Genomic DNA, 121,896 nt, shown 5'->3' with positions numbered 1-121,896 from the left:
TGGGTGCCTTGTTTGACCCTGAACTGTCCTTTCTCCCTCACATCTGCGCCATGACCGGCACTGCCTACCACCACCTCCGCAACATTGCCAGACTCTGCCACTGCCTCACCCCTCAGGCTGCCGAAACCCTCACCCACGCATTTGTCACCTCAAGGCTCGATTACAGAAACTCCCTCCTCATCAGCCTTCCCAACTCTTCTCTTCACAAGCTGCAGATCATCCAAAACTCTGCAGCTCGTGTACTCTCGCGCACCAGGCTCCGTGACCCCATCACTCCCACCCTCGCCTGACTCCACTGGCTCTCCATCCCTCAGAGGATCGAATTCAAGATCCTCGTCCTCACTCCTACCTCTCTGACCTGCTGACTCCCTACCAACCTGCCCACTCCCTCTGTTCGGTGGGCTCCGGTCTGCTCCATGTCTTCCAATCGACCCACCCTTCCATCAGTGGCCGGGCTTTCAGCCTCTCTGCCCCCACACTCTGGAACTCCATCACACGGTCCCTTCATCTCGCTTCCTCCCTTGCTTCCTTCAAGGCCGGTCTCAAGACCCTCCTCTTCAATCGTTCCTTCAGTCGCCCTCCCACCTCTCTGCCTTCCCTCACCCCTACCCCTCCTCCATGCTCGGGTCCTGACCCCTGACTGTCCAGCACCTTGGGATGATCTCCTGATGTGAAAAGCCCTCCATAAATGTAATTTTGTTGTTGATTTAACGATATAGCATTCACACGGCACTCTGAAAATAAACCACTCTAAAGTAATTAAGTGATTATCAATACTTTTCTCAGCTAAAGTGAAGAGTAACTTCATGGGTTTCAGAAGGGAAGATACTGTTTGACAAACCTAATGGAATTTTTATGGCGGTAATGGATATTTAGAAGGCTTTTGACAAGGTACCACACAAAAGATGTCTGGCTAAGGTCAGGGCATATGGGATCAAAGCTGAATGGATAGAGAGGAACACAAAGAATAGTGATTAAGGGCAAGTACTGAAATTGGAAAGATGTGGTGATGAACAGGGCAGTACTACTTTTCACCCTTTACATGAATGATTTGCACCTAGGAATAGAGGGAGAAATTTTAATGTTTGCAGATAATACAAAGGTAGAGGGTTCAGTAAATATCAAGAAGAATCTAAATTAAATACAGGTAGATATTGATAGGACAGCTGAATGGGCATTAGTTGATTTGGGGAGGAAAACATAAGAAGAATCTATAACTTAAAGAGGGCAAATCTAAAGAGAGTAGAAGAACAGAGGATCCAGGAGTCACTGAAGGGAGTGCTCAGGTGGATATAGCCATTAAAAAGCCAATGGATCCTTGGGGTATATAGCTAGGGGAACAGAGTATTAGGATAAGGAGGTCATGTTGAATTTGTACAAAACAACAGTCAGGCCACAGCTGGAACACTGTGTGCAGTTTTGGGCTCCTCATTACAGAAATGATATCATGGCACTAGAGGCAATTCAGAGAAGATTCACTAGGATGTTGCCTGGAACAAGAATGGCAAAGAAAAAAATTGAACTGAACATGGCAAGAGATATGAAGGCTAACAATAAGATTTTCAGTTACATTCAGAGAAAAAGAAAAATGATTTATGTAATAGGGCCATTGAAGGTGGGATCGGGTGACGATATGACAAGCTGCAGAAGTGCAAAAAAAAATTTTGCCTCAGGTTTTAATAAAGAGGAGATGGGAAATTTATTGGATCTGGAAAGGGAACTCAGTGGAAAGTTGTGACAATATACATATCACTACCAACATGGTTGGTGAAAGTTAAGATAAATACATCCCAGGGGCCAGATAAATTGCACCCGATGATCCTTAAGAAGCTAAGAAAGGAAATTGCAGGAGCTCTGGCAAAAATCTTTCAGAAATCACTGAATACTGGAGAGGTGCCTGGGCACTGAAGAAAGGCAGATGTTACTCCTATTTTTTAAAAACAAGGTAGCAAAAGTGACTCAGAAAACTACAGACCAGTGAGTCTGACATCCATTGGTGAGTAAAGTTATGCAGACTCTTGTTAAAAATAAGATCATGGAGCATCTGGACAGTAATAAAATGATGAAGGATAGCTAATATGGGTTTATGAAGGAGAGATCCTGCTAAACTAATTTACTGGTTTTCTTTGACTGTGTGACAAAGGAGCTTGATGAGGGTAAGGTAGTGGATTTTGTATATCTGCATTTCAGTAAGTGAAACAGTACCTCATGAAAGGCTGGTACTGAAAATAAAGTGGGAATCGGGAAGTATCCTTTAATGGATATGTAATTGGCTGACTGATAGAATCCAGAAGGTGGTGGCACAGCGAATGTCATCAGGCTGGGAGAATGTTCCACCGGGATATTTTTTCGGACCTCTTTTATTTAATACTTCATAAATAACCTGAAGCTAGGAGTCGCAAGCACAGTGGCTAAATTTTTAGATGACACAGAGCTAATGAAGGTGGTAGACTACAAAGATGAACAGCACAGGTTACAGGAGGACGTGAACATTCTTGGGAATTGGGCAGATCGATGGCAGATTAAATTTAATGTAATGAAATGCAAAGTGCTTAACATAGGGACAAAACATCCACTATTAGTTAAATGGTAAGAAAATAATCTGTAATCATGGGGATCCTGATTGATAATAAATTTAAGTTATCCCAACAGTGCTTGGTAGCAGTGAGTAAGGCAAACCAGATGCTGGGCTGTATTAAAAAGGCAATATTGAGCTGAAATAGTGGGGTAATACTACCACTTTATGAATCACTGTTGTGACTGGACTTCGAATACTGCTTGCAGTGCAAAAGGATATTGCAACGACTGAGAGGATACACAGAGGAGGACAACCAAAATAGTTGAGGGAATGGAGGGACTGTACTACAAGAAGCAATTAAATAAACTGGGCATTTCACACTGGAGAAGAGAAGGTTGAAGGGCAATATGATTATGGTCTTTAAGATTCTGAAGGGAATAGATAATGTAGACCATGATATGTTGTTTCACATTGCACTGAACAGTAGAGCCAGAGGACACGGCCTGTGATTGAAGGGGGGTAAATTCAGAACAAATCTGCGGAAACACTACTTCAGTGAACAACTAGTAAAAAATTTGTTTATTTCAAGAAAAAAACAGATAGATGTCTGCTAGAAAATAATATCTCAGGATACAATATATAGTTTGGGATACAACATGTCAAGCAACTGCCAGGATGGTGGAAGGTGAACTAGATGGACCTTGGTCTTGTTTTGTCTAGCAAGTTCTTATCGAAGGACATCTTGGCATATAACTTTATGTTTTTCTAATGCCTTATTATATCAGATTGTCTCAAAGCACTTCATAGGGACTTGTGGTCAAATTGTGCTGTACAATACAGAACAGCTTACATTTATATTGCACCTTTCATTTCAGGAGTACATCTCAAAGCACTTGATATTGCTAAATGGGCACCCGAGCTGAGGGTGGGAGCTGAGATGGTAGGGAGGAAAGATGACTGAAAATGCTGTAAAAGAGGTACTTTTTTTAAAGGCAAATGGGACAACCATTTGCATCCAAAAGGTCCCACAAACAGTCATGAAGTGAAGGACCACTTGATTAGCCAGGATTGTTAGCCAGGACAAACTTTTCAAATAATGTAACAGATCTTCAACATCTACCTGAATAGGCAAAAAGGACCTTGATTTGGAGTCTCATGCAAAGAAAAATGGCACATCACCACTGCAGACCATCTTCAGTACTTCACTGGAGTGTCAGTTTAATGATCCTTACATTTGATATAACCCATTTGAAACATGTCAAAGCACTTCACAGGTAATTGCTGTCAAGTGTAGTACAACAACAACAAAATGCCATTGATATAGAGCCTTTCACGTTGGGAGGACGTTCCAAGCAGCAGCCAATCTGTGCTCAGCAACATCCCACAAGCAACCGTGAAGTGAATAATCAATTTATTTGGAGGATTGTTGGCCATGACACTGGGAGAAACTCCCTTCTCTTTTCAAATAGTACCATGGGACTTTTAACGTGGAGTCCTGTGGCTAAGTGGTTAGAGCACAAGTGAGACACCTTAGTTCAATTACAGGCAGGGCAAAACCTTGGGCAAGTTTCCTTACTCCACACGCCTAGTAATAATCCCTCCAAAAAAAACAAAAACAATAATAAATTGGTCATTTCAATCCACTACTGTTTGTGGGATACTGCTGTGCACAATTGGCTGCTGCGTTTCACCCACAAATATACGGTCAATTCACTTTACAGCATATTCTGTTAAGCGCTTTGAGATGTCTAGAAGACGTGAAAAGCGCTATATCAAATGCAAGGATTATTATTATTATGATTATTATTAACATCCACCTGAACAAACAAACATGACCTTGGAGCTTCTATTTGGCACATTGTAATCTCATTGCTCTAAATATGTGATGTTGATGATTGTGGTAAATGGAGCAGAGGTTTTATCAAATCCCAAGTACAATTCTGCTCTGCTTGCCGCAAAGGGGAGAAGGCAGTTGCCATTGAATTTCTCAAGTGACATTAAAGGAAGTGCTTGCTATAGTAAATGTGTATAATAAAAACAAAGATATTAGAAGCACAGAGAGAACTATCTTCCAGCAGAATGTGGGGAAAAAGTTAACAAATTATTATTAAATTCAGTGGTTTTACACTGCAACGCAATTTAGGTTTTAAACTGAAATTAAAAAGCTGCAAATGTGCACTGAGTTCCCAAAGGGTATGTGAATATATAGGCATTTTAGTGGCCCATATATTCAATTATTTCTTACCAAATGGGTAATAATTATGTCAGAGTTGTTAATCTTTCAGAATGAATTTCATCACATACCTTAGTAGGAACAATTTATTTTAGTCAACCAGGAGTCTGCCACATATGGAAACCCATCACCGGGCGTAAGAATATTTTACACAAACGGCTAAAACTTCCACATAAGTACCATTTCAATTTGTCTGGTATAGAGTGCAAACTCTCCCCTGGAGCTACACATCCTGCTTACCTATTTCTGCAGAGTTTGGCACAGGTACGTACACTGGAATTTAACCAACTAAAAACACAAGGCTTACCACTGCTAACACTGGCAAGCTTTCTGCTGCTTGTTTAACAGAAATCAAGTGGGAACAATACCAGCCCCCACCCCTGCTCCAGTGACCAATCTGATGTTCCAAGTCCTGCAAATGAATCCGATAGCAGGAACAAACTGGTAGGTGGTGCTGGCATCCAACTGTTCTGGGAACTGATTAGAAACATCCTATTAAATTTAACAGTGTATATTGTAAAACTAACATAGCCCGAAGTTACAAAAATAACCCCGCAGTGATTCACCATCACACAATCCAATCTTGGGTTTCAGGAGCTTGAACTTTGTTCTCAGGGCGTATAATGTTATCTGATTCGCCATTGATTAGATTACACCCTGGTAGTAACTCACCACTATCTGTGCATTCATGTCCTCCAATAAGAGCTACTTGTTTGAAATAAATGCAATAGCAATTATCGTGCTAAAGTGTTGAATCCCACAGAGAGCAATATTGTTTATGTTTTTCATTACTAGTTGTGTTTCACTGTGACACCTTTTCTAATTTGGAGGGTTTCCAAATGGATTCAGTTCAACTCGTGCCTAAATGTAGCAGATTACAAGAATATCCTCACTGCAGTATACAATTACAACAAAAAGCAATAGTTCTTATTTTTTCATTACGCTCAATTATTGATCATGACTAGAATATAAAGTGTATTATGAGGCTGATCCTTTATCATCACTGTGTTTTAGTGGCTTTGGCAGCTCCTGTAACAAGCTGGATTATTCATATTATCTCAGAGCTGTCAATGAAAGCAAAGTGCACTCTTCTGTGAACAGTAACGGCATCAGAATTTTCTATCACATATTCAGTGGAAAAAAGAACAAAAGCTACCTCACAGTTGCTGCACAAACCCAAGTTGAGTTTTAAAGCTCTTTATTTTATCAGTATTCAGCAGTCATTACACACTGTTCATTTTAATGCATGTATTCTTCTAATATGACAGAGCTTCATACTAATATATAGAGATCTGTAGCTTAGTTAGAGCACTCACCTCACAAGCAAGAGGACCTGAGTTCGAATCCCAGCAGGGTAAAATGTTGGGCAGTTTGCTTACTCCACATGCCTCAGTTTACCTAGCTGGAGGTAGGAACCTGGTTGTTAGTCGATTCGAGGATCACTTTTCCTGGAGTTATAATTCCTTCAAAATAAATTTTAAAAATAATTTGGTCACTCAATCCATGACTGTTTGTGGGACACTGCTGTACAGAACTGACTGCCGAATTTCGCCCACAAAATATACAGTCAATTTACAGTATATTTTGTGAAGCGTTTTGAGACATCTGGAAGGCATGATAAGCAGTTATATCAAACACAAGAATTATTATTATTATTGTCCAGCTAGGACCACCCTACCAGTTAGGGCTTTGGCTTGCAGGGTTAACAGGAACTCAGTGGGATGACTCCCTGCCCCCAGTGACTGGTCTCCCCTTCCAGTTATCAGCAGTGCCCTGGAATACTGCAGAGCCATCTGGCTCAAGAATTGGATGACCGAGACTGCCACAGAGGGCTGGCTCGATTCTGACTTTCCTATGCGAAACATGTTACCTTGGAGCCAGTTCAGTTCCAAGGAGACCCTGCTTACTTGCTCATGCTAATTGTTTAGTGTCAGTTTATTGTTATACAGAGTCTTCCAGCTTATCATAGAATGGATTCCATTATTTTATGTTATTCATCTATACAAATGGACCTGTAATTGCTTGGCTTAACTATGTTGCTGTTTTTAAACACAGATAACATGTTTCTCTGCTTCCAGCCTTTCTGAACCTGGTGTTTAGACCCTCTTCCATGATATTACCCAGTGCACCACACATTTTCGCCATTCTTTCTTCACCATCTCAATGTACTGTATATCATCAGGCCCAGAGCACTGTCATGTAAATCCTCTTAACTGTTAAGAACTCTACCACACAAACTTCAAAATCCTTTAGGATGTACTGCAGAAACTGTAAGGTAAGTTAATATTATCCTTTCCAATGAATACTTCTAGAAATTATTGAATATTTTAGCTGCATTTTTAAAATTGTCTGCCACTTTTAACCATTAGAGTTCCAACGTTCTTTCTGCATGCTAGAAGGAGGATTTTGGATTGTGCTTTGCATCTTTATTCATCTCAAAGATCCAGAAAAAGTCCTGTGGAGTCCTGTAGCTCAACGATTAGAGCACTCACTTTTCCAAGCGAGAGAGCTGGGTTCGATTCCCGGCAGGGTGAAACCTTGGGCAAGTTTCCTTTCTCCACACATGTGATAATAATCCCTCAAGAAAAAAAACAATAATAAATTGGCAATTTCAATCCATGACTGTTTGTGGGACACTGCTGTGCACAATTGGCTGCCGTGTTTCTCCCACAAATATACAGTCAATTTACTTTACAGTATATTCTGTGAAGCGCTTTGAGACGTCTAGAAGACGTGAAAAGCGCTATATCAAATGCAAGGATTATTATTATTATTATGAAACTTCCTACATCCTTTCTTAATCTGTTTCAGCAAACCTCTGGAGCTCAAAAAGGAGCAAACTGGAAATCGTCGTACTAATTGTGAGTTCTATTTTGGAACTGAAATGTAGTGATTTGCCACTAGATTTGCTAAAGATAAAAACTATCATGATCCCAAACACCAGCAAAGTCTGTTTACTTTCTAAACTTTAGTTGGACTTTTCGATCTTTTCGAAGCCAAGAAAAAATCTGAAAACAAAAACGCTGACCATGACCAAATTCTGTTTTCAAACCTAATTTAAACAAAGATGCGCTGATGCCTCCAGCGATGCTTATCACCATATGTTATAAATCTTCTTCACACCTCTGACATCAACATCAGAGTAAAGGGATAAATTGTCCTTCTATTGCTGCAGGTACAATAGATGTTCACTTTAAAGCATGTGCTTTGCAGTATCCCATTCTTTTGGTTGTGCAGGGTGGGGAGGGGTACAACAACAATGACTTGAATTTATTTAGCACCCTCCACGCAGGGTAGGGTCTCAGAGCACTCAACAGTGGTGGAGCCTGACTCCGAGCTGGGTGGGGGGAGGAGGGAGGTGACCATAAGCACGGTTGAAGAGGAAAGTTTTCAGGCGGCACTTGAAAGAGGGGAGAGAGGTGGCAAGGCGGAAGGATTGAGGGAGATTGTTGCAGAAACCATGACTTCTGATGGTGGACCAGGGAGTTCCAGGGATGAGCATGAGGTCGGTGCCAGTCGAGTGGAGGTGCTGGTTGGTGGAGTGGGGTGTGAGGAGATCGAAGAGATAGGGAGGTGCCAGGTAGTGAATGGATTTAAACACGAGTGTGAGGATCTTGAAGTCGATCCATTCAGTGATGGGGAGCCAGTGGAGCCTGGCCAGAACTGGCAAGATGTGGGTACGGAGTTTGGTCTGGGTCAGTATGCGGGCAGCAGAGCCACCTTGATCCACCTTGTAACTGCGCCCTGCAAAGTGCGGCAGAACACCGAGGTGGGGGTGCCTTGATACCTCTACCAAACTAAAGTGCGCAGAGGCAATCTCTCGCTGCAAGAAGCCGCGTCAATTGCGTCCTTTAGAGAGATAATAATGAGTTGCGTTTTTCTTTCTGTTGCGGGAATTGTTTCTTTGAGATGAGTGTAAATATATATTCTATTTACAAATAAATATATATTTTGTTGAAAATTTTTTTTAGTTTTGTTTAAAATAGTCAGTTATGCAAAAGCAAACCAAGAATATGCAGCACAGCATAAAATAAACAGGAATGTCAAGTAGAAGTTCTGTGGCTGTAAATTGCAGAACTTTTTGGAAGCAACTAAGCAGAGAAGTCTCTGGGATCTATCTGTGCAGCATTAGCTTGGTTGCTGTTGACATACATGTCTGGCACAATTACATCCTTAATGCAGCAGGATAATTTTTACAGCTCCCAAGATGTCTGCTGTTGGTGCTTGGAAAGCCCAGTGACTTTACAAGTTTGTTCGTTTGGCAAAACGTTGAATTCAGCCTTAACTTTGAAGGTGCTTTTTACTGTATTTCTTAAAAGAAATGTACAGAAAATTAGCTTCAAAACTAAGGCCGTATTTGCCAAATTCTGAACCCTCTGAAATGTTACATAAATAGACTAAATCTAGTCCCAGGTGGAATTTCTCCCATAAAGAGTCTTATGCTCATTTCCATTAGTTTGCTTCTGCTTAGATTTCTACTGCTTCAAAGTAACTGATAGCTGTAGGGATAACAATTGGCACTCAACACATGTCCTGCTAGCTCATGGCAATGCACTCTGACTACACAGAAAGGTTGCGACCGATGTACAAATAAACTGTGGCTTACTGGAAGTTGATGTTCTCACTACTTGACATGAAGACTCCTTTTGAAGATAAATATCATTAGTCTGCAAATTAGAAAATCCTGTGAAGCGCTTTGAGAAGTCCTCCTGACACGAAAGATGCTATATCAAATGCAAGGATTATTAATTATTATTGTATTATGGCACAGATCAGTAGATTGTTAAAATTAATATTTGTTTAATTTACAGACAGTTCTTCTACAATTGACTAATGGTTAAACAAAAACAACAACAACAACTTGCACCTATATAGCGCCCTCCATGCAGGGTAGCATCTCAAAGCGTTTAACAGTTGTGGAGCCTGGCTCCGAGCCGGGGCAGTGGGAGGTGGCTGTAAGCATGGTCGAAGAGGGTTTTCAATAGGGACTTGAGAAAGGGGAGAGGAGGGGCAAGGCGGAGGGATTGAGGGAGAGAGTTCCAGAGTTTCAGGGGGTAGTGGCTGAAAGGGTGAACTCCGATGGTGGGGCAGAGGGTGCGAGGGATGTGCAGGAGGCTGGTGCCAGTCGAGCGGGGGCACTGGGTGGTAGATTGGGAAGTGAGTAGGTCGGAGAGGTAGGTGAAAGAGACTAAAGGGATTTAAACACAAGTGTGAGGATCTTGAAGTCAATCTGTTCGGCGCTGAGGAGCCAGTGGAGCCTGGGTCAGAACTGATGAGATGTGGGTGCGGAGTTTGGTCTGGGTCAGTGTGTGGGCAGCAGAGCTCTGAATGAACTGAATCTTTTGAATAGTGGAGCTGGGGAGATTGTCAAGGAGTGTGTTGGAGTAATCCAAGCAGGAGGTGACAAACGCATGCACGAGGGTTTCGGCTGCATTTGGGGTATAGTCGGAGCCAGGTAATGTGGCGGAGGTGGAAGAAGGCGTTCTTTGCCAGGGAACAGATGTGGGGGAGGAAGGACAGTTGGGGGTTGAACTGGACGCCTAGGTCGCCACTGGTTTGGTGAGTCTGAGGGAGAGCCCAGGGAGGTTGAGGAGTTTAGATCCGCAAGAGTGAAGACGTTGACGGAAGCCAAGGAGTATGGCTTCCGTCTTGTCCACATTCAGCTGCAGGAAGTTTATACTCATCCAGGCCTTGATGTCTGCCAGACAAGTTGATAGAACATCGGCGGACCTGGAGTTGGTACTGGAGGCGATAAAGAAGATTTGTGTGTCATCCGTATATATAATAATAATAATAATAATCCTTGCATTTGATATAGCGCTTTTCACGTTGGGAGGACGTCCCAAAGCGCTTCACAGAACACACTGTAAAGTGAATTGACTGTATATTTGTGGGCGAACGCGGCAGCCAATGGCGCACAGCAATGTCCCACAAACAGTCGTAGATTGAAAATGACCAATTTTTATTATTGTTTTTGGTTTTGGAGGGATTATTATTAGATGTGTGGAGTAAAGAAACTTGCCCAAGGTTTCGCCCTGCCTGGAATTGAACTCAGGTCTCTCGCTTGCAAAGCGAGTGCTCTAACCACTGAGCTACAGGACTCCACAAATGTGGAATTTTACCCCGTGTCTGTGGATGACGTTGCGCAGAGAGAGCATATACATAAGGAAAAGAAGAGGCCCAAGGATGGAGCCCTGCAGATCACTGGGCGGGGGCAGGAAGAGAACCCACTTGCCGAGGTGAAATGGAGACGGTTGGTTAAGTAGGACTCGAACCATGCGAGCGGCAGAGAGGTCCAGGAGGTCGAGGAGGCAGAGGGAGCCCTGGTCACAGATAGAGAGAATGTCAGTTGTGACTTTGACATGCACTGTGTCTGTGCTCTGGGCAGGGCAAAAACCAGACTGCAGGGGCTCGAGGAGGGAGTGGAGGGAGAGATGTGACCGAAGTTGGCCTGCAATAATGCGTTCCAGGACTTTGGCAAGGAAGGGTAGGTTGGAGATGGTAGTGTGAGAGATTAGAGGGATCGATGGTGGGTTTTTTGAGGAGGGATGTGATGACAGCGGTTTTCAGGGGGAGTGGAACTGAGTCTGAGGAGAGAGACTGGTTGACCGTGTCAGCCAGCAAGGGGGAGAGGAGGGGAAGTTGAGTGACCAGCAGCTGAGTGGAGAGGGGTCGAGTCAGCAGGTGGTGAACTTCATGCGGGTGATTGTGTTTGAGAGGGAGGAGGGAGAAATGGAGGCAAAGGAGTGTAAGTATGAGGGAGTGGTAGGAGCCGTGGTGGAAGGAGAAGACGGTGTGGATGGTCTGGGTGGGGTGGAATGGGACATGGTGGGGCAGGACGATGCAGCCAAGCGCATGTTTTCAATCTTTGAGGCAAAGAAGTCTAGGACCTCTTCATACTTGGCCTTTGATGTGAGGATAGATGGGGCTTGAGCAGATGCACAAAGGAGGTGATGAATGGTGGAAAACAGCGTCTTTTTGTTGTTTGCCTCCAGGATGACTTTGGAGTAAAAGTCAGTTTGGGCTGTGAAAGGAAGAGTCGGTAGGTGAGGAGGTGCTCGAGCTACAGCTGGCGGGGGATCGTGATGGCAGATGGATTTCTGCCATCTGCAATCGAGCATCCAGGTTTGTGTTTTGAGTGAGCCGAGATGACTGTTGTACCACGGGGTGTGGGTGGATTTGGAAACAGCCCTGGATTTCAGGGGAGCCAGGGAATTAAAGGTTGTGGAGAGTGGGTCATTCATCAGCATGACAGTTGCATCAGGGTTGCTGTGAGTGGAGGGCCAGAGGGAGAGGAGGTCCGAGGAAGAGAGGGCATTTGTGAGGGACTCAGGAGGAAGCTTTTTCCAGGGGTGGAAAAAATGGTGGAGGGCTTGGAAGAGCGGAAGGGGATGTGGGAGGAGAGGGAGATGAGGAAGTTGTCCAAGATGGCCTTATCCATGATAGACAGGTTGTAAATGTCAAGGTCATGTGTTATGATGAGGTTGAGGGAGTGGCCACGGTTGTGAGTGGCCACGGTTGTGCGAGTTGATATGGAGGGTAAGGTTTAGGGAGGAGGGCAGTGAAATCCGAGTAGGTGGTGCAAGGGGAATTTAGGTGGAGGTTGAAATCACCCATTATGAGCATTAAAGTCTAAGGACACAATTGTACTGTACAAATTAATTCACAAATAGTTCCAAACTATAATTTGCTTTCTTGTCGCTTCCTCTCGTATCTCTTTCTTACAAAGATTTCAAAATTTACATGGACTTTCTTTGAAAGCCTAATATTATACTGATAAATTCATTATAACCCTATTATAACTGATAAATTCATGATGTTCACCAGGCCCTTGGCAGAAATGAACAGCTGATCCCCAGCTCATATTTAGCTGAACTAATTGATCTTACAGTGACTACTCTTTGCATCAGTGGATTTTATTATACAATGGACAATGGTGCACTATATCTTATACTGACGTTTAATCTGACCTGCCAAGATATTTAGTGAACAAGAAAGCAATTCACTCCTTTTTGATTATTAAACCTCACGATAATCCACAAGGTCTTTGATCAATTAAAAATGTATGAAAACATTTTACCCTCAGCTGTTTGCATAATGCTGTCTGTATAATTTTATATAACTTTGTTTAGACAAATATGCTTCCCCAAAAGTGACACTAAAACACACAATTATTGGGGAGAGAATCCACCTGGATCTGAATTTACTCCTTTTACATAGCAATTCAGAACATCCAGTTTTGATAAACTCTTAAAATTCAGTTTTCATTTGAAGCCATTTTTCTGTAACTTCATATAATAATTGCAGAACGTCAACTTCAAAGTGAAGAATTTGTCAAATTATTGACACTTAAAAGTGCTAAATAAATAGAGTAAATTTAGACCCAGATGGAATTTCTCCCTATATTGTAGAGTCCTGCAGCTCAGTGGTTAGAGCACTCGCCTCACAATTGAGAGACCTGGGTTCGATTCCCGGCAGGGTGAAATCTTGGACAAATTTCCTTACTCCACACTCCTCAGTTTGTCTAGCAGTAAGTAGGAACCTGGTTGTTAGTCGATTGGCATATCACTTTTCCGGGGGTAATAATTCCTTCAAAAAAATAAATTGGTCACTCAATCCACGACTGTTTGTGGGACACTGTTGTGCGCAATTGGCTGCCGCGTTTCGCCCACAAAATATACAATTCACTTTACAGTATATTCTGTGAAGTGCTTTGAGAGATCTTGAAGACGTGATAAGATGCTTTCTTTTTGAAGGGATTATTACACCAATGCCAAAATTACTTTTGTATAGCGCCTTTCACATCGGGAGTATGTCCCAAGATGCTGGACAGTCAGAGTTTTGGATTCGAGCTGGGGTTGGGATTGGGGAAGGTGGAGGGCAAGGGGGAAGCATGGTGATTGAAAGCATGGTTGAAGAGGAGGGTCTTGAGATGGGTCTTGAAGGTCTTGTTTTCTTACCCCCAGAAAACGATTCACCAATCGACTTACAGCCGAGTTCCTATATACTATTAGGTAAACAGAGGTGTGGAAGGAAACAACAAAATTACATTTGTGTAGCGGCAGGGGATGTGAATCAGGCCGGAGCCCCTGAGCAAAGGAAGCGGGCAGGTTGGAGGAAGGCAGAGCAGATCCTGGCACAGATGTGGGGCAGAAAGGACAGTTGAGGGTTAAGTAAGACCCCAAGGTTCTGGACTGGCTTAGTAACATGGAGTGTGCAACCTTGGATGGTGATGCTGTCAGCACCTGAGGTGTGGATGTACTGAATGAAGTTGATCAGGAGAGCCTCAGTCTTGTTGACATTCAGTTGTAGAAAGTTATCTCTCATCCAGGACTTGATGTCTGACAGACAGTCTGTCAGGACAGCAGTGGTCCTGGAATCAAGGGTGGAGGCCGAGAGATAAGAGCTGGGTGTCATCCACATATATGTGGAAGTTGACCCCATGTCTGTGGATGATGTCACCAAGAGGGAGCATGTAGATATTGAAGAGGAGGGGACCAAGGACAGAGGCCTGAGGAACCCCACACAAGATGGTGCAGGGGCTAGAGAAGAAGCCATTGTGGAAACTTTGCCTAAGGTTTCACTCTCCCCGGGAATTGAACGCAGTTTACATGAAGACATACACCATGCAGTTTTGTATCTCCCCCGCCCCCCACTCACTCCACTCTTGGAGAGGGTTGCAGTGTGCTTGTGCTGCTCCTGTGGAATCAGCCTGTTAGTAACTGCGGGGGCAGTCACACATGCTGCTCCCCAGCTTCACCTAAACTCAGCACTTTGACCCTCTCGCCAGAGTTGACTTGGATTGACGCACATTGTGTTTATACTACAGCATGGATGAATGAAATTGCTTCTGAAACCACTGCCTTCAGGTTGTCTCCAAGGTTTCAGTCCAATTCACATTCAACTCTGATCCATAATACACATTTGACAGTGAATCAGTGCCAAAATCGTAGCATGTATATTCGATATACCCATCAGAGTAAGACACAACCAACACTTGGGAAAACAGATTTTATTTTGACAAACATGTCATTTCAGTTTATCCTTCTTATATTTTTATATGAATATTGTATTAAAGCAAAACACTTGATTTTAAATTCATTTAATAATAAAAGTGAAAAATTTTCACATTGTTACTTCTCTAAGGAAATTTAGTGGCATTCTCTTTTACATTCCAGGAAGTTCCTTGGTGGTAAAGAGATCGTAAAATATTTTTTGCTAAGAAATCATAGATTCCACACCACACACACATTCCACTACTGGCAGAAATGAATGGAAATGAATTGCTTTCTCTTAGAGCTTCATTGCAACATACCAGAGTTTAGGGTCAGACTTTGCCTCATAAATTAACCATTTAAGGACTCTTGCTGGTATTTCTGAATTGAGAAAAACCACAAGTTTGGAATGTTTCAGTATCCTAATTTAGAATTACTAACCATTATGTTCATACATAATGGCTTAATATCTACCTTTGCAATGCCACAATTATAATTTAAGCATAAATATCTTATGTACATGCAATTAAGATACATATTCAATTTTGTAACTTGCAAATGATAGTCACTCCTTAAAAGGAAGAATATTTCAGGATTTCGTATCAGTTGCAAATTTAAGATTGGATATACAAATGTACTCGTCCTCAAACACATATGAAATGTGATGTGTTGTTGATCCCTTGGAGTTAAACCAATTCTAAACCCAACATTTATTTGCATTTATTTTCAGGTGCATTCATTTCCAAAATATTACCCACAATGGCAGACATTTACCAAGATTATTTTTTACCAAAATTTATATTTATTAATTTCTCCATTCCAGTTTACATTATATCTTTGTGTACACATATAATCTTTTTCAGCTTTGTAAAAGGGCAATCTACTTGTTTAGCACAACAGCAAAATAAAACTTGGTGAGATTGCATTGTAAGTACAGGAACCAACTGAAAGGTAATATGGGATCTTATCAGGTACTTTTTCACTTAACATCATGATGGGTAATAGTTTTCAAAAAAATGATTTTAAATCACTATCAGTTCACTAATGTGGCTCTTTCACAATTTGACTGCAAGATGTAATAGAGAGAGAACTTAGTTCTGGGAATCTGGTGTGCCTTAATTCTATTTAATGTAAAACAACAGCTTCTTGTGGCTTTTTAAATGTGTTGTACATCTGAGCGAGTGAACTGTAGAATGAACAAAGATGCAAAATTTCCACTGACTCATTTAAAACTTGCCCATTTTCACTATGATTACTTCAGTCACTGCTACATTTAGCAAAACAGTATCAGTCCAGGTCAATGCCACGAATCAACTATGACTGGTGAGGAGGTGGGAAAACACATCTTGTGTGTCAAGAGCTGGCAAAGTAAAGTTTCTTTGCCCTCTCCTTTCTGAGGTGATGGTTTCTATGTAGCTGATTTAACAACAACAAAATTACATTTGTATAGCACCTTTCATGTCAGGCGGATGTCCCAAGGCGCTGGACAATCAGTGTTTCGGACCCGAGCTGAGGGTTGGGATCAGGGAGGGTGGAGGGCAGAGGCTGAAGCAGGGAAATCGAAAGCACGGTTGAAGAGGAGGGTCTTGAGATGGGTCTTGAAGAAGACAAGTCAGGGGCCGAGGCGTTGGGATTGCGGGATGGAGTTCCAGAGGGTGGGAGCAGAGTGGCAGAAGGCCTGGCCGCCAATGGTGGGGCGGGCAAGGGACATGAAGCAGGCTGGAGCCCACTGAGCAGAACGAGCGGGCAGGATGGTAGGGGGTTAAGAGGTCGCAGAGGTACGAGGGAGCAAGACTATGGAGGGCTTTGAAGGTGAGAACCAGGATCTTGAACTGTATCAAACAAACCTCGCGCACCTAATGCAAGCTATCTGGAATTGAATGCATAAGCTCCTAGTTCCATATGTTTGAGATATTAGCTGGTGGCATTTTATTTCTGACTGAAGATCTGTTGCCATGCATTTTGCAACTGTGGTGGATTAGCACAGGAGTGTGCCTACAGCACACTACTCAATCAGGATTGGGCTTAAAGGTTCTATGAAATATTACGGAATACAGCAAAAATCCTCTGGCTTCCCCCAACTGTGTAATTGTCATTTGGGTATTGAATAATTCAGATGTTCTTGCTTCTGTGAAATCAGATGAAAAATACCTGCAAATTGAAATTATTGTTTCTATTGTCAGTGCTGAGTTTACTGGTGTCACCTGGTGGTGTGTGTCAGCTGGCGATCACCCTGCTTCCCCCCCTGCCTTCCACCCTCCCCAATTCCGACCCCCAGCTCGGGTCCGAAACACTGACTGTCCAACGCCTTGGGACGTTACTCCAGATGTGAAAGGCGCTATACAAATGCAATTTTGTTGTTGTGTGGGTAGATTAAATTGGCCCAGGCCTTCTCATGGTTAGCAAGATTAAAAAAACAGCCAGTGTCTTTCTAATGACCCCTACTGGTAATGTCCATCCCTGGCAGTCTGGTGAGGAGAGGTCAGGCTCTACTCTGACCTTTAGCTGACTGGCCTGCCGATAATCACTGATAAGGCTCACACATCAACAATGATAACTTGGGCAGGGCTTTGGCGGACAACTAGTGCCCATGAAACCGCATCTCAGCAAAGAGGGTACCTGACCAGGAGTAGAGCGGCATATGCCACTGGGGAGAAAATTAGAAAAATAATTGGACACTAGTTTTTTTTTAAAAAACTTTTTTTTAGGCGTGAAGAAACATATAGCTGACATGAACAGATAATGTATGGCACTGCATTCAAGCAAACACTGCCCTTCAGTCACTGCTTTGCAATGTTGTTTTCTAAAATATTATTTCTGCAACTTCAAAGAACACATTTCTCCTACTGATCATACAAACAAATGAGATTCATTAACAAATGAAGGAGCCTGGTGCCCACTCTGCACACAGAACTGGGATGGATTGCTCGTAAACAGATGGTTAGCATGAAACGTGAAAGAATCATTGGAGTCATTTAAATTAGATTTGGCGGAGAAGACGATAATAATTTGAGTAACCAAAACAATTAATGCAGGAAAAATATGTATGAGAAGATGTGGCATAAATGTGCAATACCACTGCAAGGAACATTATGAAAGAAACACAAATTTAGTGAAAAATATTGATAAGTTCCATTGCACGAACATTGCAATGAGTGGAAAGTGGGTATTAGACATAACTAACAGAGTATGGAATATTGTAGAAATTAAAATTTAGACAGGGGCTTGCATTAGTGGAAGGGATGGAAGTATGGGTATGAATTCAAGAGTTTTCTGAGTCACTTAATAAGTGGATATAAAAGCAGAAGGGGTGATGACAGAAGCATTATCTGTCAACCTTTGTAATGATGACTAACTGGTAAATACGGCCAGAGGAAGAACAAATGGGCAATGAGAGCTGCTTTCACAGTAGGAATGCCTGCAGGAAATTGCAATGAGAGATTTTAAAATCCCAATGCTCAGTGGTCAAGGTAGGATGAATGTACAATCTCTTTGCGGTGGCTTTTTTCTTTTAAAAAAAGCAGGTGAAGCAGATAAATGGGAAGGATGCAGTTAGATTAATATTAATATTAATTTTAAAATCCCAATTATTAATATTATAAGAGAATTGGAGTTTAAGTAACAGTAGGTCATTTGGCACACTGAGCCTGTTCCACCAGTTTATTACATCATAGATCTTTTAAAACTGCTTCCCTAACTTGCTCTCTAAAATCCCTTCACATCTTTTCTTCCCAAGGATCTACCGATCTCCCTTTTATACAACTGAATTAATTCTGCAGCCACAGCTTTCTGTAGCAGTGCTCTTAATATTCTCACAGCTTTCTATCTGTAGAAATGTTTTCTGATTTGGCTTCTAATCAGCTTAGCTCTTAAGAAATGTGATTCTCTGATGCAATCTGTAATTGGAGATCATTTCTCACAGATCCAAGTTTTGGGGTGACTTACTTCTTATTACTAGGAGCTCCCACATGCAATGTCTAATTACAGAATCCTGTTTGAATTTTGAACCCCACTGTGTGTAATTTTGGACAGCTTGCCTTCAAAAGGATGCAGATACTTTTCAATAGGTTCAGGGATGAATGACAAAGGTAAAGTAGGCAGACAGGAGCTCTGAGTTATGAGAAGAAACTCAAGGTACTGAGTTTCTTCATTGCAGAGAAGACTTGAGAGGAGATTATTGGGGGGGCAATATGTGATGTGATAATTATCATCTGTCATAATTATATTGCCATAATTTGGGTTTTTTAAGTGAGCAGAGCATATAATTTCGATCCAGATGGGTTATTTAATTTGGACAGTGAGCAGGGCACTTCAAGCAAAGTTTGAGACAAGGAGTCCTACCCCTCATAGAATACCTACTGTACATTACACAAACCTGATCAGATTTCAAGTGGACTTTCTCATATCTCGTTCTGAATTGATGCACTTTTTTCCTGCTTCCTGAGCAAATTCTATACTTTGAGGTGTCAGGTATCAAAAGCATTTTGACTGGTGGAAGGTTTTTGCAGACCGTAGCTTTTAACAGTAAAAAAAATTGAGAAAGTATTGGTTTGAAGTTCATGTGAAGCCGTTGTCAATAAGCTTCACGATGTACTAGATCACATCTTAAGAGAATTTGATACTAAGTTAAAACAGGATTCTGATTCTTCTTTGATTCTAAGTCAGGCTACGTTTTTTGAGATCACTGATGAGGCTGCATCAAACGATCAGGTTCAAATGAAGAAAGCCCTTCAGCCCATTTGATCTCATGATTTCAGAATAGCCACTCTACTGTACTCCAATTACAGCACCAAGCTGTGTCTTAAACTAGCCCATCATCCTGCCAAACTTCCTGGTAACCTTAAGCTTTAAACGCTCTAAGGCACTGCACTGCGTGACGGGTGCTGTATAAATGTAAATTGTTGTAACCTATTCCAGTCATCAATTATCCTTTGTGTAAAAAAAACCCTTCCTAGTGTCTATCTTGAAATTGCCCTGTAAAACCCAGAACCTGTGCCCACTTGTTCTGCAGTCTTGGTGTATCTGAAATTATTCTTTTGGGATTATGTTTCTCATTCTAAATCATATACATGTCTGAGATCTCTTAATTAGAATTTTAAACAATCTTGAGAAGAGAAACAAACATGGGGCAACAACTGTTGTATATCACATATTGCACTTTTAACAATATGATTACAGAACATAGAGATAAAGAATAGACTCCCAATATGGAACTTATTTTCAATGCAGAAAAGAAAAGATTGAGGGAAAGACATGACTAAAGTTATCGTCACCTAAATAGATTTTTCAATCATCTACTTGTTGGTCTCTCTAGCTCCACAATCTAGAAGCTTTGCCTAATTGAGAATTTGGCACCTCAAATGCAGTCCGACACAAATCTCCACACATTTATTCTCCAAATTCCACTGACTCCCAGTTCCCCAGAGGAGTGAGTTTAAGATCTTTGTCCTAGTCTTCAAATCTTCCATGTTTCCATTACACACAACCTATTCAATATTCTTCAGCCCTACTTTCCAACTGGCATTTTCCACTCTTCCCATTTTGGTCTATTAATAATAATAATAATCCTTGCATTTAATATAGCGCTTTTCACGTCTTCTAGACGTCCCAAAGCGCTTCACAGAATAGACTGTAAAGTGAATTGACTGTATATTTGTGGGCGAACACGGCCGTCAATTGCGCACAGCAATGTCCCACAAACAGTCATGGATTGAAAATGACCAATTTATTATTGTTTTTTTTTGGGAGGGATTATTATTAGGTGTGTGGAGTAAGGAAACTTGCTCAAGGTTTCGACCTGCCTGGAATTGAACTCAGGTCTCTCAATTGCAAAGCGAGTGCTCTAACCACTGAGCTACAGGACTCTGTAGCTGTTGTACCTCCACACATTGATACCTCCACACTCCCTTTCACTCCACCAAACAGTAACCAAGTTATATCCAAACACTCAACCAACCATAGTATCCAACCATATTTATATCCTCTAGAAATCCCTCAGAAAACTACTTTTTCCTGATATCAAAAGCCTTCTAAAAATATATTGCTTTAAGGTATGTCTTTGATTTAACATCTTTAAATCTCATTTCCTTACCAAGTGTTCTCTACTATATTTTGAGAAGCTCTTTTAAGTGAAAGATTTATAAATGTTGAATTGCATTCAAGCACTCAAACTGACTTCCAATTAATCCATTTGATTGGAAAAAAATGCTTAAAAATGGGTCTGAAATGCTATACTCTGTCCAGCGCCTTGGGATGTCCTCCCGACATGAAAGGCGCTATACAAATGTAATCTTGTTATTGTATAAAATATTCTATACGCATTTCAACAAAACATAATTGTGTTGTGAGTTTAAATAGGCACAAATGCGAACAATCAAAATTGAAGCGGAACTGAAGCATCTCTGCCCTCTCCCACCTTATAGTGTAAAGGATCTGTGGAACAAATTCCCAGCAACCTGGCAAAACCTGGAAAGGAGCTAGATATTTATCTGTTTGGGAATGGGATTGGAAGGACACATAGAACAGAGAAGTAAATATGTTATGGACAGCATAGTGATATGGGACCAATGAATATCAATGGAAAGCAACAATGGTTAAATAATAGACTTGGGATGGGCATCTTATCTATCAGCTTGATGAAGAAATTACGAAGAACGTCCCTCAGAAATAGTGAAGTATTACTTAAAATAATTGAAAAAAGAATGAAATGAGAAAAGCCAATGAAACCTAATCTTTCTACAGAGCATGTAAACTTTACCCTAACCTGGACTATCCACACCGAATCAGTCTGATCTTTTAATTTTCACCACTAAGGTCTTTGTATTATAGATTTGTGTCCACTGGGAAGAAAACTAAGATTTCACTACAAAACAGAAAAATTGAGTTATGTAAAAATACCAAATATTAGTCAAAAATTCAAAACTGATTCCCAATAACTGCACTTTTTTTAGGGGGATCGAGGGTGGTTGCCTACAAAATGAAGCAATAAATCAAATGGAAATAAAAGCATTCTAATTGTAGTTCAATAAAATGGAACTACCTTTCTGGGTATGGTGGTGTATCTGTAAAAGGGACCTTAGCTCTTTTCTTGTTTTCCAGTGACTGCAGAGTAATGAATTTAAGACAATCTTCTTCCCGAATGCAGCAATGAAACTGAAAACTATAACACTAAGCAATTTGAAAGAATAGAGATGGTTTTACAATGGCAAAACTAAAACTTGTTTTGTAAACTAGGCCACAGGTTTTTATAACTTTCAAATGGCTGTTTTCTTTAATATGCAAACTATATCTTTGCTTTGCCCTGAAAAAACCATTGCCATATTTCAATATTTTAACAGGTTTACTGGCATAAAAAAATCCTTCTTTGTGGAAATTAAATTGTCATTTTTGACTTTGATACTTACATGTCACAAAATGATAACTGTATGCAACAACCTACTATAAGCTGCTGCCTATTTGGTCACTAAATGCCAGCTATAAGCACTTCTAAAGTTATCTGACATTAACAGTTATCTCTCAAAGAGCAGGCTTTACAGTAAACCTTTTCTATCTTTCCCTTGATTAATGGCTGTCTTTAAAGTGCACTGAGGCTTCAGTGACCACAATCAATAATATACTTTTCCATTTGTGGCTCAACAAGCTTTACAATGTTAAGGTAGCATTACAACACACACTTCATTGTATTTATATACTTTACACATTCTTCTGTATAATAACTATTTTGAAATCATGTGCAGACAGGGAATTTTGGATTTTAAGAGAATTAATTGTTACATTTACAAAAAGAATGTAAAAAGGCAGCATTGTACATTTTCCGCTATGAAGAAATTGAAAGTCTGTAACTGAAATTATTTGTAACTAGAAAAAAAATTACACTGAACTAATCTTCTGTGACACTGTATATACATATTAGTTTGGCAGGTGAACATTTAATGGCAAGTCCACTACTTGTTATGAAAAGTAGTACATTTCTACTGATGGTAGCATACTCGCACTTTGAGAAGTGTTACATTCATTGCTCCATTTGTCACATTAATCAGAGCCCTCAGAATTGTGCTTTAGGATTCACCAAGAAAACAAACCCGAGAAGGCTGTGAAGTGCAAACTAAATGCCTTTTGTGGTTATGTTCATTTAGCTGCATTGATGGATTTTTCAGTTGTATTCTGGTGTGGGGCAGCATCTCCAGCTTCGATAACCACACTTTCTTTTTCAGGTATTGCTTCCAGGCTCCGTCTCGGCTTTGACGATTCGACATTCCCGGTGCCTGGCTTGTTCAGGCCATATGACACAGCAGCATAATGGATCTGCTTTAGGTTGTCCAGAGCCTCGTTCTTGGCATGTTTCAGCAGATCAGCTTGTCCCTGAGGAGAATGAAGGTTGTTACTGAAATATATTTGTGGGTGCAACTTAATATGTACAGCACAAAGATATAGGAAAAGCAAAAAAGTGCTTCACATTACAGCTCCACTTCTACTTTAAACTTCTAAACTGCATAATTTCAGTACAGGTCCCAAGATCCCATATTATTATTTCAGCTCTATATTGTAAAGCGGATGCTGATCCCAGATCCAACACGGTACTTCTGAACCTTTTTTCTGTATTCGTTCTGAAACATCCTGAGTATAAATAGGCCATCAAATACACTGTGCAGTAAGTGACAAATATTTACACAACTTCAGTTGTGGTAGGAGAAACACCAGCCAACAATGGAAAGCGATACCAACAGCAAAATATGGGATTTTTTTCCCAAGATATGTAAAAACTGCAGTTTGCAAAAAGCAGTTAGTCATAATAAATGGACTGCTGAATTTTGGCAGAAATAATTAGATCCAGCTGGGAAATAAAGCAGCAAATGCATTGGTGTTAAGCATTAGTATTTATACTGTAAAATCTACTCCTTGTTTTTGATGTGAGTGCTCACTGTTGGCTCCCTACATCCATATCACCCAATTAATTAACTTTTAAATCATTGCAGAATATCTCGGCATTGATAGCACTCTCACCTCTGAGTCAGAAGGTTGTGGGTTCAAACCCCTCATCGGGACTTGGAATCACATAATCTAAATTAACATTCCAATGCAGTGCAGAGGGGATGTTGCATTGTCGGAGATTCCGTCCTTCGGATGAGATGTTAAACTGAGGTCCTGTCTGCCTGTTCGGTGGATGTTAAAGATCCCACGGCACTATTTGAAAAGGAAAGGGAGTTTCTCCCAGTGTCATGGCTAACAATCCCCCAAATAAATTCGCTCAAGGTTGCTCAATTCTTCCTCATGGATAAATAGATAGACAAAGGTAATGCTGTGGATGCGGTATATATGGAATTCAGAAGGTTGTTGGTCAGGTGCCACATATGAGCCTTGCTAAAAAGATAACGGTGCATGATGTTAATGGAAAGGTATCAGCATGGATAAAAAGTTGGCTAAAATATGGGGAAACAGGGTTGTTTTTTTGCAATGGAGACATGCATTTAATGGTGTCCCCCAGGGGTCAGTGTTAGGACTAATGCTTTCCTACATTTATATAAATGATTTGGATTCTGATATAAGAGGCACAACTCCTAAGTTTGCAAACAATATGAAAATGTGTAGCTTATAATTGAGAAGATTGTAAGCACCTTCCCTGGTACATGGACAGATTAGTTGATTTAGCAGCTAAATGGCAAAAGAAATTTAATGCAGACAAATATGAGGTTATATATTTTGGGAGGAAAAATAAAGAGTACGAGTATATGTTAAGTGGTAGCATATTAAGTGTGAAAGAGCAGAGGGACCTAGAGGGTTAACATACATACATCTTTAAAGATGGGAAGGCAGGTGGACGAAGCTGACAAGAAAGCAATTGAAATCCTAGATTATATTAATGGAGGTGTAGAATATAAACTATTGTGGGCAATTGTGGTTTCTCTACTTTAGGAAAGATCGGTGTCGCTGGGATTTACTAGGATGATACCAGGGATGAGTGGTTTGATGAGCAGAGACAGAGTGGGATGAGCAGAGACTGGAGGAACTGGGACTTTCTCTGGTGGAACAAAGAAGGTTGAGGGCTGACCTGACAGAGGTCTTTAAAATTATGAGAGTCAAAAGGGAGAAATTATTTCCACTGGTCGGTGAGTCAGTAATTAGAGGGCATCAATTTACGATAGTTAGCAAATAAGCAAATGAGGAGGTAGGAGAACTTTTTTACACACACATAGGAGTTAGGATATGTAATGCCCTGCTGGGAACAATGGTTAGGGCAGAATCTATATTATCATCCCTTAAAACTATTAGTCTCATCTCTTGAAAGGCTGAAAAATGTTGGCCCTTTTTTTCCCGAAACAAATCTATATTCATTCAGACACCATTATTAAGAACCACAGACAAGATATACTTTATACTGTCCCATCTGTGAATCAAATGACTTCCTGAGCATTACCACAATGTAATTTACAGTACTGTGCTAATTAAAGATACCTTAGATCAGATATATACTGCCACTATAACACTATACAGTGCACTGGGAGAAACTCTTCTTTTTTCGAATAGTACCATGGGATCTTTAACATCTACTTGAACAGACAGACGGACCCACTTTTTAATGTCACATCCAAAGCACAACACCTCTGACAAAGCAGCACTCCCCCAAGTCCCCCCTGATTGATTTAACTCCTGCTCTGCTGCGAGTGAATATTTTGTCCTGCGTGTGATCTAGTTCCCATTACCAAGGGCAAAATCAGATATAATTAGTTGGATGGTGGAAAATTGGAAGCTGTCCTGATCCTGTCCAGTAGCATAACTCCGAACTACTGGATCAAATTGCATTAATTCAGGTACTTGTCTAACTGAACTGTGAAAACATAACTTGAAACTTGAAATCTTGAAGATAATTTAGTTTGTCACTCTGAGGCTGCAAAAAACACTGGATGTTGACGAGACAGTATTTCAAAAGAAGGAAAACAGAGTCAAAATGCCTTCAATAGGGGAGGGGAAAAACTCAAAGAGAAAGTAATTGTTTGAGGAACAAAAGTTGTAATAAACTATTATCTGGATGCCAATATATCAGAATATTTTGTTTTCAAATAAATTATTATTCATCTTCTAGGCACACATTGCACCCACAAAACACAGTCACTTTATAGTATATCCTGTGAAGCATTTTGGGATGTCCTCCTGACATGAAAGGCGCTATAATAAATGTAAAGATTAATATTATCATGTGCCGATTGGCAACACATACATGTTTGGTACACTTTACGGATAACTTTGTGACATTTCAATGTGATAATACGCTATATCAAATGCAAGAATTATTATCAAAGTAACCAAATAGCACTCAAAGCTATTTTCAAACTCCAAAATATAAAATCCATGTTATAAAATTTGTGCCAACATTGTAAATGGTAAATCATTTTATAAAATTACAATGACCATTATTATGAAGGAAATTAGTAGAAAAAAATCAAAGCTACAAGAGTTCCATTATGAACAACGAAAGAACTGTTGGAGCCCATCTCAAAGCCCATAAGATGTGGCTTTAACATTGGTCCAGGAGAAATCCATGTTGCTGAGCTGTCTTTCTGAATGATACGTTCACATAAGGTAAGAAATGTTGATGGAAAGCAATACTGCACATATAACAGGTATTAAGGACTATGATTGATATCTTTTTTTTTATTGAAGATTCCCATAAAACGCATTCTACATCCTTGTATCCCTGCTGTCATGTCACATCATCCTTAGAATCAGTTAATGGAATCAGTCCTGCCATTTAGCAATAAAATAGCAGAAATAGGCTGCGCTTTTCTTTTTTCAAGGAGTGAAAATGCAAGATTTAAACTAATTTGCTTCAGCATATAACCTTTAACGTCCAGATAGATGTGCTGTAATTAATGTATTTCAAAGTACAGGTGCACAATATCCACTCTGACTGACCTCAGACAGTGGCAACGACCTGTATGTGACAATATGGAATTAAATTGCTTCCAGCGTTAAGGATGACATTACATGGTTATTCCAATGAGCCTTTCTCAATCAGATGAGTCAAACTGCATTACCACATGACAAGAATCAAATTATGATGCTGTGTGAGTCTCAAATATGGAATACTTTATTCGATCAAGAAAAGTTTGTGGAAAAAGGATTCCTTTTTGATGTTTTTATTTCATTATTTTGTGGAAACTCCTAGGATTTTTCAAATGCTTACTCTTAAAAGTAGAAAACGTACTTTCGAATTTTATTGGCAGCTTTTTAATACTAGGGGAAGAGAGAGAGAGAGAGACAGAAACTGATAATCAGCTGCCCATCATCAGACAACAGATTTTCCCTTCCTCAGCAACATACCTAAAAATGTCTGTTCCCTATATATATAATCATATCATCATATTCAGTGTTTACAGTTACAGTATGATCTACAGTATTCAATTTTACTGCTCCTCTATTTCCAACGAATGACTCAGAACTTAGATTCTATTCAACGTGTCGTTCATTCTGAGTCAAGAGCACACTATGTCCTGAACAGGGACATGGAAAATTGATCAGAATGTAGCTCTCAAATTGTGAGCTGAGGTGAAAGGGGGGGTTAGGGGGGAGGGCTGTATCCTCAAACCAGAAGGAAATTTCTATCATTTAGCAAGTCGTAGCAAGTCAAAGGATCATTATTATTAACTTAACTTATTAATTATTTATAGTATATAATAATTGGATTTGCTTTACTGTTCTGGTGAGCCAGGATGACCCTGCTTCAAAGAATGAGAACTTTCAAAATAAGCTTCTAGTAAAGCATACATATTTCATCATACTAAATAAAAATCTCATTACATTTAATGAAAAAATACAAATGTTAAATGACTAATATTTTATCTATATAATAGCAGCAAACCCACAAACAGCCTCAACTTATGAACTTGGATTTTAAATTGATATTAGTTAATTAAAGTCAGTTCAGTATTGCAATACAAATGAAAATAACAAAGCAGTCTTTAACCTCACAGAAGTGATTATTTAAACATGCATGTGTGCTTCATGAAGGGCAAAGACCATGTGATTTAAAGATGTAAACTGCAGCCTGAATGCACATGCATTAAGGATGATATTTTGTTGATTAGCTGGAAAATCCTTTGGGCAATATACAATGAGTGTCACTGGAGAAAAAACACAAAAGTATTTCCAAGGTCACAAAAGGCTTTTGTTCTGCCTTCTTGAACAATAATATGAGTAGAATTTTCTAAAAAAAAGCAGATATCTGCTAATCTGATACAGCCTATTAGTTATTTGAAATCATGTTTGTGTTAATCACTTAAATCCACTGAACAGTACAGTTGATACTTTGAATACCATCAAATCTTGTTCAAGCTTCACTGTATAATTATAGGCTTATGAAACATTCTTTTACGATTCTACCAAGCGTACTTCAAACTGACCAAAACTAAACTAAAGTAAAAATGAACATGTTTAGTGAGTGAACATTAGTTTTTTTTATTAACTCTTTCTCGCCTCTGACTTTTTGCTGAGAAACATTCTAACTTTGAAGCCTATATATTTTTAAATATATTATTAAATCACATGGTCTTTGCCCTTCATGAAGCACACATGTATGGTTAAATAATCACTTCTGTGAGGTTAAAGACTGTTTTCATTTTCATTTTAACATTAAAGTCGAGTGGACACTCAGATCAGTCAACTTCCCAGAACTTTTTTTATCAGCAGTGCCTATATTTCATGCCTATTTGGTACTGTTACCATTGGATTACCTTAAGTATCGTAATGTTCCAAGTAAAACTCTCGACAGCTTTATGAAGTTTTCTTCCTTTAAGACCTTCTTTGGTTCCAATATTGTGCAGGTTTTCATGGAATTCCATAGCTGCAAGCAATAAAATATTCATTATTCTTCAGCACAGGATTTGGTTATAATAATAATCCTTGCATTTGATATAGCTCTTTATCACATTGTTGAAAAGTCTCAAAGTGCTTCACAGAATATACTATAAAGTGGAATGACTGTATTTTGTGGGCGTAACATGGCAGCCAGTTGTAAATTCTCTTTTGCCCAAGGTAAATAAATAAAACTTTGATCTGCCAATGCCCACCTCCTCAACCATACTTTTTGATCGTTCTCAGTCTCTTCCTATAATCTCTATAATAATTAAGAGTCCTGTCAAGATAATGGTCTCTTAGATAAAGTATTATAGGATACTGACCTGTACTCCAACAGAAGTATAAAGGAATTACGCAAATTCAGGAGAACACAGCAGCCAAGTTGAGCGCAGTAATGTCCCACAAACAGCCATAGAATGAATGATCAATTTTATTTGGGGATTGTTGGCCAGGTCACTGGGAGTCCAACTCCCTTTTGTTTTCAAATAGTGCCACAGCATTTTTAACATCCGCCTGAACAGGCAGACACACCGCTGACAATGCAATATATCCCAGGCACTGCATTCAAGTGTCATCCATGTGAGTTCAATTCCCGATGTGAAGCTTGAATCCACAACCTCTGACTCAGAGGTGAGAGGCTGACACCTGGCTGATACGAGGCTAACTTTATCCCAGCATTCCTTTGACTCACTCCTTCCTTCACCTCATTCAAGGTCCATCTCAAGACCTATCTCTTTGACTGTGCTTTTGGTCATGTTTCCCCTCCCCACTCAGCTCGGACCCCAGCTCGGGTTCCCAGTCAATACTGTTAAGTCTGTGGAACGTCCTCCTGACATGAGAATCACTATATAAATGTAAATTTGTATTGTGTACCAAATGTATGTATTATTATTATTAATTGTTGTTGGAAACAAATCTGTTTTGGAAAATGATATATAGAGATAATACAAATAATAATTCTTGCATTTGATATAACGCTTATTACATCTTTGAGACGTTTCAAAGCGCTTCACAGAATATACTGTAAAGTGAATTGATTGTATATTTTGTGGCGAAACAAAGCAGCCAATTGCGTACAGCAATGTCCCACAAACAGTCGTGGATTGAAGAGACAAATTTATTATTTCTTTTAAGCAATTATTACCCTGGGAAAGAGATCCGCCAATCGACTTACAACCAGGTTCTACTTAACTGCTAAGTAAACAGAGGCATGTGGAGTAAGAAAACTTGTCCAACGTTTCGCCCTGCCAGGAATCAAACCCAGGTCTCTCACTTGCGAGGCAAGTGCTCTAACCACAGAGCTCCAGGACTCTTAATTATTATAGAGATTATAGGAAGAGACTGAGAACGATCAAAAAGTATGGTTGAGGAGGTGGGCATTGGCAGATCAAAGTTTTATTTATTTACCTTGGGCAAAGGAGAATTTACAGTTTATTTAACTGCAGCAGGTATCACTGATGATCCTGATCCTGCTTCCATCTGATATCCACACAAGCACAACTCTTAACTGAAGCGGTTGGTTACATAGTTTAAAAGCCAATTCAATATAAACAACAACAACAACACAAATTACATTTGTAAGTACCTTTCATGTCATGTGGCGCTGAACTGTCAGGGTATCAGGAACCGAGCGTGGGGAGCAGGGATGAGATGAGGGAGGGCAGAGGGGGTAGGAGGGTGGCTAAAGGTATGGTCAAAAAGTAGGGTTTTGAGTCATGGGGGAATGCAGAGCGGGTCATGGCGTGCATGTGGGGGAGAAAGGACAGTTGAAGGTCGAACAAGACACCCAGTTTCCTGACTGGCCATGTGAGGTGGAGTATGCAACCGTGGATGCTGATGCTGACTGTGCCTGAGGTGCGGAGGCGCTGGCGCGAGCCAATCAGGAGGGTCTTAGTCTTGCTGACATTCAGCTGCAAAAAGTTGGCTCTCATCCAGGACTTGATGTCAGACAGACAGTCTATCAGGACGTCAGTTGTCCTGGAGTTGAGGGTGGAGGCAGAGTAAGAATTCAACTCGGGAAGTAGATCATGCTCAAGCAAAGTTCCAGTGACATACTTCTGTTTTTCTTATGTAAGCATCCCAATCAATAAAATGTTAGCTAGAAACTACTTCACAAAATATTTTTGAAGTCAAATAGATTCCAGTTCTGTACTTTGGCTTTAAAGATATGTGTCAGAAATTATGTGTTGCACTAACGTTTCCATATATGTGTGGAACTCACAGTATTAGTTTTGGATTAGGGATAGCATTAAGTATAATGATGGATTTCTGCGTGTGTCAGAAAACAACAACAACTTGCATGTATATAGCACCATCCAAGCAGAGTAGCATCTCAGAGTGCTTAACAGTGACTGACTCAGAGCCAGGGGTAGGTGGGAGGTGACCATAAGCACAGTCGAAGATGAAGGTTTTCAGGTGGGACTTGAAAAAGGAGAGAGAAAGGCAAGATGGAGGGATTGAGGGAGAGTGTTCCAGAGTTTTGGGGCATATTGGCTGAATACGCGACCTCCAATGGTGGAGCAGAGAGAGGGTGCAAGGGATAAGCAGGAGACTGGCGCCAGTTGAGCGGAAGCGCAATTTGCAATAAAACAATAAAGCCACAGTAATTTGCACTATATAGCACCTTTCACATAGCAGAACATCTCAAAGCACTTTATACTTGAGCTGAGTGGGAGGTAGGAGCTAGTCAAAGGAGCAATAAGATTTGATTTTTAGATGGGTTTTGAAAACCGAGAAGGAAGAAGTGAGCTGGAGGGATTTAGAGAGAGTTCCAGAGAATGGGGGCAAAGCTCCCTTACCCACCAAATTTACTAACCCCCCAAATCAATAGAAGGACAAAGATATCTAACTAAATACTCTGGAACAGAAAGGTTACTGTGCTTCTGGCTCCACAGAAATGTCACGTATGAAATGCAAATGGAAGGAGAAGATAGTTTGTATTAGACTGATGTGCTGGTGTCTCCATCAATTACCTTGATTATCAGGAAGAGCTTTTCTTCCTGGAGGTTTTGCCTGTGATTAGTTAGCTTCCAAAGAAGAATAAATAAATCATATAGATTCTTTATTAGGAAACCACTGTTTAAGATTTTCAGGTCTGAAGGGATAAATTACTTTTTCCCAATATTTTGTTAGGTTTTTATATAACGGTTAAAAATTTTCCAAGACAACAGATCTTTTTAACCAAGTAGACTATAGCTTGGCTAAGCATCCTGCATTGGGATAAAAACACCTTTTTAAGCATTCCTGCAGCATACATTTGAGTAGATTTTGAAAACAGCTGGATTGAAATACTGCAGATTGTACTCAATGCATTATGCTTTGTGCTGCCCGAATCTAGTTCCAGTGTATTTAGCAGCATGACAAATAAAGCTGGATACTGACAAGAGCACCTTCTTAGAATTATTTTCTACATTTCAAATGAACTGACAATCGCATTTTCTGAGTTTTGCCTACAACAAAGTTAATTTGTTAAACTGTCCGTGTTGAGGAGCATTTATGCATATTTGCTGTTATACGTGACTGGCGGTATTAAAACATCACTTCCGGTAATTACTACCATCTTGCATCATGCACATTATATTAATCACATCTTGAATTGAATATCACCAGCTGGATAACTATGACTGCCACTGTCCATCATTTTCGCATTAAATGTGCCATAAACCATATCTGAAATAGTGTTTAATCACTGCCGTTTCTGATATATCCTCACAGATTTTGTTTTTAATAATAAGGTTGGAGTAAAAAATGTTATGTTTCATAACAGATTAAATAACATTCCATCAAATTTGTTACAAAACATCGCAATTTTTCTATCTATTCCTAAATATTAGTTGTGGGTGTTAGATCACACCCTATCCCCAAACCTAGGCACAATAATGCATCCGAATTAAGCTCCAATATGAAATCCAGTGGCCACTGATACAAAGTTTACAACTTTCCAATAATGTAACAAATTGTTTTCCCTAGTAGAGTAATATGTGGAAAAACTTCATCCAAACCATTATAGAGCATCAATTAACCCTTAGGTCAACACTGTTGAACAACAGAGCCACAAGTCACATGTGGCTCACGAAAGGACTTGGTGTGGCTCACACCCACCTTGGCTTCAGAAGAAAGCACGTCTCTGTGAATCAGCATTTTCTGCCATCACTTTCATCAAAGGAAAATATAAATCTCTTGACAAATGAAAGTTTGGCAGCAGAGCTGTGCTATGTGGTTGCACAATTGATTTCACCGGATTTTCAGAAATTGGTTGAGAAAAACAGCTGTCAACTCTCACATTAACGAATTTTTCTGCTTCTATATTGCTAATATTTGTTTATGTTTGTGTTTTGCTGCTGTCTATGTGGTCTTCTTGGTGTTGCCTTTGCTGAAAAAGAGTGTGACAATCTTATAAATAAATGTTTTGGAGGATTTCTGGGACTTGTTTCATTTTTCAACTGGAATGGTTTACTGTTGTTCACGAGCCACATGTGGGTACGACAATGCTGCCTTTGGCTGTTATCTGGTCCAGACAATTCCATTTATTACTTCTACACCTTTTCAGATGTATATTTATATGTTATTTATGTGCTTTATTACTGCAATATCAATGCTATTCAAAAAAACGAAATACTTGTGTTTGCTCTGCCAAGGTTTTTTTCCTTCCATCTTCTTCTAAACTTTATTCTCCACACCTGCTTATTTAGTCCCCTGAACAGGTAAATTGGCTGGGCTGCCACACAGCCTGTTAAAAGTATTCCTATCATCTGAGCTACAGAGTGGGATTGAGATTAGATGTCATGAAATGTTACCCAAGGACCCCCAAAATAATATAATACTTGCATGTGATATAGTGGCTTAACAACAACAGCTTGCACTTATATAGCACCCTTCTCGTGGGGAGAGGGAGGTGACCGTAGGCATGGTCGAATAGGAAGGTCTTCAGGTGCGACCTGAAGATGGGGAAGGAAGGATTAAGGTGGAGAGATAGGTGAAGAGTGTTCTAGAGTTTTTTGAGGCAAAGAGGCTGAAAGCGCGGCCACCAATGGTGGAAAAGAGGGCATGAGGGTCATGCAGAAGGCCGGAGCCAATCGAGTGGAGACAGTGGGTTGGGGGGTAAGCAGGTCAGAGACATAGAGTGGTCCGAGGGTATGAAGGGATTTGAAAACAAGTGTGAGGATCAATTCCAGTTTGGAAAAGGAGAGTTCCTTTGTGGGAAAAAAATTGTTAAAACGAGTTGCTTTCACCTATCAAGATGGAAGCTATAAGAGAATAATAATAATAATCCTTGCGTTTGGTACATCAGACCATGGAGACATCTCAAAGCGCTTCACAGGATATACTGTACTACTGTGTGTATTTTGTGGAAGAATTTGGCAGCCAATTTGCACACATCAATTTCCCACAAACAGTCATAAAGTGAGGGATTAATTTTATTTGGGGGAATGTCGACCTGGACACCAGGGGAACTTCCTTTCCCTTTTGAATAATGCTATGGGATCCTAAATGTTCACCTAAAGAGGCAAATAGGACCTTGATTTAACGTCTTATCTGCACATCTAACAGAATACCCTAAGCACTGAATTGGAGTGTCAATGTAGACTATATGAGTTCAAATCCCGACATGGACTCATATAGTCTATACTGACACTCCGGGGCTTAAACCCCTGACATGGGCTTAAACCCACAACCTTCTGACTCAAAGGCAAGAGTGCTACCACTAATCCAGGCTGACACACAAAGTTGACTCCTTTGATAAATTCCATTCTTACACAGGGCCTTGGTATCATCTGGGATCATTGCTGAGACCTGCCTTTAAACCTGGTGATGGAATAAACCAATTTGTGAAGATCACTGGATAAGTTTTTCTGATTCAGGTTTATTACCCAGTCATCAAGAGATGTCCTCAGCAGCAGTGAGCTCGAAGAAATGTCATATCATAATAAAGAATAGCTAAAGAGAAATCATACCTTTGTCAGATATTTTATCTGGTTAAATACTTAATTCAAATCCCTATTTTTCTCTTTATGATTACCTGCTTTTTCTCCAAATAAATTCACAGCTGAGAAAGGGAGTTCAGACTTTTTGACTTAAGGCAGATACTTAGGAGAATGCCATAGAACAATGGTAAATATGTCTCTTGTGTCTTCTGACAGAAGGTGCTCTGCAAGCAAATCCATATCATGTGGTAGACCATATGACATCTGACTAAATGCATTAGATTTCTGGATGACAGAATTGGACGCAAGACAAACCTGGGGCTTAAGGTCAAGTCGCTGGAAGTGCTTAACACAAAACAAGGGGCAGGGATCCTACCTAATTGGCTCATGTTAACCTTGTAAGCTGAAGCCTTAATTGATAGGGTAGTTCTAGCTGGACTAATAAATAGTCCGTACATATAGAACCTTTTTGTGTTGGGAGTTCATCTCAAAGAGCTTCACAAGATTTACTATAAAGTGTAGTGACTGTAGGCAAAGAGAGGGCAGACATTCTACCAACTGAGCCAAGCTGACAGCTGGTGAGCAATGGCAATTTATGTGGTTTTACCTGGTAAGCTGTAATAGCATTACAATGCACTCTAGGTCCCTGAATGAGTCTGCTTATTTTAACTTCTATTTCACTGTCAGTCTCTGGCCCCCATCTCACACTAAATGCTGCTAAAATGCTTATTGGTATCCCTCAAATGCACTCCTAACTTCAATTAATCTAAAACTCCACCATCCACAACTTCGCCTACACTAAATTTTGCTCGGTCATCACCCAAGTCCTTGACAGGCTTCACTTTTTCTCTTTGATCCAACAGATTGACTTTAAGATCCTCATCTTCTGAAGTGGGATAGACTAGCAAATTTTTAAAACAATAATGTTCAAACTGAGTTGTACCTTCAAAAATTAAAGACAAATATATTCAAAATTGTTTTTGAAAATGATTAAATCTATTTCTGTATTTTCTGACAGATTATTATTATCTGTCTCTGCTGTGAAAAGACATTATGCTATGTGAATGGCTCTATATAAATGCAAGTTGTTGTTGTAAAAGAGATCTGTATATACATTTCATCAAACTTTTCTGTTAACTCGGAACCTCTGCAAACTAGTATGTGATGTCTTGCTGGATTCCCAACTATCTTTCAAACCCTACATACATGCTTTTAGATACTCAGCTTTCCCTTATCTCTGTAATATCTCCCACCTCCACCACCACCTCTTCCCTTCGGCCACTGAGACCCTCATCCAAACCTTTATTGCATCCAAACTTGACTACCCAAATGCCCTGCTTGTTGGACTCTCCAGCTCTTTCCTACACAATTTGAAGTCCATCCAGAACTCTGCTGCCTATGTCCTCTCTTGTTCCAGACTCCACAAGTCTATCTTTGCTCAGCTCCATTGGTTTCCCACCCCCCAGCAGATCTTCACTCTCACCTTTAAATCCCTTCACAGTGTCAACCCACCTTATCTCTGCAACCTCCTTCAATCCTATTGATCTGGACGCTCCCTTCACTCTGTGAGCACCGGTCTGCTTCACGTCCCCTGCCCTATCCAGCACACAGTCGGTGGTCCAGGCTTTCAGCCATTGTGCTCCTGCACTCTGAACTCCATCCCAGAGTTCCTCCGGCTCCCTCCCTCTCTCACTTTGTTCAAGGTCTGCCTCTAGACCTACCACTTTGACCACGCTTTTGGTCATTTTTGTGAACCAATTTCCCCCATCCTTGCCCAGCTCCACGGGAACTCTCCACGGGAACTCTCTCCTCGCCGGCCTTCCCGCCACCTCCCTCCACAAGCTGCAGGTCATTCAGAACTCTGCAGCTCGTGTACTGTCCCGCACCAGGCTTCGGGACCACATCACTCCCACCCTCGCTCGCCTCCACTGGCTCCCCATCCCCCAGAGGATTGATTTCAAGATCCTCATCCTCACCTACAAGGCCATTCACGGCCTTGCTCCCTCCTACCTCTCCAACCTACTATCCCCCTACCTACCTGCCCATACCCTCCGTTCCTCTGGCTCCGGTCTGCTCCATGTCCCCCGCCCCAACCGCCCTACCATCGGTGGTCGGGCCTTCAGCCTCTCAGCCCCCAGGCTCTGGAACTCCATCCCCCAGTGCCTTCGCCGCCTCCTCCCTTTCCTCCTTCAAGGCCGGTCTCAAAGCCTTTCTCTTTGACCGTGCCTTCAGCTCCCCTCTCGACTCTCTTCCCCCTCCTCGCTCCCTCCCTTCCCTCCCCTCACCCTGACCATTTCCCCCTCCTCTCTCTCTCCCTCCCTTCCCTCCCCTCACCCTGACCATTTCCCCCCTGCTCGGGTCATGACCCAACTGTGCAGCGCCTTGGGACGTCCTCCTGACGTGAAAGGCGCTTTATAAATGGAATCTTGTTGTTGTTGTTGTTGTAGCTCTCCGTCCCTCAGAGGATTGAGTTTAAAATCCTTGTCCTCACTTTTAAAGCCCTCCATAGTCATTCTCCTCTCTAGCTCTGTGACCTATAAACACCATACCAACCTGTCCACTCCCTCTGCTCGATCGTGCCATCTTCCTCAACCACCTATCCTCCCTCATCTACCTTAGCGCTTCACTTAGTGGGGCCACACTCGCCTGGTTTGAGTGCTGCTTAACCAACTGCCTTCATTTATTCTCCACAAATGTTTTTTTCCTCACCCGTCTCAAGACCTTCCTCTTCAACTGAGCCTTTGGCCACCCTCCCATCCCCATCCCTCCTACCCTCCTACCCCCACCTCAGGTGCAATCCCTTAACTGTCCAGCACCTTGTGAAGTCCTTCCTTTGTGAAAGGCGCTATATAAATGTAATTTATTGTTGTTCTGTGTATTATATATAATTTTGAGGTTTGATACAAAAACTGAACAAAGAGTGTGTTCTGACCAGTACTGTGTAAAGCCGTAGGGTAACTTCTGAAGGCTATTAATGCACTGTTCTTGTACTATATTCTGAGCACTCTATTAGCTGTTTAATTACTTGAGCACAATGTCTGAACATTGAAAGTGTCATTTCTATTATTACTCCCAGGTTTCTTTCTGGAGCTCATAGGTCTAATTCAATTCCATTCTGTGTGTATTTCCCGGCCAGGACGAAACCTTGGGCAAGATTCCTTACTCCTGATAATAATCCCTCAAGAAAAACAAACAATAATAAAAAACTGGTCATTTCAATCCACGACTGTGGGACATGCTGTGCGTAATTAGCTACCGTGTTTTGCCCACAAATATACAGTCAATTCACTTTACAGTATATTATGTGAAGCACTTTGAGACGTCTAGAAGACTTGAAAAGCGCTATATCAAATGTAACGATTATTATTATTATTTATGTCCTGTCTTTGTTTTCATCTTTGAATAATGCTTTGCATTTATCAGTGTTGATCTTCAATGTCCACAACTTTGCCCAACTACACAACTCTTCTGATCATTTTTCAAATTTCTACTGCTCCCCCAAGTTTTTCCAATCTCTTCAAATCTGGTCCACAATTCATATCATTCATGTAGATTATAAATAAATAAAATCCAAACATGGATGTTTTTTGGAATCCAATCAACACGTTCGCCCACAGAATACAAAGTCACTCCACTTTACAGTAAATTCTGTGAAGTGCTTTTTAAAGTCCTCCCGATATAAAAGGTGCTATATCAAATGTAAGAATTATTTAATATTAACAACACTTGCCCAGTCTGAAATGTCACCTCTTACTTCGTCCAGTCTTTAAGCACTTTCATATCCAGTCTCACATTCTCAAGGCTTTTAATGCCCTTGGGAATGTCTTGTGTGGATTGTTGTTAAAACTTTATGAAAATCCTGTTTAACATTCCACTTGTCACAAGTATTCCCTAGTATTAAACCCATTTCATATTCTGTTCCACATTTCAATTCCTGCGTTTTTTAATTCAATAGAAAGTTTTTTTGTGTGCAAATTTTCAAACGCAATGTTTTTGTACCTGCCTATATTTCCAGCATGTTTTGTTGAATAGTTAACATCTATAAAAGCATGGTTCATTGAGATTTCTACCCAGGATTACGATTTTAAAGTGATACAGAGTCCTGTAGTTTAGTGGTTGGAACACTTGCCTCGTAAGTGAGAGGACTTGGGTTCGATTCCCAAGCAAGCTGAAACGTTGGGGAAGTTTCCTTACTCCACATGCCTCTAGTTGTTAAGTCGATTGGCGGATGGCTTTCCCGGGGATAATAATCCCTCAAAAAAGTATTGGCCCATTTCAAACTTGCCTTTTATTTCTAAAGTCCTGGAATGTGCTGTTGCCAATCAATTTTGCTTACACCTCTCCCTCTGGTCTTATCTCTCACACCGTTTCCAATTTGTCTCCGCCAACAGTTTCTATTCTAGCCCCCACACAGTCTTGTGCGGTGTTCTTCAGGGCACTGTCCTCGGTGCCCTCCTCTTCAACCACTACATGCTTCCCCTTGGTGACATTATCCACAGTCATGGGGGTCAACTTCCACATGTATGTGGATGACATCCAACTCTATCTCTCGATTCCAGGACAACTGACGTCCTGACAGATTCTCTGTCAGACATTAAGTCCTGGATGAGAGCCAACTTTCGACAGCTGAATGTCAACAAGACCGAGGCCCAGGAGGAGATATGGAGTCCTGCCACGGATGCACACTCCACCTCACCAAGCCAGTCAGGAACCTGGGCATCTTATTCGGCCCTCAACTGTCCTTTCTCGCCCATATCCGTGCCATGATCCGCTCTGCCTTCCCGCACTTCCGCAACATTGCTAGACTCCGCCATACCCTTCAGGCCACTGAAACCCTCATACACGCATTTGTCACCTCAAGGCTCAACTACGGAAACTCCCTCCTTTGTCCCTTAAAGATAGAATTCAAAATTCTTGTCCTCACTTTCAAGGTCCTCCATGGCCTTGCCCCTTCCTACCTCTCTGAACTGCTGAACCCCTATCAACCTTTCCGCTCCCTCCATTCAGCAGCCTGTTCCATGCCTCCCTTCAACGCAAGCTGCCATCGACGGCCAGGCTTTCAGCCTCTCTGTCCCCATCCTTTGGAACTCCGTCCCGCAGTCCCTTCGCCTTGCTCTCCCTTGCCTCCTTCAAGGCCCGTATGAAGACGCTCCTTTTCGACTGCGCTTTCAGCCGCCCTCCTACCCCTCTGCCCTCTGTCACCCCAACCGTGGCTCCCAACGCTCGGGTCCTGATCCCAGACTATTCAGTGCCTTGGGACATCCTCCCATCATGAAAGGCGCCTTACAAATATAAGTTTGTTGTTGTTGTATTCGAGTTGCTCCAGTCCAGTTTCCACCCTGCCCACCGCAGAGACAGCGCTCGTCACAGTCACAAATTATATCCTTTCTCCCTGTAACCAGGACTCCCTGTCTCCTTGTCCTCCTGGACTTCTCCACTGCCTTTGACACAGTTGATCATGCCATCTTCCCCAACCACCTCTCCTCCTTCATCTACCTTAGTGGGACCGCACTCAGCTGGTTTGAATGCTGCTTAACCAACCGCCTTCATTTATTTTCCACAAATGTTTTTTTCCTCCCCACGCCCGCTAGGTCACCTGTGGCATAACATCCTTACCGCCCCTTCTTACATGCTCCCTCTCGGTGATGCCATTTGCAGATATGGGGTTAACGTCTACATGTATAGAGATAATACCCAAATCTAATTCTCCTTCTCCATGCCAGGTCCACAGATATTCCGTCCTTTTGCTTTTCAGATATCAAGGCTTGGATGAGTACCGATGTCCTGCAGCTGAATGTTGACAAGATAGAAGCCATCCACCTTGGCTCCCATCAACATGTTCTCACCTGTGGCTCCAACCTCCTCAATTTTCCTGGTCTATGCCTCAGACTTAATGAAACTGCGCATAACCTACGCGTCAGGTTCAATCCCCAGCTGTCTTTCCTATTCCATATCCGATCCCTGACCAGGACCGCTTTCTTCCACTTCCGGCACATTGTCTGCCTCTGACCACATCTCACACCCAATACAACCAAACCCCCTTATCTACACATTCATCAATTTCCGCCTCGATCATTCCTTGCCAGCCTCCCCAGCTCCACCATTCATAAAATTCAATTAATTCAAATCTCCACCTCCTGTACCTTCATCCACACCAAACTCTATACTCTATACTCCCGGTCCTTCACAAGCTTCAATGGCTCCCTATTACAGAACAGATTGATTTAAAGATCCTCACACTTGTGTACAAATCACTTCACACCCTGGCACTTCCATAGTTCTCCAACCTGCTTACACCCAACTCCTCGACCCGCCGCCTTCACTCAGTTAGATCTGATCTGCTGTATATCCCTCGTCCCCTCCACTCCACCATCCATGGCCATGCTTTCAGTCATTATGCCCCCAAACTATAGAACTCTGCCTCAATCCCTCCATCTTATATGCTTTCAGTTCACACCTGAAGACCTTCCTCTTTGACGTTTCCTATGGTCACCTCCCCTCTCTTCCAGGCTCAGAGTCAAGTTCCACCACTGTGAAGCACTCTGTGACACTACTCATGTGAAGAATGCTATGTAAATGCAAGTTGTTGTTGTTAAGCAGCCTGCCAAGTTATGCACAAAAGTCATGTCTTAATAGAAATTCAGAATAAAAAAAGACCTGCACATTGTTAAAAATTAAAAGACGGCAACGTAAATATTTTGCTTGGATCAAGGGTGAAAACAGCAGAGTGTGATGTGTTAATTAGTAATCACCAACTCTTTGATAAAGGCAGTCTATGAGATCAGTTGATAACCAAGACTGACAGTGGCTAGAATGACAACAGCAACTTGCATTTATATAGTGCCCTTCACGCAGGGTAGAGTCCCAGAGCGCTTAATGTGACCATTGGCCAACTTATAGTGGTCATTGGATTTGTAGATCCTGAGATCACAGGTTGGAGTGCTGGTACAGTAGATCTCACAAATATACAGTCAATTCACTTTACAGTATATTTTGTGAAGCGTTTTGAGATGTCTAGAAGACATGAAGAGCGCTATGTCAAATGCAAGGATTATTATTATCATTATCCCATCTTAATTCTGCCTTTGTTGAGTTGAATCAGTATGGTTACTTCATGTATTGGGGTAAATGTTACCTGGAATTGATGGTAAAAAGTACACAAGCTGCCCCTGTCAGCAATGACAAGCATTTCAGACACAAACCCAAATAAGAACCAGTTTGTAATATTCAGATTACAGTAAACTCATCACTCGAAGGGCAAAGGACTGGCGAATTAGGCATGTGCATGAATACATAAATAGCTGCGGCCGGGATTTTGACAGCATGATGACTTAAGTGGTAGTGACAAGGTAAGTCAGGGTTGAGTTATCAGGAGTTTACTATATATCATAAAAACAGCTCATTGCTATAAATTCTAATTCTGTTTTTTTTATGATCCCATCCAAAGAATTTAATTAGATTATTGCCTTAATTTCTCTCAAGAGTTTATTATTTAGTATATATAAAATATGTATGTATTTATTATTTAGTATATGTAAAATATATACTGGACTGATTTAGATATTTCCAATAATGAACCAACCACAAATAATGTATTTACAAACTTAATGATTAATAATAATTATTAATAATTATTTTTTCTCTGTGAAATTGCTTCTCTGTCAAGTGGAGTGACAAAAAATAATTCAAGGACACTCTACTTTCTTGCTGCATATCCATGAGCACAATTTAATTTACATCAAAGCATGACTTATTTGCTGTTGAATTAAGGCAGATGATCATCAAGATTATCACCATACACTTAAGCAGTGGGAAGAGAGTTCTTGTTTTCCCAAAACATAGAAAATAGAAATAAAGATCACCTCAAAAATAAGCAATAATGGCCTTTCAGGCAGAAGGAGACAGAATAATTTATTTATTCTTGTGCTAGTAAAAGTCCCCTGGTACTTATGTCAAGTGACGCAAGTCTTAGTCCTATCAGCTATGAAAGGAAAATTGCCTGTTTGATGACTTAACAAAAACAAATGAAAGGAATGTATAAGCATACATTAATGTCAGTAATTAGGTGCTGTTCGTGAAGAGATATGCAAGATTTCATGTGGAGTAAAGAAGATAAAAGTAGAATTAGCATGTCATCGTATGTCATCGGATACATTCATAAAGAAACACAATATTTCTGCACCGAGTTTTACTTTTGGTTGTACCAATAGGACATCAAAGACAAAAGGAAGAGAGGCTGAGCACAAGCTAATTTATTGTAAATTGCATTTTAAAAAGGCAATTAAAAGTTTCCAATCTTAATTTTTCTAGAAAACTGCATTTTCAACATTGATGTGATAGACAATACCTTCCCTTTTCAGATACAAACATTCATGTACGTTCATTAAATGATTCTTTTATTATTATTTTATGACTGTTTGAGATTCATTGTCTGTTCTATACTGGAGGTTCAAAGGAACAGAGGAGAAAAACAGTACCTGGAGATTTCTGAAAAAGGGCTAAGGATGATATTCCAAAACATCTCCTTTCTTGAGTGCTAATCTATTCTAACGTTTTGTAATAACAACGATGTAAACGTATGAGCCAGCATTTTGTAACACGTTAATTGCATTATATTACCACCTCTCACCTCCATCCCCTTCCTATTTCCCACCGGCTGTCATGGCTGTTCAACAGACCAGGATCAACCTGAGATTGTACAGTTACTTTTCCCACTAGAGTCATCACCGGCTGAACTTTAAACGATTTCTACCTTAAAGGAATGAGTTTAGACAGCTACTTTCAACATGGTTTATTATGGTTCAACATGGTTCAACATGGCTAATTTATTAGCCAATTTATTCACCTACACTGAATTACAAATTATGCAGAGTGTTAAGACAAAATAATAAATTCATCTCTAACTAATAAATTAGAGGAGCTCACTGTCAATTGGTAAACAACAACAACAACAACAACAAGATTCCATTTATAGAGCGCCTTTCACGTCAGGAGGACGTCCCAAGGCGCTGCACAGTTGGGTCATGACCCGAGCATTGGGGGGAAATGGTCAGGGTGAGGGGAGGGAAGGGAGGGAGAGAGGAGGGGGAAATGGTCAGGGTGAGGGGAGGGAAGGGAGGGAGCGAGGAGGAGGAAGAGAGTCGAGAGGGGAGCTGAAGGCACGGTCAAAGAGAAAGGTTTTGAGACCGGCCTTGAAGGAGGAAAGGGAGGAGGCGGCGAAGGCACTGGGGGATGGAGTTCCAGAGCCTGGGGGCTGAGAGGCTGAAGGCCCGACCACCGATAGTAGGGCGGTTGGGGCGGGGGACGTGGAGCAGACCGGAGCCAGAGGAACGGAGGGTACGGGCAGGTAGGTGGGGGATAGTAGGTTGGAGAGGTAGGAGGGAGCGAGGCCGTGAATGGCCTTGTAGGTGAGGATGAGGATCTTGAAATCGATCCTCTGGGGGGGAGCCAGTGGAGGCGAGCGAGGGTGGGAGTGATGTGATCGCGAAGCCTGGTGCGGGACAGTACACGAGCTGCAGAGTTCTGAATGACCTGCAGCTTGTGGAGGGAGGTGGCGGGAAGGCCGGCGAGGAGAGAGTTCCCATAGTCCAGCCTTGAGGTGACAAGGGCGTGACCAGGGTTTCAGCGGCGTGAGGGGTGAGGTAGTGCCGTAATCTGGCGATATTCCGGAGGTGATGGAAGGCGGTGCCAGTTGTGGTGCGGATGTGAGGGAGAAAGGACAGCTCAGGGTCGAACAAAACGCCGAGGTTCCTGACTGGCTTTGAGAGGTGGAGAGTGCAGCTGTAAAGAACAGCTGTTGAAGCTTTATGGCTCCCTGCATCAGAGTCAACACGTACCTGCTTTTTGACACTGCACTACTTTTTCACACACTCCATCACCATTTTCTAGCAGAGCTTTGGTGGTTTGAATCATCTGGTGAGAAGAAAAAACAAAGCATAAAATGTATATTAATGGTAGGTTCTTTGATTAGTCAAAAGTATGGATTGCTTAACACTGAAACAGCTGGACCTCAACTTCAAGATCCTCACACTCGTGTTCAAATCCCTTCACTCTCTGGTACCTCCATAACTCTCGGACCTCCTCAATCCCCAATCCACCACCAGGCGCCTCGACTGGCAACGGCCTCGTGCTCATCCCTCGCACCCTCCGCCCTGCTATTGGAGGTCGCTCTTTCAGCCACTATGCCCCGAAACTCTGGAACACTCTCCCTCAATCCCAACGCCTTGCCCCCTCTCGCCCCTTTTCAAGTCCTGCCTGAAAATCTTCCTCTTTGACTGTGTTTACGGCCACCTCCCCCACCACCCCCACTCCCTGGCTCAGAGTCAGGCTCCGCCACTGTTAAGTGCTCTGGGACAATGCCCTGCGTGGAGGGTGCTATATAAGTTGTTGTTGTTGTTGGACCAGATTAACTGCCGATGTTACTGCATTGTAGAGGCGTAAAACAGCCTCCTTTGGGTTGTAATAGCCCAAAATCATTTTATGATTTACACTGGTGTTTTTAGTGTTCAATTTTGCTTTTTCCGCTCCAGTTACATCTGGTGGCTGCCAAGTCAAAGTGGAGCTGTGGCATCATGCATCACAGAGTACATACGCACACACTGCAGTTACACCTGGGGATCGCGCTGGCTGACTGTGACGCTGTCACATCCTGCGTCACAGAGCACTCACATAGCCAAGTGGCAGTGGGAACAAAATAAAGAACACAGACGAAGCAAAGCCATGACAACAACAACAACAAAGTTAAATTTTTAAAGCGCCTTTCAAATCGGGAGGACTTCCCAGTGATTATTGATTATACATTTATATTTATCATAATAAAGATGCCTAAGCGAAAATCAAACCTGTCAAGCATAAGTAAAAATGCTGGACAAAAGAGAGAAGGCCCATTAAATGAAACTAAAGAACAAAGAACAGCGTGGCTGCACTTCAATGCTGAAAGGACCACAACAGCACACCAAATGAGTTGTCCACTCAAATACTACTAATAATAATAATCCTTGCATTTGATATAGCGCTTTTCACGTCGGGAGGACGTCCCAAAGCGCTTCACAGAACACACTGTAAAGTGAATTGACTGTATATTTGTGGGCGAACGCGGCAGCCAATTGCGCACAGCAATGTCCCACAAACAGTCGTAGATTGAAAATGACCAATTTAATTATTGTTTTTAGTTTTGGAGGGATTATTATTAGGCGTGTGGAGTAAGGAAACTTGCCCAAGGTTTCACCCTGCCTGGAATTGAACTCAGGAAAGTGGAGCTGTGGCATCATGCATCACAGAGTACCTACGTACATACGCACACACTGCAGTTACACCTGGGGGTCGCGCTGGCTGACTGTGACGCTGTCACATCCTGCGTCACAGAGCACGCACATAGCCAAGTGGCAGTGGGAACAAAATAAAGAACACAGACGAAGCAAAGCCATGACAACAACAACAACAAAGAATTGCATAGCCAAAATGAGTCCACTGACAGGATTATGAATAAAGATTAAATGCCTGACTGTGTGTCTGTCTGTGTGTCAATCTATATTCCATATTGGATTCTTTGGTTGCAAGCATAGCTGCAATGGGTACAGCTAGTAGTATAATAATCTTCCTATTTGATATAGCACTTTGTCACACTGTCAAAATGTCTCAAAGAGTTTCACAGGATTACCTATAAAGTGACTGTGTGTTTACAGGGGTAGCCAACTTGCGAAAAATAATGTAATTCAAAAAGACATGAAGTGAATGAGCAATTTTATCTGAAGGACTGTTGGAGAAACTCCCTTCTCTTTGCAAACAAGGCCATGGGATTTTAATGACTGTCTAAATAGGCAGGAAGGCTACGGTTTAATCTCTCATTCAAAGGACGACATCTCCCCCACCACTGCATTGGAGTGTCAAATGTCCCAAAGTGAGATGTAGGCCTTGAACCTACAACCTTCTGACTCAGGGGCAAGAGTGCTAATAACTGAGCCAGGCTGACACCATTTGCATTTGGAAAATACGATGCGTAATCAGGTACAAAATCATGACAGCAATTATAGTACTTGCTGTGATACATCCCTCATCAAAGAATTGTTAACAGCAGTAAAAAATTAACACAAAAGAATCATCCTTCAAGTTGGATTAGGGAAGCAGAAAAATGTCTAGACAGAAATCAGCACCTGAACCAACTGAGGTCTTGTTACATAATACCTAAAATTTGCTACATTGTAATCCAATTTCACATTTCGTAATGCCTGTTGGTATGTTATAACATATACTTCTCGGAATCTTACTGAGGATTTCTTCCAAATAAGATGCCCATTAATATGGTATAAAGTTGTTTGTAGAAGGCATCAACAACACAACAACTTGTATTTCTTTAGTGCCCTTCACGCAGGAGAGTGTTTCAGAATGCTGCACGTTGCGGCTTTGGGTGCTGAGCAAGGGAGGAAGGAGGTAGGTTTTCAGGTGGGATTTCATCAGGCACCACATGCAACAAAAACAGTATACTGCATTATAATAACTTAATGCCATACAAACAACCTCTGCTTCACTGATTTGTGAACAAATCTCAAATCCTCTTAAGTCTCGTTTCTTTCTCCCATCTTTTTCAGATTTTCTCTAGAAATACATATACTGTATACAAATAAAAGCACCACACCTCCTCTTAAAGGCATACAGCCTAGGTATTTTCTTTTTACTTTTCACAATGAAAACCGGCAGGGCCAAGATTAATGATATCCTCAGTAGTGTAACGAGTAATGGGTTTAACAACAAAAACAATAAAATGACATTTGTATCGCACATTTCATGTCGGGAGGACATCCCAAGGCGCTGAAAGCCAGGGTCTATAAATGTAGTACAGACATACGTCTACCCTGCCATGTTTGCTTAATGTCTCCAGTGAGAGAAACAGTAGTATAAAACACAAATTACCACCAGAACTGCAAGGCTAATACAGCATACGATCCCTGACACTCCAAGCATATACAAGCACCCATTACAGTATTTTCACTACTTAGTTTTAGGAGGATGAGCATTGACATTAATTAGTATTGATGCTTTATATCAGTGAACTTCTTTGATATCTTTATGCTGCATTTAGCATATAGATTATTAGAACCTACAGTTCAAATGGAAATGGTTCACAGGTTGCCTAAGGGTTTCTGTTGCCCTGCAATTTCCCTCCCTTTCATTTACTTTGGGACAAGGATATCTAGGCAGCAGGAAATAAACTGCATATGAGTGACTATGCATGACACTACAGTATAACAAAATTCATCACCTCCCTGGCCCATCCTTCAGACTTACTGAACTTATCTGCAACCTTGCCATCAGGTTCGATGCCCACCTGTCCTTCCTACCCCACAGCCCCTCCCTGACCAGCACGCTTTCCTTCACCTCTGCCACATCGCACTCGTCCAACCATATCTCACACCTAATGCCTTTTGAAACCCTTTTCGACACGTTTGTCACCTCCTGCCTCAAGTTTTCCAGTGCCTCCTTTGCCAGTTTCCCAGCTCCAGCATTCATAAAATCCAATTAATTCAAAACTCTGCTGCCTATATTCTAATCCATACTAATCCACCCCAGTTGGTGACAGGCTCCACTGGCTTCTGATTGCAGAACAGATCAATTCCAAGATCTTCAAGACTTGTGCATGAATTACTTCATTCCCTGGCACCATCTGCCTCTCTGATTTTTTACACCCATCCCTCTACCTGCCCCCTTCGCTCAGCTGGCTTCGGCCTCCTTCACGTCCCAGGTCCCCTCTGTTCCACCATTGTGCTTTCAACCACTATGCCACAAGATTCTGGAGCTCTCTGCTTCAATCGCTCCACCTTGCCTCCTCCTTGTCCATCTTCAGATCACACCTGAAGATGTTCCTGTTCAACCTTGTCTGTGGTTGCCTCCTGCCTCTCCCTGATTTGGCATCAGCTCTGCCACTGTTAAGCGGGTGAAGAGCATTATATAAATGCAAGTTGTTGTTGTTGCTGCTGCTGCTATTTAACACCTGCTCTTGGCCACATAAGCAATGCTGCTGAGAATTATCTTCAGCTCTGAGAAAACAAAGATAATAATGGTCAAGACCATCACCCTATACTATAAGAGTAAAAATCTCTTTTTAGTTGCTGACATTAATTTGCTTGGCCTGGTAATCACAATCATACTACACTGGACCAAACAATGGCATTGGTGGCTAACAAAGTTGTTAGAACAATGGAATTCTGCTTTTAAAATAAAATTCATAATTAACTACAATATTATACAAAAACAATATTCACCAATGAATGTTGTAGCCATGTTAACAAGTATCTTAGAAAATCCATCCATTAGTCAAACCTACGCTAATCTGTGTACTCAACTACCTGAGTTCAATTCCAGGCAGGGCGAAACCTTGGGCAAGTTTCCTTACTCCACACACCTAATAATAATCCCTCCAAAAAACAATAATAAATTGGTCATTTTCAATCTACGACTGTTTGTGGGACACTGCTGTGCGCAATTGGCTGCTGCGTTCGCCCACAAATATGCAGTCAATTCACTTTACAGAATATTCTGTGAAGTGCTTTGGGACGTCTAGAAGACATGAAAAGCGCTATATCAAATGCAAAGATTATTATTATTATTCACAGAGTCAAATTAAAGTGAACATATAAGTAACACTATTAAGGATACTTTGCAGCTAAGAACACAAACAGAATTTTCAATTTAATGGTATCTAATGATAGGCATGGCACTATTTCATTATTTAAAACAGAAATCGATAAGCCTCTGTTTTTGTCATGATTATAGTTAAGTATATCATTGTCTAAACTGACATTAATGCAGTGTTGGGATGCACTCATTGTGAAAGATGCCATCCTTTGGATGAGACTTTAAATCATAGTCTCGTCTGGTTGTTCAGATCGATGTTAAAACTCCTGCAGCACAATGTGGAAAGTGAAATGAGTTTTTCCCGGTGTCCTGGCCAACAGTCCTGCAGATAAAATTGATCATTCACTTCACAAAGTTAGGTAGGGTGGTAAACAGTGAGAAGGATAGGAGCCAACTGCAGGAAGACATAGACAGAATGGTAAAATGGACAGACACATGGCAGATGAGTTTCAATGTAGAGAAATGCGAAGTAATGCATTTTGGTAGAAAGAATGAGGGGAGGCAATATAGGCTGGTAATACAATCTTACTGTAAAAGAACAGAGAGACCTGGAGGTGCAGCTAAATGAATCCTTGAAGGTGGCAGGATAGGTAGATAAGGCTGTAAAAAGGGCAAATGGGATTTTAGGCTTTATAAATAGGGGCATAGAGTACAAGAGTCAGGAGGTTATGATTAACCTATATAAAACACTGGTTAGGCCTCAGTTAGAATACTGCTCCCAGTTCTGGGCACCACACTATAGGAAGGATTTTAAAGCATTGGAAAGGGTGCAGAGGAAATTTACGAGGATGGTACCAGGAATGAGGGCCTTGATTATGAGGAAAGGCGAGAGAGGCTGGGATTATTCTCATTGGAGCAGAGATGGTTACGAGGAGACCTAATAGAGGTCTTCAAAATCATGAGGGGATTTGATAGGTTAGAAAGGGAAAAACTGTTTCCACTGGTGGGTGTGTTGGTGACTCAAGGTCATAGATTCAAAATAGTATCTAAAAGAAGCAGAGGGGAGGTGAGAAGAATTTTTTTCACGCAGCGAAATTGTTCGAATCTGGAATGCATTGCCTGAAAGGGTGGCCGAGGCCGATTCGATAACTACTTTTAAAAACGTGGTGGACGGGTATTTGAGGAGGACGGGTTTGCAGGGTTATGGGGAAAAGGCTGGGGAGTGGGATTGACATTAATTGCTCTATTCAAAGAGCCGGCACAAACTCGATGGGCCGAATGGCCTCTTTTTGTGCTGTACAATTCTACGATTCTGTGATTCATGGCTGTTTGTGGGACACTACTGTCCACAAACTGGCTGCTTCATTCACCTACAAAATGCAGTTACTACACTTCACTATCAAAGCTCTATGAAGTACTGCGCAATGTTTTAAGAATGTGATAATGCACTTTATCAAATGCAGGAATTATTATAATTATCATAAGCCATGAAATGCATGTCCCTTTAAGGCCATTCACCACTGAGGCTGAATTTTCTCTCTTGCATCTCTATGTGTTCTCCCCACGGTCTATGTTTGTCCACAGACAAAACCTTCCCAGGATCCTGATAGCCTGTTTATTTTCAAAAGATAATGAAAATATATACAGTAGATTCCTTTTAGTTTCTGTTGAAATCTGAATAAATCATAACAAACTGTCACACTATTGATTCCCTGCCTTTAATCTCACAACATCATGTAAATAACAATGTATAATTCACATCTTTATATCTACAAAGTAGGGGTTGGGAATAATATTACAAATGTAATCAACATTTTGCAGAATCAAAATCAATTTTGCATACAATATTCATCAGAAGCACCCTTTCAGTTTTTACTTTATTTGAGCGGCTGGCATTACAACTCAACTAGCTCAGCTCGCTATTGGCGTGTGAACAAATCAAAGCAAGCAAGGTGGATGAACCTGAAAGGGGTAGAAATGTAAGCAGGAAGCAAAGCACATTTGAGTACTTTAGAAGTCAACAGTAATATCATCACAGGTGCTACTTTTCATCTGTTATTTCAGTTGTTAAGCTTGAATTCAGTTTCACGATTTATATTTTTCATTACAGTCACGCAAAGAAAAAGAACACAAAATTTTACCTCTGAGGATCAGAGCAAAGAGGAAAAGAGAGCAACGAATGCAAGGAAGTGTTTGAAAGACCCTCTACAATATTTTATTATTCTCTTAGATTTTGGAGTTCAGAAACAAGATATCATTAGATCCCCAATTTGCTGTTGATAGAATCATAGAAAATTATAGCACAGAAAGAGGCCATTCGGCTCATCGAGTCTGCACCGGCTCTCATTCAATCTCACTATCCTGCCATATCATGTTATGACCTTGGTTTGATGTCTTATATGAAGAATGGTACCTCCAACACGATGGCTCAAAGTTCCAATGTGGTACCTTGTTTCACAAACAAATAAACACGTGTTGTCATCACGTGCTCATTTTGTCAAGTTAATGTTTTCTATTCACACAATAAGATATGTTGCATATTTGTGTACAAGTTCAGTTGGTTCAAGATAACTGGCCCATTTTGTGAAAAATATACAGCACAAATTTAGAAAGTCTCAGCTGTTTTCATTTGTTTTGGTTAGTGATGAGACAACAGGATAATTGTGACAAGAATATATGGTTCATGCTATTGACCCTGTTCCTTCAGTGTCGTGAGACATTGTCCTTCTTGCCCTGTTGTTATTGTTTCTTACATAGAAAACAAAATAAGTAAGAACAGATGGGAGGATCAAAAGATGTGTCTATAGCTCCACATGTATAATGACATTGTAGATTCTGCCAAAGCTGGCCACAGTTTGGATTTTCCAGAGATCTTACACTTGCTCAAAGCAACTGATGGGGACAAATAGGACCTTTACGTCAAAGAAAATAGGAGATGCCTCAAGCAAGCTGCAGCTTCACATCAGCTTTTTCAAATGGAGATTTTTTAAAGTAAAGAAAATAAATAACTTCAGAAATTATGGCCAATGGACCAACCCAGATATTTTGGTGGGAATGTTTCTATTTTCTCACAGTGTTCTCTCGTAAATCAGTTGCAGATCTCAACCATATGACTTGTCAAGCCTGTCACAAGTGCTATGAAGATATTGGTGTGGAAAATGAGACTTGTGGATTGATAATTAGTAGTGATAAGAATTATCACAGAACCAAAACTTATAGTCAAAACCAGTGGGTGATTATCAACGTTTTTCTCTTTGGAAGGAGGGAATGAGTAGTTTTCAGCTTGAAGAGGGGTGAACTCTCTTGAAGCAAAATATTTTTTCAAGGGAACAGGGAGAGAGGCCAACATATTTAATCTTGCAAGAAAATGGGAAGCTTACACTTGAGCGGAATGGGAAGAAGAGTGGGAAGTGGAAATGTGAAATGGGCACTGCATGGAGTTGGTATTAAATCACAAAACAGAGCTAAGTGATCAGAGCTCACTCGAGTCCATTTGAGGGTGAAAAGATGAAGGGGATGCTTGACAATTATATTCAGGCTGGTATCGGGTGTACAAGGTAGCTCTTAAAAGTGAAAGCTTTTATGAGAGAAGTGTGTGATGAATTGTGCCTCTTTGCCTTTGGAGAGTTTCAGGTTTTAGTATTAAATGAGTTTCACTGCACTCACTCTTGTGTCAATTTACAACGGCTGGTTGGGTACTGAGTCTAATTGCTGAACTGTATTGTATTTAAAACTGCCCATCATACAGCATTCCCATCAGAGAGGAGTATCTGGTTTGTAACCAACTTTAAGATATATTTAACCTACGATACCTGTCCCACTGCAACCTACTACAGTGGGATATATCCATGTTTTTTTTTTGAATGGCTGAAGTATTGATTTAAAGAGATTTAAAACCAATTCTTCTTGTTGTGTGCATGTGTTTATTTGGAAATCCTTCCCTACACTGAAAACGACATTGTTTTTTTTTACAGGACTTGGAGTGCCCTGCCAAGCTGGTAGAAGCAGAGTCCAATGTGGGTTTTCAAGAGGGAATGTACCTGAAAGATAATGGCTTGAAGGGGTTTGGAAATAGAGCGAGACAACAAGATTGAATGGACAGCTTTCCCTGAGATGGTAGAGACTCGATGGCTCCTTCTGCGCTGTACATTTCTACGATTCTATAAACTTGCCTCAGCTGTGGAAGCCTCCCCACTCCTAATTTTGGCATAAAACACAAAATACTGCAGATGCTGGAATTTTGGGGATAATGGGTGTGCATGAAAAGTTGCTGTCCACATTTGAGTGCCTCCTTCACGAAATTACAACACAATGCACACAATACAAAATTACATTTGTATAGCAGCTTTCACATCAGGAGGACGTCCCAAGATGCTGGACAGTCAGGGATTTGGATCCAAGCTGGGGAGGGGGGGGATTGGGGTAAGGGAAGATGGAGGGCAGGGAGGGTAGGAGGGTGCCCAAAGGCGCAGTCAAAGAGGAGGGTCTTGAGGCATGCCTTGAAGGAGGTAAGGGAGAGAGCAAGGCAAAGGGAATGGGGGATGGAGTTCCAAAGGGTGGGGTTGGAGAGGCTGATGGCCCGACCACCAAAGGTGGGCGGGGTGGGCCGGGCGGGGGACGTGGAGCAGACCGGAGCCTGTTGAGCGGACAAATTGATAAGGGGTTAGCAGGTCACTGAATTAGGAAGGGGCAAGGCCGTGAAAGGCCTTGAAGGTGATTATGAATTAGTTTGACTGCAATTCTGTGGTAATTATCATTAAAGAGGCCTAAAATGTTACCCCATCTTAGCCTGCAAGATCATTTGACTTAAAAATTAAAAGACGGTGCAGAATTATGAAAAATTATGAAATTCAGACTTAAGTTGTTCTTAAAGTTTTCAGAACTAGATTCCCAAATTAAGAATACAATGAAGATTGCTCCAAAATTCTGCACCATTTTAAATGTTAAGACATTAAAATTACAAGCTAATTCCAGTTTGATAAAACATCATTTCTTTACCTCATCTTAGAATCATTAAACTTTGGAGCATAGTTAAGAGGGCCTTTGTGTGATCCTGCTGTGCTTGTGCCATACTGATATGATCTAATCCCTTCCCTTGTGCTTTCATTATTTGCACTCAGGAATGAAGAATCACATCATATAAAGGCCTTCCTCTAGAAGGTCCAAACAATAAGGTTTCAAGACGCTTCACCCAATTTACTATAAAGTGTAGTAACTGTATTTTCTAGGCGAATGTAGCAGACAATTTGTGCACAGCCATGCCCAGAAGCAGTCATGAAGTGAATGACCAATTTTAGCTGGGGAATTGTTGGCCAGGACACTGTCATGAGATCTTTAATTTCCACCTGAACAGGCAAAAGGAAGCTTGGTTTAACATCTCATCTGAAGGACATTTTCCATCTGGTAATACTAGTACAGTAAATGAAGACGAAACAGAAAGAAAATTGGCATTAAAACCCAAACTGTCATCATCAATCTCCATCTGTTAAATCAGCATTACTTGCTGGCAGATAACAAAAAAATGCCCATCATACCTTTTATTATCCAAACTGTTCTCTGGTCTGATGAGTGAGTGACAAATTGAATGATAACAGAATTTCAATTGGTCTTTAACTGACATTTAATAGAGGAAACATATTTGTTTTTCTATGTTTCCTACATTGGCAATTCTTAATGTTTTATTATCACACCTGAACAGCTTCCTCTTCAACCATACCTACAGTCATCTCCCCTCTCTCCCTGGATCAGCGTCAATCTCCGCCAATGTTAAGGGCTCCAAGGCGCTATATAAATGCAAGTTATCGTTGTTTTTGTTTAGTGAGAAGACTCAATAATGATCACTTCTTGCTGTATATTCTAATCCTGGACCACGGAATACACTCATGTAACATTTAATTTTCCACCACAACCTCCTTGTGACCTCTCAGTGAGACTGACAATCTGTGCACCATAATTGAGTTAATTTATGGGTAGCTTTATACAGTGGTCTTGTGCCAATGTTGGTACTATCATGGCACTGCTCAAACATACAACATTTTCCAAACCACCAGCAGAAAGGTTCTTCATCCCCAACATTCCCTCCTGATACTGAACCTAGTCTCAGATGTAAAAGGACAGCGGTCAGTCCTACACCACCCAGTCGCTTACAATTAGGTCTATTACTACCCTGGTCCAGTCCATAGGGGTGAATATCTCCACTTTCTCATGGCTATTACAGGTTCAAAATGAAAACATTTTGCAATGGTCTGTTTCCATACTCTGGTGTTCTGTGTAATCCTACACAAATCTAAATTAAGTTTTGTAAATGATCTTAAAATTAAGACTCAATTTCAAAGTCGACCTTCTGCAGTACTGAAAATCAATTGCAGAAAATTGACTTCTAAGTTAACACTGAATTAAAAGCTATTTTCCAAAATTCTGCACAATCCTAGAATTTAAGATAATGGTCTCAAACCTGAAGAACATGGCAAATGTTGGGTTTACTGCCTGATATCACATGATTATATATTTAATAATAATAATCCTTGCATTTGATATAGCGCTTTTCATGTCTTCGAGACATCTCAAAGCGCTTCACAGAATATGCTATAAAGTGAATTGACCGTATATTTGTGGGCGAATCGTGGGCGATTTAGGATTCTGTCTTAATTTTTATTTTATTTGGCAATGCTTACATTTGCTTTTTGTTTACATTTCATTATAGTATCAATTTCCATGGCAGATCTGAAACCTGGCAGAATATGTGTCATCAAATAAGATCGGAACAGCTGAAGTAAACCGTTTGCACCTGGGATGTAAAAACATGGAAAGAGCTATCACTCCCATGAAAATGGATATAACTTTTGTCATCCTGCAGAATTCATTGTGCAGGTTATCCAAGATGCTACAGCAATTTCACAAGTGTTTGCCCTGCTGAAATTAGTTTTAAATTATTTGAATGTTGTACTTTAGATGTTCTGCATGGCAAAGTAGCCTCAGGACAATTTAATTAACTTGCACATTCAGTTTCTTAAGTAGTTCAACTTAACTTCACATTGTAAAGTAATCCTGTCTCACATTTGGAAACATTTGGTGGATACTTTCATGATATTTGGAACAAGGCTGTTAGCTTGTATTAGTTTGCATCTGTGGAATTGTGGCTTCCTTGAGACATCGCAGGTCTGTCTGTTATAGGCGATACAATGTAATGGTAAAAAACACTTTAATTGCAGGGACTTGCTTATTATATAAACTATGTAGTAATATTACTATGTAGTAATAGTACAAAAAAATCTTTTTGATAATAAAAAAATATGATTTAGGCACTCAAAAAAAAAGAATGAGACATTTAGACGCTCAAAAAAAGAGTAAGACATTCAGATATTAGGAATGGTATATCAAAGGTATATCAAATGCAAGGTTTATTTTTTGTATAAGCATTAAGTCTTAAATACTACCGTTTCTCTTTGGCTGACGGGAGTCTACATGTTCAGGGCCGTGGTAATTTTTGTAACAATTCCAGTTTGTAAAACTTCCGGTCCGGCGAGGTACTAATTCTGGACACCCTGAGTTTGGTAAGCAAGCGGGGGGGGGGGGGGGGGGGGGGGTTTACTATGTTGTCCAATCCAGTTCTTGATGACAGTCAGTTCATTGAAATCCAAACTTCCTGCTGTAGAATTGTAACGGACCTTGAAAATACAAGTGTTCATGTGTCAGATACAAGCTGAGCAATTCTTAAAACGGGATTTTATTAGAGCATATCCACTGAGACATGAAGGCAGAACAAAACCATGGGCACTGATCTTTGTGAACAACAAGGCAGTTTTATTGAATGTCATGAAAACAACTGTAAGATTTGAAGGTGGGCTTGAGGCTTTTCTTCAACAAGTGTGGAATCATTTGGCAACTGATCAATATATTGTGATCGCAGTGTTGACCCCTTTATCCTGTGATGTGGAGTGAGCATGTATATGCCTCAACATCTGCTGATTGAACAACATGTGCAAATATCCATTTTTCCCTCAGGAAACCACTTTATTTTCCATGGACCTTGCCAGCACCACATGTTTGTGAGCACAATGGTTATTGGAATAGCTTCCTTCCCCTCTAATATGCTAATGCCATCCCTTACTGTGACAAGCATCTATATTTATCAAATGAGCATAAGCACCCTCCTTCAGCTGTGCCAATTAACATGGGTATCATTTGGGCCAAGGAATCAGGAGAGCAGAATATGGCAGGGGAATTGGCTTCACCTAGCTCTGTGGCAGTAGTGGAGTACAGTGCTGCATTCTTGAAGAAGAAAGAGGAAACAGTCATGTATAACAAATCATCAAGAAACTTTATGCTGACCCTGAATGAAGCAGCTCTCAAATGATCCCCTGATTAATCCTCCTTCTCATGTCGATTTACTTTTAGAGACTATAATCCAGGACAAAATAAATTTTCACTTAGAGAAATATGGGTTTATAAAGGTCAGCCAACACGGATTTGTTAAACGCAAATCATGTCAAACAAACCTGATAGAGTTTTTTGAAGAAGTAACGGAGAGGGTGGATGAAGGTAGTGCAGTTGATGTAGTTTATATGGATTTTCAAAAGGCATTTAATAAAGTGCCACATTATAGAATCATAGAATTATACAGCACAGAAGGAGGCCATTCAACCCATTGTGTCTGTGGCGGCTCTTTGAAAAGAACTATCCAATTCAATCCCATTCCCTTGCTCTCTCCCCATAGCCCTGCAAACTTGTCCTCCCCAAATAATTATCTACTTCTCTCTTAAAGGCTGTTATCGAATCAGCTTCCACCACCCTTTCAGGCAATGCATTCCAGATCCAAACAACTCGCTGCGTGAAAGAATTTCTCCTCACCTCCCCTCTGTTTCTTTTAACAACTATTTTGAATCGGTGCCCTTGAGTTATCGACCCACCCACCAGTGGAAATAGTTTCTCCTTGTTCACCCTATCGAATCCCCTCATCATTTTGAAAACTTCTATTAAGTCTCCTCTTAACCTTCTCTGCTCCACGGAGAATAATCCTAGCTTCTCTAGCCTCTCCTGATACCTGAAGTCCCTCATTCCTGGTACCATCCTGGTAAATCTCCTTTGCACCCTCTCCAATGCCTTGACATCCTTCCTAAAGTGTGGGGCCCAGAACTGAACACGGTCTCTAACTGAGGCCTAACCAGTATTTTATAAAGGTTCATCATAACTTCCTGATTTTGTATTCTATGTCCCTATTTATAAAGCCTAGTACCCCGTATGCTTTTTTAACAGCTTTATCTACCTGTTCTGCCACCTTCAAAGATTTCCAATTTCAAAATGTGCTTTCAAAGCAAGTTCTCTTTGGAACAAGCACCTCTCTCTCTCATTTCTCTCCTTTTGCTTTCTTTTTACAGACCTGTCATTCTCTGTCAGAAGTGTCATTCTCCCTCACAGATAAGCATTTCCATAGCTTAGTTTGCATCCTACAAATACTATTCTGGTTCTTTGAACTTTTGAACTTAACAAATCATTCAAAGAAAGTAGCCTTTTGTTCCCAGAACTTCAAATTTCTGAACTTGAAAGAGCAATCAGGTTTGTGGAGGGTGAGGGAGGAAGGACACTGTTGACGTTGTGTTTTGTTTACAGCAACATCTCTGCAGACACACTTGTCTCGGGCACACCCTGCTGTGAATTTCAGTGAAACACTTCTGTTTTCAAAAGTCTCCCAGGCTTTGTTCTTCCAGTTTTCTTTTCATGTGAATAGAGTAGGTTAGACAAGTGTTTAAATTGCCATGCTGGTATAAAAGACTTTTAAAGTGTGCAGGCCCTGTACTGTGAAACTGGTGACCTGTGAAGTCGGTTGTACCATAGAATCATAGAATTATACAGCACAGAAGGAGGCTATTCGGCCCATCGTGTCTATGTGGCTCTTTGAAAAGAGCCACTTTGATTTCAAGATCCTCATCCTCACCTACAAGGCCATTCACGGCCTCGCTCCCTCCTACCTCTCCAACCTACTATCCCCCTACCTACCTGCCCGTACCCTCCGTTACTCCGGCTCCGGTCTGCTCCACGTCCCCCGCCCCAACCGCCCTACCATCGGTGGTCGGGCCTTCAGCCTCTCAGCCCCGAGGCTCTGGAACTCTATCCCCCAGTGCCTTCGCCGCCTCCTCCCTTTCCTCCTTCAAGGCCGGTCTCAAAACCTTTCTCTTTGACCGTGCCTTCAGCTCCCCTCTCGACTCTCTTCCCCCTTCTCGCTCCCTCCCATCCCTCCCCTCACCCTGACCATTTCCCCCCTCGCTCCCTCCCATCCCTCCCCTCACCCTGACCATTTCCCCCCTCCTCGCTCCCTCCCTTCCCTCACCCTGACCATTTCCCCCCTGCTCGGGTCATGACCCAACTGTGCAGCGCCTTGGGACGTCCTCCTGACGTGAAAGGCGCTTTATAAATGGAATCTTGTTGTTGTTGTTGTTGTTGAAAAGAGCTGCCCAAATCAATCCCACTTACCCGCGCTTTCTCCCCATAGCCCTGCAAACGTTTCCTCCCCACGTGGCAGATGAAGTTTAATCTGCCCTTCCCTCCCCTCACCCTGACCATTTCCCCACTGCTCGGGACCTGACCCAACTGTCCAGCGCCTTGGGACGTCCTCCCGACGTGAAAGGTGTTCTATAAATGAAATCTTGTTGTTGTTGTTAATGTGGAGAAATGCAAAGTGATACATTTTGGGAGGAAGAATGAGGAGAGGCAATATAAGCTGAACAGTACTACATGGCCATGTTCTGTTCATTGGCCGGCTTTTTATATTATTATAGGCTGACTTCCAAGTTATCAGGTTGCTGCCAATGTCACATCACATCAAAGCTCTCCTTCAACCACTAAACCTGAGGTTGAATCTTTACGTGATTTAGCTCACATTCTTTTCTCAAAGTTGAGAGATAACTTTCTTCTTCCTCCTTACGCAGTTGTACAAAATCCCATGCGATCAATGAAAACATAAGTCTTTCACTGAAGTACATAGCATGGTGTACCCGAGACAAGGGTGTCTGCAGAAGTGCCACTGTTCCTATTCCATTTTAACTCTATTTGCATTTCCTCACCAGAATTTCGAACCCAGAATGTGTTCAGGAATTCTGCAATTTTACCCTGTAGAATGTTAGAGCACGGAAACAGGTATTCACCCAACAAGTATTCACAGGTGTTTTTCTCCACGTAATCTAATCCTATTCGCCTGATAGCTCCCTTTGACTGCTGCTTTGGTCATGTTTCCCCTCCCCCAGCCCCTCGGCTCACCCTCCCACTTCCATTGCCCAAGCAGGCTTGTCAAGCGCTTTGAAACATCCTCCCAATATTATATAGATGCAAATTGTATTGTATTTTAATAATAATAATAATAATATTATTATTATTATAATAATAATAATATTATTATTATCTAACATTATTATTATTATTATTATTATATTTTATAGTATTATATAATTTTTTAAAAAAATTACCTTTTATAATCGGTTTATAATGTTCATTGATTTGTGATCTTCATGTTAAGTTGTAGTGTGTGCTTTTGGTTCTTTTACATTCTTGATATTTTTGAGAACATTTTAAAGTTCTCTGTGGTATAGCCATGAGACTAGTATGAGCACGCGAATGGTTTGAAAGGTAAAATGTTTGTTGTTGACATTAGCAGCTTGCAACGTGCCTTTTGCTCAGTCACAGATCAACCGTTTGAATAGCATTCTGAGCCAAGCAGTTAATAAGGTTTGACACTATAAGAGATTACATGCAGAAACAGTTTCATGTTTTGACATGAAAAATCATGTAATAAGAGTTTATACAATACACAGTACATGGTCGCTTCCCTGTAATCTGCTGCAAATGATTGCACAATACTTCTGCTACTGTGAAGTCATAAAATATGATAGCCTTTTTTTAAAGGTCATTTGCACTGCTGTGAAATTCTGAAAGGCCATAGAAAAGGTAGAGGATTATGTTCTCCTCAATTCTCCAAAATGATGCTGCATGTGAGGCAAGGAATACTTTGCAGCATCATTCCAATAAAGAGCAGGGAGGCCTATGGCCTTTTGTTTTGTTGAGAATGTTACATTTGCAATAGCCTTTATTCAATATTTGTGTCCTTTGTCTTGATTACTGATCTAATAAATTACATTAAAAAAACGAGTATGGTATGGATTCTGCTTACTAAACCATCCAGTAATATAGAGTGAAGCTTTTGGACACAATGTTATTCTACTTATGACCTGGCAAAACAACAAGATTACATTTGTATAGCGCCTTTCACGTCGGGAGGACGTCCCAAGGCGCTGGACAGAGTACAGCATTTCAGACCCGAGCTGGGGTTGGGGGGGGAAGGGAGGGGAGGCGGGACTTGAAGGAGGCAAAGGAGGGGGCGAGGCGGAGTGATTGGGGGATGGAATTCCAGAGGTTGGGGGCAGAGTGGCTGAAGGCTCTCCCGCCAATGGTGGGGCGGGTGGGTCGGGGGACGTGGAGCAGGCCTGAGCCGGCTGAGCGGAGGAAGCGGGCAGGTTGGTAGGGGGTTAGGAGTTCGCAGAGGTAGGGTGGGGCGAGGCCATGGAGGGCTTTGTACGTGAGGACCAGGATCTTGAACTGGATCCTCTGAAGGATAGGGAGCCAATGGAGTCGGGCGAGAGTGGGGGAGATGGGGTCACGGAGTATGGTGCGGGAGAGGACACGGGCTGCAGAGTTCTGGATTATCTGCAGCCTGTGGAGGGAGAAGATGGGAAGGCCCACAAGCAGGGCATTTGCATAGTCGAGCCTGGAGGTGATGAAGGCACGAACAAGAGTTTCAGTGGCCTGCTCTAAAAGTCCTGTCTGTGCATTTTACCATAGTACACATATTTGTGACACAAAGGAATGGTGTCACATCTGTTAATATGGCACCAAAGATTCCTACAAGTTAATTTTATTTAGAGTTATTTTATGACTTTTTAGATGTGTCGGAGACATCTTTTGGGAATTTGGATGGGCATGCTAGATAGATTCTACTTACATCTGGATAAAATTCAACTATTCAACTATTTTTGCCTGGCACAACTGTTTCAGAAAATTCCACTCTTCTATATAAAAAAAAGCACATTTCAAAACTATTTTGTTGTAAAACTCGAAATTGCGATTAATTTAAACTGACAGATGTAGAAGTTTGAAGTTAAAATAATATGTTTTTACATGGGAAGGTTAATGCAGTCAAAGTGAATAATAATAGTCCAAAAGAAGGGTTGCAATTTAAAAGATTAGTCAACCAGAAGGAAGTTCCAGAATAACCCACAACATTTTTGTTAATGACCACAACAAGGTTATTGTACAACATGGGGAATATTGACTTCAGAAATACACCTGGGATATATTAAAGCAGACTCCGACAGGGAGAAAATATGAAGATCAAAAAAAGTCACTTCTTGGAGCAGGCCAAAGTGGTACAAGTGGAAAGTGTCACTGAGGTTTGGACATGTTTTTCTGGTATTGCTAGTCTCAGTGAGTTCTCTAACAAGAAATTAGACTATTGTTCTCTAACAAGAAATGTTAGGAGAGAAGCCTGGAAGGAAATATTTAGATGAGTGAATGTGGCCAGCCCTACCAAAAGGACACACCTTGAAATACAAAAGAAGTACAATGATCTTCAAAGGAGTGCCAAGGTGCAATAGATTTTTTTTACTTAATATACTTCTATTTATGCTTTTGCTAACGTGGCACATGCCGTCTTAGCAGTGTGACTTCCAACATGGTTTTGCTCATGTGGAAATGAGTGGCTTCGGTTGAATTGGCATACAGCTCAAGGATAATAATCCTTGCATTTGATATAGCGCCTTATCATGCCTTCGAGATGCCTCAAAAATACGTCTCAAGGATGATAAGGGGAACATGCCCACGTGAATGTCAGGAAAGTGTATATTGATATTATTTTACTTTATTGTGTTACAGGACGATTACTGGAAACAAGGCGTGGAGAAAGGCGTGGAGTCCTATAGCTCCTGTAGCTCAGTGGTTAGAGCACTCGCTTTGCAAGTGAGAGACCGGAGTTCAAATCCAGACAGGGCGAAACCTTGGGCAAGTTTCCTTACTCCACACGCCTAATAATAATCCCTCCAAAAAACCAAAAACAATAATAAATTGGTCATTTTCAATCTACGACTGTTTGTGGGACATTGCTGTGCGCAATTGGCTGCCGCGTTCGCCCACAAATATACAGTCAATTCACTTTACAGTGTGTTTTGTGAAGCGCTTTGGGACGTCCTCCCGATGTGAAAAGCGCTATATCAAATGCAAGGATTATTCCTGGAGAAGAGGAAGCGCATTGTAGCTATCTGTTATATTTGTTGTTGAGTCCTGTAGCTCAGTGGTTAGAGCACTCGCCTCGCAAGCGAGAGACCTGGGTTTGATTCCCGACAGGCGAAACCTTGGGTAAGTTTCCTTACTCCACACGCCTGATAATAATCCCTCAAGAAAAAAAACAATAATAATTTGGTCACTCAATCCACAACTGTTTGTGGGACACTGCTGTGCGCAATTGGCTGCCGCGTTTCGCCCATAAATATACAGTCAATTCACTTTACAGTATATTCTGTGAAGCACTTTGAGACGTCTAGAAGACATGAAAAGCGCTATATCAAATGCAAGGATTATTATTAATTGTATTATTATATGGCCCAGGAAGAGCATGAAGAAGATAAGCATTACCAGGCTCTCTTCCAAAATCCTTCTCCCCAAACCCCTTCCTCCCACCAATACAGACCCACACAACCATCATCAGGCCCTGCACACTGCCACATCGAAAAGCATGCAGAGAAAGGAATGAGTAAGATAGCTGTGGGGAGTGGATCTATGGCACACAGAACACTTCAGAGGTAAGGAGTACATCTTGCAAGAGATGAAAATCCAGGAGAAAGCTCAAATGTCATAGCCCTGTAATGCTCACGCATGTGGAAAGGTGCACTGGGTGAGGAGAAAAAATTGCTGAAGACTTTGACACAATCGATAGGTAGATTTATCGCAGGAACTGAGGGACAATATAAGGGAAAATAGCGAAAGCACATACCGTCTAACTGCAATGTTAAAGGAATCCATCATATGGTTGGAGGTTGCTATGCTTTGCTAGTCTGCCATGGAAAAGAGTGCGGTGGGGGTCGGAAATTGACAGCCATCTGACAGAAATGTGCAGTCAGGGCCTGAGAGCTGTCATATCTATACAAATGGCCTGTGAAGGTCTTTGCCAAGGTTATACAGACTAATTTAGCAAAACCCATATGTCACATTCTGGAAAAGGAGCAACCAACTGGCCAGACAGCCCAGATGTTGCTGGGGATTATACAGATGTTATGGACTAGCAGATGATTCATGATATAGTTTGCCTCCTATTCCTGCTGATCATCTGAGGGAGATCTCCTATCCTCCCAGGAGCTGGAGGGATTGACAAACGCTCCACCTTGCAGCCAGAAGATAAAATGCCTGAGGCACTGCTCGAAGAGCTGCTGGAGAATAATAGGTAATCATCTTTGCATTTGATATAGAGCTTTTCACATTTTCTAGATGTCTCAAAGCACTTCACAGAATATATTGAAAAGTGAATATTTGTGGGTGAAATGCCGCAGCCAATCGCACACAGCAGTGTCCCACAAACAGTCGTGGATTGAGCGACCAAATTATTATTTTATTTATTTTTCTTGAGGGATTATTATCAGGCATTTGGAGTAAGGAAACTTGCCCAACGTTTCACCCTGCCGGGAATCGAACCCAATCTCTCGAGTGCTCTAACCACTGAGCTACAGGACTCCACAGGATAATGCAATACAACTGCAGATTCACCTACATAACCACCCATAATGCCATTTCCAACTCCCATCCCCACCTCAATCTGACAAGAACATGTTTATTTGATAGAGTTTTCCATATGCAATAAAACTCCATTTTATTCATGTCAAATCAAGGGAGAGGACTTATAGGGAAGTAGAGAGGCTTGAAGGGGTATGGGGATAAGGTGGAGCAATGGGATTGAATTGATCTTCTTGCTCTGTGAGCTGGTGTCGACTTGATGGGCCGAATGGCCTCCTATTGCGCAGTAGATTTCTATGTTTCTATGACTATAACTGGATGCCAGTAGCATATTGATGCTTTACACACAAAAAAAATTGCTATGGAATTTCATATATATGTTGCACGATATATTTTAATTTTTTCCCCAAATTCCATTTGTTTTGCATTCATTGAGTAGGGCCCTGAATTTCGACCCTTTAATTTACGCATGCTTGATCCTGATAGTCCTATCTAGAAATATCATTTTTTTTCTTCACTCTTGCCATCTGCTCATATTTGATCATGGAAGGATGCAGCTTCAGCACTTGGAAGGCCATTTCCTAGCCAATGCCCTCTGGAATCTGGGATGCCAAAACTCAATGTAAATTAACTAATCCATATTTATTCAGTACCTTGAAACGTAGCCGAAGAGCTTGCACAGAACTGTGCCTCGGAGTATTATGAAGCACAGATCAATGCACATATCAAACTAAAATCAGGTCCACATTATGTAAGTATGTACACAGATACAGTTTAATTTGCTTATACATGGATTTCCTATTCAGTTGAATGCACAGAACTAGTCTTTAAATTGTTAACTGCACGGAAGATTCTGTTGTATAAAAGTGAGCACTCTTGCTCTATCACCCTTGCTCACTTCAATGATTACATTGCTCCTGACTGCAAAGTCACTGCTACTCATTATATATAATTACATAGAATTTTATAGCAGGGTGTCAAGCTGGCTCGATTGGTACTCTGAGTCAATGTCTTGACGTGAGACTTGAATCTTCTGACTCAGAGGCAAGAGAGCCTCTGAGTCAGAAGATTCAAGCCCCACATCAGGCCATTAAACTCATAGTCTAGGCTGACAATATAACCCAGTATTGTTTGAGTTGCCATCGTTCAGGTGAGACGTTAAATTGAGGTTCTGTCTGCTTGTTCAACTAGACATTAAAGATCCCATTGCACTACACAAAAAAGAGAATGGAGTTTCTCCCAGTGTTCTGGCCAATAATCCTCCAGATAAAATTGGTCATTTTGTTTGTGGGACATTGCTGCCACATTTGCCTATAAATACACAGTATAATATGCACTATAATTCACAATAAGATTACATATGCACTTTGACACTTTTCAACAATGTAATAGAACCATAGAAATGTACAGCGCAGAAGAAAGTCATTCGGACCATTGTGAATGTGTTGTCTCTTTTAAAGAGCAATCATTTCAGTCTCATTTGCCTACGATTTCTCCCCTGATACCCCTGGAGGTTACACCATTTTAGATATCTATTTACTTCCCTTTTAAAAACTAATATGGATTGTGTCTCAACAACCAGAATGGCATTCCATATCCTATCTGTGCTTGAAACATTTTTTACAAGATCTGAAACAATTTTTCACAAGATTAATAAGACATAGCATATGAATTTGAAAAACAGCAAGCAGCTACCTGAAAAAAATCACTTTGATTTCAGAAAAAAAACTAACACGGTGATAATCACCTTAGGTCTTTTTATCTCAGCATCAAATTAAATAAGAGCTACTAAACTTCTAAAATAAACTAATCACAAACAGTCAATTAAAACAAAACAGCCTCTAGGGAATGATTCTCAGCTGGTTGCTGGTTGCCAATCGTGTTGGTGTGAGTTTATGATTAGATTTTCCAATTACAAACTCCCATCACTGGCGTCGGTAAATTTAACAAGCAGTGGAGAATCAGCCCCTGGATATCAGTGAAACATATGCTGGGGATATGAGCTTCTGTCCCCACTCCCCGCAGATGAACCTGAAGGGTATAGATGAGATAATTATTGTTAAAAACGTAGAACAAGGTGACTCAGACTCAAGATCAGCAGTTCAAATTTAATTATTTTACACAGAAAGTGGCAAATAGAGTAGCCAGGGAGACAAATTGTTAGCAAATTTAAGAAGGAATTAGGTAGCTATTTGAAGAAAAATTCAATTGAGGGTATGAGAGTTAGAATTGTATAGTTTTTTTCTAAATTTGTATTTAAACTGAGACTCACCAGATGTACTATAATAGTCTTTTCTGTCCTTGAACATACTTATGTTGTTGTGTTCCTCAAAGGTGAGCTGTGCAGATTTAGCTTCCAGTTAAATTTCAGCAATAGTACATTGCCAGTTTTAGATCAGCTCTCCCCAATTGGGCCTAAGGTCTCTGGAGTTAGACAAGCAGGTTGTATTCCTCTGGGCAGAAAGTACACACTTCATTCCAGACAAACAGACACTGTGCATGTGTGGAACTCTTAGTCGTTTTTTGAGTTGTCTCGAAGATGTGTTTACAACAACAACAACGACAAGATTTCATTTATAGAGCGCCTTTCACGTCGGGAGGACGTCCCAAGGCGCTGGACAGTTGGGTCAGGACCCGAGCAGGGGGGGGAAATGGTCAGGGTGAGGGGAAGGAAGGGAGGGAGCGAGGAGGGGGTAGAGAGTCGAGAGGGGAGCTGAAGGCACAGTCAAAGAGAAAGGTCTTGAGACCGGCCTTGAAGGAGGAAAGGGAGGAGGCGGCGAAGGCACTGAGGGATAGAGTTCCAGAGCCTCGGGGCTGAGAGGCTGAAGGCCCGGCCACCGATGGTGGGGCAGTTGGGGCGGGGGACGTGGAGCAGACCGGAGCCAGAGGAACGGAGGGTACGGGCAGGTAAGTAGGGGGATAGGCGCTATATCAAATGCAAGGATTATTATTATAGTTTTGGTCTGGAGATACTTATGTATGGGTGCTGTGCAGGTCAGATACTCAGCTGACTAAATAATAATATATAATAATAATGATCCTTGCATTTGATATAGCGCTGTTCACGTCTTCTCGATGTGTCAAAGCGCTTCACAGAATATACTGTAAAGTGAATTGACCGGATATTTGTGGGCGAAACGCGGCAGTCAATTGCGCACAGCAGTGTCCCATAAACAGTCGTGGATTGAAAATGACCAATTTATTATTGTTTTGTTTTGGAGGGATTATTATTAGGCGTGTGGAGTAAGGAAATTTGCCCAAGATTTCGCCCTCTGCCTGGAATTAAACCCAGGTGTCCCGCTTGCAAGGCGAGTGCTCTAACCACTGAGCTACAGGACTCCAATAAGAGTCTAGAATCATAAAAATTCTGGCACAGAAGGAATCCATTCAGCCCACCAAGCCTAAGGTGGTAGTAGCTATCTGCTCTAATGGAACTATTTACTCCAATTCCAATTCACCACTTTTTCTCCGTACTCTTTATTGTGTGCCTCGTAATTCCACTTTACAGTATATTCTGTGAAGTGCTTTGAGACGTGTCAACGGTGTGATAACCTGCTATATCAAATGCAAGGATTCTTAGTATAATTTATGCAAATATCTTAATAATAATAATAATAATAATCCTTGCATTTGATATAGCGCTTTTCACGTCGGGAGGACGTCCCAAAGCGCTTCACAGAACACACTGTAAAGTGAATTGATTGTATATTTGTGGGCAAACGTGGCAGGGATTATTATTAGGTGTGTGGAGTAAGGAAACTTGCCCAAGGTTTCACCCTGCCTGGAATTGAACTCAGGCCTCTCGCTTGCAAAGCGAGTGCTCTAACCACTGAGCTACAGGACTCCACAAATCTTATAAATGTTATGATGGTGTCAGCTTCAGTAATCACTTGTGGCAAACAATATACGTTTAATTTAAAAATATATAAAAAAACTAGAATACAAAAATAGAGCAAGTTGTCTTTGGCCATCCTAATTTCTGCTCTGCTGTTCACTTCCAACACGTGTAGAAGGATAAACATTTCTCCTCTGATCATTGCCCATTTGTATTCAGACAATATGCACATTCTCATGAGTAGTTGCTCTTAGGTTCACCTGTGTTAAATACTCACATGTAAACAGTGCAAAATAATTCCAAACTACCCTTAACACAAGTGCTGTGGAACAGAAGATTTGCGTCAAGATTTGTATGTAGACCTGATGCAGTCACCTGCTTTCTCTGTGCTAAACAAACCAAGAGCAGCCCAGTACCTGATTAGATTCTGAACAGCTGTAAAGTTATGCCCCTGAAAACCCTATGAAGCGCTTTGATGAAGTAAACCCTATGAAGCGCTTTGATGACATGATACGGTGCTAAATCAACTGTAAGGATTAATAATAAAAAACAAAACAATTTTAATAAGTATAAACAGCTGATATTTAGTTAGGAGTGAGTCTTTGAATACTATTGAATTTTTAATTTCACTTAATACAAATTAAATTGGTTCAACTGTATCAAATGTAAGGATTATTATAATTAGTAGTATTGAAGGCTCAAGTGGGTCTATAGATTTTTTTTTCTCCTCGGAGTAGTAGATATATGAAACAGATTAATAATAATCCTTGCATTTGACATAGCACCTCTCACATCGTTAAGACATATCAAAGCGAATCACAAAGCGAATATTGTAAAGTCGAGTGACTACTTTGCAGGTGAAACGCGGCAGCGAGTTATGCACAGCAATGTCCCACAACCAGCCATGGAGTGAGTGACTAATTTTTACTTGGAGGGTGTGGGGGTGATGTTGGCCAGGACAGCGGGACAAACTCCCTTTTCTTTTAGTGCCATAGGATCTTTGACTGACATCTGAACAGTCCTGAACAGTCATGGAGTCCTGTAGCTCAGTGGTTAGAGCACTCGCTTTGCAAGCGAGAGACCCGAGTTCAATTCCAGGCAGGGCGAAACCTTGGGCAAGTTTCCTTACTCCACACAGAGCCTAATAATAATCCCTCCAAAACCAAAAACAATAATAAATTAGTCAATTTCAATCTACGACTGTTTGTGGGACATTGCTGTGCGCAATTGGCTGCCGCGTTCACCCACAATTATACAGTCAATTCACTTTACAGTGTGTTCCGTGAAGCACCTTGGGATGTCCTCCCGACGTGAAAAGCACTGTATCAAATGCAAGGATTATTATTATTATTATAACAGATAAGGAAGAAGGGACTTTGTTTAACGTCTCATCCAAAAGACGGCGCCTCTGACAATGGAATACCCTCCCACCCTCAGCATTGCATTGGAGTGTTAGCTTAGACTATTGAGGATATAGCTGCAGCCTGGGAGGTAGAATTACAGGACAGTGGGTTCTGTGCTGGTGGGGCTGGGGAAGAGAGCATGTTGGCTATGAAGGAAAGAAGAGAGAGCTGAGGGAATTGATAAATATTTTGGAAGTTTTGAAGGGGATCAAGGAGTATAGTATCTATGCAGAACATTCACTAAAGAGTGTGTGAAGTGGAATCCATGATAGGATTGCTTTTAGACATTCTGTGGAATGAGTGAGTTCTATGAGCTGAATGCCCGTTCCTCATTCTATTGCAAACAATGAAAATCGGACTGAATTTGTGAGAACTAGACAAACGCACAGAGAGCTTCATGCAGATAGCACGAAAACATATTATTGTGCTGCTGAGGTCACCACTCTCAAATCTGTGGTACTTTACGTGTAAGAGGCATTAAGATAACAAACTAAGCTCTTGTGAAGAATAGTAAGCAGATCTTTGTAGTTACTTACCACATCATATGCAGTCACTACCTTCCTCAGAACTTCTGGGATCACTCCTTGGGGCTCCATTGCTGGATAATCAGCTTTTAGATTCAATACTACGATAGGAACATGATCATTGCTCAGCAGGGTGGACAGGGCCATAATGCATTGTAGTAGATTAGAAACCGGGGACAGGCCACACAATTCCTTGAATGAAACTATTGCATTCTGGAAAGAGAAAATAAGAAAATGTTACATTAGCAACTTAAAACTGTGAATAATTATTTGACACTGTGCTTACTGATAACATTATCTTGTACAATCCACCAACAATACACTGAGGTGATATTGAACATGTTTGTTACTTCCAACAGCTGTTTATGGATTTTTAAAAAAAAACGTGCTATTTGTGACTCATTTATACCTTTGATAATGGTTTATGATGTTTAAATGAAAACAATGGAGAAATATGTGTCTGTTTCTGGCATCCAGTCTCAGCATCCAGCTATCCAGTCCAAGTAAGCCAGAGGCAAATGCAAAGCAAATAACCTTCAACCCAGCCGCAACCTCTCCATTTTCCATTGTAAAATAAAGTGGTCTTTAATCCAAATTTCAATCTTTTTTTTATAAAAAGCATTTCTGTGGATTCTCAAAGTGAGATTACCAATTACAGTAATTCACAGCAGTTTTGCATTGTGGACCCACACTTACTGGAACCTGACTTGCGAATGCCCAAACTCATTTTACATAGGAAACGTCAAAGCCAGCTGAGAGATGATGCGTCAATCTAGGCTGGATTTCAACAAGTTGGAGAAGTGAAAATATTGTGCTACCGAGCCATCCTGTCCTCTATTATTTATTGTATTTTAATTGATTGATCAATTCCAATATTACGTTGTCAAGCATGTCACCTTGGAGCCAGTTCAGCATCAAGGAAACCCTGCTTAGCTCCCCCAACACCCCCTCAAGAAAGATAGTCTTGATTTGTTCATTTGACATTGGACAAGCAGATTTTTGCTGATTTTATGAATGTGTGTTCACAAACTCAAGGTAACACCTGCAAGTAGTTGTGGTCCTAAACCTCAGAGTTTCCTCATCAGCTATCTGACAGACTTCTGCCTTTAGCATGGTAGGACTACTTTACAAGACAACTTGTGACGTTCAGCCACCTTGATGTTTAGGTGACACACAAGTGTGGACTTCTCAGTTTGGTTTAGATACTCTTAAGCATGGTGACAGATTTCCACATGTTTCAGACACCTAGCTGACCAAAAAAGAAATAAAAGATGGTGTTACTCCTACGTAATAAGCCAGTCAATAAATTGATGCCTATGGGATCAATAGGTATCAATTTATTGCGCTCTGGGATGCTATCCTGTGTGAAGGGCGGTATATAAATGCAAGTTGTTGTGTTATGTTTCAATATCTGCTAGGAGAAGATTCACAAATGGTCACAATGTTGTAGTGAGAGTTACTGAGGGATAGATTGAAATGAGTTTCTTGGATGCTTGTTTATTTACTATCCTAATGTTGTGCTCACATGGTGAGGGGCAGATATGGGATATGTACAGTCTTAATCATTTGAACAATCAAAGCTATTACAGGCTTAAATATCTCAGTTGCTTTCCTCATGCTTTAATAACATAGTGTTATCCTACCACTTAACCTCACTATGTAAAGATTCCATGTCTCTCTGTATTTTGATCACAATGCATAAGTTATACAACAGTGGTCACAGTTGTTTTTTGACAGGCTTCACAGTTAAAGCCCAGTCCAATCTAGCAGCTGAGATTGAAGACACCAACTTCAGATCCCAATGGTCGACCGATTCACCTCCTACTGCTGTCAGACACTCAAAAGTTCTCTGCTCAGCCAGCATAAGTGAGAACCTTGTAGGAGTTCAGATGTTACCGCAGGAGGATGTCAGTATTTCCCAGCTACATCTTGCAATCCTCTATTCTCACACATACCCCAGCACTTTTTACGTGAGAGAGTGGAGTAAATGGGATGCAAATTGCATTGGATTTATTTGGATTTACTGGAGAAAAATGGGTGAGATACATGCAGTGAAACAATTACTGAGTTCAAACAAAATTGCAGGTACATTTCAGCAAATCACAAATTTGACAACACTTCTTATTTAGCCTTGTGCTAACTGCACTTTATTTGTACCCCTTGTAAGGATAGAATTGGTCAGATGCGTGCTCAGATAATGAACCATTCATGCAGCCAAACCAAGAGTATCATTCAATGAGTTGTAATGTTGGACACTAAGAATGTCTAAAGTCACACATATTCTGCTGTAGATTTTAACAGAAAGAGTTAGAATATGAGAATGAACATAATAACAGAATCCAAGATGCACTGATTGTAAACACTGGCAATTGTTTTGCTGTGGTACTCTGAAACCTAGCACTCAGACCCGGGAGTAACATTACAGCAGCTAAGAAACTTTGCAGCTCAGATTTTCAGCATGAAATAAGATACTTACCCAGAGGGTATTTTTTTAAATTATAGTTTTTTTATATTTTAATTAAAATCGGTGAGCTTTATTATTACAACTCACTCTGAATGCACTGAGACTATTACATATTTCCTTTGAAGAATGTATTGCCAGGAGACTTAGGGTGGGATGGCGGTTCAGAAATACATGGCTCAAGCAATCAGGGTTCTTGTTGCATTTCATCCTTTGCAATTAGTTTAATTTTACATATCATTAATGGTGGAAGCACTATTGATGAATCCCATCTACACTATCTAGTATTATCTTCTGGAAAAATCAATGAAATAACCAGAATAAAATAATTTTTCCACTCGCAAGAGATCCAGTCTCATCCCACCATACCTCTGACAACAGTCCTTCCCCATCCCTCCCTCCACTTAGTTTCACCCGACTCTACTGGCTTCCCATCACACAGAGGATACAGTTCGAGATCCTGATCCTCACCATCAAAGCCCTCCATGGTTTTGCTCCCCCCTACCTCTGCGACCTCCTAACCCCCTACCATTCTGCCCACTTCCTCCACTCAGCGGGCTCGGCCTGCTTCACGCCCCCCACCTTGCTCGCCCCACTATTGACGGGCGGGCCTTCTGCTACTCTGCCCCCACCCTCTGGAACTCCATCCTGCAGTCCCTCTGCCTTGCCCCCTCCCTTGCCACCTTCAAGACCCATCTCAAGACCCTCCTCTTCGACCGTCTTTTGATCTCCCTGATTCCGCCTTCTACCCTCCACACTCCCCGACCCCCAACTCGGGTCCGAAACTCTATCTGTCCAGCACCTTGGGACATCCTCCTGACATGAAAGGAGCTTTACAAAAGTAATTTTCTTGTTGTTCTTCATGTCTCCCCACCCAATCCTCTATCAGTGGGCAAACTTACAGCTATTCTGAAACTCCATCCTGGAGTCCCTCTCCCTAGCCCCTCCTTCCTGTCTTCCAAACCCACCATAAGATCTGCATTTTCGACTCTTTGTGTTCAGCCTGCCCCACATCGGGGACTTGGAATCACTTAGTCTAAGTTAACACACTCCAATGCAGTGCTGGAGGGGTGTTGCATTGTCAGAAATGCCGTCCTTCAGTTGAGACGTTAAACCTAGGTCCTATCTGCCTATTCAGGTGGACATTAAAGATCCCAAGGCACTTTTTGAAAAGAGAAGTGAGTTTTTCCCAGTGTCCTGCCCAACAATCCTCCAAATAAAATTGGTCACTCACTCCCTGACTATTTGTGGGACATTGCTGTGCACAACTGAGCATTTCACTCACAAAATGCACAGTCTATCCACTTTACAATGCATCCTGTAACACGCTTTGAGATGTCTCAATGATACGAAAGACACTGTATCAAATGCAAGAATCATTTTTATAATAATTATTATTACTTTCGCTTGCACTCCAAACTTGAAAGATTCTATATAATTATATTAAATTGTAAATCGTTCTTGTTGATACCCTTTATGAACTGCAATAATATTTTCCATGTTGAAGTATATTTCTCTCAAAACAAAACAATGTTTCAAAAAAAATTCTAAATTAGTTAAGAATTCTCTTTCCTGGGTCTACTTTATTTATTTGCAATATTTCTTCAGCACAGAAACATTCTGTGTATCTTTACATTTGTCTGATTCTACTTCATAATATAATACTCAACAACAAAAAGTACACCACGAACCACTCTTACACATTACCTGATTAATCAATGAACCAAACTGCTCCATTTAGTATTGTGTTACTATCCTCTCTGGTTTCGTGTGTTTGATAAACAGCAGGTGCCCAAATCTTTATTCCATTCATTAACTGTGGTTTCAAAGAGGCGACATGACCATTTGGCAATAAAACAATTTGAATGTTGTACAGTATATAATTCATTGCATCTGGAATCAAGATTTATTCCCAAATTAGATTTATGGGATGAAACATTCTCGTATCTGTCATCCAGCCTAAGTTAGGGTCCCACAGAATCGAGTCTGAGACACAAAAATTTCCCGCTCAATTAACACTAATTTAGCAAACTTCTTCCAAAAAGTAGAGATGCAAAGACAGTGCATACGGGAAAATGAGAAAATCACAATACCACGCCAATGCAGAACCATGATTCCATAATTGGGGGCACCCAGCATGATGTCCCACCATTTAGCCCAGTGTTCATGCTGAGTGGCTAGAAAAAAATGGTAGTAGTAACCCCCTTGCAGCTTGCTGCTTCCAGCAGTGGCTACCAGAAGACCAGGGATAATATCTATTTCAAGGTGGTTCCTTGGCAGCAGTTGTGCAGCCTCATTTTATTTTGCAGCTCAAGGGTATAAACCAGTCTATCGGTTTGGTTATTATTGTACCAGAATATCAGTAATCTTGCTGAGACACATGTCATAATGCAGCGATGATGAAATAATAACGTTAATGTCCCAAAATGAGCAACTGAACTAATATGTGAGCTTACACCCCTGAGCTGTAAAGAGAAACTGCAAACACTGGGAATGCTTACAACAGAGAAAATTAAGGGCTAATCACAATGAATTTTCCTGATACTAATAAAAAATGATGAGGTGGACCCCTGTAATATGCTTGATAATAGTCAAGCAGTCCCCAACAAGTGATCAAAATCCCAAGCTTAGACAAGGGAAAATGAGCCGTTTAGCTTAACTACATTTTGCAAAGGGTGGTGAACATGCAAAGCATTTACCAAGGATGTCATTTGAAAAGAAGTGTTGACAGTTTTAAGAGATTGTTGATGGTGGTGGGCATTGGGAATTATAATGAGATAGTAAATAATTGTATTTAGTAATCCATTTTCTTGTCTTGCACATTTCTTTGTTCAGGGCTTTTCAGGGTTACGTGAGACAATACCCCAAGCTCAGGGTGTTCAAGAAACTGATGAAAAGTAAACAGATCTTTAAAAGCAGCCTGACGCAATTCACAATGCAAAGGTTATATTATGTGTTATAAATAAATCCATAAGTACCCACCCCCCTCCCCCCACACATACACACACATATATGCTCACACAACACACTTACACACTCATACAGAACACAAATCAACATTTGGAAGATCTTCAGCTTTGTATTTTGGCAAATAGGAAAATGCATCATGTGTCAATGAAGAATAATGAGAGGCAACCATATAAAGTGTTGCTCTGAAGATAACCACCTGCAATTGGGGAGATCAATATATTGGGGCAGTGAGAAAAAAAGTTGTACAATGTTACATCACAAGAATGATCATATCACAATGCATTTTTGGAAGTTACATATAAAATCACTGATATTCAAGGTGAATTACAGAGGTGAATTACATTTGATGGTTGATATGTTGTTTATATACACAATGAGATGGTGATTAAAAGAGGAACAAATATGAGGGAGAAAAGTCTTTTACTCAGGAGATGCAAAAACTACCACATGACCTTCTACATGCCATATTAGGAATATATTTCAAAACAAGTCAATTACAATATTCATGAGAAGGATTTCTTGCTTTGATATTGAGGTGCAAAAGCTTCACAGTAGCATTTGAAGTTAAATATCACTCTCAGCAAGATTGGCTAATATTCCAGAACATCCTCTAATTCAAAATGAATTGAAAAGGTTTAAGATAATTTTGCATATTGATACACATCATTTAAATTGAAATGCATCATTTGTAATTGTAAATCTATCCGACCTCCCCCTAAAACTCTCCGAACCTAAGGGTCAGGTTCGACCCCCAATTATCCTTCCTCCCCCACATCCGGTCCCTCACCAGCACCGCTTTCTTCCACCTCCGATGCATTTCCCTTCTCCACCAATACCTCTCCCCAAACGCCACTGAAACCCTGGTCCATGCCTTTGTCACTTCTCGGCTGGGCTATTCAAATGTCCTCCTCGTCCGTCTCTCCTCCACTGCCACCCATAAAATTCAGGTCACACAAAACTCTGCCGCCCGCATCACCCCAGTCCTTGCCAGACTGCACTGGCTGCCTGTCCCAGAGAGGATCGACTTCAAGATCCTCACCCTTGTCTTCAAATCCCTCCACTCTTCTGCATTCCCCTACTTCTCTGACCTCCTCTCTCCTCACAACAGTGCCCACTGCCTTCATTCCACCGGATCTGGCCTTTTCCTTGCCCCCTGAGTCCTCTGCTCCACCCTCGGCAGCCGTGCTTTCAGCCACTACGCCCCAAGGCTCTTGAATTCCCTTCCTCACTTTGTTGCCTCGCCCCCTCTCTTTCTATTTTCAGGTCTCTGCTTTCTTTTCGACTGCGCCTTTGGTCACCTTCCTCCTCCTCCCCTGGCTCGGCCCCGGGATCCGTTAGTGTGATATGCTCTGAGACTCCATCCGGGGTGGAGGGCGCTATATAAATCCAAGTTATTGTTGTTGAAATACTTCCTTTATAACTAAATATATTGTATGACAGCCAAGCCTTTGAAATGGTGCAGAAAACGTATCTCGTCTTACCGGTGTCGGTAAGGTCCTAGACTTGTACAGGAGCTTGAAAGCCTTGCAGCTCATCAGCTCCAGTGACACAAGTGAGTAATGATAGTCTTTTAGGAGAGACGAGGAACAGCTGGAACTCAATGTCATTCATAGGATGTTCTTTTCCTTTCAACAAAGTAAATATTCCCTTGCCACAAATGTTACATTACAATCATTGTAACATAGACCCTGTGTCCATCATCAAGTTGCAATTTGCTGATGAGGATTATGTGGGAGTAAAATACTATTTATCTTCAAAGAATACTATAAATGGTCTTTATTTTAAATTATTTGAATCTTTATGGGTTCTTTTAATATTAAGTATTTTTATGCATAAGATCAACCAACTTAGTAGTTTTATGAACAAATATTTGCGTTGACTCATGTAGGTGTCTGATGGCTCTTTTTTACCATGTGATAAGCCACATATTGACTATGGCAAGTCACATTTCTCAATTCAAACACACATCGATTTGGCATTGGAAATGATTGAACCGAAAATATCGCTCACATATTTTACATCACTTTGTTTACAACTATCTATAATCTGAATGGTTATTTATACATAAACAACAACAACAAAATTACGTCCTCCAGAAGTGAAAGGTGCTATTCAAATCACCTTTCAGTGTTTTGGACCCGAGCTTGGGAGGATGGAGGGCAGGGGGGGAAGGAGGGTGATCGAAGATGTGGTCGAAGAAGAGGGTCTTGAGATGGGTATTGAAGGAGGTAAGGGAGGGGGCAAGGTGGAGGGACTGCGGGACGGAATTCCAGAGGGTGGGGGCAGAGTGGCAGAAGGCTCGCCTGCCAATGGTGGGACGGGCGAGGCGGGGTTCGTGAAGCAAGTCGCTTATTTAAAAAAAATAAAATTGCATAGTAGACCAGAAAGCATAAGGGAGGCTAACTAAAGTTGAGGCTGGTATTATTTATTGACTTATTTGGTGAAGTAGGCAAAATATACTTTCTTTTAGCTTCTTTGGGCAACCACAATTTATTTGAAGAGGTTTCTGAGCTAATGAGGCGGTAGATTTATTTTACCGGCAGTGTGACGTCCTCCTGACGTGAAAGGCGCTTTATAAATGGAATCTTGTTGTTGTTGTTGTTGAGTTGTGTGAGTGAAAGCGCTCAGATCCGTTATTCTATGTGAAGGATGCTAATTAAATGCAAGTTGTTGTTTTTGTTATTGTTGAATGTAGGTGGGAGCAGGTGAGGGCATTGGCCATCTCCCCATCCTCCTCCACCCTGGGTAGACACAGAAGTCTGCCCTCTTTGCCTCTCGCATGGGTATGGGATGCACCTGGTCAGACAAGTGCACCAGGATGCTATCCCGTGTGAAGGGCGCTATATAAATGCAAGTTGTTGTTGTTCTGGTGAGCACATAAGTGTACAATCCATATTGGGATCTAGGAAGAGGAAACACACAGCACAGCACACTGATCGTAGGCGCATTGATAGGGGTGTGACTTTGAAAATATGTTTCCACCTGTAAATAAATAATTGTATCACTAAACCATAGCCCTGCAGGTCTCTTCCACAAATCTCTTTATAACCAAGATCAAATGGCAACTGAACCATGCTTTTGCAAGGAACCATATGGATACTTTGCCTATGTAGCTCTCAAAGTAATACAATTTCCTATGTAGATAATTCTTGCCAGAACAGGTGAACACCTGAGGTAATTTGCATTGGATTGGCACAGGTATAACTGCTCAAAAATGTACAAATAGCCCATAATTGTGCATATAAATTTACCCACCCTATCTTCATTCATTACTCAAATTTCATGGCATCTAAATTCTCGCCTTTTATGTAGTGCACAGAATTTCAACCCCTAGAGGTACATTTTCTTTAATTTTATTGCACTATACAATGCCAAGTACTTCCCCCTGGAGTATCCGGTACAGAGAGTTCCTGATTGTCTTCATGTTGTCAGTGGAAGGCACTGGAGGTTTGGGATTTGTCACACAAGAAGCAAGGGAAAATAAATGAGAAAAATAGCAGGCTAATCTAGCTGAATCTCATGTAGCTCCTCAGAGATAGAGCAGCATGAACCGGGGCCTGGGCGGAGGCTGTTCATCTGCTTCTTTGTTGTATTAATTAGACGTGCACAATATTTTAAAAACAAGAAAGAGAATGAAGATTTTAGATTCCATCAAATGCTCCCTTCCAGGTGTAAATATTGTTTCCTACTCATGAATACATAAGCACACTTGGAAGTTTTTGTACAAACAGGTCTCAAATTAAATCAATTGCCCGGGTGGGTGCCTGGAGAAAAACAACTTTATTTGTTGCTCAGCAACATCAAGGCTTATCTACAGGGAAAATAAATCTGTTGCCTTGGATGTATCGCTGCTTATGCAGTTGGCAAGAAAGTGCATAATTAGCACAGCGGAACCATTTGGATTTGTACTGTTTCATTGAAAAGTGTGCTAATTCAAAGAAAGACAGTCACATTCTGAAGATAATGTCTGTAATTGGCAAAGACAATGATTTCACTTCACTACAATTAACTGTTTGTTAGATAACTGGTTAGTGTCTAATTTTAGTAACCTTTGTCTACAAAATACACAGTCACTACACTTTACTGTAAAACCTACTTTGAAACATCTTCCCGACATAAAATGTGAGATATCAAATGCAATTTTTTTATTATTTAACCATCAAAGTAAAACATTTTATATTAACGTCTGAAATTCTATTATGTTTATCTTAAAGATGATCCATTAATGAAAATCAGACCACTATGAAATAGTCACTATCAGTGGTGTGAAATTCTTGAAATTCTCACTCACAACATGGAAGTTAGAATTTCAAATTGCAATTGTTGGGACACGACAAAAGCCGTTATCTCCCTTAGCCTCCCAATTTCAGGTGAACATTAATGAATCCAAGTCACTATCTTTAAAAGAAATGGGAGTTTCTTCTGGTGTCAATGCCAAAAGTTGTCCAGATTATTTGCTCATTCACCTCTTGGATGTTTATGGAATCTTGCAGGTGCAAATAGTTGATGCATTGCCTAAAAATACACTTGACAGTAATTACCTGTGAAGCACTTTGAAATGTTTGGTATGATTTTAATGATGAATAAAAAAGTATCATTTTTCAGATTTTATGGAATTGTGTTTTTTTTAAAAAATCCCTGTGATCACTTCTGATCACTCTTCAAAATGACACTTACACTGGGTGGGGGGGGGGGGGTGGGGGGAGCTGACCGGAGATGTGGTCAAAGGGTAGATCTTGATACGGAAAGCTGATAGTGGGGCAGATAGGGTGAGGGACATTAAGCTGGTCTGTGTCTGTTGAGCAAAGGGAGCGGGCAGGTCAGCACGGTTTGAGGAGATCACAGGGTTAGGGTGGGGCAAGATCATGGAGGGATTTGAAGGTGATGTAAATTATATTGTAATGTGATGTGTGCTGAGCTGCAATATAACATATTAAGTTACTTAGGGACGCAATGGCAATAATATATTCCAAGATGTGCACAAAATAGTGTTTCTACTGCATGCCAAACCATGGACAGGTGTACATTCAGAAGCTGGGCTGAATTTGTGCTCACAAGTGTTACTGGTGGTAAGTCAGAAAAGTGCAGCAGAAGTTAAAGGTTTATGGTTCAAAAATCTGGGGCTGAGGCTTATGGTAGTGGGTTGTTTATTTTTTGCAGGACTACTCCTGGCAATGTTTTATTGTTCCAAGCACAGCGCAGGAAACCATTTAAATATTGTTTAAAGAAAAGCCCATATTATTACAGTAAGGACGTAGCTCGGGTCAAGACCTAAATTTCTTTCAACCAGTGTAAGTTTGCCATCAAACACGGTGATACGAACAAGTTGACTAAGTTTCCAATGATTGGAAAGAATAGGAGTTGAGAAAGTAGAAATGGAAATGAAAAAAAGCAACCCAGATAAAATGTTAATAATAGATTAATGTTTTAAAACAAGATGAAAAGAAAACCGTCAGCATTTTATACACACAGGATTTCCTTACTGCTACAGAACTCTGTTGGCTCACTGCAAAGTATTTGACCTTGGTCACACGTTGCTGGGAGTGATTTTATTGTACCGCATTTGTAAATCTGATTAGAAGAGAACTCTTCCTTTTATTAAGGCTAAAGTGCGATGTAGATGCTTTTAGATCTGGCTATTCAAGATCTTGATTCTTCAAAACTGTTTCTGATGAGACAAGACAATAGCAGGAGATACAATGTGTTTTGTTGTTTCTCTAGCAAAAAATCTGTAACAGGGAAAGGGAGGTTGCAGTTCTTTCCCCTTACAAATGATCTGGTGCACAGTGAGATTTTCTAAACCACTTGGAACATGCTGTACGATGGACAGCTGGAACATTCCTTCCCTGATCTTAGGCACGGGACAAAGGGAAGTAGGTGTTAGACACCTCCCACAAATAGGGTGAAAAAATCAGAAAAATAATAAGCAGGCAAGTCTTGCCCACTCTCACACTCATCCAATAAGAGGCTCCCACATGAGGAATGGCATGTACTGATCATGTTTGTGGCCAGGAGGAGATTTACATTAAAAAAACAGGGAAGTGCATACATACCAAAACAAAATCATTAAAATTAATTATTCAAACAAACAAGGTTAACAAAACTAAAACTTGTGCCAGAGGTCTGAAATCCTGCATCATCTTAGCCTTACCATTTTTTTTAAAAACGGAATTTCCCAAAATTCCAAGAGTTTCCCAAATTCTGCACAGGTTAAGATCACAAGGATGTCAAGCTTCTGCTGTCATTGTCAGGCTTCAGAAAAAAATGGCACCTCTGCGCTCAGCCCATCAATACAAAACATCTGGAAGACAATAACCTATTCCTAGATACAAAATACTGTAAGGACTTTTGATTCCTACAGAAGCCAAAAGACAATATTTAAGACATTATTTGATCAGGATAGTTAGCTACCTAATAACAGTAATCATGTTACAGACGCTTCAGCTGGTCATTCTATAAACTCCAAACCACTTGTGCACGGGCACAAATACTGAAGATGATAATTGTTGCTTCTTAAAATGCTCAATTTTGCTCTGAGCTGAAGTCTATTCACATCTTCCTTGACGCAGGGAAACACTAAAGACCAAAAGAACAAAATACATAATAAAAAATACAAACTACAGTGAGTTACTGAACCACACTGACCAGCAATATCCCTGCTTCTATCCAGACTCATTTCACAATCAGATTCAGGATGACATAGTGAGACAATTGGTCTCAATATATCATGCTAAAGGGGGTCAGGTTGTAAAATGGGTCCTGATTTTTACTCTTAAGTGCCAGTAGTTCCTGTTGGATAGTGCAAAATAATAATAATAATCTATTTAATATAGCGCCTTATCATGTCTTTAAGACGTCTCAAATCGCTTAACAGAATATACTGTAAAGTGAATTTACTGTGTATTTTGTGGGCGAAATGTGGCAGCCAATTGGGCACAGCAGTGTCCTACAAACAGTCGCGGATTGAGCGACCACATTTTTTTTACAGGATTATTATCCCTGGAAAAGCGATCCACTAATTGACTAACAATCGGGTTACTATTTACAGAGGCGTGTGGAGTAAGGAAACTTCCCAATATTTGGATGCCCAGCTGTATTGCCTCCCAAGGTGTAATAGTATGTTGACACTTGCTGACCAGGCTAATTTATGAAGAGTAGTCACTTTGCTAGATACTGGAGGGTTTCAGAAGGTATGACAATGTATATCAGTATAAGCCACATCAAGGGAGGAGGGAGGGGAACCAAGTCCTTTGGATTCAAGTAAAGAATCCAAGTCAGCTCCAGTTTTACTGCAATTAAAACATGAATCTTGTCGGAGAGGTGAGCTGTGCTGAATGAGCAAACCAGTGAATGTACAAAATAAATGTACAATGAGCGTCTGTGGGAAACTGTACTGCAGCCAGGGCCTATGGTGCATGTGTACACAGCACAAAATGTACTCCATTGAATGTACATTAGCTGGGATAAGTAATGCTAAATAGGCATTAAACACAAAATAAAATATAGAAACATGGGTTCTACTGAGATGAATGGAACTCTTAATTGAGCTATTACAAGTTAATTCTTTAGTTGAATTCTGCAAAAATGTTTGCAATATTGTTAATAATAAATACTAACAGATTCAGTGGTGACTTTATGAATTTAAGTATTTAAAGTCTGCACGTTAAAGTCTGCCTTTTGATTTTAATTTTTTTAAAAAGAAAAACTCAGCAACCTACTATAATTTGCACTAAATTTTTATTTTGCCTTGTGGACATTATAAATTAGCTGTTGTCCTGTTTTAGGAATCCTGTCAAGGCAATGTTTTCAATGAGATTAACATTCTCCTCACATAAATGAATCTCCTCAGCAATGCATTCAGAATGTACAAGCAGGTGATTCAATTCTATCAATTCAAAGTCATAGTTCAAAGACATTGTGGAGGGAGGTACAATACCATATTTTAATGTGTTGAGTTTTGTTTTATCTATAAAACAATTGAGGGGGAGTGTTGCAGCTTGTGATATCTAATATCAGAACTGCTTGATCAAAGTCAAATCATGAATAATGTTTACAATTCCCAGGACAAGAGTGTGGTATTTGGAATGGGAATTGTGAATATTCGAACGGTGCCAATAACAGAATAAGTTTCTCATGGAAACTCCAATCCAATTTAAAATGACCTGCAGAACAAGTTAAGACTGAATTTTAGGATGTTCCAAAATTCTGCATGATCTTACATTTTAAGGTAATTGTCTTAATCTTAAAATCGTGAGAAAATTAAGGAATCAACTTGTAAAGGATTTAGTGGAACCCCTGTCCTATGAAATGTCCTCTATGCAAAAGCGTTTGGAAAACTTTGCTTTATTTAGGAAAGGTAAAGTACTGTGCTGCACTTTTGCACAATATAAAACCCCACAATTAGTTTTGATATGATGTACTATGACTGACCGTGTGATTGAAAAGACAGTGTCAAGTGTCAAGACAAGCTAGTTTTCTTCAGTCTAGAAAAGAGACATCTCAGAAGAGATCTTACAGAAATCTCCGCACTTCCAACCAGTAGAATCATTGCGCAAAGGGAAAGGACGTATGTTCGGGCTGAACAAGCAGTGGGAAAGCTTGCCGGGCAGTGCTCTCAAAACACTGATTAGGCTCCATAAGAATTGGGGCTCTCAATTCTTGGCTCTTCTAATCTTCTAATCTGCACCTAATGCCTTCTGGATTTAGGTAAACAGGATAAGTCACTCCCGGGAGAGAGTGAACATTCTATTTCAAAAAATATCCCAGGAATTTCCATGTGTAGGTGGGATGCATGGAACTCTCCATTTGGTTTGGACACTCTTAAGCATGGTGATGGGTTTCCATATGGTCGGACTTCCAGCTAACCCAAATAAATTTTTATAGAGGTCAATAATAATAGAAATGGGATTGAATAAGCAAACTCAGAACCATAATTTAGGATGCACCAAGACAGAAGAACAAGAGGACATAAGTTTAGATTTGCAAAGGCCAAATGCAACAACACAATAACTTGGATTTATATAGCACCCTCCATGGCGGACGCTGTCTCAGAGCGCTTAAATGCAGGTCAGATACCAGAAGGCACTTCTTTATCCAGAGGACAGTGAGTGAACTAAGTAGCTAGGAAGGTTAGTTGAGACCTGGACACTAAAATATATATTTTTTTAAAAAACTGATGCTATGCTAGATGGCTATTAACGTGGGCCACCTGATCAAATGGGCAAAAGGGCTTTCTTCATCTAAACCAATTTTGTGAAAACATTTGCCTTACATGTTTCAATGCAGAAAGGTCGAGTCTGGCTCTTTGTTTCACAAAGACATAGAAAATCCACACAATTTATATTGTGAGCTTTCAGCTGTGATCTGGAGCCGCTTTATAATTTACACATTCTAGAAAATACATTAGTAAGCTACCCAGCTGGACAATAGTAATGTACCTTGTCAACAAATTCAGCAATAGTTTAATTAATTGCTTTGTCATATTCAGGCAAGCAGCACTGTGTTCAAACTTAACATTGACAATTTCAGAACCATAGGGTCACTGGGTGAAAAAATATTATTTTCCATAGTAAAAAAAGTGCACACACTATTCCACAAAACAATGTAATAACGTGATAAAAGTCTCATTACCCCATCACGTATGAATTGGGGGGGAGGGCGGTGAAATTCTGTCATTCTTTAAAATTAAATTAAAGACTACAATTAAATTTGTGAACTCTGAAATGTTACGTTAATAGATTAAACCTAGACCCAGGTGGAATTTTACCCCAAGGGCTTGTTAAAGACAGTCTGGAAAACAGTTTGAGCAAGATGTAGAAATACAGTGCAGCGAGCAAGTGTTGGGGCCAGGATGCATCAATTGACGTGTTGCACCAGCCACATTTCCAGTGTCGCTTAGCAACAGATAATAATTGACCAGTGAATACATTCTAACACCAACCATTGGCAAACAGATGAAGTCTCCTTGAAGTAGTCCAGTCTTAATTCCAAACACCCATAATCAGTTATTTTACCCAAAGCCAGCTATACATTCTATATAAGTTAAATTAACATAGTAATTGACCTTGTATATGGTATCAAGGTCAATGTCTTTATCCACCAGACTACATGGTGATTTACTAAGTAAATGTTTACAATTAAACATGATGTGTTGTTGCACCGTTTGATTCTTCATCATTACAAAAAATGGAAATACAGTCATCTGAAAGACCAATCAAGAGTCAATTGATCCAGGCACTGTCAGCAAGCATAATAACTTACTCATTCAGTTCTTGCAAAAGATTTTCAATCAATTCCTACAGGCTTGCTGTTAAAAGCTTGTATTTCATGCACATCTCCAACACCATCCAATTAAATCAGTGGTTAGTGATACGCACAGTAGCTCAGACAGACTGATATTATGAAGGTAGAAGGCAGCAATTTGCGTAACCAGTTAAAGAGCAGTACCATCATGACAATGAGACTAAGATCACACACTGATCCCACTTCCGAGCATGAAACAAAATGACTGTACCATATTATTGGTTATCTTGTCATCCTGTGGAACAAGAATAACAAAGGTTGGATTTATAAAACACCCTTTCTCTTTACCCAAACCATGAATAGAATAGGCTCTTGTATATTTACACTGTAAAAAGCAAATTCTTGAATAATAGAACTATAAAGCATAACATGTTCCATATTAAAAAAGAAAGTATGACAGTATCATGAAAACATACTGTCATTTTACTATTATTTACCTGTTTTTATAAGAAAAATAGAAAACACATCTGCTCACCCATCATAATAAGGTTATTTATTATGACAATCCACAAGCTGCTGAGTAAAGTAGTCTTTTATTCAAAACAATATTTTTCTATATATTCCATAACAGAGTAACAAGGAAGATTAAAATATTAGGCACACCTGAATTACTTGTAATAAAAAAAAGAATTTGGCAAATGGGGTACCGTCACTGGGGCAAAGCTTGTAACAGGCAGCTTAAATGGAACACTACTAGTTTGGACATCCAGTGTCAGGTTTAAACACTGCCAAGTCAGGCACAGCACTGTTTTTCTCTTGTTATGTTAACCCAACTAAGTAAACTGCAATAAATATTGTTGTTTCACTAGCAGCACACAGGATGTATGGCTGCACACATTTGAGCATCCTACTCTCTCTTGAAACTAAGAATATCACTGTACCTTTCTGGCATTACCCTTACGTTTGGAGGAAGCTCGAATCCAATGAGTGTATGAAGCCTTTATAACCTGGCATATTGCATCTTCTGTTACTAGCACAAAAGGTAGGACTGAATCTCAACTAAAGGACAGCTACAATGTTAGTTCTGACTTGATGTGCATTGGATTCCGAGAAAATGCAATGTTACTGTACTTTCAGACCATAACCATGATCAAACATGGTGGAGAGGGACATACTTGTGCAATTCAATGGCTTCATCGTGTAAAATACTATAGGTGCAGATATAAAATGGACAACTGTGATTTACTAAAGCTGTTAGATGCCTCATCAACAGGGTTTATTGTGTGGCGTTTGTCAATAAAAATATTTTTTCATTACTTGCTTAGAATAGGATTTTTTAAACCAGGAATGAATTGCTAGATTGTTAACTTTAGTGATTGACACAATAGACTTCAATATGACAAGACTATGTCTTAGAAAAGCACCTTCTAAAACATCAGCATATTGCTACAGAATGACCAAATATAATTTTTCTTATTCTCCCTAGGTGACATTGTCAATTGCAAAAAAAANTCCTTGCCATTGATAATAGCGTCATCATGTCATTGAAATACTTCACAGGATTTACTGTAGAGTCCAGTAACTGTGAGTCCAGGTGAATGCAGCAACCAGTTTGTGAGTGGCAACGTCCCACAAAAACAGCCATGAAAAGAATGACCAATTTTATCTGCGGGACTGTTGGCCAGGGTGCTTGGAGGAATGCCTTTCTCTTATTGAACAGATCTTTAACATTCACCTGAACAGGCAGACAAGACCTCAATTTAATGTGTTAACCGAAGGATGGTAACTTTGACATTGCAGCACTCTTGTAGCACTGCTTTAATACTGCTTTAAAGTGTCAGCCTTGACCGTGAGCTCCAAGTCCTGAGGTGGGGCTTGATGCCACAACCTTCTGACTCAGGCAAGATTATTATCATAGAATCTTACAGCACAGATGGAGGCCATTTGGCCAATAGTGTCTGTGCTGGCTCATTGGAGGAGCTATCCAATTAATCCCACTCCCCTGCTCTTATCCCATAGTTCTGCAATTTTTTCTTTTTCAAGCACAATATCCAATTCTCTTTTGAAAGCTCCTATGGAGTCTGCTTCCACCACCTTTTCAGGCAGTGCATTCCAGATTATAACAATTCACTGGGTAAAAAATATTCTCTTTGTCTCCCCACTAGTTCTTTTGCCAATTTTCTTAAATCGGTGTCCTTGGTTACCGACCCATCCGCCAGAGGAAACAGTTTCTCTTTATTTACTCTATCAAAAACCCTCATAATTTTGAACACCTCTATTAAATCTCCCCTTAACCTTCTATATAATAATAATGATAATAATAATAATCCTTGCATTTGATATAGCGCTTTTCACGTCTTCTAGACGTCTCAAAGTGCTTCACAGAATATACTGTAAAGTGAATTGACTGTATACTTGTGGACAAAATGCGGCAGCCAATTGCGCACAAACAGTCATGGATTGAAATGACCTATTTATTATTGAGCTTTTTTGGAGGGATTATTAATAGGCGTGTGGAGTAAGGAAACTTCTCTGCTCTAAGGAAAACAATCCCAGCTTCTCTAGTCTCTCCACATAACTAAAGTCCCTCATCCCTAGTACCATTCTGGTAAATCTCCTTTGGACCCTCTCCAAGGTCCTGACATCTTTCCTAAAGTGTGGTGCCTGGAATTGGGTACAGTACTCCAGTGAGGCCTAACCTTATCAACTGAGTCAGGCAATTTAGATTCTTGAAAGCTACACTGATGGACACCATTGTCCTATAAACTGAAACACAATAGGATGTGTTATAAGTCTGCTACTTGGGATTCTCATAGGTGACAGACAGAATTTTTCATACCATTCACTCCGAGCTGGATTCAAATCAATATCCCAGAGGTGCAAAAGCCATACACAAACCTGATGTATCATCCCATTTTGTCGACACAAAAAGTCAATTTGAACAGTTTACTCACAAATTGCTCAGTTCATATTGAGGATAGTGGCAGCTTCTCTGGAGAAATCTGCTGTAGAGCAGGACAATTTTTCGCCATATGGGTGATGACATTTTGCTTCCCATCTGGTGCCCGGACTAATTGGTTGTGGACCACGTCTCCAGAAAAACTGGCTCCAATTGTAACATTGCTCCCTCCCACTATTTGAATAGTGTTTTGTAACCCAATATTAAGGAGAATACATTATTCATCCCCTTGTGCCAGAGATTTACTGGTCTGTTTAAGTAATAAACATTTTAATGAAGTTGTCTTTTATTCTTACTTGCGTTTAACAATTCAACATAAATCAAAAATTATTATTTTTTGTGAGCGTTTTGAGCATTTAGTTCTCTTTCCAACAGAAGAGAGTGGGATGAGTGTCCTGTTTTCAGCGCATCTCTAATGGCACTTATAGGTGGCCCCGGGAACAAGCAAGAGTGCCCTCCAAGTAGGATTTCTCCTGGAGAGAAATTAACTTTGAAGTTAGTTTTCTTTGGTTCTTAAAAGAGCTCACGGAAAACTAGATAAGGCCATAAAAGGGCAATTGTGTCTTGGGTTTTATATCCAGAGGAACAGAGCCTACAAGTGAGAAGGTAATACTGGATTTGTATAAAACCTTGGTCACACCACATTTGGAATATGGTGTCAATTTTGGTCTCCAAATTATAAGATGGATATAGCAGCAACGGAGGTTTACCAGGATGATACCTGGCTGGTAGGTCACTGCTATCAGAATAGACTGAATATCTCCATCCTGCAGAGGATAGAGTTCAAAATCCTCGTCCTCGCCTTCAAGGCCTTCCACAACCTTGCCCTTCCCTACCTCTGCACCCTGCTCACACCAAATCAACCTGTCTGCTCCCTCTGCTCCTTCTGCAGGCTCTGGTCTGCTCCATGCCCCCCGCCCGCCCACTCCACAATTGGCAGCCGGGCCTTCAACCTCTCTGTCCCCATTCTATGGAACTCCATCCCACATTCCCTTACTCTCGCTCCCTCTCTTGCCTCCTTCAAGATGCGTCTCAAAATCTTGCTCTTCGACCGAGCCTTCAGCCACCCTCTGATCCTCCCTGCCCTCAACCCTCCCCGATCCCAACCCCCAGCTCGGGTCCAAATCCCTGACTGTCCAGCACCTTGAGACGTCCTCCCAATGTGAAAGGCGCTATACAAATATAATTTTGTATTGTATGTTAATCCTTTTTTTTGCTAGAGAAGAGATGTTTAAGAGGGGCCGAATATTTTAAAAGGATTCGAGAAGGTAAGCAAAAATAGTCTGTTTCCACTTGTTTGGGAGTCTGTAACCAGGGACACAAATATAAGATAGATACTAGGGGATCAAAAGGAGAATATAGGAGGAAGTACTTCACCAGAATGTAGTGAGAATGTGGAACTTGCTGCCTGAAGTGGTGGTTAAAGCACATAGTATAGATGCATTTTAGAGGAAGCTAGCAATACACATGAGGGAGAAGTGAATATAAAGGAATGGGAGGGAGTGGAGACACCTGGGGAATATGAACTCCAGTACAGACTGGTTAGAGTGAATGGCCTGTTTCCGTGCTGTACATTCCAGGGGTAAATCTAAGTAAAATGTATAGCCCTTTTACTGACAGTAAACTGCACGGCCCAACACAATATATCCACTGCGCTTCTTGGTTTTATAAAAACCACAACAGTAATTACAAATACAATTAGAATAATGAATGTGACTTTTCTGCTTTGCTATCTTAGCTCTAAGTTAACACCAGGTCAAAATTGGAATGAAGTGTAGCACAACAGTGATTCCATTTAAAATAATTGGCCTCCAAAAAAATAACTGGCACTATGTAACTCCCCTCATTAAGATATTCAAGGTGAAAACTGTAGTCAAAGTAAAACATCTTGCTCCAAGTCAAATGTCAAGAGGTGAAAATTAACTGTTTTGTGTCAATAAACTGTCTGGAAACTTCCAATGAGCTGGCAAAAAGTACAGGGCCATTGGGAAGCTCTACACACTGTGAGCCAAGCCGGTTTATACTTCAAGTTCTAAATTACTTTGGACAGTGACTGTTATAACACTTGATATTATAGTTTGGCAAGTGTGAAGTTATAAGCATGTTAAAAGAGTCTATAGTTGTTTTTTTAATGTTATTGAATTGGCTATTTAATAATATTTTAAAAATCACCATTAAAATTCTTGGACCGTCTATTAAAACTGCGTAAGCTCTTTTAATGTATATTTGAGAGCAGACTTCAAGATAGTCTCAACACTGGGTGTCCACCATGATTTGTTTAAAATCACATTGCTCAATACTGTTGTCCATTTTATACTACGGTTTTCATAGTGCGAACTGAGTAACAATATGAAACAATGCAGAAAAAAAATCCTAATACAGCATTGAATTGATCTCCCATGAATGATTCTTTTAAAAGAATATACAGCACAGGAGGAGGTTATTCAGCCCATCATACCTGTGCCGGCTCTTTGAAAAGAGCTATCCAAATCAATCCCATTCCCCCACTCTCTCCCCATAGCCCTGCAAACTTGACCTCCGCAAATAATTATCTACTCTCTTAAAAGTTGTTATCAAATCGGCTTCCACCATCCTTTCAGGCAATGCATTACAGATCCCAACAACTCGCTGTGCAGTCCTCGGGTTACCGACCCACCTGCCAGTGGAAATAGTTTCTCCTTCTGCTCCTTGAATCCCCTCATAATTTTGAAAACTTCTATTAAGTCACCTCTTAACCTTCTCTGCTCCAAGGAGAATAACCTTGCTTCTCTAGCCTCTCCTGATAACTGAAGTCCCTCATTCCTGGTACCACCCTGGTAAATTGCCTTCGCTCCACCAGGTCTGGCTTCCTCCTTCTCCCCCGAATCCTCCACTCCACCCTCGGCAGTCGTGCCTTCAGCCACTATGCCCCGAAGCTCTGGAACTTCCTTTCTCACTCCCTTTGCCTCGACCCCTCTCTTCCTATTTTCAGATCACTGCTGAAGACCTTTCTTTTCGACCGCACCTTTGGTCACCTTCCTCCCCCTCCCCCTGGCTCGGCCCCGGGATCCGTTACTGTGAAGCGCTCTGAGATGCTGTCCGGCGTGGAGGGCGTTATATAAATCCAAGTTGTTGTTGTTGTTGCAAATCTCCTTTGCAAACTCTCCAATGCCTTGACATCCTTCCTAAAGTGTGGGACCCAGAACTGTACACAGTACTCTAGCTGAGGCCTAACCAGTGTTTTATAAAGGTTCCTCATAACTAAAAGATACTCATCCGTACTAAACTCTGTACCCCTATAACACCAGTTCTAGCCAGGCTCCACTGGCTCCTATCGCTGAACAGATCAATTTCAAGATCCTCACACTTGTTTTCAAATCTCTTCATGCTCACAACCTGCTGCCTCTGCTTGATTGGCGTCAGCCTTCTGCATGTCCTTCGTGCCCTCCGTTCCACTATTGTGGCCGCGCTTTCAGCCACTGTGCCCCGAAACGCTGGAACAATCTTTCTCTATCTCTCCGCTTTGCCCGTTCCTTCCCCATCTTCATGTGGCACCTGAAGACCTTCCTATCCTATTTCCCCCTCCCCCCGGCTCGTCGTTGTGCTCCGCCCCTGGCAAGCGTTACCCTGTGTAAAGGTGCGCTATATAAATGCAAGTAGTTGTTGTTGTAAAATAATCTACAATGAAGGAGAACCTCATAAAGATGCTAGCAGGGGCCAGGTTGGAGCATTATTTTGCAATGTCAGAAGATTAACAGATTTATAGCGGCCATTTGAAAAGCTACTTGGAAAAAATGACCAATGAGACACTATTGTATTGTCTTTCAACTTGCAGTAGCTGTTCTGCCATTGGCTCCTGCTGAAGAAATATATGTAGTGGGTTGCCTGACAATACAATGCTTTGATCATCTCCTTAATGCAGTGATAGGTAAAAAACTGTCCGACTCCAGTTACATTCCCTGTGGGTGCCTGGAAGATCTCAGTGACATAGAATCTGAGCACAGTGATGACAATCATTGCAGTGGTAATGGTGGACAGTCCCTGCAGGTTTTCAGATAGCAGATGGCATAGCTCAGTCCCAGTGCTTCTGGTGAACTTCTCAGGCAATGCCCCTCTGGCATTCACAGGTAATTGTAATATGGTTCACCTCCTGCTGCCACATGTAAGCATCCTATCTCTTTTACTCCTCCCGATTTGAAAGGCGCTATATAAACATAATTTTGTTGTTGTTGTTATACTTCTGTCTTTTTCTAACATATGGCAATGCCATACTACAGTCGAACAGTATTTTTTCCTGCATAATAATATCTATTTAGAGGGCATGAATATAAGATAGCTAGTAGTAGATGTAACAGGGAGTTTAGAAGGAACTTCCTCACGCGGAGGGTGGTGAGAATGTGGTACCCCCTCTGGAAGCCGTGGTTGAAACAAAAATCATCAATATATTTGAGAAGCAACTTGTTGCATACATGAAGAGGAAGGAAATAGCGGGGTGTAGCAGAGGGAAATAGGAGGAGTGGGGGCTCATGTGAAGTTACATACACACATGGGCAGGGTTGATAAGGACACAAATTAATACAGCGACTTATGGTGAAACTTCTCAAACTATTTCACACAATTTTCAATATGAAGTGCAGTGACTGTGTATTTGTAGACGAATACTGCAGCTAATTTGGTAGAGCAATGTTTCTCAGTGAGAAAGGTGGAGAGAGAGAGGCTACCATAGTGTGATTAGTGACAATGCTAGTGTAACTCCTCATGTACCAGTATGCTAGTTCACACCGGAACAAATTTCTATTTTGCATGATGTCCAATTATCCTAACTGTTTGCTTATCCACAGCAGGACCAGTCCCAATTAGTGTGGATAATTGATTCTTGACGGAATTAATTTATTACGAGCCTCATCTACTCATTTTTTATCCTTGTTAACCAAACTAATTTCAGGTCTAAGCTTGAGTGAAGCCCAGACATCATAGTCAGGCTGTGGACTGCTCTGTCACTGGTCACTATGATGTAAGGGGACTGCTCAAGCACTCAAGACCGAGCAGAGCAATGAGAATGATCTACAGCGTTAGAGGAATGAGAGCAATTAGACAAGCTAGGGCTCTTCAGTCTTGAAAGAAGATACTCAAAGGGGACCTAGAGGTACAGATTTTTAAAACCTGATTGAAAAAGTAAACCCAGAACCCAGAACAATACTTTAGGATGAACCAAAACTTTAGTCAGCTGGACGTCTGATACATGTGAAAACCCTTCCCCATGCTTAAGAGTATCCAAATCAAACAGAGTTCTATGCATCCATACACATTAAAGTTCCCAAGATGCTTATTGGAATGGAATACACACTTTCTCCCCAGAGGGACTCATTCTGCTTATATAATACTGGAAAGTATTAAAGGCGCAGACTGGCAAGAGCCATCACTTGTGAACCCTGAGTATGTGATGGGGTACTGCTGGAATCTAACCAGCCTAAATCAGCCTAAATTCTATTGAGAGTGCTACCTGCCAAGCTTCTCCGCTGCTTATCCAGATAAGACTACCCTACTTATTAGGGCTTTGGCTTGCAGTATTAACTGAGTGGGATGATTCCCTACCCCTAGTGACTGGTTTGCCCGATGAGTAAGGCTGTCATCAGTAGTGCTCTGGAGTACTGAAGACTCACCTGACTCAAGAACTGGACTACTAAGACCACCACAGAGGAGTGGTTTGATTCTGACATACCATTCCCAAACTTGTCACCTTGCAGCTAGTTCAACCCCGCTTACCTCCAAGAAGAATGGTCACTAGTTAGTCAAATCCGAGAAGTGCGGATTTGAGCCCTCACTTGGTGGATGGCAGGTACCAGGAACTCCCTGCGAGCTGGCAACACAGCTCAGCATGAATATGTGAGAGCATCGCCACCATCTTCCTGTCCAGAGCTCATACAAACATACCTCCCAATGAGTGATGGTTCCATGAGTTGCAGGTGCGGAACTTGAGAGGATATAAATGTAGAGTTGCAAAGGAAAATTTCAGGGCAGCTGCGTTCACCCACAAAATACACATAGTCAGTCACTTTGAGTAAAACATCCTGTGAAGCGCTTTGAGGTGTCCTTCCGAATTGCAAGTTGCTAGTCCAAATGTAAGGATGTTTTTCTTTACTCAGATAGTAATTAAGGACTGCAACAAGTTACAAACAGGATGAGACCACACACAACTCAAAGTAGCTTGATACTGTGATGGTAGGATGGGCGGCTGGGTATTCTGAAAGGATGAGATCAGATGAGCCAAAGGGCCTTCTTCATCCACACCAATCTCATGATCTTGTGAATAATCTTTCAAATCCTTTCTCAGATGTGGAATGCTGCGGGCGTTCCTCCATCAAGGTCTTAAATTTAATTGGATTATTTTTCATTTTTCTCCACAGTATTTTTTAATTTGGTTTTTGAACGAGCAGAATTGTGCTGAAGATGGACAATTCGATCACTGGTGCAAATGTCCCAATGTTATTTCCGAATGCCAGGAATTGAGCAAGTAGTTTAGGCTCTCACTTTAGGCGAGTGCAGGGGGAATCTGTGTCAATGGAGCCCTTCTTTGGACAAGTCGTTAAACTGAAAATCCTGTCTGACTTTTAGTTGGATGTTGAAGATCCCACAACACTAAGAGAAGGGAGTTTCCCCTGTGACCTCACCAATAATCCTCCTGATAAAATTTGTCATTCATAGCTGTTCATTGGACTTCACTGAGCGCAAAATGGCTTTGGTTTGCTACTCTATACAGCAAATACCTGTGAAACACTGAGATATTTTGCCACAATAAATTTATTATTTTTACCAATATTAGCAAACTAGAGCATTATCAGCTTTAGGTGATTGCAACTTTTTCAGCAACTTAAAGTAGTAAAGTCTTTAGGTCTGCGCACTTTAAGTGGTTAAGTTGTTTTATTTTCACTTCAAACTGAAGTGATGTGATATACAATGCCCTTTGCAAGGACTCAATTGCAAAGTTTTTTCCCTTCTCATCAGACCACATTAGGGCTTAAAGTATTAAATGGTCAGAGCGTGCAATAAATAACAATCAGTCATGTTGGAAGACGGCCAATATAAACAGCACAAGTAGCAACAATATACATGTGAAAACTTGATTAGCAATGTACATTAATTCCTCAGTTGCTGCATATATTATGGGGTGGATTTTAGCGTCCACCACCCGCAGACTTGCTCCATCCAAGGCAGTTCTTAATGGAGAAGTCAGAGAAATGGGTCTGTAGGATCAGACCTCCAGTTCTCAGGCCTTGAGTCAGTGGAAAAAATTGAGTCAGTGGGACTCAATTTTTTTGAGGTTTTGGTGTACAGGAAATCGCTGGTTATCCATGCCCACATGGCAATCATCCACGTGTATTCAAAAAGAGAATGAGCTTCCCTGTTTTTCCAGTCAACAATCCCCTGAATAAAATGTGTCATTCACCTCATGGCTGTTATGCAAAATGCTGTATGCAAAATTGGCTGTCACATTTGCCAACAAATTACAGTCAGTAAACTTTACAGTGTATCCTGTAAAGTGCTTTGAGGTGTCCTCCCAAGATGAAAAACACCATACAAATTGCCAAGATTATTATTTTGTAAATAATTTTGTAATGTGGACTGTTTTCATCATCTCAGCCTCGAATGCCATTCCCAACCAGCTTGCTCAATGGACAAAGTCAACAACAACAACAACAACTTGGATTTATATAGCGCCCTCCATACCGGACAGCATCTCAGAGTGCTTTACAGTAACGGAACCCGGGGTCGAGCCAGGGGGGAGGGGGAGGAAGGTGACCAAAGGCGCGGTCGAAAAGAAAGGTCTTCAGCAGGGACCTGAAAATAGGAAGAGAGGGGGCGAAGCAAAGGGAGTGAGGAAGGCAGTTCCAGAGCCTTGGGGCATAGTGGCTGAAGGCACGGCCGCCGAGGGTGGAGCAGAGGACTCGGGGGATGAGGTGGAGGTCCAGACCCAGAAGAACGTAGGCAATTAGTACTGTTTTGAGGAGAGAGGAGGTCAGAGAGATAGGAGGGTGCAGAGGAGTGGAGGGATTTGAATACAACGGTGAGGATCTTGAAATCGATCCTCTCTGGGACAGGCAGCCAGTGCAGTCTGGCAAGGACTGGGGTGATTGGGGAGCGGAGTTTAGTGCGGGTGAGAATGCGGGCGACAGAGTTTTCAATTATTTGGATTTTATGGATGGTAGTGGATGGGAGACCGGCGAGGAGGGCGATAGAATAGTCCAGCCAAGAGGTGACAAAGGCATGGACTAGGATTTCATCGGCTTTCAGTCAGTCATCTCATCTTAACTACTTTGTACACTGGGAAAATAATGTTTCTCTTGCTAATTTTAACCTTCTGCCTCTGTTTTCACAGTATAAAACAAATACTGCAGTCTGCTCTACCACCATAATTTATTTCTGTCAACAGGTTAATGACCTGGATCTTCTTTCAATCTTCTTTGAAAACAAGTCCAGGCTCTGTGATCCTTTCCTCACAACTCCGGGTTTGGGAATTCCATAATGAATCCCACCACTTGCCCATCATGCTCAAAAGTTTATCCTATGTTCCAAATATGATTGGATGATTTATATAAAACTACAACAGCCTCCTTTAAATTACAGAAAAAAGTGCTAACCAAGTATACTCTAAAACTTGATTAGTTTTTTGGAAAACATTTTCGTATTCACTGGAAATGTTCAGTGAATGATCAACAGTCACATCCAAAACCTTTTCTTTCTGCACCTTTGTTAATGGGCAGATACTTGTTTTTTTTTAAATGTTTGTTATTTCTAGTGCCAATTTGTATTGCCTTATATTTGACTTCATTAAGACACATCTGCCATTCTATCTCTCATTAACTTAAATTGCCCAAATCCCTTCACAATATCACTCTGCAGAATTCTGAACTGTATTCCTTGAGTTCAGTAATGCATTCTGTAATGCATTTACTCCCCAGTCTTAATCAGATAAATCTAATTCTCGCTCCCATATCATATACTCTTGGATAATGTTTTTATGTTCGACACAAACTTGAAATCAACATGTAATTGAATTCCTCAAGCACAATTCTAACTTCACAAGAGAATATAGTGGCTTGGTCATTGTGTGAATCTCTCATTCAATATTTTGTAAATGGATTAGGTTAGCCTCTTAAAGGCTAGATTTATTTCATTTTGAGTTTAACACTTGTGTCATTTTATCCCAGTCCTTTCTCAACGCAATTCCAACCTGCACCAGTCCATCGATATGAAGTTACTTACTCAGCAGAGCATGGAGTGAGTCATTTATTAGGGCTAAAGTGTCTGCCTATACTCCAACATTCAACTAAGAAGATGGAGATTAAGTTTCTGTTCATTCTAATTATTATTCTACCATTTACCTCTATCTTGCTCCAATCAACGATCAAATATATTTAACAAATGTATGATTCCAAGTAGAAAATTGAGCTGATTTTCAGTCATCAAGTGATTCCCTGGAGGGGCATTTCACATAAGTCAGCGATTCATGTCACACTTCAATCCCGTCAAATGCAGTCTGTGGAGGAGTTTCCTCATTTTTTATTCAAATGCTTTGCCAAGATTGGCCCTAGTTTATTCACACTCACGGTAATGGACAGAGAGTATAAAATCTAGTGGTTGTTTTTTGATGCCGGCATGTTTTCACAACAAAAAGAGGATGCAATAACTGGTTCAATCAGTTGATTTATCACCTACGTAAGCACCAACTTCTTGTAGCTATGACATTCTATGAATTTTAACAGCTTCCTACTTAGTTATTTCCCTGAGGATCCTGTTCTCCATTGCTTCCTCAAGGAAGTATTTTCCATTACTAAAGGTGTGACCTACTTTCACTGTTTTTTTACACTGACCTCTTTGTTTTATAAAGATTGGTAACAATCCTAGGTATGCTCTGACTTATTCCAGATGAATGTAAAACCCAATTGAGGGAGAATTCAAGGTTTGTGGATGTAACAGGCATCTTTTTTTAATGATTTTTTAATAATCTACTATTTTCACTCTATTTTTAAATGCAATACATCAGAGTTCCAATGTAACAAATGTGAGCAAGCACCAGTCTGCTTCACGTCTCCTGCCCTATCTGCCTCCTATCGGTGTTTTAGCCATTCATCTCCCGCTCTCTGGAATTCCATCCTGGAGTCCCTCTGACTCGTTCGCTTTCTCCCCTCCTTCAAAAAATACCCCTTTGAACGCGCTTATGACCATCTTTCCTCTCCCAACCCACTTCGGCTCCCATCCCCAGGTCACGTGCCCAGCCAGCACTGGGAAGCTCTTTGAGACGTCCTCCCAATGGGAAAGGAACATATAAATGCAATTTGTATTGCATCTTGATAGGATGGAATGCCTGCTCCAAAATTCAAAAGGCTAAAATCTGAATATTTTATTCAAACTTGCATGTATGATCCAAATTTTGACTTCATATTTGTTTTTAAAAAGAATTTGCCAGCATGATTAATTAACTGGTAAATTCTCAAGTAATAAAAATAAAATGCTGAAAATGCACCAGTTGTCGGTTCCACCCCGATATTGAGCAGGTCATATCATGTACCCAGGCAGGTTATGGGGGGAGTGACAAGGAGATTAGATTAAGTAGATTCATATGGAGAGATACCAGCATAGATCGGATGGGACAAATGGTCTGTCTCTGTGCTGTAACATATCGCAATTCTGTGTTCTACAAGGACAAAATAATCGTTGTAGGCCACAGCCCTCCCTCGCTGCAGCCACTTCCCATGTCTGCCACAAATCCACCTCACTGCTTGATCCTGGACTTCGCAAATGAACTGGAGGAAGCTTTTCTCTTTGACCGTGCCTTCAGCTCCCCTCTCGACTCTCTTCCCCCTCCTCGCTCCCTCCCTTCCCTCCCCTCACCCTGACCATTTCCCCCCTCCTTGCTCCCTCCCTCCCCTCCCCCTGACCATTTCCCCCCTGCTCGGGTCATGACCCAACTGTGCAGCGCCTTGGGACGTCCTCCTGACGTGAAAGGCGCTTTATAAATGGAATCTTGTTGTTGTGTTGTTGTTCTTTGCTGCATCCGCAGGAGCTCAGAACCACAAATGAAAATATTATGTTCCTTTGAGCAGAATAATAAAGGAAAATAATAAAGCAGAATAATAAAGGAGAGTTTATCTATGAGTAATCCATGTATAAACATGTGGTTATTAAGTACCTAAACATATATGCAAGGAGGAATTACAGGTACCCTTAAACGTGGAATTACCACTAATAAATAGGATTTATTAATTCATGTAAATAATAACTAACACTTTCATTGGATATTAAATATTCTAACCTAAGGAGCCTAATACATGTTCATCTACACATAAAAGATCTGCTAAAATATTCTTTCCTCTATCATTCCTCTATCTAAATTGGAATATTTTCTTTATATTTGTGGACTGCTTTTTACACACTCTAATTTTTTCTTGGTGTTTGCTCCTTAGAATTTTTTAAATTTAAAAATCACAAAAAAACTGTTTCTCTGAGACTCGCCAACAACTCTTGTGAATACTCAGGAGATTTCAATGTGTTCCCACGGTGCTTTATTCAATTAAGAAAAACAAAGCCTCCTGCTCTAAAAGATTTTTTTGAACCAGATTAATGATCAGGCCAACCAACTACAGCCTGCAACGTTGATGCTGTTCATTTCTAATACCTTGGGGAAACAGCTAACACCTCTGATGCCTGGGAAAACAGCTTGACAACGTTCAGCTGTAGCTCTCTCTGCCCACAGTACCAAAGGTGACTGGCTTAGTAGCAGGACCCATTATCCATTTTAGAAACAATGTTTTTTTAAAACAAAAGGCTACGTTAAAACAATATTTAATTCAAACGATGATCATGAAAAAAATTGCATTATTAATAATTCTACCATCACCAAATCCAATCTCAGGCACTTGATGACATATTACTTTCTTTTTTATTGCCAATTTTGGTAATGGGAAAGGCAATTGCACATTGATGAGAATATTCAAGCTCGCAGTTATTATAACGTCCAGACAGTTTGGTATGCTGCTAATTTCTGTTTAATGGAGTTCTGCTGAAATGAATTTACCAGAGTTTATCCGATTATTAAATAAGGGTACATGATCTTTAATTTCCTCCACTGGCCCAAACCAGCTCACTGGCAGTCAAAACATTCCACCTAGTCTTAGCCTGTAAGACGATTTTGTCTTAAAATGGACACTTGCTCAGAATAGCAAAAGTGACTTAAATTCAGACTTATTTTGGAGCTGATTAACTGCAGTTCTTAAAATGAAAGAACTATTTAGTACTGAATTGAAACATTTTCCACCTTTCTGTGCAATCTGAATTTTAAAACAAAATCAGTTTTAGGGCTAAAACAAGATGGATTATGGTCTTAATTAGGGTCAAAATTCCCATATGAAAATAGCCTCACAACACTAATACAATACTCCAGTCTACCTTTCAGCCGAGATGTAGAAATTTCTTAATTATCAAATATAAATTACTCAAGCATGTTGTAGCTCAATTGCCTCCCCCACCCAACCACCCCCATACTTGCATTCTGCAATGCCATCTAACTGCCCATGTGTGGATTTTGGCTTTTACATGTGTTTGTTGTTGTTGTTGTTGACTACTTGTTAATGGGTTGCAACTTTCCCAAAGGATTTTTCTTAGTAAAAGGCTACAATCTAGGGCACAAGAAGGTCGGCAGCCAATTGAGCACAGCAGTGTCCCACAAACAACTGTGGATTGAAGTGACCAATTTACTATTTTTTTCTTGAGGGATTATTATCAGGTGTGTGGGTACTGTAATTCATACCCAATAGTGAAATCATTATTAAATTTAGGCTGCAAATTACCTCACAATAAACAATCACAGTACAACACAATACAAGTTACAGTTATATAACGCCTTTTAAGTCAGGATGATGCCTCAAAGTGCTTTATACAGCTGGATCGTCAACAATCCAGTGGGAGAGGGAGCTGAGGAAGGGAAAAACGATGACTGAATGCACAGTCAAAGAGGTGAGTCACGAGAAGGGCTTTGAAAGTTGGAAAGGAGGAGGTGATTTGGAGGAACTCTGGGATGGAGTTCCAGAGTGGGTCAATTTCTGTTACACTGCAATTGGAGTGAAACAAACTACATTTACATAACCTTACCTGCATGTTTTCTCGAAGATCAGTCGCTTCCCTCAGTTGCTGGTTAGCAGGCTTGAAGACTTCATCTACAGTCTTAATCAAGATTGTTCTCATGTTAGCATACTCTCTCGACCTTTTAGCTTTCCGCACAGAAAGACCACGTTTGTGAGGTTTCCCTCCACCTCTTCGGTTAGTGATTGCTACGTGCACAAAGAGCGACGCACATGGTAGAACGTCCCCCGTCAGCGACTGCAGTGGTACATGCCTGTATCCTGGTTGCAAGCATTCAAATGGAATAGTATACTGGCCGATAAACTCGTCCCCAATGTAGTCATCATCCAAAACCACAAATCGGACCATTGCCAGTTCAGGAAGATTAATCTGGAATTCAAAACTTTCGTCAAAGATGGGGTTCTCTCCGTTCTGGTTAACGGTTTTAGTTCTTTGCTCTGCACAATCTGCAGGTATCCCGTGGATCTCTACATACACATAAGGATCCACAACATCACCTTTCGAACCTGAGCCTTTGGGTTTGGGGAAACTTTGGCCACTAATGATTTTGATGTGGAGCAGTTGAGGTGAAACGCCTGGCACAGAATCCTTTGTGTTGGCACTGAAGTAAGACACCTCCTCTCTCATGATTGCAGGACGAAGCACATATCCACAGTTTCCATTCTGACGGAACCAGCCAATATTAAGATCCATCATTAAACCAGGTGTCTGGAAATTCATTGCCACTACCTGGCAGCCACACTTCCAAAAGTCCTGAGGATTCATGTTGCTTGAATCTATCCTCATTGGACTCGGATATATTCTGGCAAGGAAGCGTTTATTGTAATTCACAAAGTCTTCAGGATATTCATTGGCATGTCTACTAGCAATTACTTCATTGAATGAGCAGAATTCCCAAAATTTCTGATTTTGAAATGATTCATTGAAGTCCTTAAACATCACCGACTTGCAAAGTGCCACCATGTCAGAGAGTTCTTTGCAAAGCTGAAATCTTTTATTTGGAACTACATTCTGCTGGTCTGTATTCTCACCTCCCATCCTCTGGGACATTTCCGCACCTTCATCCTCATCAGTCACATCACCCTCCAGCCCTGTGCAATCTGCTGACAGCTTCTTTGCCTTTAACAAAATTTTGTGCTTTAGGACTTCTGGGGATGGTAGATAATGGTCATCAATATTTGGGGGCTTTGTGTACAATTTGTCTCCCAAGATCTTTTTCACGTGCTGGATCATTACCTTCTGCTGCTTTATAGAACAGTGGTTTTCCGCACATAAAATCAAAGGGTATTCAGATGCAACAAAAGCGTATTTGTTAATGATGTCAATGACGCTGCGGAAGACTATCTGTGAAGTCATAGTGTGGCCTGTGTAGATGACTGGTTCATTATCTGGTCCATCCCAAACATCCAGCTCAATACTTCGACATCCCATTTTCAAAGCACGAATGTATCCAGTGATATCTGAAGGACCTCGGAACTGGTCCTCAATCAAGTAAGTGTTATGAGATGCATTAATGTAATAATGAGACACAGGCTGTGTCATATCCTGACAGACCTTCTTGTGCTCAGGATCAAATATATGGCATTCAGGTGACATGAGGTACTTGGTAAAGCCATCTAAGGAAAGCCAACCTTTTTTCTGTCCTTCTTTTGATGGCTCATATTTCTGAATAATATCCATGCTTACTTGTTCTGTCAGGTGTGGTATTCCCTGCTCTGCCTCCAAAAACATCATCATGTCCTTGGAATCTAGAAATTCTTTATTGCTCGAAAACTGGACTAACAAAAAATATATTTCAGGTCTCGTGCACAGCTCATGATAAACTTCTATGAGTTCCTCTTTGATCACATTAGTTCCCCCCTTCTCTTTTGATTTGTGCAATTCTTTGAATTTTAATTCAATTTTGGTGGTTTTCAGTCCAGGGTTCATAGTTTTAATAAGTTGTACGGCTCTATTTAATGTTATGTGTCCTACATAGTTTGTATCTGCTTCCACAAAGATATCTGAAAGCCATGATGTCCGCATGCTATCATGCCTGCTCTCTATCATGTCTAGTGTGTGCTTCCCATATGAGATCAAGTACCGTAAGCCTGTAACCCAAATATTTGCTATATCTGCTGAATTGGCCACAAGATCCAATGACTCATAATTATCTCCATATATTATTGAAAATGCACAGTCTTCTGAAATCTGATCATAAACTGTATTGGTGCGAAATATATCCGTATTTTTTCCTACTCGTACTTCTTTGATGGACTTTATGTCAATCTTTGCCTTGTCTAATTCCTTCTTTGAAGGTTCCCATCTGAGAGACTGCATGTCTGCATCCAAAAGAAAGTAGCGCTGATAAACTCTGGAATTGGAGCGAACCTTTTTGAGTTCGGAGCCCTCACACATGGAATTGATGCAATCGCTGGCACTGCTGATCTTCTTTTCTGTCGGCATGCTGCTGAAGGAAACAGTTTTCTTCCTCTCCCTCCGCTGTCTGGTGCCATCCTGGAAAGAGGAGGAATTTCTGTAAATACTTCATGCACAGGATCTTACAATAATAATTACTACTTGCATTTAATATAGCGCTTTTCACATCAGGAGGATATATCAAAGGGCTTCACAGGATTTTGCTGTAAAGTGTAGTGACTGTGTATTTTGTAGGTAAACCAGCAGACAATTTGAGGGCACAGTAATGTCTGATAAACAGCCATAAAGTGACTGACCAATTTTATCTTGGGGATTGTTGGTCAAGAGCACAGGAGAAACCCTATTCACTTTTCAAATAATACCAGGCATCTTTAAGTGTCATGAAATGTGAAAAAGCAGACAGGATCTCAGTCTAACATCACAACGGAAGGAATGGCTCCAAGAAGTTACAACAACAACAACAACTTGGAGTTATATAGCGCCCCACACGCCGGACGGCGTCTCAGAGAGCTTTACAGTAACGGATCCCAGGATCGAGCCAGGGGGAGGGGGAGGAAGGTGACCAAAGACGCGGTCAAAAAGAAAGGTCTTCAGCAGAGACCTGAAAATGGGAAGGGAGGGAGCGAGACGAAGGGAGTGAGGAAGGCAGTTCTAGAACCTCGGGGCATAGTAGCTGAAGGCACGGCCGCCGAGGGTGGAGCGGAGGACTCGGGGGACGAGGAGGAGGCCAGACTCGGAGGAACAAAGGCAACGGGTACTGTTTTGAGGAGAGAGGAGGTCAGAGAGGTAGGGGGGGTGCAGAGGAGTGCTACCCTACATGAAGGCGCTATATAAATGCAAGGTGGTGTTGTTTTGTGGGGCCTTACTGTGTGCAAAATGGCTGTCAAATTTCCCTTCATAAACAGTTACTATACTTGATAGTTATTACTGTAAAGTGCTTTGAGACTTTCCAATGTGATAAGGCACTGTAAAATGTAACATTTTTCTTTCGTCTTTCATTAAAGCCCAAATAAACTATACTATACAGAGATCCATTGCCTACTTGTTCTGTAATGTCCTCCATAAATCATGGCGTTTTCTAAAGCATGATCTTTCCTTTGTAAATTCATACTGCCCGTTTTTTAATATGTTACTGCTGTACAGATACTCCTCTAACCTGTTTCGTAGATTAACTTCCATTATTTTACCTGAGATGTACTGTCTCTTAGACCAGTGGGTCCGGAGTTGGTTGTGAGAGATTTGTCATCCTTTTTATATAATAATTCTTACATTTGATATAGCACATTTCACATCAGGAGTACATCTCAAGCAGCTTCACAGCATATACTATAAAATTGAGTGACTGTATTTTGTGGGCAAACAAGACAGCCAATTTGCACACAGTAATGTCCCACAAACAGCCCCCAAAATTTACCAATTTTATATTTATGTACAGGGCTGTAGGATCTGCATAGCTGGAAATGTCCTCAAACAGGTTTTCAATTTTTCCTTGCATTAGATGACCGAATCTGCCTTCACCATCTCACATGGTTAATTTATTCCACGTATTCACTACTTTTTGTATAAAGTAATTGAATCAAATCTGTCTGTTCACCCTCTTTCTGATCTCAACTCCATGTCAATTTGTTCTAGGTGTTTTAATCATGTTAAATATATTATTAGATTTCATTTTTTATGTGACATTTTAGACCTCAAGTACTTCAATCAGATCTCCTCTAAGGTTTCTATTTATTAGTCTGAAATTCTCAGCTTCTGTAACTTCTTGTAACTAAAATGCTTAATTCTGACTATCAATTTAGTTTCCTTTCACCTTATTCTCTCCAATGTTACTGTAATACAGGAACCAGATTTGTGCACAGGTACAGATACTGTCAGACCCCAATATATTTCGATTAAAATGTGGGTGTACGTGGACCCTGCGCAATTCACCTCCTGCTTCTCACACTGATTTACTGCCTTCCTTCATGTAGGCACAGAACAACTGGCTGCCGCTGATGTCACTTCATACTATGAACACGAAATACCATTAACATCACTTCCTGCGCACTGCACAAGAACGTTATATATAGGAACTGGTGTTAGTAATATCTCCTGCATATGGGCAACACACAGAAAGTGACATCAGTAATAACTCGGCACCTTATTGTTTAACCATTTTCTAGTACCAGAAGCCAGATGAACCACACTTCTGGTTAGAGAAGTTCCACAGTAGATCTACAAGTGAGGCAGCCCTATATGAAAGGGGTTCCCCTGTATCACTTTCTGTGATTTATCCTTCATCCCTCTAGCTATACACCCAAAGGTCCAGTTCACTCTCTTTACGGCTGCTGTACACTGCAATAATGATTTCAACCTTTGTATTTGATCAGTCTGTTTCATGTTATTTTTCAACGCAAGTTCTTCATCATCAGCAAACATACATAGCAGATTTCTGTTCTTACATCCAAATCATTCATGTACAGTGTGAATAGCAACAGCCCTATCACAGATGTCTGAAGCACTCTGCTATTTCCGTCCATCCATGTTGATGCAGCAAATTGTTCAACTATCTCTTGTTTCCCTCATACTTGCCATTTTTCGATCCATTTCAGAAGTCCCTTCCTATTCCCATTCCATGCCTTCCAATCTTGTATGCCAATCTCTTGCACAGCATTGTGTCAAGTAATGAAAATAGGTGCAGCTGAATCACGTTTCCTTCAACATATATTTGGTTTGTAAGTAGTACAACATTCTTTCCATGTTGCCTCGCCTTCAATCCTGTGAAACTTCATGGGCATTGACTTGCAAACTTCCTCCCAAATCTTCTTCAGAAAGCTGCTCTATACACAGACTGGCCCTGGAATTTTTTAGTTTAAAATCCCTTTAATTTTTCAAGAATATTTGTCTCCCCATAGCTTTAGCATCTTCTTGGATATTAGGATACACCTTAAAGGCTGGATGGCAAGTTAATGTTCTCCTTAATAAATACTACCAGAAAATGTGAATTTAGTATCTGCATTACTATCTTATGTTAAGATACTGCTCCCATGTCCTGGGACAAAGGGCTCAGGATCCTCTCTAACTAAAAAAGCAGTGGTTTTGAATGTGAAAACTACATGGGTGAAATATTCTACAGTATTTGGAGTGGGGACTTTGAAGGACATGTTTTAATTCCATATTATTCCATCCTGGCGATAAAGCATTCTGTAATTAAGGAATAGACTATGTTTGTCCATCTTTCCCCCATATGATTTTTCCCCCTACATGATTGCCCTATTTATCCAGACTGGGCACTGTCTATTCATTTACATTCATTTTTCTGGGGAAAATATTTATCTTTACTATCTAACATTAGATTTTTAAAGGCACTGGAAAAAAATACTCGGCTCCTTACAAACAAAACACTGTTTAAATAAATATGTAATCAACAGCTATGTTCATTTTCATCATTTGGCAGCTCTGCATTAGTCTCAGTGTACATAACACGACAACATTGATCACACAGTAGCAGAAAATAATAATGTAATTTATCACATACTGTTGATACTGGCTACCTCTCAGTAGATTATAAGGCAATGCCCATTAAAGCTATTCAGATAATCCCATATACATCAACAGCAAAAGAGTAAGTGGCATTTGTCTGTCCTCTGAACCTCAGATTGGGTTAGGTTTAAAATTCACTGAGAGATTCAGGTACTGTCATTGACATACTTATTAGGTAGTTTTCACATCAATTTTATTTGATCTTATAGAGTAAATGGAGAGTGGTGTGTTCCTCTGAAGTAATTCATACGTAATATAAATCCAGCAATCAGTTTCCTGACTATTATTTTGTTTTTCTGTCACATCCTCTGTGTGTTCTTTAGTGTAGCATAAAAAGGAGCTATATTTCTCCTCCCCCACTGGCGACGCTGGCTCTGCCTTTGACATGGTGGTGACTTGTTCTTTCGATCACACTAGTGCTACACAATTCTCTATTTCCCAGGTTACGTGCTTTATGTCATAAGACTGAAAATGAAAAGGTTTGTACAGTACTTTTAGGGGAGGGGAGGTAGGGAAGGTGCCTATGGTCACTTCCACCTCCACTCACCTCAGAGTTGCGCTAAACCACTGTCAAGCCCTCTAAGACGCTACCCTGTGTGAAGGCCGCTATATAAAGGCAAATTGTTGTTGTTGTAGCACTTTATGGCTATTGTAGATAATAATTTATAGTAAAATTCTGCATCAAAATACAGTATAAACTGCAATTTATTACACAGTTTATAGAATAAGTTTAAAATTAGTTAATTAGTTCATTTGGTTTGTTCTTGCAGATTTTCCCGGACCTTCAGAATGAGCAATTTAGAAAATTACCAGTGACCAACAACTAATTTGTTCAGCAAATGGAATTGTTCAATAAGTGAATCAGCGGAAATTGGGAGTTCTGTGAATGATATTCAAAAGATAAATAGGATTTATAATACTTCAGATATAATACAAGGTAATGTATTCTTAAAACGTGCCAGTACTTTTACTATTCATTTTACTGACATTAATGTGGATTACAATAACTCCTTACTATCCCTTGCTACTGATAGTATTTTGGAGCTGAACTTCATAAACCTGCAAAGTGGTATCTGACTTCAAAGGCTAGTCTCTATCAAATAAAACAATCAGTTTGCTTCACTAATTGAAGATGAAAGCAACTTCTGCATTTCTACATAAACGACAGCCAGGGAGGCACAACAGTGGCTCTATAAATTATTCCCTGATGACAATTTGTAAGGTTACATTTATATTCACATGTATTTAGAGGGGCACAATTTTCAAGAAAGAAGCATCTTAGCAAATCAAGTCTTAACAAACAAATTAAGCGTCTTTGGAAGGAGGAAAACAATAGGAAGGGTTGTATATCATGTTAGCCATAATTAAATGACACTATTAATAATAATAATCCTTATATTTGATACAGCACCTTATCAAGTCATTGACAAGTCTCAAAGCTTCACAAAATATATTGTAAAGTGCATTCACTGTGTATTTTGTGGCAAAACACAGCAGCCAATTGCGTACACCAGTGTGGATTGAGTGACCAAAACTTTTGAATATAATTACTGTAATGTTGTGATGTGAGTTTTTCCCATTGTAATTTGTAAATAAATTCCAAATGTTTTTAATGAAGAGATACCTCTTTAAATTATGCTCACAACTAAAACAGTGTTTGGGAAAAAGGAAACACAAAAAAACTGTATAGACAAAAAAACATGTATTGCTAGAATAAAATCCTTGTCTACATAATGTTTATATTACAACTTTTGAGTTCTGTAATGTAGTGAGGAGCCAAAACTTTTATATGGCAGATGTGTGGCAGGCAGGCAGGCAGAACAGTGCTGAGTTAAAGGAATCTGGTGATCTGCAACTCCTCTCATCTTTTTGGATTTCATGCTCACTGGTTACAGAGCAGAAGATCTAGCAGTTGGGAGTGACTTTGATATCAAACCGTGCTGAGCGTCTGTTACCGGAGCAGCTCCAACTGCTGCTGCCTCAGTTCTGCAGCAGAGTGAAAGATGGCAACTCGATGGGGAACTATGAAATGCAAAGATGACTCATTCAGACCAAAGTCACAAGAGTGCTGTCATGTGGAGTAAAGTGAGCATTCAGGTCAGAAGATAAAAAAGCCTGGCATGAGAGAAAGCCATTCGGCCCATGAAGCACTCTACCTATGGGCCACACCAAAACTAACCTGCTGTGGAACTTACTCCACCTAATGTATAATGTATATCTCGAGGGAATTTTTTCATACATGCTCCCTAATCCCCAAATTAAATTAAGCAAAATATTCTAACCATATCCAAATCACGATTAAACTCTGAGCTCCTTCTCCCCATTGGCATCCCTTTCTCCTCTTTCCCCCATACACACACTGCTTCCTGTGGAGTATTTAATTTACTTCATTTTGTGCACTTGGTTTTTCAACTTCCAACACTGTTTCCATACAGATACTGCACAATTTCCTTTTGAAAGAGTTCATCTAAATCAGCATCAACTGCAGGCACGCTATTGTTATACTATTTTACATTTTACATTTTATTTCATAAAACGAGAAGGGGGTAATAGTCTGGGCACCATTAGTCTCACTCATGCCTCACAGCTCCCATTACAATCAGACTTCCTGGCACTGATCCCTATCGAATACCAGCTAGATCACAGTAAGCAGACTGTATCCCCTATGATAGGGAAGCCAAGACTCATTATTGAGGGATCTAGCGATTAACCCTATGAACTGGTAGATGATACTGGATTAAATGTAGCCTCCTGTTGCTTCACCAATCTCACTTCAGAAGGCGGAAAATATTATCAGCAGAACACAGATTTACAGGCCAAAACTAATTAAATTCGAAAAAAGATGACAAAGCCTGAAGCAAGCATTAGTTAGAGAGCAGGCAGAGAGGTGGGAGAATTAGATTGACCAGAGGAAGAATCAAGAAATTACTCCTTGTGCTGAGGTGTGCCTGGGATTGGAACAGACCAAGATAGTTGAATGATAAGACCACTGAGTTAAAATAAAGATTGTTAAAACTTCCAAGGATAAATAATAATATATGAGAATAATTCTGGAGGGAACATAGGAGGTTACATAGTGATAAATGACTATGTGTATCATTTACTGATTGATGTAATTAATATTTGTGCAAACAACCTAATTAGTGTAGCATCCACATAAGGAAAGCAGTGAGTAAAAATGCAGAAGTCAATGAATGCTACTAACAGATGGGAAGTAGTAACACCAATCACAATAAAATCCACCTGATGGAGACCAACTGTCAGAACTATATAAATATTGAAGAAATAGAACTACACTGTACATTTCATTTGCAAAGTGTCTGTATAGGTACTGATAAAAAAACAATAATCATTACATTTGGTATAGCGCCTTTCAGGTCAATATTATGTCCCAAAGCGTTAAACAGGATATACCGTGAAGTATTTTTGGACAAACACAATTAACTACGATTGAAATACAGTTAGTCCAACTTGTTTTAGCTGGTTTATATTCAGCTATGCAAATCATGCCAAATCAATACCATAGACACACCATGAAGTGGGGTGCAATTTACTGTTGTTGTTGTTGATCACAAAGCTGGGAAACATGTAACAAACACAATTTGAGGAAGTGATCAAATTATTATCATTCAAAAAATATTTTAACTCCCTGTGTTGTAAATTGGAAGGAATCAATTCGGCCTCCCCTTGCTTAAAAAAGACATTTGTACCAGCCAAGAATTTTAAAGGGTCCATTTCTTATGGTTAAGGGTCAGCCATGATGTGTTTGACATCGGTTGGTGAGCTTCCAAGTCTGAATTTAGCTGTGCGTAAGTGGAGCTCTCCTGAGCCCTCAGCTCAGGACAATTTTGGAACAGGAGATATAAACCAAGCTTAATAAATGAAATTATCCTAAATTTGATGTAGCACTTTTCATGTCAAGAAGACATTTCAAAACATTTTATAGAATATACTGTCAAGTGTAGTGACTATGTATTTTGTAGGCAAACACACGACTCTTAATCACTTTCAGCAATATAAATGGGGATTTATTTTTTTAAAAAAACAATATCTGCTAATAGAGCACTGATTTGGTACATCAATGATAAACTCTGCTGTGTGGGGGGTTCTGGAGTGGAGCATTCTTGATCTCAGCTCAGAAGATTCGAACAGGAAGGAATGAAGGAAAGCGTTTTTCCTAAAGGAGTGAAAAAATAAGGCCAATGATAGAGTGATACTGTGTCTGTGAAGGTCCCAGAAACATGTCTCCTACATATTTACTGAATAAAACGTGAAGTTTCAAAGATTCTCATAAATGAAACAAATATATACTTGAATTTGAAAACTTTGTTTGAAGCTGAGAGCAATCTACATCTGTAAGTCATTGAAAACTAAAAAAAAAAGCTGAGTAAGCTAACCCGATCTGATGAGTGAGTAAAAGGATTCCTGGATGAAATGAATTTTGGTAGGTCAGTGCTTTATCAGAACAAAACCTAGCATTAAGATCAAGTTGAGTCATTTAAATATATACAGTACTGTAATATTAACTGGTATGTCTGTATTTCTGGACAATGATAGACTCATACCTTTATGAGTTCAGATCCCAGATGTCATTCTCAAGCGGTACAATGCTCTGATCAAGTCGTACCTACCATTTTATACTTCTGGCAGCTGTGACATAAGGATATTCAGTCCCCAGACGCAATGGATTACAGAGCCACAAAGTTCATCCCCAGTGTTAAAGGGACAATAAGATAAACTAGGGGTATTCAAGATTGAAAGGAGATATCACAGAGGGGATCTTATACAAGTCTATCAATCTATACTAATAAAAACAAAATGTCTGTGTGTGTGTGTCCGCCAAGAATACAATAACCAATTGACTTAGAGACATGATTTATACCTCATAGGAAAGGTCATGCATGGGGGAGAGTCATGGGCATATTGTTTTCGGGGATCTCCTATTGTTGATGAGCTATATTAAAAAATGCTTTAATTAAGCGCCAAAAAGGTATGCATGGTATTTTGCAACAAAGTAGCGACAAAGGTCATACATCCTTCCAGAGAGATACATCTGTACTAATAAAGAAGAAATGTTAGGAGCCCTCCCAACCAGGAGTCCTCCCACAGAAGCCCTCACACTGAGGTCTCCCACTGAGTCCTCCCAACAGGCATCCTCCCACAGGAGTCCTCCCAATTAGCATCTTCACACAGGAGTCCTCCCAAAAGGATATGTGTGCAAATATGTGAACAAGATATGCTAACAAGTTCAATAGCACATTTTCTTAATCTTAAGGGATAAAGGTGCCTAAGAAGCAAAGATCAAGCCTTTCAAGGATGAATAAAAATGGCAGACGAAAGAGAGAAGGCCAATTAAATGAAACAGATTACAAGCATAGGTGCAATGGGTAGTTAGTCTAAAATAAGATTGATGAAGTAAATCCAGAATATTTTCAGATACACTAAATCAGAAGGACAGGAAAGCACAAGTTCAGGGTTGTGAGACAAGTTTAGGATACACAACCAAACAGTTGTTTGTACAAAGAGCAATCAACAGCTGGAATGGGTTACCATGAAGGGTGGTAGAAGCCAAGAAACTGCAGTTATTTAAGAAACAGCTTGATGTTATAATAGTATGATAGTCAAATGGGTATTCTGGAAAATCTAAATGTCTGTGTAGGCCTTCTTGATCTCTGTTACAGTATTAGCAGAAATCAAAGAATAAAAATTCCATGGGTCGTTGAAATAGTTAAATGTGAAATGTGAAATTAAGAGTTTTATAAGAAACATGTTCCTTTAACTGTCTGTATCCATAAATATGGAACCATTGTTGTTGTATTGTTTCATAGATATCCTTGGATCTGCTCCAAGATAGACTGTGCAGCAGCCCAGCAAATTACATAGATGTTCCCACTTCAGCACCTAAACCAAACACGATCAATTAAGAAAACACTTGTAAAGCATTTCAGTACTTAACGAATGTAATGAAGAATCACATAGAGAAAACTTTGAAAAGATCTTTCCATTGAATCACTGTATTAAAGTCATTCAATTATTGCTATACTGAATGCTTGTGCTATAGTAGAAGCTAAGATAAAAACAGATTGCACAACATTACAAAGTTGGTCATTTCTCTCACCGCAAAAAACATAGGATGCCTACTTGGAGTGCATTATTGTAACATATAAATACATTGAAAAGTAAATGTACTTTTAGCAGGGGTTTCTTGCCTCCTAATGGAGAGAATCTACCCACTGGTATCATTCAACATTTACACTTACAAAAGTCAAATCAATATTTCTAGTAGATAATATTTTTTGTGCAGAATGACCCACCCAGTTTCACAACAGTACATTGTAAAATAACAACTGCAATAAATTGGCTATTGCATTGGTAACTTCAGCAGAATCACTTAAGGCTATTTTTAATGTAAAGAGAACACTTGAATTCACAAGATTAGTTCAATTTGTTCCCTGAATAGAATTTGAAAAAACAACAGAATGGTTATGAATCAAACTTTCCCACATCAGACAGTTTAGATTGCCTTTATAGTGCTTCATTCAAATCATTTGTTGATAATTGTATAGTGGTATTTTGTCCCACAAGGGCTGCTTTACCCACTAAGACTTTGGTTTGTGAGGTTAAATATGTTTACATCTCCAGGTTTCATTTTGATGAGACAGGCAGATGAGTTAACTGTAACAATGCCTTGGATTAATGAGGGTTTGCCACATGTGAAGCCTCAAAGCCGAAGACCAGTCTTTTATTCCTTTTTCATCCCTTTTATGAATATTTATTTGTTGCACTATCTTACACATATGCATTAAATGAGCTGGTAAGCAGTTATTGTCCCTGCATTGTGCATGTATAGGGCAGAGGGCATTGTTGGCAAGATTTTTAGGGGTGGAGGGAATAAAGCTGGGGAGTGTCTTTGTGTGACATCCTGTTTACTGGTTCTTCAACAACTGAAGACAACAGACTTATTCCTGCTCTGCCATGCACTAATTTCATTGATAATTTATGAAGTAAGCAGTTTCTTTTTTTACATGAATTCAAGCACTATATGTTGATTTCAAAATTATGTCAATCCTGATAAGGTCACAATATATTGCAAACCCAATCCATTTATCGTTGAATGACTCACCACTCTAGTTATTTGCTTCAACTTCCTGTTATTTCTTATTCTACAGAATTTGAAATGTCATTAAAAATCACTATGTCATTTTTGAGCCTGAAGAACAGGATTACTAAAGATTTGTATGGATGTACAATTTGAATTTAATCCAAAAATAACTATACAAATGGCTACTGCAACTTTGTCAGCCCAACTTTGATACTCAATGATTAAATTGGATAAAAGGACAGGCAAATAAAATGTCAGAACTATAACTTTTATAGTACCAAATTGATTAATTCACCAACCAGCCAAGTGGAGTGAGGCTACATTTCTCTTTAACCTTAAAAGATTACTAAACATAAGCAAAGTTTCAAACAAATCACTTACAACTCATTTCAAATTCATCAGTCCCCAAAAATATAAAGTATGCATTCAAACCCGTTTAATATTCTCTCTATCACTATTGCTTCTGTATGCAATTTTTTTAAAGATACAATAAATTCACCCTACATCATAATCAAGAAATCTTTCCTCTTTCTAATCGTCAATTTTTATTTATTTTGCATGTGGTACTGTTATTTTTCTATTCTTCTTCAGATCACCTTGGACTTTAGCCAGCCACTCTGAGATGCACTAAAGTAAAGGGATTATCTTGACACCTTGATATTTCCTTTTCTCCTCTTGAGAAATGTCTTGCCTCTTCTGTACCTCCTGCAGACAGCCTTACCGGGGCTAGAATTTTAACATGTGGGGATTTCCACAATACTATTTCATTACACACTACATCGGTACAACTTTGCAGAGTGCCACTGGGCTGCCACCATAGAGTTGATCTTTACTTACAGTTGCTGGTGTTTGATATTTATTTTTCATATTGGATAGCGAAATTTATTTGACCTTTATTACCAACATGCAAGAAATGATATTAGAGAACCCGGCCTGCACATAATCCATTTAGACATCACACAGGAAGTCCATGAGAACCTTCTCAGTGGTTAGAGCTCCAGCCTTGCAAGCGAGAGACCTGGGTTGGATTCCCAGCAGGACGAAACCTTGGGCAAGTTTCCTTACTCCACATGCCTGATAATAATCACTCAAGAAAAACAAAAAACAATAAGAATTAGGTCACTCAATCCACAACTGTTTGTGGGACACTGCTATGTGCAATTGGCTGCTGTGTTCCACCCACAAATATACAGTCAATTCACTTTACAGTATATTCTGTGAAGTGTTTGAGACGTCCAGAAGAAGACGTAAAAAGCACTATGTCAAATGCAAAGATTATTATTATTATTATTATTATTATATTATCACAAGATTGATTCAGCCCATTTTATCTCATCTGACCAAAATACCCACCCTACCGTCTTCAAATCATGTTTTCTGTTTAAATGAGTCTAGAGTCCGGGCCTCAACCGCTTTTCTTGGTAACCTATTCCAGTCGTTAACTACCTTCTAGATAAAAAAAAATACATTCCTTGTGTCTGTCCTGAAATTGCTCTTGACAACTCTAAACCTATATCCTCTTGTTCTACCATCTTGTTGCATCTGGCAGTATTGATCTGGATATACTTTTTCAAACCCATTTAAAATGTTATAGACCTCTTTAAGGGCCCCTCTGAGATGCCTCCTTTCAAGACTCAAGAGTTCTGGCTTGTCTGATCGTTGCTCATTCCACTAACTTCGTGGAGCCTCCTCACTGCTCTCGTTTTAACTGCCTCTCGGGCCTAGGCCCTTATGTCATCACAAACAGAAGTGCATACAGTTCTCTAAGTGATGGTTGACCAGAGCGCTTCTGGTGACTAAAACTAAACTGATGTTGAAATATCGCCCAGCATTCTATTTGTCGCAGTTATTCCTGTGACCAAGAAAGTCTATAGAAAGGGAGCAGAGGAGATTTACTAGATTGGTACCTGGGCTGAGTGGTTTGACTTACGAGCAGAGAGAGACTAGAGGAACTGGCCCTTTTATCATTGAAATAGAGAAGGGTGAGGGAAGACCAGATAAAAAGTCTTCAACATTATGAGAGGTTTGATAGAACAGAGGGGGAGAAACTTTTTCCACTGGTCGGTGAGTAAAGGGAGCTATAAAAATGCAAGTCGCAATGTGATATAATGTTCCTTAACAAAAGGTACAAGATCAAAGCTTTTTACATAAAATGGTCCATACAAAACAAAGTTAAAATACATCTGTATATTCACCTAAGGGACTATTAGTCAGCTCTGAATATTAAAAGCATCATCAGATACAGGATGAAGGGGGGACTTGGAAAAATCAACAGACGTTATTAAGCATAGAAGAAAAGAGTAGAAGCCATAAGGGAGCAACTAGTGGGATTTACAGTAAAGAAACAGCACCACAAGAGTACTGGTGAAAGAGTGATAATAAGAGGATGAGTAGGAATCACCAATTAAAGTGACTGTAACTCTGAGCACCAATTAGAGCGACTGTAACAACCTGAGCTTTGACCAGTGGGGTGTACCAATTAAAGTAGTAGTGCAACAAAAGGGGAGTGGCAACAAATTAATTCACTCGAAATATTTTTCATCAGACTAAAGATACCAGAGAACAATGGTTCAATTTTTCTTATAGTATTTAATAATAATCCTTGCATTTTGATATAATGCCTTATCACGTTTACGAGACGTCTCAAAGTGCTGTGAATTGAATGTATATTTTGTGGGCAAAACGCACAAAGTATTTGTCTAGTATGTTTTTTAATATTATTAAAAAACAGTTTTTAAATGTTTTTAAAAAAACAATAAGTGCTACAGGCAGTAAAAATAAAAAGGCCGTTACTGAAATTAAGAGCAGCTTTACGTATTCAGCACATGAGCCAAAATGGAAAAATAGGCTGTTCAAAAAGCAGCTCTGAACTTCAGCATTGAACTCAAATCAGTATTATTAAATATAATGCGTACACATTATTCCTCATTATGTATATGGGGCCAATTTGTTCACAATGCAGGGGTAGTCTGAAATCACCACCAAAGCAAAGAATCAAAATTGACACTCTTCTACAGCAATTATATGATTAATATATAATTAATACTAGAAGTTTGTTACATGGCAAGATTGGGAATAGATCTTTGGCAGTCAATATGCATACCATAACTCACGCTGAGGTGTTAGTATTACATAGTTCTATCAGGCTGACAGGTAACTATTTCTCAATGCAACTGCATTACCTTGGTGGGATGATTGCCTTAATACCTTCCAAATAATGAATGTCAAGTGAGTTATGTTTAATACTTACTCAAACCTTATAGTGTTTTATCAGTTTACAGTAGATAGACATTCTCGCAATGAACCCATTATTCAGCTTTAAGTACTGCATTTTTAATGAATGATTCAAGATTTAATGGAGGGAGAGATATGACAAAAAAATTTTGAACTAACCTTATGATTTTAAATTCTAAAATATTTGTTAATTCTATAAATTCTAAAGTATTCATTCACTAACAGATACACAGTCAGTACACTTTACAACAAAACGTTTAAGCACTTTAAACCATTCTCTATGCTATATGTGCTATATCTAATGCATAGATCATTTATTTGATATGTCTCACATATACATTTTCAAAGTGCCTTTTGCTCTTGCTATTTTGAAATAGTTATGTAAGTCAGTAGGGAAATAACCAAAACAAAATTTCAGTCATAAAGCTGCAGCAAATTAGCTGCTTGCATTAGAACCTAATTATATTACAATTACCAAACTATGAAGGAGAATATCCATCTAGGTTTAGATTTCCTCTATTTTCCTAGCATTTCAGAGCATCCAGAATTTGGCAAGTTTTTAAACACTGCCTTAAGTTTTGAAGACAGTTTTCAGTGAGTTCTTTTAAGAATTACAGAAAAAACAGCTTCAGTTGAGACTGAATTCAACAATGTGTCAAATCCTGGATGCTCTAAAATACTACGAAGATGGAATAAATCTAAACCTGGTGGAATTTATTCCATTATATTTATTGCAGGAAATAAATATATTGCTTATACTTCCTACATAGGACAAGCAAGAAATGTATTCCTTGTGGTTCATTTTCCCATTTGGACTACAGTATATCAATTAGCTTGGTTCAGTTAGCAGCCTTCTTGCTTCTGAGTCAAAAGGTTGTGGGTTCAACTTCCACCTGAGATTGACATCACGTTCTAGGTTGACACTCAAGACCAGTGCTACGGGAGTGCTGCCTTGTTGGTGGTGTTGGCATCTCTAAGGTGAGACATCAAACTGAGTTAAAGTCTGTTTAAGATCTCTTTGCATCGAAACGAGAAGGAAGTTTCTCCCAGTGGCCCGGCCAACAGATGAATTGGTCACATGGTTGCTTGTGAAACTTTGCTGTGCAAAAACTGAATGCTGCATTTGCCTACAAAAACTACACTTGACAGTAATACTGTAGTATCAAATAGTCATACTTCAAGACTTCAGTCATGGACTGCATGCTAAAAACAAACCAATCAACTCTTTCAAATTCAAACTTTATTCTTCCTATTCATTTTGTTTCAAAATTCAAATATAAGGATTATTATTATCATTAAACATAAACTTCAGTCTTCTGGTCTTAGATCCTTGACTCCAGGCCCAAGTCTCAGTTGTCTCACTTCCCAAGGCTTTCTACTGCCATGTAACCATGAACATTGCTAGATTCCAGATTTATTTCTTCTCAGCTTCTGGCTCTAAGCCTCATTTCACTAGGTCCTAAATCTAAGGGATTGTCTGCTGGCTTTACTGCATTTATAGGAGGCCCTATATTCTGGGCAAACGATCTGTCTGTATACATCCAAAAATCACAATGCCTTGACAGCTAAGTATGAAACACGTATTCAGGGAACAATATGATACATGTAACCATCATTTAAAACACCAGTCAGAAGATGATTTATCATGGAATGGAAAACTATTACTTGCTTGAAATTCATTTGCCGTTAGCACTGTAGGAAAATGTAAAATTGCATTTTTGAAGTTCTGTATAATGTGGCACAGTACCAACAAAAGTTGTTAACATATAAGGGAACCAGTCTATAACACTCAATTACAGGTTGATCCATTTAGAACACTTTCCTTATGAGCTCTTTCTGTTTGTTTAGTCTACTGTGGCCTTGCACTGTATTGGAAGTATCGTTGGAAGTATGGTACACTCTGTTTGTAGCACTGACTCATTGACTTCCAGTCATCAGGTCACCACTGCACTTTCTTCCTGTGCATTTTACACATGTATACTATGTTTGGGAAGGGTTACTGATGTAATTTCCTAATCACTGCACATGTGCATGGGAAGTTCTCCAGATGTTGGCCTTTTTTTGTACCTCATTATAACGTGGTTTCTGAGATTTTGGACCCAGATGGCTTTATTGGTTGCCCTGGAGTAGTGGTTCTGTGAGAAAAGCAAGGTGTTCCTAAGCTTTGTAAGCTTTAGTCGTACAACACACCATAAAATAGAATCTTCATCCAGTAATTTACTCTTCAACTCAGCCTTTGGACTTTTTAGTTTTAAAGTTTATCTTAAGACTATTTTTGATTTTTATTATTTGTGTTCAGCATATTACTTGTCTGTCTTTATTTAATTGCTCTGTATTTTAAATAACTTAATTTACATTGATTGGTTAAAGCTTGTCAGATTTCATACTTCCGTCTTCAGAAAGAGACTGGGATCATGGGAGAAGATTATAAGGAAATATACTAATTATAATGGATGAATTATTAAATGCTGAAAGATCTCAATGTGTGCATCTAATTCTGTGTGTGCGTGCATGCGTGTCTGTATGTGAGTTGTGAGTGTGTGTCTCTCTCACTCTATCTGAATTTCTATCTTGCGGAAGAAATGTCACCATTAGTATACTTTGATGGATAAAAGAAAGAATTATCATTAAAATAATTTTGAGTTTCTTCTTGTCTATTTCTCTTCAGACAGTCCTAATGGCAATGGGGCCTCGCTGGAGTTACTCAATAGACTGTCTGAGGGGCTGACTTGATTGAATTAAATAGAATGAATATCATTACTAACTCAGGTTCCACAGCAAATCTCAGGGCAAAAAATCCCTGATGGCCTTCGCCTGAGAATTTTCCAAATACTTAGAACAGAATTTGGAAGATTCTGAAATACAGCCTTAAATTGGAAGCCGTTTGCGAGTAGCTGTTAAAAAGATCAACGGAAAACTTGCATCCAAATTAACAACAACAACTTACAATTATGTACTTCGTTTCATATCTGGAGGATATCTTAAAGTGCTTCCTAGAGCTGACTGAGAGTCAAAGGTGGCAGAGGAGGGGGGGAATTGAAGAGGGGGGGAAAAGAAAAAACTCAGAAAAATTAAGACTGATTTTAACAATTAACAATTAACAAATGAAAAATTTACAATGATGATAGAAGAATACCCTCTGATAAAAGGCAGATTTGAAGCTTCCCTGACAGATAGTTGATTTCTGACAGGCCCAGCAGATTCACCTGCTAGAAAAAAACATTTTGTTTCACAGCCAGATCTTTCAATA

The 121,896-nt window shown here is 40.3% G+C and overlaps 1 protein-coding gene across 2 annotated transcripts; it reads right to left on the bottom strand.

Annotated features, from left to right (window-relative positions):
* Positions 1–21,978: 21,978 nt before the first annotated feature.
* LOC103181254 (inactive phospholipase C-like protein 2) lies at positions 21,979–104,887 on the bottom strand. Of its 2 annotated transcripts, XM_007897593.2 has the most exons (5): positions 102,380–104,887; positions 70,632–70,832; positions 44,358–44,433; positions 28,474–28,583; positions 21,979–23,107 (listed from the first exon to the last, which is right to left on the bottom strand). In XM_007897593.2, exons 1-5 carry the CDS (start codon positions 104,813–104,815, stop codon positions 22,874–22,876), a joined length of 3,057 nt encoding a protein of 1,018 aa, XP_007895784.1. In that variant the 5' UTR covers positions 104,816–104,887; the 3' UTR covers positions 21,979–22,873. The 2 variants fall into 2 exon arrangements, with proteins under 2 accessions (XP_007895784.1, XP_007895786.1); XM_007897595.2 differs by lacking the exons at positions 21,979–23,107; positions 28,474–28,583; positions 44,358–44,433 and adding an exon at positions 48,507–48,554 and having other exon boundaries at positions 102,380–104,865.
* Between the last annotated feature and the right edge of the window lie 17,009 nt (positions 104,888–121,896).

Source organism: Callorhinchus milii, unplaced genomic scaffold (assembly GCF_018977255.1).
Source record: "Callorhinchus milii isolate IMCB2004 unplaced genomic scaffold, IMCB_Cmil_1.0 Scaffold2, whole genome shotgun sequence".
NCBI classification, from domain to species: domain Eukaryota; kingdom Metazoa; phylum Chordata; class Chondrichthyes; order Chimaeriformes; family Callorhinchidae; genus Callorhinchus; species Callorhinchus milii.
This window is presented reverse-complemented; position numbering and strand designations above follow the sequence as displayed.

Excerpts from the sequence above, each read along its gene's own strand:
- LOC103181254 (XM_007897593.2), bottom strand. The coding sequence starts at position 104,815 with ATGCCGACAGAAAAGAAGATCAGCAGTGCCAGCGATTGCATCAATTCC. Across the intron at positions 70,833-102,379 it reads ATCTTCGAGAAAACATGCAG|AATGCAATAGTTTCATTCAA; the intron begins GTAAGGTTATGT and ends TTCTCTTTCCAG. Across the intron at positions 23,108-28,473 it reads GGAACATTACGATACTTAAG|GGACAAGCTGATCTGCTGAA; the intron begins GTAATCCAATGG and ends CATTCTCCTCAG.